The sequence below is a fragment of the Mus caroli genome, unplaced genomic scaffold, assembly GCF_978045245.1.
Source record: "Mus caroli unplaced genomic scaffold, Mus_caroli_1 scaffold_17, whole genome shotgun sequence".
NCBI lineage: Eukaryota > Metazoa > Chordata > Mammalia > Rodentia > Muridae > Mus > Mus caroli.
In genome coordinates, this window is record NW_028227272.1 from 46,822,554 (window position 1) to 46,927,378 (window position 104,825).

Below are 104,825 nucleotides of genomic sequence, written 5' to 3' on the forward strand. Positions count from 1 at the left end.
TGGCCAACTAGGCCATCTTCTGCTAAAATTGCAGCTAGAGACACGAGCTCTGGGAGTACTGGTTAGTTCGTATTGTTGTTCCACCTATAGGGTTGCAGACCCCTCTAGCTCCTCCATTGGGAGCCCTGAGTTCCATCCAATAGATGACTGTGAGCATCTACTTCTGTGTTTGCCAGGCACTGGCATAGCCTCACAAGAGATAGCTATATCAGGGTCCTTTCAGCAAAATCTTGCTGGCGTACGAAATAGTGCCTGTGTTTGGTGGTTGATTATGGGATGGACCCCCATGAGTGGGGCAGTCTCTGGATGGTCCATCCTTTCATCTCAGCTACAAATGTTGTCTCTGTAACTCCTTCCATGGGTGTTTTGTTCCCAATTCTAAGAAGGGCAGTGTCCACATTTTGATGTTCTTTCTTCTTGAGTTTCGTGTGTTTTGCAAATTGTATCTTGGGTATTCTAAGTTTCTGGGCTAATCTCCACTTATCAGTGAGTGCCTATCATGTGAGTTCTTTTGTGATTGGGTTACCTCACTCAGGATGATACCCTCCAGATCCATCCATTTGCCTAGAAATTTCATAAATTCATTCTTTTTAATAGCTGAGTAGTACTCCATTGTGTAAATGTACCACATTTTCTGTATTCATTCCTCTGTTGAGGGACATCTGAGTTCTTTTCAGCCTCTGGCTATTATAAATAAGGTTGCTATGAACATAGTGGAGCATGTGTTCTTGTTACCAGTTGGAACATTTTTCTGGGTATATGCCCAGGAGAGTTATTGCTGGATCCTCCGGTAGTACTATATCCAATTTTCTAAGGAACCGCCAGACTGATTTGCAGAGTGGTTGTACAAGCTTGCAATCCCACCAGCAATGGTGGAGTGTTCCTCTTTCTTTACATTTTCACCAGCATCTGCTGTCACCTGAATTTTTGATCTTAGCCATTCTGACTGGTGTGAGGTGGAATCTCAGGGTTGTTTTGATTTGCATTTCCCTGATGATTAAGGATGTTGAACATTTTTTCAGGTGCTTCTCAGCCATTCGATATTCCTCAGTTGAGAATTCTTTGTTTATCTCTGTGCCCCATTTTTAATGGGGTTATTTGGTTTTCCGGAGTCCATCTTCTTGAGTTCTTTATATATATTGGATATTAGTCCCCTATCTGATTTAGGATTGGTAAAGATCCTTTCCCAATCTGTTGGTGGCCTTTTTGTCTTATTGACAGTGTCTTTTGCCTTACAGAAGCTTTGCAATTTTATGAGGTCCCATTTGTCAACTCTCGATCCTACAGCATAAGCCATTGCTGTTCTATTCAGGAATTTTTCCCCTGTGTCCATATCTTCAAGGCTTTTCCTCACTTTCTCCTCTATAAGTTTCAGTGTCTCGGGTTTTATGTGGAGAGGAAGGTATATTCTTTCGTGATTGGGTCAAATCTGTAAATATCAGTTAGGCCCATTCGACTTTTAATGCTAATTAGTTCCAATATTTCTCTATTTAATTTTTTTCTGGATTATCTGTCTACTGGTGAGAGTGGGATATTAAAGGTACCCACTCAGTGTGTGAGGGTCAATATGTGATTTAAGTATTAGTAGTGTTTCTTTTATAATCCTGGGTGCCCTTGTTTTTTAGGCAGAGATATTAAGAATTGCAATGTCTTCCTGATGAGCTTTTCTTCCTCTGATGAGTATGTAGAGTCCTTCTATATCTCTTGGTTTGAAGCCTAAATTTTTCAGATAGTAAAATAGCAACTCCAGCTTGCCTCTTGGGTCCATTAGTTTGGTTTATCTTTTTCTATCCTTTTAACCCAGAGATCATGTCTGTTCTTGATGTTGATGTTTTTGGATGCAGCAGAAGGATGAATCTGGCTTTTTTTTTTTTTTTTGCATCCATTCTGTTAGTCTTGTCCAACCCACAGAGAGTAGTATTAAGCTCTGAGCCCTCAATGGCTTTTCCAGATCAAAATTTCAAACATTTCCACAACCCCCCACCCCACCCCAAACCAATACACTCCAGTCCAACAAAGCAACAACTCTATGTTTCAGGTACCAATTCCAGTTCTTGCTATGAAAAATAATATGACCGAAAGAAACTTGGGTGGGAAAGGGTTTATTTTAGATTACATATTATAGTCCATCACTGAAGGAAGCCATGGCAGGCGCTCAAGGTGGAAGACTAAAGCAGAAACCACAGAGGAATGCTGGCTTGCTCCCAGGTTCACAGTCAACTTCCTTCCTTGTACAACCTAGGCCCACTTGCCCTGGAATAGCACCTCCCACGGCGTGCTAGCTGGGCCTTGTCACATCAATCACCAATCAAGAAAATGCCCCCAGAGACATGCTCATAGGCATATCTAACAGGAGTAAATTCTCTTAAGATTCCCTCTTCCTCAGTGTGACAAGTTGACAATCAAGGTAAGCCATCATTACTCAAGATTTTAAAAGCAGTGGAGCTATTTCTGGGGAGAAGAAACTCACTGACATATAGAGCTGCCTACAAGGGAGGCAGGAAGCTCCAGGGATGTAGTGATCCTAAACTGTCACTCAAACTGGGGTAGGGGTGTAGATGATATACCTACCTTTGAGTCACCTATGTTTCTATAAGTAAACCTTCACCTACATTCTAATAAACTCACTGCTCTACTAAGCCATATTCGAGGGAGTCATTGCCTTGGTCTGTGATCAGTTCCTGGAACTGGTTCCATTCTTCAGGGAAAAGTCACACAATACATGGTTCAAAGTAAACCTTTTACTATATCACAGTCTCCAAGGTGGTCCATAGAAGGAAACTCAAGGGCTCTAACCTTGATGACTAGAATCAGCTTTCTTATGATAAGTGTATGACGGAATCTCCCTTTTCTCTTCATACACTTGAAGTTACAATGCCTTCCCTTCCGGAAAATGTCACAAAGCAACGCAATGGATGGATAGACTTGACTTTTAACAGACACTAAAGCTGCTGGGTCTTGATCTTGAACCTCCAGCATTCAGAACTCTGACAAGTACATATTTTTCTTTTAAAATAAATATTTTACTAGCAGGTGTGTTGTCATAGCAGCACTAATATACTGAAGCAGAGAATTCTATTAGCACATAGCGATGGTGGGCTAGGAACTAAGGTTTGTATTTAACTTCACACTGTAACTGAAATTAAAAAAAATAAAACCTTTAAAAGCAGATGTATAAAAGAGGATACCTACAACAGGCAGGAGTCTTCATTCAGCTAGAGAGCCCATTCTTCACATGGGATATAATTTTGGTTTCAGTGCTAAGCCTTTGGCTCATCATCTTACGCTGTCACTAACTCACTAGCATCTGACATCTTTCAGAGTGAGTCGGGATTCCCATAGCATATTTCCAGTGCAGAGGAAACATGATGATGGTGGATCCAAAAACTGTATGACCATCATCCTTAAATCATGGCACCCCCACCTGCACACCAACCCTTTCCAAAAGCAGACAGTTGGCTCAAGGGCAAACAGCATGTAGCAAACAAATGCTTTCTCTGTCAACGGGGCACCAAATCCATATGAAAATGGGGATAATCATGGTTAAATGGAACAATTGTTTTCTCTCTTTGGTGGCATTAGACATTTAACATAGAAATTTATTTAGATATTTGGGATATGAAATAGGAGCAAGCAAAAGACCTAGAGAAAAAATTGGCTACCAAAGTTATGGAACGATATTAATAGAAAAATGACTATATAGGAAAAGGAGGGGACCAGTTGGAGGGGAAAGGAAGACAAGGGACATGAATGGGATTGTGAATATCATTCAATTACATTGTGTACATGTGGGAAGATGTCCTACTGAAACCCATCTTGTACAGTGAATGTATACTAACAAGAAGAACTGAAATATACTAAAGTTAGCAAACAAAGCTATAAGAAGCCTAAACCATAAGAAATGTAGTGTGGAAAGATAGTCCGCTGGTGGGCATAGGAACTGTTGACACTGATCTAGAGAGCCTTATCAGAATTCCCTGAGGACAAAAGCATGAGGCTCTCTGCTGCTGATGGGGTGTCATGATAACTCTGTCACCAGAATCACTCAGAGATTGAGCTAAGTTCCTCCAGCAGGATGTCAGTCTTCACATTGGCTTCGGTGGGGCGGTAGCTGCTGTGTTTGTTTCTCTGTGAATCCTGTGCAAGAGTGCCTGACTTTCCCTCTTAAACAAAGAAACAAACAGAACCTATGTGACTGGCAGCCTGGGACAGAGCCCAAACAGCTTATCACAAGCTCAACACTTCTTTGCAAGTCTCTCGTTGCCACAATCTTTAAATTTTCATGGGAAATTTGCATTCTCCTCCTTCGAGTATCTGTACTAGTTTTTTTATACAAAAAAAAAAAATGATGTTTAATTCATTGGCTAAAATAAACAATTTAGGGGATCAGCTCCATTGTTTACTCCAGTTGCTTCCCATAATTCTCAGCTTGAGATAAGGGCTACCTCAGTTTGAGAAACATGGGCTCATAATAGATTTTGTTCTCCTTGAGTTTTTCTTTATGAGCCAGACAAACGCAGTAGCTTTCTGGAAATGTGTGTGTGAATGTGTGTGTAAGAGAGAGAGAGGAGAGAGAGAGAGAGAGAGAGAGAGAGAGAGAGAGAGAGAGAGAGAGAGAGAGCATGTGTGGGTGTGAGTGCTGTATGCACATGAATGTCTTTACTGTGTTACAGAACGACATCTGATTACAAAGTCGGAAGGCAGGTGTTCTCCATATTCTAACCACTAATATTTGTTATTCTGTGAATAAAATTAAACGCTGTTGCAAGAAGATGGAATCTAATATCCAAACCCAAATATGCTAATTTGTGGACATTTTAAATTTTCTCTTCCGTTAAAAGGAGCTATGCTTTTCTTAAGCCAGAGGCAGTTCCCCTAGTTAATTGCAGGCCTGAAGGAAGTCCGTTTTCTTCCACATAAACCTCACTAAAGAACTAATAGAAAGAGAGAGACAGGAGACAGAAGATACCGACAGGACGAAGACAAACAAGGACGAGAATTAGAATTAAAATTTAACTAAGAAGTAGATTTTGTGTAAAGGACTTATTTTATTTAAAATTTAATTATGTGAAGAATTAAGTGTTTTATATTCTAATTTGTTCTTGATAGTTATTTAATGTTATTATTTATTAAATTCTGAAATAGAAATTAGTTTTTTAAATTAAGTATTGACTCCCAATAAATCAAATCTAAATAATTAAGCATAATATTAATGGTGAGAGTGTTCCGAGGGAGGAGGGAACCCAGTGTGCAAGTCACTTTTGGGGAAAAAACTTGCACATGTAGACGTGATGACTTTCTGAGCTGGCAGTGATGGAAGAGACACCCCGCTGCCCTTCAGGAGCCCACGGAGAACTGAAAAGCAGCAAGGCCAGCTGACGGTGCTGTATGATACAGGCAAGAGGTAGCTGTGAGCAGGGCATGAATCAGGAAGCTGAGAAGAGTCCTCACAGACAGGATATCCCTGGAAGGGTTTTGAAAAAAAATCCTAGGTAGTACTGTGATGTGGACTTTTGTGCAGGAGGATTCTGGACTGAAGCAGTTCCTGTCTGCAGAGGTATAATGCAGCAGTGTGTATGTGTGTGTGTGTGTCTGTATGTAAGTGATTGTGTATATCTATGTGTAGGTATATGTGTGTATTATGTGTGTTTATCTGTATGTGGTGTGCATATTTGTGTGTGGTGTGTGTCTATATCTCTCTGTGTGGTGTGTGTATTTGTGTGTTTGTGAGTGTGTATGTTTATATGTGTTCCTGTGTGTTTATGTGTGTGTGTGTCTGTAGGTATTTTTGTGTGGTCTATGTATATGTGTGTGTATGAGTGTGTATGTGTGTGTGGTGTATGTGGTATGTATATCTATATGCTCTGTAGGTGTGTGTGCTGTGTATGGTGTATGTGTGTGTGCATGTGTGTATGTGTGTTTGTGTATGTCTGCATGTGTTTCTGTGTGTCTATGTGTGTTCATATGTATGTATTTATGATATATGTGTATGTCTCTTTTGTGTGTGTAAGTGTGTGTGTGTGGTGTTTGTGTATCTTTATATATGTATATGTGTGTGTCTTTATATATGAAATGTGTGTAAATATTTATATGTGTATATGGGTGTGTATGGTGTATGTGCATGTGTGTGTATGTGGTATGTATGTGTGTGTTTTGTGTGTTTTGTGTGTGTGTGAGAGAGAGAGAGAGAGAGAGAGAGAGAGAGAGAGAGAGAGAGTTGTCTATATGTAAAAGAAAGAAAGGGACTAAACCTAGGAAGCAGGAAACTCATTCCATCTGTCTGCTAGTCTTTGACACCCAGGAGATCATGAAGCACAACACACCTTCCCTGGTCTACTACTTTTCTTTGATATCCTTGAACTTTGTCCCTGAGCTTGATGCTTCGCATCACTCCACCAGGGCACAAAGCAGAAATTACAAGTGTTCTCCCATCCTCCCTCACCACCCACACGCAGACAATCACACTCTGAGAAAAATGTAATGCCAAAGAACATCTCCTCCTCTTCCTTCTGTGATTTCCTCAGTTCGGGCTCACGTGGTTTCTTGGCAAAATAATTGTACAAGCATCTTCTCTGGACATCCTACATACAGAGAGCCACATCCTGTGGAGCAGAGGTCTAACACAGCACAGCTCTGGTTACACAATGAAGGCTGAACAAGTTGGGCAAACTTCTGTGTGTTCTGACTACATCTCTCCAGACCTCATCTCTTACCACATAGCCCTGGATACTTAGTTATCTAATTATACTAAGTTACAGATCATCTCCCAAGAAGCCTCTTCAGAGACTCTATACCTTGGTTCCTGAATTTTTTTCTCTGGAGATTATGGTCTGTCTGCATTCCAACACCATCAGCATGACCAAGGGGTTTGATGAAAAAGTAGACCCTCAGATGTCAAACCAGAACCCCCATTCAGTATCCACATTTTAGCTAGGTCACTGGACAATTCTTGTTTGTGTGAAATATTTAAAATCTAAATAATTGATTTAGTAATTAATTAAAATTAATGTAACCTGTCCTTACTATCTTGAAATCTTATAGGTAACACTGGTCACACTCTAAACTTCCATATAGTGATTTAACTACATCAAGCAAATGGGCAAAAGTATAGACTGAGAAGATGACTCAGTTAGGAATGGCATCAGTGCACAAGCTTGTGGGACTGAATTTGGTCCCCAGTACCCATGCAAAAAGCCAGGTGTGTAGTTCCAGTGCGGGGAAGGCAGAGACAGAAGGATACCTAGGTTTGCTGGCCAATCAGTTCTGCTGAACTCATGATCTTCATGTTCAATGAAAGACCCATTTTCAAAGAGTAAAGTGAAATGACTGAAGAACAACCTATATCTACCTCTGGCCTATATGTGCACACATGCACATGCATGCACACTCACACACACACACTCTAAAAAGGGCAAGCAACATATTAGATAAAATTTCTGTATGTGCATCCTTGGGTACCATTATAGTAAGATATAACACAGGCTCGACTTGATGGCACAGGCCTATAACCCAAGCATTCTGAAGGAGGAAGCAGGAGGATTATGTGATCTTGCTTAGTTAAGGCTACAGAGTAAATTCGGGCCATCTAGAGATGCATAGGGAGGTCTTATTTTAGAAAACCAAAACAGAACCACACACACACACATGATGTAACAAGACAAAGTTAAGATCAGAATGTTTCCCTAGAAGCACTGAGGATTGTTGTCTACAAATGGAGACTGATTCAGATATACTGTTGGGGAAATAGATTCTAAGAACCAACCTGTTACACAGTTCTATGAATTTTCAAGATGGTGAACAATCCCTGGCAAGGTTCCAAAGACAGCAGGACTGGAATATTCTTTTTATTCACAAAGAAATTGTTTTCCTAGAAAATGCAGTGTGTGGTACATGCTCTGTATTCACACATGACATGGGTTAGGTGTTAGGCTGTGAAAATTATAACCAGATATTCACCCACATGAATGTCTGGGGCATATTTACATATCATGCTGGGATGTGGAACATATTATACCAATCACAAGAACATATATCATCTCTGGCCTTTGCTGACTGGATGATAGACATGTACTCCTGTTAAATGATGAGAGGAAGGTCCCCTAGAATGTCCAAACTGTCTGAAAGATGCCATTCCTGCTGAGAACTGCTGCCCTGACTGATACCCTGCAGCTCCTTCATAGCATCAGCTGTGTTTGTCCTGGTGCTCCCTGGCTCTTCCCCTCCCTCTTGCTCTCAGTGCCCCTCCCCACCCAGCATGCTGGTCCAGGCACCTGCAGAGCAGAAAGTCTCCTGATCATCTCATTATCCCCCAGCTATCACCTAATGTGATTTCACTAGATGTTCAATACAATTGTCAACAAAATGCTAACAGCAAGCAAGCAAACAAAACACCAGAAATAAGAACAACCCTGAGAATAGATGGTAGATATTGTTATCCATCCAAATGGGAGCCTCTCTAATAGATCTATTCTATACGAAGACACTATGATAAAAGGGGACATTTGATGATCTTTTTTTCCCATTCAGATCACCTTACATATTTCTCTACAGTCATTAGTCTTTGATTCAATGAATTCAGTACCAATTGTGTGCCAGGCACTAAGCTATACTTTCTCTGACAGATTCACAATGCATCATGAGTACCAGCTAAGTACAAAGTGTGGTTTATTTAAATGTGACATTATGCCTTCCTGGTGGTACCATTGGCGGGAGGGGGGAGGAGGGGTGCTAGGGATGGTGATTAATTCTGACTAGGGCATGGGGGAGGGGCTGTGCAGAGAATGGGATCCTTACCTTCCATATATAATGACACTAGGGTTCCTTGAGTATCTCATAAAAGGGCACTGGGAGGAAATAGGTGATTTACCCACTTGACTTTCCAGTGCCTCTCAAAACGTAATGGAAGGCAAGTATCAAACAAAGGTTTACTGTTTTGGTCAAATCTACTGTCCCTTTTTTGAGCTACTCCAAGCACTTCTGTAAACCTGAGATCAACTGTTAAAATTGACTTTGCCTAATGGAATGATGCAATCTTAGCTCTTCTCTCAAATAGACGTGTTAAAATTATTATCTTTTTTTTCTTTCTCTCTCTCTTTTTACCATTAATGTATTGAGCTCGTTGTTTGAGGCCCCGAGGTAGTAAGTTCATGGCCGAAATATAGTTCTTAGTTCAAATAGTCAATAAAGTAGGCTTTGAATATATTTATGCTTTCAGGGAGAGCGGTGAGGAAGACAGTAAAAAGAAATCAAAACTGAAAAAACCTGAACATATCTAATATTTAAGAGCTTCCATGTACAGACTCGCCTAATTCCTTGTCTCAGCCTGCTCTTGGGTAAAGCACGCAACCAAAGGTTGTCAGGAGAGTCAAACGATTTCTATTTCTATTTACTCTGAGCTTCTGAATTTTCCTTAGATTGATTAGATTTTAAGAAAGTAAAATACATTAAGGACAACCAGTTGAGAAGGTTTGCTCTTCCCCCCCCCCCTGCAGTGAATACTGTCTTTCAGGCCTGGAGGACTCAAGGTCAGGGAATGCTGTAACCTTCCGAACTTAGCACAAAGGTGGCTTTTTTTTCCACCCCGCTTTCTCTTCACTGGTTTTATGAGCCGGTGCCAGCTGAGTCTAGATGGTGCGAGCTTTACACTTGAATGAAACACTCCCTGCCCTCGGTTCTGGGAGCTCCACTCTGCTGCCTCCATCTGCTACCTCTGATAAATGCTCATATTTTAAATATGTTACAATCAGCATACGCCCAGTGCGGTTTTGCCTGCTCTTTGCTGTAAACAGCTCTACAGAGGGGGGAAGGGTGCCCTAGGCCACAGACAAACCCCACTGGCTCAGCTGCTACCTGGTGCAAAGCATCAAGGCAGAGGGAAGCCAGCTCTCGGTGAGAAGTGATAGAAGGAAGAAGAAGAAAATTACGGTTGTCTGGAGGACCCTCCAGCAAAATGGCATCGTTTAGGACATTTCTGAAGAGGGTGAACACATCTGAAGTTTCCTCATCTTGACCACATGGTGGATGGAAGGGAAATTTACATTACTTCCCCTTTCTCAAGTCATCATAATCAACCGACTGCTTTTGCGGAAGACAGAGAAAGACAGTGTGCAAGGTCTCTCTAAAGAGGAGGATCACAGAAGACGCTGCTGGGAATTGGGGTGTTACCATCACACAGTCATGTGATCAGAGACTATTGGAGCCAGGCAGAGAGTCAGGGAACATCCTGTCCAATTCCGTTATCCTAGAGGCATCTTAAATTCTTATGACTCCTGGTGGCCTTTCTCCCACTTATCTCCCTTCCTTGTTTCCCTCGGGCCAGCAGAGCTGACTCTGCCTCTACTCATAACCAAATACCACAGCGCTACATTTCCTCCTGAATTTCTCTACCACCCCACATTTGGTCTGACAGCAAATGCTATTGGTTCTCCTTTCGACATACAGAACTTGGTTCCCGGTTATTATCTCCTCTTTTTCGGCTCAAGCTTTATTTTATTTTATTTTTTGAAAAAAATCATATACAACTATACACTCACAGGATATACAGGATGTATATGTGTAAGTATACACATATACGTACAATATACATGTGATATATACATCCTATGAATCCCAGTTAGTGTTTCCTATATATACATAGGTTTAGGGCTAACCTTAGGCTTGGGCAACATATCAGAGGAGGGTTCACTTATAACGAGAACTGATTTTCCCCTCTCTCCTCAGCCTTTGACTGCCTGTATTTCTTCCTGGAGTGTATGGGCACAGGGGTCTTTGTACTCAAACACATACTCTAGGGAACCTGGAAGGTTAAATACAAGGGGTAGCTTCCAGGGTGGGAATGTAAACTCTGTTTTCTGCCTGGAAGGCTGGAGCTGGTGTGCTTTCTAGCCTGGTGACCCTTGAGTGATCTGTGTGGCTGGACACTCTCCAGCCCCAGATTCTCTTCCAGACCCTTCTTTTGGATTTGTCTGTTCTCATTTGATCTATAGAAGCCATCTTTCTGATGAGTGTCACAGGTACGTTAATAGGGAGTTTTCAAGGCAGACATGACTTATCTGCATTTAGCTTACTTTGTTCCTCAAGGAGATTTATGCATGCTTTGTTGTGCACACAGGATTGAGTTAATTATCACAAGATTAGTTTCTACCAGATTGTGCTGTGCTTAAATATGTCTAAAATAAATCACCAGGGTCAGACTCCTGAAGTCTGAACCAACACTAGTTACTGAATTGTGTTACACTGAACTTGCCTCCTGCAGTTCATCACTCTGATGCCCAGGAAGGTTTCAGAAGAAACACACACACACACACACACACACAATGGAACTTCCCCCAAATCCATGTTAGTATGTCACCTGATGTAGTCTTATTCAAGTGTTCTGTGGCAGCCATATTGTTGAGAGTTCATAGGTGCAACATTCCTGTTATAGATCTCAGTAAGAGTCCTCATCTGCTGCCAAAAGAAGATTTTTGATGAAGGGCAAGAGTTGAACTAATGTATATCTAGAAGTGTAAATATTTAGAAGGCAGTTGTAGAGTATATTAACAAAATGATAGTTATACATTCATCTCTAGGGTCTACGACCTCTTCAGCATCAAGTTCTTGGCTTACAGTACAGAGCATGGGTTTCCTCTTACTGAGTTAGCCCTAAGTCCAATGAGAGAGTAGTTGGTTATCTCCAAGATGTAAGAGCCACTATTGCACTGTTGGTGATATGATGCTGGGCTTATAATTATTGTGGTTCATAAGAATTACAGTGGTGTTGGACTGTTGATAACTTTTTTCCTTTGACAGCTGTCATAACAGCTTCCAACATTACGAGAGCTAGCTTTTAGGGAAGAGACTTCCAGGTCAGTACTAGTTTAAAATTTCCAAGTCTATGACTGTGATGTTTTCAGCAATGAGATCTTACCCAGCATGTTTTGGGAGACATCCAAAAGCAATGGCAATAGCCTTCATTTTTTTTGTGGGTATCTTGGCCCCCCAACCAATAACTTGAAGGAAAATATCCCTTTTCTGGCACTGGGGTGTCTGTTAAATAATCTATGGCTTCTGTAGAGGGGTACATTATCTCTTTGTGTAGGTAACTCCAGTCAGTCTATATACATATGTAGCATATGTATTTACATATATGTGTATTTTAAGTAAACTTCTAAAATAATACTTGCATTTAAAGATTTCTAAAATCTTTCCCTTGTATCACTGCAATGACACAAAGGTCAGTTTGTGCAAAATAAAATAGCTACTGTTTTAGTGACTTACATTTTAGTGGTCCATGGCCAAATTAATTAGCTGACTTCATTGAGTATCACAATAGAAGATTCAGTACACTCAAAAAACCTCCTAATTGAAAATATTTACCATCTTGGCTCTTTATTGAGTTTTCCAACATGTGTTTAGTGGCTATTCCTAGTTGTCAAGTTGACTATAGCTGGGATGAACTACAGTCCAGAATTAGAAGGGCTCACCTGTGATTCTGAACTTGAGGCTGGGAGATACATGTTTCTGAAGATCTTAAGGTCTATGAAGATCTTAAGGTCTATGAATCCCAGGAGACTAAGGCAAGGAGATCTATGAGTTCAAGGTCATCTGGGACAAAGAAAATCCCAGATCCAAGCGTGGTGGCACACACCTTTAATCTGGGCCACACCTTCTGCTGGAGACCTACGTAAGGACATTGGAAGAAGGAAGATTCTCTCTTCTTTGCCTGCTTGCCTTGTGGGACTGAGCAACTGCTAGATCCTTGGACTTCCATTCACAGCTGCTACTGACCATTGTTGGGGAGTTGGACTATAGACTGTAAGTCATCAACAAATTCCCTTACTATAAAGAGACTACTCATAAGTTCTGTGACTCTAGAGAACCCTGACTAATACAGAAGTTCGTGCTAGGAGTGTGGTATTGCTGTGATAGTCCTGACCATGCTTTGGTTTGGAAGAATGTAGATTTTGGGACTTTGGATTTGGAAAGTGGTGTAATGCTTTAAATGGGGCTTAATGGGATAACCTAGTAGGACTATGGAAGATTTTGTTACTGAGAGTAATTTGAATTGTGTGGTCCTGGCCCAAGAGGTTTCAGAAGAGAATTTCAATATGTGGCCTAGAGACTGTTTTTGTGATACTTTGGTAAAGAATGTTGCTACTTTTTGCCCTTGTCTGAAGAGTCTACCTCAGGCTAAGGTGAAGAGACTCAGATTAATTGCATTGGCAAAGGAAGTCTTAGAAATGCCCATCATAGACTTTGTTCTCTAGTTAAGTCTTATGAAGAACATTTTAAACAGGCATGGCAAGCTAAGAAAGGAAAAATATAAAATATATTGTCTGAGTATTAAAATGGGTACCAGGAAGTGAAATGGAGCCTAATCATGTGTTCTAGGAGATAAAAGATTAAGGGAGTAGGACTTTGGGGCAAGATCCTACCCAGCTAAATTTAGATCAAGTCATGGTGATACACACCTTTAATCCCACGAGACAGACATGCAGATCTCTGAGTTCAAAGTGAGTCTATAGAGCAAGATCCAGGTCAGCCAAGCTTGGGAGTTGGGAAAAAAGGAAGCTAGTGATAATGTAATAGAAAAAGGGGGCCATGTTCCAGCTCCTGCAAGCAGAACTTGGCAGTTTCGGCCATGTGTCTCTGGCTTTATATTCAAGAGGAGCAGGAGACTACTGGGACAATTGATGCTGGTTAGCTGGAGCTAAGAAATTAGTGGTGATTAAGAAGAGACCAGCATCACTGAGGTGACATCTTCTGGGAAGTGTTTTCTGAGAGCACAAAGAAGCTCTGTTCTAGAGATAGCCAAGGTTGTACCTCATGCTGCAGCTTACTTAGTAATGTGTAAGAATCACCAGGTGGTACTGGTTTTGAAGGCATAGGCATCATGAAGAACAGCTGAGGCTTGGCACTGTGAGAGGTCATTGTTGAAGGTGTAGCCCCAGTTGCAGTTGATGGCCCAGGATTGAAGGGGCCATGCAAAGGAGTTGAGGCTTGGCACCACAAAGAGAGCCTATGAGAGGCTGTTGGTGAAGCCTAGTTGCAGTGGAAGACCCCAGTGTATCAGAGATGCCAGTACCATGGGCATCATGGGTACCATGATCACCAAGAATAGCAGTGGCAGTGGAATGGATCGACCTGAGGTTAGAGTGCTACAGAGGGCAAGGCTGGAGAAGAGCATGTGTGGTTCCTAGACACTGAAACATGAAACTATAACATTGAAGTTGCCTTGGAGACCCCAAGGTGTTTGAGATGCCAGAGTTTTGGGCTATCTGCTAAGGGAAGCTGCTAACAGGGAGTGGAACAAGCCCAGGAGAAAGAAGTTTGTTGTGATTAATAAAGATGAAAAAGGAGTTGGAGATCTGAAGGCCACTTTGATATCAGACATGGAAATGCAGAGTTTGGAGTTTGCCCAGCTGTTTCCCTGTCTTGCTTTGGGAATTACAGTTAAGTGATTGGATGAATCTCAGAAGAGACTTTGAACTCTGGACTTCTAACATGGTTGAAACTGCCATAGACTATGGGGACTCTGGAAATTGGACTCAATGTATTTTGCGTTATGCTATGTTTAGGTGTAGCCCCCATAGCTTCATATATTTGAACAAGCCCATGGGGGCCAGAGGGTGGAATGCAATGGTTTGTATATGGTTGGGCCAGGGAGTGGCACTATTAGGAGGTGTGGCCTTGTTGGAGTAGGTGTGGCACTGTGGGTGTAGGCTTAAAACCCTCATCCTAGCTGCCTGGAAGTGAGTCTTCCACTAGCAGCCTTCAGATGAAGATGTGGAACTCTTAGCTCCTCCTGTATCATGCCTGCCTGGATGCTTCCATATTCCTGCTTTGATGATACTGTACTAAACCTCTGAATCTGTAAGCCAGCCCCAATTAAATGTTGTCTTTTATAAGACTTGCCTTGGTCATGGTGTCTGTTCACATCAGTAAAACCCTAACTAAGACAATGTGTAATAGGCTTTAAAAAAAAAAAAGTGTTCCATGCAGTCCAGGATAGCTTCAAACTAGTTATGTATCTGAGGTTGCTCCTGATCCCCCTTCGTGTACCTCTTATGCACTAGGATTACAGATATGAGCTACTATTCCAGGATTTTAACTGAATTGTCAGTTGGGAGATACCACTGTTGCACTCAAAACCTCTCATCATGCTAAAAGTTAAAATCTAAAGTCTAGGAAGGTCCTGCATGAACTGGAGCTTCCATTAGCCCCTGACCTATGCTTCTTACTTTCTCTCTCTCTGATCTAGTGATGGTCTGTCATGCTGACCACTGTTGTCCCAAACCTAACTTTCTTCAAATAACCCATGCATGTCCCTGAGGCAGAACCTTGCATTTTCTGCCTCTTTGACATAAATGGAACTCTGGTACACCCTTTGTGTCCCTGGCACAACCATAGGACCTGGGCATGACAGATGAGCAAGTCCTGGGAGGTAACGATGCCACATTCATTCCAGGTGGTGTTTATCCCTACCCCAGCAATGTTCTGTAAATGGTCTAGCTCCGAATGCTAGGAACTGGAGACACAAATAGCCTACAGATTTGTGAAGGTGTTTTGATGTCTACCTTCACTCTTGCTTTCTTTATTCTACTACTTATCTTGTAGCCAGTGTCTCATGCCATGTCCTGAGTCTCTGGATTTCTACAGTGCTTTAGAACTTATTCTATACTCTTCTCTCTGCCATTATTAAAACATGACTCCCTGGTTTCTATTACCTAAAGACTCTAGCACGTGCTCTTCTAAGCTGATAAACTCATTAGAGCCCAAATATTAATGAATAATAATGTCTCTACCGCCTGGAAAATAATTTGCATTTAAACAACTTTTAGTGCCTGGATGCAAAGGGGTAAGCGATGGGGGAATTTCTTAGCAGGCTCTAGGCCTGGGCCAGCTAGGGCAGCTACAGAGAGGTCCCTGAAGAAAAAGCAAATCATAGCCCATACATCACTGTGAACTGTGTCTCTGCCAGGTGAGTCTAGCCATGTATATTCCTCAGAGCATGCATGCCACAGTTAAGCAGGGTGCCAATTAGAGGTGCTGGCAACATCTTACCTTGCATAGAAACAAGCCGGTAGTTTATGATAGATGTACACATTTACATATAATAGTATCAAATCCTCTAGTTAGTGTTTTCATAGACTTTCATCTAGCTTTCAGTCCTGCTGAAAAGCACAAACCATTTCTTTGGAGAGGAAAAAAAAACTATATACTTATAGGCTCAGTAAGAGAAAGAGAGAGACAGAAAGAGACAGAGACAGAGACTAGTAGGATAGTAGGTCAGATAAACATATTTCCAGTATTCTCAAAAATGAACAAATGAAGGAATTATCCACTTGCAAGCATCGCCTTATAGCATCTTTACTGGACCAATACTCACACTTGACCTGTCTAGAATGCTCCCAAACTTTCCCCCAACAAAGCAGGTTAAGCCAAGCATTTTGCATGGTTTCTCAGAACAATCTCCAGGTGGTCTGGCCCCCATGATTGTTGAGAATGAACAAGTTTTCTTTTCCAATTATAGCAGAGGATAACTTCTTTCTGCTCTCACCCACACAATGCCACACAGCTTCGGAGTTTGCCACCGGGTAGAATGGATATTGATCTGCCATTCCTCCAGGGGATCCTGGGTCTTGTTTATTTCATTCCTGGGCTAAGGTGTTGCTTATAGAAGCTTCCCAAGTTTTATGAAAATGTCATCATCTAAGTGGAAACTCAAGAGACATTAGTGAAGGTTTCAGTTACTGTTTGTTGATGGAAACACACACACACACACACACACACACACACACACACCACTCAAAGCACTTCATAACTACAGAGAACCTGCTTCCCAAAACTGAGTCTAATTGATTATGGAGAAAGCACAAGGATTCTTCATGCCACTTGGAAGCACGGGCTGTTTTCTGTCAGAACAGATGTGGAATCTACTCCTTCAGCATTATATGCTAGAGACCCCACTACTCATAGAGGGGCCTCTCTTGCAGTTGAAAGCCCAAGAGACACTTGCAGATGGTACAAAATGTTCCTAAGAAAAGGAGAACTGAGGTTCTATGCCCTACTATAGGACTCTCCCACTGAAACAAAGGGCAAAGAGAAGCTGGGGACATTTGCATACTCCGTATCCCTCTGAAGGCAAACCACCTGCCTTCTAAGGTTCTACTCCAGGCCAAAGGTGGTCCAATCCCTTGGAAGACACACCAAACCCAAAACTACTGGGCACGCCCAGAGGTCTGACTTAGAAGGTTGGGTACAGGGCACAAGAATGTCATTTTATAGAAACTTCTTAGGGGCTGTGGCTCCCACTTATCTAGGTGCCACCCTGGGAAACAACGCTTTCAGGTCACACTTTGACCACAGTGGTATAGGAAGATGTAGTGGGTGCAGAGGGGAACTATTCTGCATCTGCACCTGCAGCTGTGATGGGTGGGGTTGGGGGTGGGGTATCAGCCATGTTGTCATCCAAGGCAGATAAGAAAGATTAAAGAGACATGGAGCCACCAGGTTTTCTCCTAATTCCAGACAGGCAGGATTCTCAGCTGGAAGCGTGGTTTAGTTCATCCAGTTTACTTTCACAGTGATGGCCTGATGATGTGTACCTTGGTCACGGTGTCCCTTCACAGGGATAAAATCATACCTAAGAACACCCATGCTGCTTGTCCTGGAGAACTTGACCCTCAGCAGTCTTTAAAGTCAGGTTCTTTCTGTGTCTTAGCCTTAGAGGAGGAGCTTTAGCGAACTAAAAAGTCGCCTTGGGTTGGGACAGAGAGAGAGAGGAACTTTGAACACACAGAGTGGTTTGAAACCATTTAAAGATGTTTGCGTGAAAAGGAAAGAAGCTGGGAGTTTTATTTAGCTGGGGATATCTCTGAAGAACAGGACTGTGGTTGAACACTGCACGAGACATCTGTCAGGAAAGATGACATGTTTATTTATATTCTTGTGCTTTCCCGGCAGGCAGGTCAGCTGGGGCTCTGTCTTCTGTTTCATCCTCACTCCAGGACCCCGCCCCAGGGAGCAGCAATATACATGGTCTTACACGATTGCCATGGAGTGGGATGCAGGGAGAGGAGAAAGGGGGGGGGAGGAGAGGAGAGGAGAGGAGAGGAGAGGAGAGGAGAGAGAGAGAGAGAGAGAGAGAGAGAGAGAGAGAGAGAGAGAGAGAGAGAGAGAGAGAGAGAGATTACATGCTAGGATCTGAAGCTTTTGTCCTGAAATAACTCATTTCAGTAGATATGATTAGTTAGGGGGCAAATTCATTTCTGCCTAGAACCTTAGAATATGGTTTTAATTGTGGAACAGGTCCATTGCAATTGTATATGGTTAAGGGTTTTGACTTAGATTGGTCCTAACACCAGTGACTAGTACCTTGGTATGAGGAAGAGAAGACATGGGGACAGAGGGCATGTGCAGACAGGGGCAGAGACTAGAGGGCCGCAGCTCAAGTCAGAAAAGGGCAAGTCTGTCAGGACCCAGGAGGAGTTGGGAGGAAGCAAGGTGTGTGTGTGTGATCTCCAGATCTCAGAAGGATCAGGGCCCAGTCAACACTTTGACTCAGGTTACAGATCTTACAAATGGGCGAGTATCCTAGGTTACAGAATGGATGCCATCTAATCGCTTGAATACTTAAAAGGCAGAAAGGAGGCCTAGCAATGAAAGGCATAGGAAGAAAGGGGAGATGAGAGCAATAGAAGACTCTAAGGAGTCAGTGTGCCAATGTGAGTTCTAAGGTGTTTAGAGATGGAAGACCCCCAAGCTGTAGTCAACAAGGAAGCAGGGACCCTGCCTGGTCCTACACATGCCGAAGTCTGCCTGCTGCCTACATGAAGCTTGAAATAGATTCTTCCCTGGAGTCTCTAGAAAGGACAGCAGCCCAGTCAATGCCTTGATTTCAGCCTCATGTGACTCAAGCAGTGAAACCAACTGAGCCCCTTGGATTTCTGTTCCATGGAACTTTTAGATGACGTGTAATTTTAAACCCCTGTGTTTATTGCTCTTTGTTACAGCAGTACTGGAGAAGTAAATATTCTTATATACACCAACTACATGGCTGTTGTCTACCCTCAAACTGTAGAGTTAGACATCAACAACCTTCTAGATCTCAAACACTATCAAAGACATGTATGCATACGATTATAAAATCTACCTAGAAGCTGACTCTGTCTCCAGTGATTTTGTACTTCTGCGACTACAGTCTCCCACATGGATAGTACCAGTAGCAGGAAGAAGAAACGCAGGAGCAAGAATCACTACCTTGCCATGACCGAGGAACAATTAAGCATCTGATAGTATCTGCTGTGCAGAAGGAAGTACAAAGACGATCAGATCACCACCTCTGTGTCCTAGGACTGTATGCTGAGGCAGCTTCTACTCCCAGTTTCCCCTTAAACATAGTTGTTTATGCTTACAAGGTCTCCAGGTGATATTTTTGAAGACATTTCGAGAAGTGACTGCCATATGAATTGGTAGGTAGAGTGGGCATCATCTGGGGACCAAGATCCAACAAAATAGATGAGGTTTCTATGTCTTTGGGACTGGGACACTTCAATTCTCTTGCACTCGGATATCAGAACTCCATATCTGCTGGTCTTCAGACTTCAATGACACCAGAAGTCCACCAAGTTCCCATATCTTCAGCCCTGTACTGAGAGTTACCTCTTTGACATCCCTAGTTCTGGGGAGCTGAGATTTGGGTTCTCTAGCTCCCAGAAGGCCTATCATGGGGCTTATTATCATTTAGTATCATTTAATACTATTCCTTTAATGAATTCCCCTATCTATCTGACCATCTATCTATCCATCATTCTATACAGCTATTTTTCTCACTACTTATTGATGCACCTACCTACATATACACATCCAGAGTAGGCTCTATGTATCCATGGGTCTGCATTCACGTATTCAATCAACACTGTGCGGAAAACATTCAGAAAAAAAGATACTGTGATTTTATAAATAGGTACAGTTTTTTCCTTTCATTACTTTTTAAAAGAATACAGGATAACATAAATGTACACTGCATATCACATATATTATATATACATATTACATATAATATATATACATATATATACATATGCATGTATATATATATATATAATAACAAAACTAGAGATGATCAAATAAGTTATATGCAAATATATTACTTGTCTTGAGAAACCTGTCTCTGACCAATCTACAATGCTGGATGGCTCAACAGCCTCAATCTAGCACCAAAATCCTGGAGGGTTTCTGGAGGGTTTCTGGTCTTTAGCACGTTGGAAGTGCCAAAGAAGTGGGGTTCTGGTACAGTGAAGGATAGCAGCAATAGCAGCAGTAGAAACAGAGTAGATGAATTCATGACCAAAGAGCAAAACCAGGCAGACAAAGTCTCACTGTCTTTTCCTGTGACCCATTTATAACTAGACTGTAGCCCAAAGGTGTTCCCCACTCTGCAGGAGAGTCTTCCCTCCCTGGCTAATTCTTCCTAGGAATGCCCTTACAGATCTTCCCAGAGGCAAGCCTTTTTTAGTTGATTCCAGATCCCGTTAAGTTGAATCATTATAAATGGTGTGTTTTTATACAATCTATACATACTCTCCATTTTAGGCTATCATGTTTTTATCATGTGAACCATGCCAATAACTTCCTTGTTGGGCTATTTTTATTCTGTTGGTTCTGCTCTTTTAGAGAACCTTGACTAATACACGATTTCATATAAAGGACTTGAGGATCCAAAGGGTTTGTAGTCCTGTAAACAATCTTTCATAAATATCAAGGGATAAGTATATGACAGTCTGTCAGCTCTGCCTCTCTGTACAACCTTGACTAATACAGAGATGCAAATGTACCTAGGACAAACTCCTCTTGAGCTAACGCGCTGGAGGAAGAGACACATATATAGAAATAAATATCTATTGACAAGGTGAACAAAGAGTCAGGGGACATGTAATTAGATCTGTGAGGTAACAGTGAGTTATGGAACAGACGACAAATGGGGTTAAGGAAGACCTCTTGAAGGTAATGTTTAATGTCAGTTTTGAAGGATGGTGTGGAATGCATTGGGTGAGGAGAGAAGAGAATGCAGGAAGAGCACACGAGTAGAGGGAGCAACGTGAGGGGAACACAGAGGCTAGAAAGCAGAATCTTTCCAGTGTGGAATGACCCAGTGTTGCTGCTGCAATGTGCCTGATCATAAAATAATAGTCAGCAGGATGACAATGCCAGTCTTCCTTTGGGGAAAAAAAAATCAGATAGGTCTTGGAGAAAGCTCAGTCATGGAAGTGTTTGCAAACACGAGGACCCCATTCGATCTCCAGAGTCATTATTTGATGTCTAATCTTGATTGTCAACTTGACTATACCTGGAATCAGCCAAAACCCAAGCATCTGGACACGCTCCAAATTCACTATTTGAGGTGTGAAGACCCACCATAAGTCTTGGCAACAACTTCTCGTGGCAGCCCCCGTGAGAAACAACATAGAAGGATGCTTTTGCCTTTTGCATGTTTGCCCTCACTCTCAATGGCAAGTTCATGGATCCTGCTGCTGAGGCATTCCTTCATTCATTTTGGCAGCTAGTTCTTCAGGACTCCAATACAGACAGAAGACCAGCATCTCTCTGGGACCTCCCTGGGATGCCAGCATCAGATTGAGACTGTTGCAATAGCCAGTATCCTGAACTAAACAACTACTAGAGTTTGGCCTTTCTATTGGGAGACTGTCATTGTTGGAATACCTGGCTCATGGCCTCTATGTGGCCCTAATGAGTCACATATATAGTCTGTGTGAAGCAAGAAGGAAGTTGGATTCAGGGTGACTCAGTAGCTAGTGATGGTTGAAACTTACAGAGCCTGACACGAGGCAGTTTATTTTGGGCATATTTAAGTACAGTAAAATCTGGGAAAAGGTTTCCTGATGTAACACAATACCATATGTACAGTGGATCATAATTACACTGAAACTCTTCTCAAAGCACTGTCACTTTTTCCATGAAGATGGGTTCTCCAGATGTGCTGTGTGTGTTATTTTAAGGGCCTAGCAGATCTGTGAAGTATGGTTTTGGTCAGACAAATAGTGCAGAGGCCATCTAGACTACTAGCTTCCTCAAGCCCTGCTTGTGGGAATTTGGGGGAACCAGGAATGGCCTAGCCCTACAGATAATGCAGCAGCAGTCACTTAAGCTACTAGCTATTTCCATTCCCAGGCTTCTGGGTGTGCGAAACAGTATAGATTCCTTTGAAGACACAACCCTGAATACTTAACATTCTTGGTTGTTCTAGTGATTATCTGTGAGCACACTTTTTACGGTGTCTTGGAATCCTAACATTGAGGAAGAGGAGACAGGTAGATCCATGGAATTCACTGACTAGTCAGCCCAGCCTATATGGCAAATTCTGGGCCAGAAGTATTTTAAAATATGATCTTCATTTGAAAGCTAACCAGAATGTCTGGGAAGACACTTATTCTTTAAACTGTTTTAAAAAAAAAGGTATAGATACTTTCAGAGAAATGATACAGGAAGTAGTTCTTTAGTCCCTACATATAAGCACAGACATGTGCCCTTGTACCAGTACATGCATGAACATGCAACACCCACATATATCATGGACATATAAGTAACCAGAAGCATCAAGAGTAAGTATATTGCTGTATCTATATAAGATTTTAGATATGGTCAGAAGCAGATGTAAGATTGGGAGGAAAAGGAAAGTTAGTATGAGGCTAACCATGAGAGAAGAGGAACTAGTCATGAATTGAGAAGGAAGGCTATGGGGTAGCTACATGTCTTATTATAGATACTGACTTCTCTGAGCTTGTAACTCCATATTCCTCCACTCTAAGGTCAGAAGTGATTCAGGGGAAACCACACGTCTGATGAAAACTCAAGGAAAGGGCCCAGGTGAGAGCTCCAGAGACCATCAGAATGACTCCAGGCCCATGGTACCTCTTCTATTTCCTTATCTGAACTGGGCACAACACCCTACCCACAGCTTGTGTGGAGACTCTTAATTAATATAGTTAATGTGTGCTACCTGTGTTCAAAATGTCTAATGTGTACCCATTCCCCTCCTCTCTCATGCCAAGCTCAAAGTCTGGATAAAAATGCTTGGATCAATTGAAGAGAACTTCTAAGGACTTTAGGTTCTGGACTTGGAGTTTAAGGTTTTCTCAGAGAGAAGTCATCAAATCTGCAGGCATTGCTATAGAACTTTTCTGGGATAGCCTCAACCTCATGCCCCATCTCGAATGCCCGATAGAAGAGTTACCACCCACTTGGCTTCTCATCCAACGGACTTATGCCCATTCCATTTTCTGCACAAGAAGACAATCATATGGCCCCGGTAGCTCCCCGCATAACACAGAGCATCACTGGATCTCCACCTCTGCAGGTTGGGCACAGTATTTTCCAGTCACTTGTTAGCTTTACAGGGTTAGCTGCATCCAGGAACAGCTGACAGCCTTTTTTAGCCGAGCAGCTGCTCTCTGATACACAATGTCCCTAATGCTCAAGGTCTGGTGAGCGGTGATTGTTTTGTATCCATATCAGGAGTGGGTAGACTCGAATTAACCAGTTCCTTTGATAGTGGGAGGGTATCTGGTCTGCCATTGAAAACCTTAACCATCAGAACTCTTAACTCTTAAGTCACATTAACACATCATCTAGATCAATGGGAAGAAAAAGGGAACGTTTTGGGTTTAAGGAATTGATACTGTGGAGGAAATCTCTCTCTCTCCCTCTCTGACACACAAACACACACACAGTTATATACTAAGGGATGTTTGTTGAGTGCTATTCTCTGAGCGTAACAGCAATCATGTTCCTCAGAAAAGTGGTGACTACTTGTGACTCTCAAGATAGGGTGTGCTGAGTGTGGATCTTTCCTCAAGGAAGGAGAGTGTCAGGAGGAGGGTCATTGAACCCTTACTTGAGATTCTAGCTACTTCCTCCTGCACCTCTCAGACACCCCTAAGTAGGTGCTAGAGTATGCCAACTATGGAAGGGTATCAAAAGAACGGGGAATTCATGCTGCGGTGAAATTTTTAGGTGTGGTTGCTTTCAGATCTTCTGCGCTGCTGGGTGGGAAGTAACTTATATGCAAGCTCAAGAAACCTTTTGGTTCAAGACTGACTTCAGTGGAATCCTACTTTAGTTTGTTGTTGGTACCCTATCTGGGAGGGAGTGGTTTTCTCCTTAGGAAAATAATCATGAAATAAGGACACTGTCACAGCATCATAGACAGGGGCAAGTTTTATCCTGAATTGGATTGCTGCTACACTGGCTATTGAGAAGGAAATGGGGTAGAAGACTTTAAGAAGTGCAATAAATAGTGTGATAGCCTTTTAGCTCAGAGAATATCACCCAGAATGGGCACCCATTATTACTGAGATCAAGTCCTTTTAGTCAAAGGACCTTTGCCTCAGGCTGAAGAGTGTGGCTTAGAGCTACACTTTTAAACCTATTCAAGAACTGAACTCAAACAGGGCAGAGGTCTACACAAGGATGCAGACATAAGCCAGTTTCCCAATATTGCTGATAGTGTCAAGGATCTGTTTACTCACACGGGGGCCTGTCTGCCACAATCCTTGTGTCTGCCACCCTTTCTCCTTCGTGGTTTTAAACTGCTCATCATGCATGGAACTTGATTGCCCAACCCTGTTTGGGGGATGAAAACATTAGCCAACAAAGTAAGAAGAACAGATAAGGAGGTCCACTTCTGGAACAAGTCAGACAGGGGAGAGATCAGGGCCAGGGGGAGCCAGAGGGAAGGAGTTCCTCGGGGGCCAGGATCTGGTCACAGCGCCCTCTCTCCGCCCAGCCCTGGGGCTCCAGGGCTGCGCGCCTTGGGAGGGAGGGAAGGTGGTGAAAGCAGAAGCAGCGCCCACACCGGGAGAGCAGGGAGGAGGAGTTGGATTGAGGTTGGGCGGTTCCGAGGTCCAGGGAGAGCTTGGCCAGAAGGAGTGGAGAGCAGCGGGGCTGCGCAGGGACGCGTGCCGTGAGTTCCGGTGAGCGTGTGTGTCCCACGCTCCCGTCTTTCAGGCGGGCCCAGGACACGAAGCTGGAAGAGAGCTGGCTGGAGAGACGGGCCGTGAGCAGAGAGTGCAACCCGCGCAGCCCCGGGGACAGGCTGGTTCTTGGCGCTCTCCGCCGGAGCCTGCCCAGGGCTGGGTGTGAGGCTGGCGTCACGTCAACGAGCAGAGGCGGCCAGGCGGGGCGGAGTGCGCGTGCGCGGGGCGGCGAGCACGCGCGCGCGCGCACCCCCGGGCAGCCTGGGCGGCCGCTCCTGCCTGTCACTGCTGCGGCGCTGCTGGTCGGTCGTTTCCCTTGAAGGCAGCAGCGGAGGCGGCGGCTGCTCCAGACACCTGCGGCGGCGACCCCCCGGCGGCGCGGAGATGTGGCCCTTGGCGGCGGCGCTGTTGCTGGGCTCCTGCTGCTGCGGTGAGTGGCTCGGGGATCCCGGCTCTCAGGCTGGTGCGCAGCACCCAGGCGCCCCCGCAGGAGTGTGGGCTGCACCCCCGCCGGCCAGGCGGCGCCCGGAGGAGAGCAGAGAGAAGAGGAGAGGGGTGGCGGGATGCGCGGGCCCTGCGCACCCGGAGCGCCACTGTGGGAGGGCCCGGCGGGGCATCGGCGCCCCTGCCTCCTCCCTCTGCTCTCCTTCCCCTAGTCCCTTTCCCCCCCGGGGAGAGCGGGCTGAAGCTCCTCACTCTCCAGTGCGCACACGTAGGAAGAACTGGGAACAACCGCAACTGTGCAAAACCCCAACTGCAAAGAAAGCGAGGGGGCAGCTGCCGGCCCCCCCCCATCCCCTCCTCTTGCACCCCTCTCCTTTCTCAGAGCTTTCACGCAGCATTTGGGGGTTGAAGGACTAGAGTGGGAGGACCGGGCCTCTTGTGATGAAGTGCGCATTTTGGTGAAGTCGACCAGAAAGGCTTTTTGCCCTGCCGCGTAAGCACTGGAGCAGAGAGAACACGGTGGACCCAAGTTTTATTTCCCACCCAGCTTTCATCAAAGCTTTTTTTTTTTTTTTTCTTTCCCTCCCTCTGACCGCGTATTTTGGTGGTTGTTGTTTTGAATCCTCAAAACAAGCTTCCTGGAAACACTTCTCATGACACCCCCGCTACCCCCCCCCCTTGCCAGCACTTTAATATATTCCTTATTGTAGATTAAAGTTTTTTTTTCCCTCTCCCTTGGAGCAAACGTATTTTAAGATTTTGCCCAGATATTGCCAGTGGTCTAAAGACAGTAATTGCCAGGAACGCACCTCCTCTTTTGTAAAGTATTTTGCTGTTTATGAACGCGTACCTCCTTTGTAAAAAGCCGAGGGAAGAATAGGAATTTTTGTGACCATATACCGCCCGGCAAGCTTCATATCAGCAGATTCCTCTGCGAACTTTTGGTAAGAACAGACTTGCAGCAGTATAACAGCAAATGTTAAATTTGTCTTAGGATGGATGCTAAATTAATTGAACGTTAAGCTGATGGCTAACCTCACAATGCCTCTTATAAAGGCCAGTGTTTGGGATCTATTTCCAAGATGCCCTTAATACCCTGCCCATCACTTCCCTCTCCCAATCATCCTGGGTGTTGTAGCTGATAATAATAAAGACCTGTGTTATCTAAATTGTTGGTATTGGATGTTTTCTGATTTTAGTCGTCTTTACTGTGCTTGTTACCATCGTTATCATTATAACACTGTTTTCAAATACCTGTTGTATAATCAGAGAGCTTTCATATTGAGCCAGATACAAATCTGTAATAAAATGCTACTGATTCAGACCATGGACAGTGAAGCTTGTTTGTCTGAAGAGTGAAAAGTCTAAGCCATATATTATGTTTTGTTTTTTTTAAGCCTAATTCTCAAGTAGACTAAAAAGCAAAATTATTAGAATTGTAGTTTTGGTGATAGGAATTGTGTTAGGCCTTTGTGAGCAATAATTATGATCGCATTCATTAATGCTCATTTTGTACAATGTTAACACATTTGGTTCTATAAGGAATTGCAAAATTCAGAACTTGCACTATTTTTATTGTGTTTGCTATTAACTAGGAAAGAAAAACAAACCCAAAATACAGGCATTATGGTTTGGGGTCGTTAGATGTTTGTAAATCAGCAATTGATAATGTTTGTCAAAGATAAGATGGACTTTTGTTTGTGTATCATATGTAGGTTCGAAAGAACACACATGAAAGCATGCTAACAGTCTCAGAACACAAGCAGTATCAAGGGAGCCTGGAGACTGGATTTAGCATCTAGAATGAGATGAAAGTCACGGATTTTTAAGGTTCATTTGTGCTGAAGTTCGATTCTGTTTTCAGTTTCATTTATAATGAAATGGGTAACCAGGGGCCATGTCCTTGTAATCTTCACAGTTTCACTGACCTCTGTGGTAAAGGGGGAGTGGGGTGGGGTTCCAACACCCTCTTCAGCCAATTACAACGGAGTGCAGCCCCATGTAACCGTTTAGAAGATGTGGAATGAATGTGTGTATTCCTTCCCAGCATGTCCAGTTATACTTCTTTTAAAGGCATAGCAGTTTCCAGGGTAGTCACCAACTAGTAAGTAAAACCTTAAATAAATAATAGCAGTTGTATATGTGAACCATTAACAAAATTTTTTTGATGGTTGAGTTATTTTTCTTTGTTCAGAGTGACTTTTTAAAAGTCAGGCATGCACGTGATTAAATTAAAAAATGTTTTTATTATCTAAATATAGCAGTAATTTAGCTGCTCGCATAAGACGGTTTTCGTTTCTCCTGAAGAATAGATTGTTTTAAAGCACACGTTGCCAGTTTAAAGGAATGAACGCCTCTGTATGTGTCCTTGTTTGTGGGGCTGCATCAGCAGTCTGGAACTGCATGCTTTTGTACTGCATTAAATGTCTACGGTGGGATACTTCTGCTGTCTTCTGGGTTTGGCAGATGGCTTATCTTCATCACGGAAGTGCTAATGAAAGTGTGGAAGGCCAAGTTCTAAAGGCAGAAGAAGAAGTGCCCACCCCCTCCATTGATATATGTTCTGAATACAAAGTCATCAGAATTCGTGGCTTTACTTCAGCAGCCTTCTTTCTGTGCTCTCATGTATGGGGAGTTTTACTTGTCTTCCAGGCTTTTGCTGTCATAGCTTTTTATATAAAACACAAAAGTCTACATTTTTATAGCTTCTGCCTCAGTCTAATGAAACCCGTACCCGATTTTAAAGTTACTTTCACTTTGCATGTGAGTGCAGTAACTCTTTGGGAAAAGAATAGGAATAAGGTTGTCGATTCAATTTTACTAAACTCAGTATAGTGCAAAAATAGGAACCAGAGCACTCAGCAGAAGTTCTCACTTCCCCAGACCAGTGGTTCCCAACCTTCCCAATGCTGCGACCCTTTAATACAGTTCCTCGTGCTGTGGTGACCCCCAACCATAAAATTACTTTTGTTGCTACATCCTAACTGTAATTATGCTGCTGTTATGAGTCATAATGTAAATATCTGATATGCAGGATATCTGATATGTGAGTCTGGGAACGGATCCTTCAAAAAGGACCATTCAACCCTGCTCCCCCAAAAGGGGTTGCCACCCACAGGTTGAGAACCACAGCTCTAGAAAAGACTCCAGACGTGGAGTTTCCCTCTTGGTGGCTGGTTGCATGGAATTGAAACAGAAATGAAAGGCTCCGCCCTTGTCTGAATATTTCATTCCACACCCATGAAGCATTGCACAACAAGAGCTGGAATTTCTTCAAGCCTCCATCTTTAAGGTTTAGGTCAAGAGAGTCCAAGTGGAAGAAAGAAAAATTATTCTTCCCTTTCAGCAAGTGTGAGCTCATGTTACAGCCTGGACTGGAGCACTCTACAATACTCTTAAAGGCATAGAGACACATTTCAAACTTGTGTGTCTCTTAGTAACTTACTGTGTGGTTTATTGAAGGAAAACATGTTTATCTTTCAGTGGCACTTGGTATACTTCAGTTCATGATAAGGTCATGCTTCAGGATATAACTGACTTTAGAACATCCCTAACCTCTGTAATTTTAGGTTGACTAGTTTTGTTCTTATAAGGACTCTTTAGAGCCAGCAAATGTGGCAGAATGGCTTTGAATCACACTGAATTAAGCTGTGGACTCCCCACTGGGCCCCTGACCTTTAGTTGACCATCTCCCAAGGGGATCTTGGAACTCCCATCTTCAGACATAACTTAGTTTTAGTCCCAAACCCAAGTTCTTTATGCCAGAGGCCATTCTAAGGGAAGAGCTAGCTGTAGGGCACCTCTCTGCCAGCAGGTGTCTGCCTCAGTCACTCCAACAGCTCTTGAGGTTCCTCAAGCCATTCATGGAACATCACCCCAAGCTGATAATGGTGGGGAAGCGTTTGACTTCTCAGCTGCCCTCCCAACACTTCCAAGTTCATAGTCAGCACTTCTCACTCTCCTCCTTCAGCCTGCTCCAGAAGAACGCCATTCACTTGTCCAAGGGAATGACAGCTCGTCTACCCCTCATAACTATCACCCCAGAAACCTGCTCCCAGACTCAGCCTTGTCGCGGAGATCTTGCCCTGGCCATTGACTCCTTCCCCTGAGCTTACCGCCCTTACCAAGTTTTACCTCATAATTAAAAAGAAAAGAAGCCCCAGAAGATCCAAACAATTCTTGCCCTTGTCCTCGCCTCCATACCCACTTGTTGAACATTTCTCTCTGCTCTCCGACTGTGTGAGGTCTATTTAAAGCATCACTACTGCAGCCTTCTGTCACCTCCCTCCCGAGTGCAAGTTCCACGTGGTCCCACCTGGCCGATGACATCGTTATGTAGAGAGAAGCTACTTTTTCAGTCCATGGTTGGATTTTGACTGTTTGACATGAGCTTTGGAATCGCCGTTGTCCACGTGAACCTTAACCCTGCCTTGGAGTCGGCCATATCACCTTGGCAGTTTGTTTTGTTTGCTTCGCTCGCTTCTCTCACTTCGTTTTCTTTCCCGACTTACTCTTTGAGAATTATTTCCATGATGGTCCCAAGCTTTTGTTCTCTGCTGTTTGCCTTACAAGGACCCTGCGGTCAATCTTCTTTATACTGACAGTTTCAACTACTAGCGATGTTCCTGCTGATTCCTGAGTCTTTATAGCTCTGACCTTTCCTCTGAGATCCAAAGTCATATATCTGGGGATCTACTGGACATGGCCACTTCATTGTACTACTGGCATTTTTAATGATCAGGCTGAAACATTGAAAGGATAACTTCCCTGAATCTTCAGTCTCCTTTCCATATAATTAATCTACAACCAGCTAGTTCCACAGACTATTTTAGTTTCCAATTTTCGTTTTTCCTTTTTTATCTCCCTCACCTCCCACATGTGACTTCTGTTGATTTTGCTGCTTTGATTTTTAATGCCATTTTTAGGTCTTCTTCCTACTTGTCGTTTACCTGGACTGTTGCAGGTTCTTAATGGGTCTTTCTTCTCCACTCCTGCCCTCAAGTCCCCTTTTGTGCTGCTGTGAAATGCTTTCTTTCTTAGAGTAAACCTGAGTTGAACCTTCTATTGTCAAGTCTAAACTGCTCAGCGTGACATTCAAGGAACACTTTGCAGATTGTCTCAGCCATCTTTCCAATCTCCTTTCCTAGAGCTTACCTGAGGAGATTTCTGCTTTCAGTTATTTTTTTCCCTTCTCTACATATTGTGTAGGTAGTTTAAGTAATGTGTGCTTCCTTTCCAGCACGATGTCTCCTTCTAAGGCCATTCCTAAGCACGTTTGTGTAGCTTTCTTTTCTTTTCTTTTCTTTTCTTTTCTTTTCTTTTCTTTTCTTTTCTTTTTCTTTTTTGAGGAATTTTTCTATCCATGTATGCAGTTGACTTGAGATTTTTCTGTTATAATATGCAGCTTTGCAAGTCCAAAGTAGAGTGATAAAAGTATTGGGGACTCACCTGATATATGAAGAGTGATTCCTCTGCCTTATGACTTGTAAACACCCCCCCTCGCGTGTTTTTTTTTTTTTTGATTTTTAAAAAAAAATGTTTGCTTTAACGTTTACATTCACAACAAATGTATAGAATCCTCTCTGAATGCTTGGAGAAACTATTAGGATACTAGTGAAGTCATTTTCCTACCTTTCTAAGAGTAACCAGAAAGAGACTTAAACAATGCAGTGTGAGAATTTACATAGTGAGCAAGGACAGTAGAGTAAGAAAGGACAATAGAGAGATGGTTGATAATGGGTAATGGAATGGAATTAGCATCTCAATGATGCTCAGACCAGAGAACCGCACACTAGACCTGCATCTTTAGTAAGTAGTTGTTAAGTGTGTGAAAGGTGGTACAGTGAGAGCTTCATGTTCACATTCTCATTAAATCTTCACAAAATCTCCTGTATGCATTGTAGGTGAGGACACTCAAGTACAGAGGTTAAGCAACTTGCCTAAGGTTCTACAACTATGATGTGGGGTATGTGTGTGTACTCTTAACCACAGCACATTCTCTATGCCCAGAGAAGGAGGCAGCCCTCCCTATGCTGGGGATCAGTTAGTGCTAAGCTATGTTTATCGGAGCACATCTGCCTATCCATGGGGGTGGGAGTGGGGTTGCAGGAAAGTCATTGTGATGGGAGACTGGTTTGGAAATGAGAATACAAGATATAAGGCAGGAAAGGATCTCAGAGGACCTTGTTTGTTTCCTGTGCTAATGTCCTGAGAAATTGGCTTTTTGAGAATGGGGGTGATGGGTTCCACTGGTTAGTGGAGGACACATTTGCATTTAGAACAGTTATTTTGAGGACTATGGAAAAGGCACTGTTGGAAGGAAACAGTGTTGGAAAAGGAACAGTATGGAAGACTGAGGCAGGGAGCCAGCCAGTTTGGAAGTCTTGACAGTGGTTCAAGGGATTAGGGTGAGGATGTAATTCATTCATTCAACAGGCTTCGGATTTAGAAACTGCTGATTAGCTTAGCCTAACAAGAATTTCTGTGGCTAGAGTAAGAGAAAGGAATCTAGAATTATATATGGGTCCAAGTCTGATTACTGGTAGATAATTGTAAATATTTTTGGGAAGGTGAAGATTGAAACACGTAGTGTTATATAGTTTGGGGAACTTTGTTAATTTTTTAGTAACTCTTCCTGAAATGCATAACAGACGATTGATTAAAGTCCCCAGGAAAGGTGGGGCCTAGTTCAGCAAGAAAATGTTCTGATTGTTAAAACTATGGGAATGAAGAGGGATGGTTGGTAAGAGGTTGTTGACCATGAAACCTTTGTCTTAGTGATTGATTTTTTTTTCTCTTGTACAGAGACATGATGACTGTTTAGTTGGGAGCTTGCTTAGCAGTTAAAGAGGGGGACTCCATCATCATGGTTGAGAGCATAATAGCAGAATTCAGGCAGGGCACTGGGACAGAAGCTCATAACTTACATGCTGGCACCAGGAGACAGAGAGAGCGTCAACTGGGATGGTTTAGGTTTTTGAAACCTCAGAGCCCATCCTGGTGACATACCTCCAATAAGGCAACACCTTCCAATCCTTTCCAAACAGTTCTACCAACTAGGGACCAAGCGTTCAAACATAGGAGTCTGTGAAGCCACTCTCATGAAAACTCGTCACATCTTAGGAACACTGATATGGTAGTCTGAACCAAGGACTAGGTTTAAAAAGTTAGGACAAGGTGGAGAAAACAAACAGGTATATTAGAGGTAGAAGAACAAAGTTAAGAAAAAAAAAAATAGCCGGGCGTGGTGGCGCACGCCTTTAATCCCAGCACTTGGGAGGCAGAGGCAGGCGGATTTCTGAGTTCGAGGCCAGCCTGGTCTACAAAGTGAGTGCCAGGACAGCCAGGGCTACACAGAGAAACCCTGTCTCGAAAAACCAAAAAAAAAAAAAAAAAAAAAAAAAAGAAAAAAAAAAATGAGGACCGGCTCCCTGGCTCAAGAACTGTAGAGAAGTCAAGACAAAAATGAAGCATGTGAATTGGGTTATTCATAAGAGGTAGTGATTTGGATAAGATCTGGAGCAACAGTACAGTAATAGTGAGCAGAGTGGAGTCCTGTTGACATAGTCTGGGAGTGCACAGAGGTCAAGAAATGCACATAGACCATTGATTGTCTTAGGATGCTGGGTAAGAGACATGAGTATGCAGGCTTTTTAAAGTTTGGTGGATATACAGTTATTAAAAGATGATTTAAAACACACCATAAATGGACTAAGGGGATGTGGAGGCTGGCAAGCCATGAGTCCTCTAGATGATGCACAAGAGTCAGCAATGGAAGCAAGCTCTGCGTAAAGAACTCATTTCTGGAAGGGAGAGTAAAAACCCATGGATACTCGAGGCTGTGGGTAAGATTGTGTGGGAAGTGTTTTAAGCCTCAGGCTTCCTGGGAGGACTCAATGTGAGTAGGGAGAGAGGGCACAAACTGGGAAGCAGAAAGGGGAATTGTCTCAGAGTCATTAAAAGGGGAGAAATTTTACATGGGATGTCGGAAAACATTAGGGGCCCGGATGAGCCGTGATGACCTGACAACCTCCTGTTCTTTAGGAGCAATGCAAATTTCCTCAGGAACCTGCTAGACAGGTTGATTTTCTGCCCTCCATAGCACTGCTGGTGCAGAAAGAGCTACACGTGTGACCTTGTGTTGTATAACCTGCTTATGGTCCCCCTAGGACAATTCTAAGCGACTAAAGATAAGTCCCGCTCTCTTATTTTTATTTTTCATTATCATACCCATCCCTCTATCCTGTCAGTGTCTCATCTGGGTTATTCTTAACTGCTGATTGCGTGTCTACTTTTCTGAGCTGAACACAGGAGCTGTAACATATGGATCAGGCCTCTCTGCCACTGAACAGCAGCTCTGCTCAGGACTGACATGAGGAGGTTTGCGTTGTTGCTGTTATGTTCATGGAAGCTGTGAGATCTAATATTTTTGGCAGTTGATATAGGTGAATCTTCCCCAGTTTATTTGGTAATTTGACAGTAATTCTGTCATCATCCTTTTAGGTTAAGTTTCCATACTCTGGAATAAGACTGCTATAGCATGTCTTACCTGGATGAATTTTCTTATGTTCATTATTTACCGTCATTTACTCTCAGTGTTAGCCAAAATTTCCTCAAAAGATAAAAGGCCCGTATCAGACGATGTTAGTGTTTCTAATAACATGTTTAGGGATATTTGGGGCTACTGTTACTTACTCATTATTATGAAGGTTTTCTTGGTTTAGCCAGGTCAAATTTACTTTTCATTTTACTGACAGCATTTATTCTGCTTAAATTACTTCAGCTATGAAATGTTTTCACTGCAAGAAGTAACACCATGTAATTAATAGCTTGTGGAGTCCCCGAAAGAGGTATATTCCAAACAAGTTAGAAAATTGTGGAGTGTTTGCCAGCCACCTCATTCTTACCTGGGGTCTTCTGGGGGAAAACCCTTATAGAATGGCAGATCCCTTCACTCGAAACTTCAGGAAAAGCATAATCTTCAACTGACTCATACGAATATAATTTTTAAATCTTGAAATGACTCATGCTGCTATAAAATGGACCTAACATCAACATTTTAATTTTACTCCTTAAGGAACAAACTAGCAAGTAGACAAAACCACTTTTGAAGGCAAATTGGTAGAGCAGACACATCATAGACAAGCAAGAATACTTAAAGGATTTATTAAGGGATGCAAAACTGGTCAGGATCTTCAGGGTTTTGTTTTTTTTGTTTGTTTGTTTTTTGTTTTTTTTTTAACTAATATTGTTGGAACCCTCTTCCGTGAGGAACAAATTCGTTACAATGAATAATTTCTATGTCTATAGAAGAATCTTGTGAATGGCACCCCCCCCCCTTCCAACAACTTACACAATTGTAGATGGTTGAAGTCCGTGGAAACAGAAGCTGTCTAGAATCTTACAATTGCAGATCTGCTAGGTAGTACTCAACAAGCAACAAGAAACTCTGGGAACTTTCTGTCTCTTTCAGAATCTTTACAGGTATTTTTCTGGTACTTCCCTTCCTTTGTGACGTCACTTCTTCCCCCTCTTCCTTTACAATGTGACTACTTGCCCTCAGAGTCTATCTCCAGGGAAATAACACATAACTCCATGGGTATAGAGATTGTAATTGGACTTGAAGCCTGGGGCTTCCTAATATTTGGGTGGCTAAAAATCTAGAGAACTGGAAAAGGTGAATCATGAATGCCCCCAAGGCTGCTTCAGATGGTGCATTCCTGGAAGAGTTCAGAGGACTCAGCTCATCCTAGTAGGTGCCAGGATGCCCGGTTCTAGGCTGTTGTCCTGTGTTTGTGCAGCATGGCATTGCTTGGGGAGCTTTTCTTAGTTGTTTTCTCCTGGGTTGCTCCCTAGTGTTCTAGGAAGTCATTCACTGTTTGCTCTGACCCTTCTTATTAAACTATGCTATAGAAAGATGAATTGCTTAGCACTGTGCACCAGTATGCCAGGCAGAGGACATGGGCTTGAGTGTCCTTGAACATAGTCCAGAGTGTATTCTGGTGAAGGTCTTTACTTACATTCAACACGATGAGTATTTATTAATAATTACATTCTTTTTTCTTTTTTTAAGTTTTCTTTATTAAACTAATAAAATTTATCTTAAAATAAACAACTCAGTATTGCCTTTTTTTTTATTAGATTTATTTATTTATTATATGTAAGTACACTGTAGCTGTCTTCAGACACTCCAGAAGAGGGCGCCAGATCTCGTTACGGATGGTTGTGAGCCACCATGTGGTTGCTGGGATTTGAACTCTGGACCTTCGGAAGAACAGTCGGGTGCTCTTACCCACTGAGCCATCTCACCAGCCCATATTGCCTTTTTTTAAGTCATCAAAATAATGTACAATAGTTAAATGCCTCTTAAATATACATAATATCTTCTGAAACTACAAGTAATATGCACTCAACAAGTTTTTAAAGATTATTTGGAGCATTAAACATGATAGAAGTAGGGACAAAACATCTCTTGTCATGCCCTCTATGAAAGGAAATTGTGAAATGTTCCTGATTAGATAGAAACTGATCCATCTCCAAGAAAGAATATGCAGCGTAACTGTGGCTTCATAGAATGAACTGGGCAGTGTTCCTTCTGTTTCTATTTTGTGGAATAGTTTGAAGAGTATTGGCATTAGGTCTTCTTTGAAGGTCTGATAGAATTCTACACTAAACCCAGCTGGCCTGGGGCTTTTATTGGTTGAGAGACTTTTAATGACTGACTGCTTTTATTTCTTTAGGGGTTATGGGACTATTTAGATGGTTCATCTGATCCTGATTTAACTTTGGTATTTGATATCTGTCTAGAAAATTGTTCATTTTCATCCAGATTTTCCAGTTTTGTTGAGTACAGTGCTAAGAGGAAAACTCATAGCTCTGAGTGCCTCCAAATAGAAACTAGCAGCTTAATAGCACACCTGAAAACTCTAGAACAAAAAGAAGCCAATACACCCAACAGGAGTAGACAGCAGGAAATAATCAAACTCATAGCTGAGGTCAACCAAGTAGAAACAAAAAGAACTATACAAAGAATCAACCAAACCAGGAGCTGGTTCTTTGAGAAAATAAACAAGATAGATAAACCCTTAGCCAGACTAACCAGAGAGCACAGAGACAGTATCCTATTTAACAAAGTCAGAAATGAAAAGGGAGACATAACAACAGAAACTGAGGAAATCAAAAAAAAAAAAAAAAAAAAAACCCATCAGATCCTTGTACAAAAGCTTATATTAATAATTACATTCTTAGAGTAACATTTTTATGCCCTTAATTTTATGTCTGGTTTACATAGAAGGAGGAACTATTAATGATTAATGGAGTTAATGTTTTATATTCGTTGGTACTTTGGGTTTTAAAGGCAAAGTCAACAAGCTACTCAGATAAGAGCTTTGGATACATGGCCATGTTAGAAAATACAGCAGGAGTTCCTCCACATCTTTGCCATTTGAGTCAAATGGTAAGCAGGGCACTCAAGGGTGGTCTATGCCATTGAGAAGAGCCAATGGGTATTCTCTACTCATCAGCAGCATCTGCTCTTGCTTTCAGATTGTTTCTTGGCTTTTAGGGTAGTTTATGGTTTATTGGAGGAAGAAATACCTGTAATCTACATTTCAAAATTGTTCTGTAGAGTCAGTGAAATGTCGGGGTAGGAAAAATGCCATTCAATTGTGTGGAATCCTTTGTGTGGACTTGCATACAAAGCGCCTATCGCTGTCTCTTTTGAAGTGGGAAATAGCCACAGAGAACATTTTTTTTTTCCTCATTAGTATTCCAAGACTTCCCATCCTCTTGGAAAGATAAGATTTGATTCATTCCAGTTGCTTTGTATATTAAAGTATAATAGAACTGGCCACTTCTTTTGGGTTATGCAGCCTGAGTGAAGAGATAAATTTCATATCACTTTAGCACATTCCATCTAGAAGACGTGTATGGAAGTTGAGCCTGAATAGAATATTTGGTTTTCTATTCAGGATGTTCCCATAGTAAGGAGAGTATTTTTCTACATATATCAGTAAGCAGACATGATTACTTCAGAGCTTTCAAAGCTAGATACTGTACCTTGCATATTCCAACACAATTGGTAAATTTATCCGCAAGATGCATGGTATGCATACTTTGTATTATTAAAACCAAAAAAGAGAAAAGTTACAGTCTACTGGCTGGCGTGCAAATAATTTGTTGCTATTTTTCACCTTGTTCCTGTACTACAAGCATAAATGAACAATTGCAGTAGTTTTCTTTACATTAAGTGTTTGTAATATACCTAAGATAATACATCATATATACAGATTGTAATGAAATATTTTTGTGTCTGTATTCCAGGTTCAGCTCAACTACTGTTTAATAATGTCAACTCCATAGAGTTCACTTCATGCAATGAAACTGTGGTCATCCCTTGCATCGTCCGTAATGTGGAGGCGCAAAGCACTGAAGAAATGTTTGTGAAGTGGAAGTTGAACAAATCGTATATTTTCATCTATGATGGAAATAAAAATAGCTCTACTACAGATCAAAACTTTACCAGTGCAAAAATCTCAGTCACAGACTTACTCAATGGCATTGCCTCTTTGAAAATGGATAAGCGTGATGCCATGGTGGGAAACTACACTTGCGAAGTGACAGAGTTATCCAGAGAAGGCAAAACAGTTATAGAGCTGAAAAACCGCACGGGTAAGTGACACAGTTTGCCTGTTCTGAAACGTGTGTCGAGATATGGTTGCCACTGTGGGAGTGCTGTGAGGTGGGACCTTGGAAGAAGTCACTAGGGGGAATTAAGGCTCTTCTTGGGCAGGTGGGCTAGCTGTCTGGATAGAAAGTGAGTCTGGCACTCGTGTTTCTTTCTCTTTTACACACACACACACACACACACACACACACACACACACACTTCATCTAGCACATCTACAGCGTTGTGAGGTAGCACAAAGATCCTCCTCAGAAGCTGAGCAGGTGTCAGCCCCATGCAGTAGAACTTCTAGGCCTGAGAACCAGAAACCAAGTTAAGCTGCTTGTCAGACACCTCCTCCTGGAACTGTGTCACAGCAGGAGAAAACAGACTGAAAGCAAGCAAAAGTAATACCGTAAAACTCCGAAAGGCCTCCTGCATCCTAGTGATGCTGACCCTCTTAGAAAGAGCACAGTAGTAGCCAGACTTGTCTCTCATCTATAGCTCCTTCCCTCAGGAGCAAGGCCCAGCCTCAGCTATATAACATATTTGAGGCTAGCCTGGACAACAGGAAACCTCATGTTAAAAACAACCCTTCTGTTGACGTAATGGGTGTTTCTGTTCGTTGTCATCAAATGTAATTTATCTGAGTATGGTAGCCCATGACTGATCTTAGCACCTCGGAGGCTGAGACAGGAGGATTGCTGTAAATTGGAGGCAACCCTGGACTCTGTAAGTGAGTTACAGAAGAGCCTCAGGGCAAGACCTCACCTTACCAAGCCAAAAGAAATTTTTGCGAACAAAATGTACTTTTTATTATTCTATGAATTTGTAAAGTTCCTCCTGGTTATTTCGTCTTTTTGTGGTCTTATAGCCTTCAACACTGACCAAGGATCAGCCTGTTCTTACGAGGAGGAGAAAGGAGGTTGCAAATTAGGTAATCATGCTGATTTCTGGAGGCTTCTGTGGCCAGCTTGCTTCACTGGCCAGCAACTGGGAAGCAGGGATTCAACTTAACCGAATTGAATTCAGTCTTGATGCTAGCGTCCAGACTTTTCATGAGTGGGTTGGTGAGTTGCTGACAGCAGTGTTGTTATCTGAAGTAAACAGTCTCCTTTCTTTTCTATTTTTTTCTGCTGTCCTGGCTGATTATTATTATTATTATTTTTTAGAATCACATACAAGGAGTCCTAACAGTTTTAAAGAGTGCATCTTAAGCTCTACTTACACCAAAAGGTGTATTGCAGACCTCAGGGGTGATGACACTTTGAGAACCAGCTCTGGGTGGGATCAGGACTGCTGAATTAGGTCAGCTACTTCCCATCTGTTCTTGCTTTGAAAATGACAAAATGTCTCTTAGCAGATGTGTGTGTGTGTGTGTGTGTCCTGATTAAATATTCTGACCCAGGATTAGAAATCATCCAGTCTGAGTTACACATCCTATTCAGGACTCACTATTCACCCTGTTCATCAAGAAGGACTCTTCACTCAGTCCAAGCTGCCTATCTCTAGAAAATGAGGACGAAAATCTCATTTTCTCAGGGTGTGGTGTCCATGTGCTGCTGAGAAGGGGAGGGATGGCTTAGGAGGCAAGAAGAATTTGGAAGGCCTCTCACAGAGGCTCATGCACACCTTACTTTATGACTGATGCTAATTTGGGTTAAAACTATTTATTTATTTATTTATTTATTTATTTAAATGTCTGCCTTTCAGGATGATCTGGTCAGTCATGACTGTGTACAGGAAAAGATCATCCTCTACCTAGATGGAGATGTTCTGAGAGAGTGGATCGGTTCATGGGAGTGAAAGGGCCAGACCTTAGGAACAGTGGTTCTGGTCACTGAGGGGAAAAGTGATTAAAAACAACCAAACAACAACCAACCAACAAAAAGCAAACCATTAGTTTGAGACTGAAAAAGACAGACATGGAACAGAGATGAGTGGGAAGGGAATCCCAGTGTCTGAGATGAAGACAGAGCTTATTGTGTATAACTGCCTTATCTTTGTTTACCATATACATCCCCAACCAAAAGCCAAGTTTTATTTTGTGCCATTAAGACGGGACAATGTTTTGTTGTATGCAATGTAAAAATTCTACCAGAAGCTTAAAGTTTCTGACTTTTTATACACTTTCATTTATTTATTTACTTCTAAAGTATCTGGTGTTGCATGGGAAGCAGCAGAAATAGAGAAGTGCTCTGGACCCTTAATTTAGTCATCCTGAGTGGTTGCGTCTTATGTAGCTGTGCCATGGTATCAGAACCTACGGAGGTTCTCTGTTATCCCACTTGGCTAACCACCATCGTGACTGCAATATGGAGCAGATACATCAGCCCAGACATCCCCATGCTAACCTCAGGCACTCACCACACCTTGAATTACTCCTGACTGGCAGACTCTAATGCGTCACCTCTATCTGTGACTCTGTCAACTCAGTAATAATCCATCAATGAATTATTGAGTTATAATGAATGTATATGAATTACAGTCAACCAGTAACAAATGATCTTCCATGGCGTGCCCCACTCGGCATGATGCCCTTGAACTGCTGGGGGTTTTTGTGTTTGACTATGTTTATTTGTTTGCTTGTAACACAACGTTCATAACAACAACTAACCCCGTGGGTTTTTAACTAAGGTGTATCCCATTGTTTCGTAGTAGCTCGTTTAATCATTCCCCTCTGCGAGACGTTATGATCACTTTCAGTTTTGGGTTATCTACTAAGTATATGCTGATTTTTTTTTTTTTCAAAGGAAATCACTAACAGGATTCCAGAGTGGCTGTTCTTTTTTACAGTTATTGTCAGCAATATGAATGACCTAATTTCTCTGCATCTTTGTTGTGATAGGGTGCTGCTGTTTTATAACAGTTTTCTCTCTCTTTAAAATTGTGTGTGTGTGTGGGGGGGTGAATTTTAAAATTAGCATACAAGGCATTACAATACCTTGGCGTTTTCAAAGTGTATTTTAGTAGATTCTCTTGCCCCTCACCTCCCTGCTCCCGTTACTTCTGGCCCCTTCCTTGGAGCCCCTTCCCCAGTCTCTTTGCTTCATTCCTGTACCCTGTGTCCTTTGCCCACTCCCCGTCTTTTCTAATCATCCATTTTCATTAGTTGTTGGTCTCCTTTATAGCATTATAGATTTTTATTCCACCCCCCTCACACCCCAGGCTAGGATCTGCATGTGAAAGAGAACATGTGTCTTTTGTCTTTCCGGAACCATCGATTTTCCTGCAAGCTTCATTGGCTTGTTTTCTTGCAGCTGAATACAACCCTGTGTGTATGCGTACCACTTTTCATTATCCAGCCATCATTTACTTAGGCTGGTTCCATGTCCTTGCTGATGTATGGAGTGCAGTGGTAACATGGTTGTGCACTGCTCTTTGGTAGAATATACAATTGTTGGGAGTATGGCTAAGAGTTATAGCATAGTTAGGCTATACAATAGGTTTCTTAGAAACTTCCATATTTATTTCCATAATGGTTGGACTGCCACTAGCAATAAATAAATAAAATGTTGCTTCTTTCCTCGCATCCTCATGAGCATCTATTGTCAGATTTCTTGATGATAGCCATTCTGACTAGGATGAGATGGTATCTCAAAGTGGCTTTACTTTGCAATTCCCTGATGACTAAGGATGCTGAACACTTTTAAAAATATGCCTTAGCCGTTTGTGTTTCTTCTTTTGAGAATTGTGCATGCAATAGCCTACAGTTGTTTTGTTTCCCTTTAGTTTTCACTCTCTGTAAGTTCTGATCTTATCCTGTTATTTCTGTTATTTCTGTTAAAGATACTGTAGCTGTCTATTGCCTGGGCTGATAGTTTCTTTGCTGTGCAGAAACTTTAATTTTATGTAGTTCCATCTGTTGATTCTTGGAGCTGGTTCTTGCGCTATTACAGATCTATTCCAAAAGTTCTTACCTAAACATTTCTCTTTAAATGTATGCTATATATTTTCCTCTAATAACTTCAATGTTTGGGGTTTTAAATTAAGGAGTTTGATCCATTTCTAACTGATTGTCATACGGGATAAACAAAATGGATCTGAAGATTCTACAGGAAGACGTCCAATTTGGCCATCACTGTTCTTTTGAATACACTGTCTTTTTTTTCAACTGCATATTTTTGATGTCTTTATTGGTTTCTATGTTCTGTTCCATTGGTATCCTTGCCTAGCTGGGCATCTGCATTTATCACCATAGTTCTGTAGTGTGATTTGAAGTCATAAACACAATGCCTTCAGCTATGTTTTCCTCCTTAGGATACCTTTGGCCGTTTGTGGTCTTCTGTAGTCCCATGTGGACTCTTGGATTGGTTTTCCATTTTTTTCTAGTTCTTTTAATAATAGCATTGGGATTCTGATATGAATTACATTGAGTCTGGTAAATGACTTTTGGTAATATAGACATTTCCATGATATTAATTTCCTCACCCCAGGAGTATGGGATGGCCTCTCTATTGTATAGTGTTTCCTTTGATGTCCTTTGTCGATGTTTTGAAGTTCTCACTGCTGATGTTTTTCACTCCCTGGGTTAGTTCTTTTTGTGTTGTTGTTTTTTGTTTTTTTCAAAACAGGGTTTCTCTGTGTAGCCCTGGCTGTCCTGGAACTCACTCTGTAGACCAGGTTGGCCTCGAACTCAGAAATCCGCCTGCCTCTGCCTCCCGAGTGCTGGGATTAAAGGCGTGCGCCACCACGCCCGGCCCCTGGGTTAGTTCTATTCCTGTGTTGGGAATGACAAATCATTTCTTGTTTTGTGAGTTCTCTGTTAGTATTTGTGAAGGCTACTGATTTTTATATATTTATTTTGTACCTTACAACTTTACTAAAAGTGTTTGTTTATGTTAGAGTCTATAGAGTCTTTCAAATATATATTCATACCATATGCAAATAGGGAAAGTTTGGCCTCTTCCTTTTCTGTTTCTATTCCTTTCATGTCTTTCTCTTGTTTCATTGCTGAAACTTCAAGCACTACATTGACTTATAACAGTGAAGTGGATATCGTCTCATTCCTGATTTTAGAGACAGAGCTCTCAGTTGTGCTCTGTTTACTACAGTGTTGACTCTAATGTATTTTCCTTTATTATTTTGCCATATATTGGCAATGTGGCATATATATATATATATATATATATATATATATATATCTTCCTTTTATCATGAAGGTACTTTGAAGTTTGTCAGGCATCTTTTCTCCATTATTGATATGATGATATAATCCTTAAGTTACCTTATATGGTATACACTTAGTGATTTGTGTATGTTGAACCACACCCATGGATGAAACTCACTTGATTATGATATAGGATCTTTTAAATATGTTCTTGAATTTAAGAAATTTGAAGTTTTGCACCTATGTTCCTAAGGGAAATTGCTAAGTAGTTTTCTTTTCTTTTTTTGTCTTTGACACTAGCATAATAATAGCTTTGTAGGATGAATTTGGTGGTGTTCTTTCCCTTTCTATTCTGTGGAACAAATTGAGGACTGTTGGAATTAGATCTTCCTTGAAATTGTGGTAAAATTCAGCCATAATTCCATGTTATCCTGGGCTTTTCTTTGTGTGGGGACTTTTGATTAAAGCTTCAATCTTGTGGCTTGTAATGGGTCAATTTAAATTATTCATATCTTCTGTCTTTAATTTTGATAAATGATCTGCATTTAGAAATGCTTTTACTTCTTCTTAGGTTTTTGTAGTTTTTTGGAGTGTGTGATCTCAAAATATTCCTAATGGTACTCTGGGGCATCCATCTCCTTCTTTGTTTTTCTCAGGTTAGCTAAGGGTTTATCAATCTCATTAGCCAAGGCTTTGATCTTCAGTACTGTTCTTTAGTCCCTATATCATTTCTTTCTCTCACAAACTTTATGGTTCCCTGCCATTGTTGGGATTGGAACTGTCCCCTTGCTTTTCCAGAGCTTTGAAGTATATTTATGTGAGTTGAAGTGTTGTTTATATGAGATGTTTCTTCCTTATTAGTACAAGTGCTTATCATCATGTACAAGATCTTAGGACTACCTTGGCTGAATCCCAGAGGTTGTTCTCTCTGGTTTCAAAATACAATTGTCTCGTATCTCACTATTTTCATAGTTTCTCTTCCTGTTGATTACTACGTGTATTTCCTGGTGTTCTGATAAAGAACAAGGAATTATCTCAGCTTTTTTTGTTTGTTTGTTTGACTTGTGACCTATTACTATTATGTCATCAGTTTGGAATAAGTGGAAGATTGCAATGGGTTGTGTTGGGCAGTTGTATGTTATTCTTTATGCTTCTTTGTCATAGTTTGTTCATTGCTAGGATGGATTAGTCTTTTAAGTTTTAATTCTCTTTCTTCCAGTTCTATGTGGATGTTTGTTTGTTTGTTTGTTTTTCTGTGATTCTTGCTAGAATGGAGAGCTCTGTGACAATCCCCTGTGGAGACTGATCATGTCTGATGTTGATCATAGTGAAGTCACCTGAGGTTGCTGAGATGTCTGGGCTTATCAGGGTGATAGCAGGGTCACTAATGGGCCACATTCTGATCACGTATATTAAACTTGCTTGTCTCACTCTGAACGCTATAAACTTCTGAGAGCTGGAATCAGAATCCCAGTTGCTCACTAGTAGAGTCAAAGGCATGGTTCCCTGGTAAACACTGGAGCCAAAGATTCAGTCCTGTGGCGGACTCTAGGAATGCTGGAGTCAAAACCTCAGCTGGGCTGTGAACTTTGAGGCTATTGGCATCGAAGGCCAGGCCCTAGCAACTTTTATAGTTAACTCAGAGGAGGTTGCATTTTCATACATGTATACCAGTAGACTTTGTTCTTATCTGTTCCCCTTACTGCCCTCCCCTGACCTTAACCTCCACTTGCTGGTCCCCTTTCTCCCCTACAACTCATCTTTACATCAGCTTTGATGTCCCATGTAGCCCATCATCCTGTTTCTGCCTCTGTTTGCTTTAGACCTACAAACCTTCTCAAGGTCTTCTATTTGCATGTTTTACATACAAACACTTAATTATTTACATATATGTAAATGTATGTAAAACAAGAGGGACAGGTGAGGATGGCTTGTTTTACTTACCACAATGACCCCCAGTTCTATCTAATTTCCTGCAGCTGTCATAATTTTATTCTTATAGCTGAATAAAACTCCATTGTGTGTATATACCATACATTTTTCTCTGTTGATGGCCATGTGGGCTATTTTCTTGCCTTGGTTATTGTGAGTAGGGCAGCAATATAAGAATCCCTCAGGTTTACTGAGGACTCATATAGATAGAGCGTGTTGTAGTTCTACTTTTAGTTTTTGGAGGGACATCTTTACTGATTTCCATTGCTCCTATGACAGCGTTGTATTCTTCCCAGCTGTGTGTAAAGGCTCCACTTTCCGTACATCCTTAGCAGTATTTATTGTTTTCCGTACATCCTTAGCAGTATTTATTGTTTTCCTAATGCTAGGCATTCTGGCTAGAATGAGATGGAATCTCAAAGCTAAGGATGTTTAACATTTCTTCACGTGTTCTTTCATTTCTTTGTCTTTCTCCCTCTGAAAACCGTTCGGGTCTCAAGCTCATTTGTTAAGTGGTTGCCTTGGGATGATTTGCTAACTGGATGATTTCTCTTTCTGAGAACTCTGTTCAGGTGTTGACCAGATGAATTGGTGTTTTATTTTTGGAGTTCTTTGTAGGATTTAGGTGATAATCCCCTGTCCGACACATTGTTAGCAAAGGTATTCTCCCATCCTGTAGCTTGTCTCTTTGTTCTTGGAGCCACTTTGAGTGGGAAAAGGAGTCAGTAAAAGAAACCTTGGCATACAACATCATTTTGGGAAGAATATGTGTTTGTTACCAGAATGATGTTTGTTTTGTGGACTTGGAGATTTAGGTATTACAAATCATTTTTACTGTGTTGTGCTTTTTGTGCAAATGTAAGTGTAAACAAGAAAGAGAAATTATCTAGGATGTAATTGAATTCCACTCAGTAGAACACAGGTAATGGTGAGCATTTGTTGCTCTGGAGCACAGGAGCTGACAGTGTGCAAACACTGAGTGACATTCATACGTTTCTAGGCCAGTGCTTCAGGACTTGAGTTCAGAGAAAGCTCCCCACCCCCTTTTTGTTTTATACTTCATCATTTCTTAACCTGGGAAAACTTAAGAGGCTCAACTTACCCTGTGATCAGGGTCTTTAAAATGGTTATTAGTATTTATTGAATAGTGGTTTTCATCCATGTGTATAATGTATTTTGATTGTATTCACCCCCATTACTCTCTCTGTCCTCCTGTTCCCACTGATCTCCAATCTTCTTTCCAAATAGTTCCCCATCTTCTTTCACATCCTCTTTGAGTATGAGTATGAGTATGTGATCCAAAGACTTTATACGAGTTGCTTTTAGAAGCATTGGGTGTGTGTGTCTGTGTGTTTGTGCGTGTGTTGTGTGTGTTTTGGGGGGGAGGGTGCTTACATACAAGAGTAGGAACGACTTAGCAGTGTCTATACTGTGAGGAGTGGTGGACACCTGAGTGGCAAAGTCTTGAATGAGTATGGGCTGTTGACACGCCCCATGGCCATATCAGGGTCCATAGGAAAATGACAAAGCGTGATGTCACCCCTTGGGGGCGGGTGAGGCTCGGAGTAAGGGCAAAGCCTTTTTTGCCTGGTCCACGAGGATACTGGTAGTCTGTGCAGAAAATGTCCACCATAGCTTTATCCCCTCCCTCTGATATTTTATAGCCTAAAAGCTGCTCCCCTAATGGAGACTGTTGCTATCCAAGTTAGCTAAATGTCCGTGTTTAGTTGTAAGTCATATCCTTGTCTGCTTATTCAACTGTATAACGTAAGCGTGCTGGGCTTCGAGAGTGCTGCAGTCTTCCCATCAGAGGGCCCAGCATATCTGACTATCTGGCTGGCTGTGCATGTTTGTCTTTTCTTGGTTCTCTTCTTATCTCAGTTAGGTCAAGTCCTTGAGGCTGTGCGTGCAAAGGTGTAACATAATACCACAAAACAAACAAACAAAAACGAACAAGACTCTAAAATCATGTCTCCTTCAATTCTTAATACTGCCAAGCGGCTGTAGATTCTCAGAGAAGGGTGAGACCTTGTGAGTCCCTCTCCCCTCCATCACAGGACATCGGCAGCTCCAATCTTGGGCAGATTTTGTGTACGTAATCATAGTTGTTGTGAGTTCAGTAGAACAATGGCTTTGTCATGCTTGGAAGACAGTATTCTACAATACTAAGCCCTGTCCTCGGGCTCTTACATTAGTTTTCTTCCCCCTTCTGAGCTTTGCAGATGGTAGTACAGTGTCCCATTTATGGCCGTGCATTCAGTAGTCACATACTCTCAGTCTTTGGTCCTCAATTTTTCTTAGCAGCAAAATGAGGATGCCATCTCCATCACTGCATTCTGGGCTAGAAATAAGGTATCTCCTTGGCAAAGATTCGTTAGGTGCTGATTGTGGGTCAGTCGGGTGCTGAGGCGGGCTGTATGGACTCAATGATAAGATGCTACTTCAAGGTTCTAGTTAGTGAGTACAGTAGAGATGACAAGCGGGGAATGGCCTCCCATTTGTCTGAGTGCATCCCAGATGTATTATTTATGCCGTGTGCTGTGCTTTGCTCAAAACGCTGGGACACAGATGTAGGTGTTACCTCTTCTCAGTACAGAAAGCAAATGAGATTCAAGTAATGTGTTCAAGGTCAAACACACTTCCAGGACCTTACCCTGGATTTCCCTGGCTTGAAAAGAAATAGCATAAGATATAACGACTATGAAAGCATTTATAACAATATGTAAATAATGAAAATTAAAATTACTCATTAATATTCCTATTAGCAATGGTACAGAAAACCTACGATAGTTACTCTAAGGACCTAAGATTTCTGGATTTTGCGTGAAGAGATCAGCTTAACACTGTTGTACGTTCTGTTGTCCTCACTGCGCTATAAACTGCATTCATAGTGATGACGCGAAGCTAGCAGAGTTCTTAAGTGTCACAAGTGCTGAAGCCTGAAGCAATGCACATTTATTAGCTAACAGTTTTATAGTTCTGATCATGATGTGACTGTGCCTTGTGTTCAATTCTATGACAAAAATCAAGATACTGACTGCTGACCACAGTCTGTTCTTACTGGGGTTTTATGAACCTGTTAAAAGCTCACATAATTGCCACTGAATTCAGTTCCTTCACAGATCAAGGCTGAGGGCGCTACTTTGCAGGGTGCCAGGGTCTTGCCTCCACTTCTGCAGGTGCAGGCAGGCTTTGCCATGTTGTCCTGCTCATGTGCATAGCCAGGGTCAGGGACTTTATCTCACGGAACCCTTCTAATGTGTCCCACTTCTTTTTCCAGGAAGAGTCCAGGGTCCTTTAAGAATCATTTGATTAGACCAACTTTTGTCCTTCAAGGACAACCTCCTATTGTTAATGTCAACTGATTGTCATCTTAATTGCATCAGCAAACTTCCTTTTCTAGTTGTAATAGTTCTAGGAACTCTAACCTACTCAGTCTTATATACAGAAAAAGAGAATTGCACAGGTAATTATGTCAGAAATGGGAGTTCACCTTGGAATTCGGACAAGCCATGTCGAGACCCCAGAAAAGCCATCATAGTCCTGAAGCATCAAGTCAAGACTTTTCCTTGAATTCTAATGTTACCAATTTTATTATGATCTTTTGCCAGAGATCCTTTTGCTATGTTTTGGAGATTTGTATATGTATATTTTATAGTATCTTTTATTTCTTGAAATTATATCGTTTCCCCTTCCCCTTACTTCTTCCAGCCTCTACACTGTAGGCATCCCTTGTTCTCTCAAATTCAAGGCGTCTTTGCATTTAATTGGTTTTGCACAGGCACACACACACACATACTTCTAAATATTCAAATACAAACTGCTAGGTCCATATAATGTTACTTGTATGTATATGATCTCAGGGTTGACCACTGGATATTGAATAACCAATTAAGGAATTCTTCCTTGGGGAAAGCACTTTTTCCCACTCTCAGCATCCCCCAGTTGCCAGTAGGTCTTTGTCTGGAGTTGAGTCTCATGAGCTTTCCCAATCTGAGGTTAGCATGGCCAATGGTGATGTCATGGTTAAGGTAGCCATGTTGATGAGACTTCATGGATGCTGCCTTTATAGTTTCTAGGAGACACATTCTCACAGAAAATTTCCTGTCCTTCTAGCTCTTAACAGTCTTTCTGCCCTAACAGATTTTCTGCAAAAATCCCCGAGGCGTACATGCAGGAATTGTGTCACAGATACATCTGTTGGGATTGAGCATGGCATAATCTCTTGTTTTCTGCATTTTGATCAGCTATGATTTTTTTTTTATTATTATGGACTCTGTTGCAAAGAAAAGTTTCTTGATGAAGTGTAAGAAGTACACTTACTTGTGGGCATACAGATAAATATTTAGAATATTTTCAGGAATAAGGCCAATTTAGTGACCTGGGTGTTGGGGGTTTACCTCCGAGATTCATGACTTCACACTAGCCCTGTGTACTTGACTAGGTTTACAGTACTGGACAGAGTTTCCTTCTTGCTGAGCAAGCCTTAGGTCTAACTAAAGAGCTTTTTGTTACCACCAAGGTATACATACTTCTATTTCACCCCTAGGAATACTGTACCATGCTGGGTGTTGTTGTTGTTCATAGGCATTAACATGTTGCATATGTTGTTGCTTGCTTCCCTCCTCTGCAAGCTTGCATATAACATTCTGATTCCATAGAAGTCCGACCTCAGGGAGGAGGCTTTTGAGCCAGATTCAGCTCAGGTCCTCTAAGTCCTGTGTCTGCAGTTCATGCTGTTCTCACCAATAGCCTATAGTGTATGGGGAGTCTCTTGGACAAGTCTTTACCAGTAACTCAGAGGGGGATCCTCATGCCTGCTGTTGGTGTTTTTGTCAGATAGTCTGTGGCTTTTGTGGAGAGCATTGTCAGGCCACAAGGGAAAATGGTATTTAAATGGTATGTGTATAGATGTATCTGAAGAAGAGGGATGGTCCCTTCACTGTTTTAGGCAGGCCCATTTTGCACAGGTGGCATCCTGTGTGTCACTAACAGTCAGATTGGAGGCAAGGGTTAAATACCCTCCTTAGTATCACGTCTGTCTTTTTGATATAAGAAGTTCATTTTCCCGGGGTCCATCTTCCTTAACGAGGACTGGGCGCTTGGGAGCACGTAGGGGAGAGTCGTCAGCAATAGCTTGGGTAGAATCACAGTGAATGCCCTTGGAGTATCTTTCCCAATTCTGCGATACTGTTCTTAGATCATTTTATGCTTAATTAATTTCCTTAATGCCACAGAAAGTCAGAGCCGAAATGGATCTTAGAGACGTGCCTTGTCTCTCACTCCCCATGGGGAGGAGTAGTTAATGGCACCTGACAACACTTCTGTAAATCAGTGGCTTAATGGACATCTAAATGGGTTTCTATAAAACATTGGGGCTTTTCCCCTAGCGTTCTTTTTGACAGGGTCTAGCTATATAGTTCAGGCTGGCCTTGAACACATGATACTTCTGCCTCAGCTTTCTGAGCATTGACATTGTAGAAGTGGACCCACCATGCCTAGCTCCATCGATTCTCCAGCCAGCTCAATTGATTCTTAACTGTCCAGTTCAGTGAATCTGCATTTCCCCAGCATAACAGATTAGAGAAAGGCAACACAGTTGTGACTGTGACAGAAGCTAGACCCCAGCAGAAATCTGTGGCAGTCATTTTAAACAGAGAGTCGTAGACATCCCCCTGCCACCCCTCCCCAATACGTGCCACCGGGGAACATGTAGAAGACCTTGGTGTGGTAATGAGGGCAGAGTGTATGAAGTTTGCATCAATCTCTGGCAGATTCTCCTATGTCCCTAATAAGAATCTTCGACCATAATATTTTTTTTCTGCTGTGTATCGTTTCTTACAGTCCTTGAATTGTCCTCCCCCCATGTCTCATTACTTCTTCATAGAATCTTCTAGGTCTTGAGTACTCATCGACTCTATCGCAGTAGCTCATTCTCGGTTTCTCTTGTGCCAGGCAGTTCACCTGAGACCATCCCAGCTTGCCACTGACTATGTGGTGTGTGTAGACACTAGGTACCATCGCCTCTCAGGGACCTACCTGACGAGATCCTGTGGCCCATCCTGCAGTACTGACAAACATTTTAATTTAGTGTGGGATAGCAAGGTGGCTCAGCAGGTCAAGATGCTCACTGCCAGGTCTGACTATATGAGTTCAGTCTCTGGGACACACACATGGTAGACAGAGAGAACCAACTTCTGTAAGATGTTATTGGACACACACACACACAGAGTGAGAGAGACAGAGACATAGAGACAGAAAGAGAGAGCGAGAGAGAAATAGATAAGAAAATCAGGTTATTTTCTTTCAATCATAAGAGCCTTTCAAACATGTGCCGTCTATCAGTCTTGGAATTAAATCTCTATGCCCTAACAAGCTGTTAAGGCATGATCTTCCCTCCACACACCCTTCCAATCTATTCTGCACCTCTAGATTCCATTCATAGAGGTCATCCATTTGGCTCCTTGATCTGCTGTCCTTTGACTCTTCTCAGTCTCCTTCCCACATAAGACTCAGATCAGTTCCTCCCCCCAGAGGCCTTTCCCATGCCTCAAGGAATCTGTTCTCTACTTTCATTCCTTCTTAGGGTCAGCGTCCCCTATAGTTAACTGCTAATCAGCTCTTGTATCAAGGAGAGCTTTATCTATGGTGGGCTGTCTTTGAATGTTGGTAGCATAACTGAAAATGAAGAGACCATTGTTGTTGCTAATGGCTTCCTGCTACAGTGTCCTAAGATGGTTTGGCGTTTAGGAGGGAAGGTTGGTGAAGACACATGATTGTCAGCTCAGGTTAAACATGAAAGTACACAAAGATTATATTTTAGTTTGAGAGCTAGCAGGATTTCTGTCTACACAGATGTGGGATGGGAGAGAGATACGAGTCAAGTAAAATTAAAAACCTGGACTGACCACAGCTGGAATGAGGATGCTTGGTGAGAAGGTGGTAGGAATACTGGAGAGAAGGAGGGGTTTGAAAACAGAAGGTACTTAGGTCCTTAATTCAGTGCGCCTCTTTTTCTATAAGTTAATAATTCCATATATCCTATAGAGATAAATAGTGACCCTATACAACTCAAAGCAGAATAATGGAAGGTCTTGATTAGGAAAAATGAATTAAGCATACTTATAAAGGTTTTGCTCACATCTTTGCAGAAGAGTGGTACCTTATTTCTTTGCTGCGTAGGATTTTATACTGTGCAAGGTGGTATAAAGGGATACTGAGTTACACAGTTGGACCTTCAGGACATCTATGGGCATTTCTCTCAGAGATCTGCAACCAACGAGCATCAAAACCTGGCATTCCATTTGTCACAGTTAGGGTTTCTGTTGCTCTGATACACCATTACCCAAAGCAGCGTGGGGTTCATTTCCATCATTGAAGGAAGCTAGAACAGGAGTTCAGGGCAGGAACTCGGGGCAGGAACGGAGCAGAAGCCATGGTGCCGCTTACTAGCTTATTCCTCATGCCTTGCTCTCCCTGCTTTCTCATAGTACCAGGACCACCAGGCTCAGCAGGGCACTGGCCCCAGTTATCTGGGCCCTCAATTGTCAACCAAGGAAAACAGCACAGGCTCACCCATAGGCCGATATATTTTCTTAATTGAGCTTCCCCCTTCCAAAATGACTCTAGCTTGTGTCAAAGTGGCATCATAGCAGCCGGCACACTAATCTGAAATATTTGTTATCTTCAACCGCAAATATAGTGTGTCTCCTGTGAGTAGGGCAGAGCATTAGATCCTGGTATTAGCAGATTAGCACTGGTATCTCCAAGATAGAATTTACAATTTCATTATAGGGATTGATGTAAACCTTTCGCCAGTATTTAGTATATAAACTTAATATACTAAAGTTTATAAGTTTAATATGTCTGTCATCGTGGATGAAAGCCTGTGAACTTCCACACTGACACCAAAGGCAGAAGGAATGCATGGTGCTGATCTCAGGGATGCCAGGGCTCTCTTAGGACAGGAACCAGGAGCAAAGGGACCCTAGCACACACCCTGTATAGGCAACTTTGAAATCTTTCAGTAAGTTGACTTGATTTCATTTTTAGAGAAAAACAGAATTCACACATAACATTTCAGTCCAGTGGGATTATCAGTTGAAGTAAAATGTAGCATTTTAACAAATGAACTGCAGTCTTATTGGTGATCTTAGTACCTAAGGGCCATGCATATAGGATGTGGGGTAGGAGATATTTTCACTAGGTGACCTATAAACACTTAGACGGCTTCCTTAATAACCTAACGTTTCTTGTGCTTCCATAAAACTATCTTTTTGAAGTCAGCGGCTTCTAAGTTAAGTCTTCTCTTCCAGAGCCAGTTTAAGAAAAGGCCAGGGATACCTGTGTTGGTCTTAGTCACAGTCATCAGAAGGACCTCGTGGCCCTGACAGTTCCTTTACCTAGCTGTCCACATCAAGCATATAGGAGCACTTACAGTTGATGACTGTCGCACACACAGGGATTCAAGAGGCTGGATACCCAAGGAACAAGAGCATGGGGCTACTGAAGAAAATATGTTGTTTTATGGGCCAGGGTTTCTGGGTCAGTGGAGATTTGATTGCAGTTCAAATTTAAGGGTCTGAGTTCAGATCCCCAGCATCCACACAGAGGCTGAGGCACAGCACTGGAGACTTAGAGACAGCTATGCTCCTGCACCTAGTCTAATCAATGATCTTCAGGTGTGAGAGAGACCCTGACTCATAAAACAAGTTGGAAAGCTATTGAGAAAGACAGCAGACATTAACGTCTGGGCTCCACATGGGTGCACCTATCTTACATACAGTCAAAGAAGTTGTTTGAGTAAGTTATACATGGAAAATGTTTTGCCTTTGTGTATGTGTGTGTGTGTGTGTGTGTGTGTGTACGTATGTGTGTGTAAACCTTGGCCCACAGCTGTAGTTAATTCTATTTTCTACTAGAGTAATAAGGATATACTTGAGACCATTAGCAGTGGGTAAACACTATACAGTCAACACTAATTATGATTTTTGTTTTCTTTCCCTACAGTTTCGTGGTTTTCTCCAAATGAAAAGATCCTCATTGTTATTTTCCCAATTTTGGCTATACTCCTGTTCTGGGGAAAGTTTGGTATTTTAAGTAAGTATTTCAATGCATTTTTTTTCCACGTATGCTTAAGTGATATACTGTGTGTATTCCTAGGGCAATGGTTCTCAACCTATATAGCCCGTGATCCTTTTAGGGGCTGTATATCAAACATCCTACATATCAGATATTTACATTACGATTCTCAACCATCACTGTACTTATCAAGTATCAATGAAATATTTTTTTATGTTGGGACACCACAACATGAGGAATTGTATTAAAGGTTTCAGACTTAGGAAGGTTGAGAACCACTGTTCTAGGGTATTATCAGTGTTCTATCTAACTAGCTCTGTCTATAACTAGCCTGTAGAAAAAAGGCCCCTGTCCTCTAGGGACCCAGGATACTGTGCCTCAGTTCCCCAGTTGGAGCTTGTCTGTAGACAGAGCCCTGTCTGTGCCTGTTGTACAGCTCTGCAGCCCCTGATTGAAAGAGCTGTGCTCTGTGGTCTTGCTTTAACAGCCACATAACCGAATCTCTGAAGGCCAAATCTGATGCTGTGACTGATTTGCCATCAGTACATGCACTCCAGTTCAGGCTTATACTCAACAGGATCCACATACCAGCCTATGGCCATTCCTCCAGGACCATGCCCCATCTCCTCCATATTTCCATACAATGACGTAAGAGAAATCAACTACATTGGTGAAGTTCTGAGGTGACACACTAAACCTTCAAGCTTTAAAAATGTAGGATCTATTTGCCCTGTAACCCCCTAGTGTAGCCATTGAGGACCAGTAAATACCAATTCAAGTAAGGAGAAAATGGTGCTAATTAAATGGCCTCTGGAGAGGTGAATGCTAGTGAATTACTGCAGAGGGTGCCTGCCGGAGAGCCTGTGTGTCCTCAGTGAGACATAAAAACAGATGTGAGGTGACTAGCTGTTTATTTGAAGAATTTTGCACAGTGTACAGGGCTGTGGAAATGCTTGGTGGTTTTAGAAATGTCCCCAGGTTATGTCTAAATGGAAAAAGAGGGGAACAAGGCCTGGCGGTGGCAACTGTCAAGACACTATAGCCCTCACCTCCAAAACTGCAGACACTGTTGGAAGTCATCTTAAAATTTCAGTAAGCCTCTTATTTTAAGGGAAGGGATGATATGGCCTCGGGCCCTGCTCCTTCTTCCCTGTGTTAGGAAAGCTTTCAGCCACATTGGCAGACCCAGATTTTCAGGGTTCTCTTGAGATTCAGGCAGGAAACAGCCTTTTAAGGACACATCATACAATGATTTCAGAGCAGCGCTGTTGAATTTGGGTTGACAGAAGTTTTCTGCTTGTGACATGATCATTAGCAATACCATCCTCAGTGGAATGGATCAGAAATGAATCTCTTTATGATCATCCATATTTATAAAGAATGAGACTAATGATTATTTTTCTGACTACGGCATACGTTATGTAAGAAGTTATCAGATCATCTGTTGGCCGCATATCTAGAAGTAAGGGTTTTCTTTTTTTCCCTTCCATCTTCCATTTCTGTCTTTGTTTCTTTGTTTGGTGTTTTTCTTCTGTAAAAGGAAACGGTAAATTGGCTCATGCAGCTTATGCATTTGTACATCCTCGTGTCCTGGTGTCTTCAGCGTGTTGTCATGGCTGCTTGTACTCTCCTGCCATGGCTGTGTAATGTTTTATTGAACTTTCATCTTAATGGGTATTAAGGAAGTTTCCAAATTTTGATACCGTGAAACTGATAAAAGTGTATGAGATTCTGGACAGCAGGGATATTTTAAGCCTGCAGATAAACTCTGCCAACATGTATTCCAGATCCACCCTGTCAATTCGAGCTACCTCTGTCGAGTCCCGCTGTCCGTCATTCATCTCAAGGGCCTGGCACTGTTATACTTCTAAAAAACCTTCTGCTAATTTGATACGTGGGTAAAAAAAATTTGTGTTGTATTATAGTTATATTGGATATTCATTTTAGTATTTTTATTATGCCAGTGCATTTTAAATAGTACATATATAAACCTAAAGAAATATTTATGGGAAATGTTTGATATTGGGAGGAGCCTGAGGGAAAGAGAGAGAGAGAGAGAGAGAGTGGTGTATAGAAGACAAACCTCTGGGCTTGACTCACCCAGCCTGGCCTCACATTAAAAGTTAAGTAGTTATAATAGCAGCTGAATATTTGAGGAGCTCTTGCTCTGAGGAGCAGTCACTCACGGTGCCAAGTTCTCTCCACTGAAACCATTTATTTCCCACAGGGCCTCTGCCAGTGCTGTGGCTATTGTTCCAATTTTGTAGAAAGAGACAAGAAGTTTGTCCACAGCTACCCAACTGTTTCCTGGTAATCCCCGATTTGGACAGTGCTGTTAACCACTAGATTGTCTGCTTGTCTTGAATGTCTGCAGGAAGGATGGATGGGTATCTAGTACACCACTTTGAGCCTATGAAACTGTTAATAATAGAGCAGAATGTTGGTCTCGCGTGATGATTTATTCTACCCGTACCAACAGGGACTGCTGGGCACTGAGCTGAAGGTTTGAGGTGTGGAAGTGTGTGCCCATGCCTATTGACTTTGAGGCCACCACACGTCAGTCAATTATGTTAACAAAGAACCAAGACTTTTCCTTTCTGGATTTCTAGTTCTTTTTCACCGTTCATTCTGGTCTGTACTGGACCACAGGATCATTTCTCTCGGTGATCTCTCTGGCTCTGCATGTGAATCTGTGACCATGCTGCAAGAAGAAGCCTACACCTTTGAGGACAGTTCGTTTACAGAAAGCTGTGTCTTGAAGCACGGCTCAGGACACTTGTAGCCTTTCCTCAGTGATGGAGTCTGACCTGAGAGCTCTAAGCTGAAATAAACCCTTTGCTCCGTAAGCTGCTTTTGGTCATGGTGTTTATCACAGCAACAGAAACCTTAAGATAGACCAATTATCTTGGATCAACTCAAGAGTTAGTCATGCTATTGGCTCCTGGCTGATTTTGGGGGTTCTTCATCTATACTGTGACAATATAAGTTCTTTCCTACACTTTGATAGCTGGATAGGTGCTTTCAAGTACTGCATTGTATTGTAGCTCTTTCAGGCTTAAGGCCCAGCTATACATAAAACACTGGCTGTCCGTTCTTTGTTTTCTTTTCTTTTAACCCTTGTCCTATATTGATAGATGATCTTTAGTATGCAGTCAGCAGCATGGCCATGAACCTGACTGTGGAAGCCGAGCTCTGCAAACAGTCTTGATAATAGATAGGAAAATTACCATCATACAGTGGCCTTCAAAACATGTTGTCAAAAAAAAAAAAAAAAAAGCCGCATTGGTGGTATGGTCCTGTGATCCTAGCATTACAGAACAAACACTAGAGCGACATAGTAAGAGCCTGTACAAAAATTAAAAATACAGCAAAAACAAAACAAAACAAAACAAACAAAATACCCAAACCTTTGAAAATATTAAAACTTCCCTACTATAGCTGTATTAGAAAACAAAAATAATACTAATGTTGAAAGTAATACATGGCAGATCAGACTGCTAAAACGTCAGTATTTTAAATGTCATGTTAGATATAGCTTGATGCTTTCCGTCTTGTTCTGTGGCTTTGGAACCAGAGTAGACATCCCCTGGTAAACTGTCAGGCTCCCTTCTTAGTTCCTACCAGCCTGCAGCTGGCAGCTTCGCACTCTCACTTTCAGGTTTCAGAATTCTGTGGTATGGTTTTTTGATGTTTTTGTTTTTGGAGTTTGCTTTTGTTTGTTTGTTTGTTTGTTTTGTCATTTGTTTTCCAGAGTCACATCCTCAGGGACATTCCCATTGTCACATGGTCCTTAACTTCACTCTGTTAGTGAGTTCACCATCCTCGAGCTGTCCAGGCTGCGTCTGGAGTGGTGCTCCGTGGTGTCAGTGTCAGCATCCCCACAGCAGCTCTCCTGTAACTCTGCTTATGGTCTATTGGAATGTCACTTGCAGTGCTCACACTTGTCATTTCCTGGCTCGCTCACCCCTCTTGCCCAGTTTCCTTTTTTGATGATACATTGAGTGCCTGTGGGCTGATCACTGGGAGATGAAGGGGGGTATCATAACCAGGCGCTTGGCTGTCTGCCCAAACTGAGCATAACCATGCAGTGGCTGGTCTTCGGTAGTTGTGACACGATGACACTTCTTCTATTTATATCATATTGTGAGTTGTATATTAAAGACGTCTCATGGAGCATACTTCATGACTACTCTCTGGTTGCACTTTGGTAATGAAACTTCAAACTGTATTTGGAGGACTAGAGTTACACAAGTTAACCATGGGACCCATGCATGCCAGAAGTATGTAACATGAGAGCTAAAGGGATTTACTTCTGTGTATTCTAGACACCATTCATTTACTTTTTCTTCTTGTCCCCACTCAAAATTGCCCCACGAGGAATGTGGTTATCTCTTGGTGCTATTTGGGAAAATGTCACTACGATCATTGTTGGGAAATTTGAGAAAATCAATTTTCCATCATAAGAGCCTTGAGGTCTCATGTAAGTCCTCAAAGCCTAGATTACCGAAAGTAACAAGGCCTTTGAAAGCACTTGTAAACCAAGTGATGGTTTTAGGGGTTTTTCTTACTGAATAGGAAAAATAATTCTGGAGAAATGAGGGCAAACACTACATTGCAGTGGCGATTTCTATCCAAACCAGAGAACAAAAATATTCTGACAAATATTGTTACAGAAAGTCAGTCTGTGACCTGGTTGGTGACCCCTCATGATAATGTGAATTTATGCTAAGTTTAATGTGAATTTTATTCAACAGTGTTAAGCTTGGCCCTTCCCTGGAGTGCTCATACGATCACTAAGCCATGTCGTTACTCACTGACTTCATTGTAGGAAGAATTGGGCCAAACTGTAACACAGCATTCTACTCTTACAGAAATAGAGTCACCAATTCCTTTACACTTTCAAAGTCTGACAGCACTACTCGTGAATATCCTCTGAAATTCTGAAAACTTTCATTAGACCAGAATAATTTGTCATTGGGAGATGTCTGCTGGACATTCCCTTCTGTTGTGCTCATATATTTGCCATTAAAAAAAAGCTGTTTTTTTTTTTCTAGGCCTGTGGACAAGGAATATGATCTTTTGTAGTGTTCAACCTGATAAACTTATTTCATCAGAGAAGTTGGCTAGGATGTGGAATTTATTACAGTTATCTTACTCACTTCCAGCAAATAAACACTTTATGCATGGCAGTCCATTTTTCTCCAGCACCAGTTCCACAAGGCCTTCATCTTTGTGTGTGTGTTTAAATAATGAAATTGTACTTTGATTTTAAAAGTTATCATATGTACTTTATCAAATTATATTGAAAATAATATTGGTTTCTTCCCAACGGATGCCTAAGGATTCTAAATTACCTTGCCAGAGTTATCTGAAAGGAACAGTATAATAATTAAATCGATGGTTTGTCTCCCTTTATGATTTACTCTTAATCTGATATAAATTTTATCTCCATAGTATACCTTCTGTCTCTTCTCAATAGTCATGTGGCTAGGGACTATTTGAATGTCATGTCTTTTGAGCAAGTGTTAGATTTTTTTTCTAGGTAGCCTCCAGTCTGTGTGGGCCTTTGTGGCTGTTCTGTATCTCACTTTTAGAGGATCATAAAAATTTAACATGAGAGATTTGATTTAACCCCAAATTGGCTTGGTTATTTTACTAGATTTCTTCAGCCACAACTCATGTGCCATCTTAATGTGTGCTCTGTGTCAGTGGCAGAGACCCGAAAAATCAGGTTTCTTCATAACATTAACTCCTCATTCAGGTTGCTAGAAGAGCGCACCGTTTCTTTGTTCACTGGGATTGCAAAGGTTTAGTGCGCAAGGACCTAAGACTAGGCTTAGACCTATGTCTTCTGTGGATTGGTAGTCCTTAATTCTTGTTTAATAAAGCAATCTGCTACCTGTTCCTTGACTCGAACTAATAAAAGGGTATGTCATAGCATACACAGTAAAAATTTATAAATGATCCAACTTGACATATGATATGAAATTATAAAGCATATATTTGAATTAGAAGAATATCTAATGTTATGGTTAATACTGTCATATTGTGCCAGGCAAGGTGTTATACTCCTGGGATCCCAGCACTTGAGAGGCAGAGGGAGGAGGGATGGAGAGTTAAGGTCAAGCATGAGTTATACAGGGAGAATACATCACAAAATTGTATGGTTTCCCCTGATAACTGCTTTTCATTGCCTTTCCCGTATCTGGTAGCCGTAATGTTAGAAACTTTTTAAAAAATCTACAAATTCTGGGAGAGGAGTGGTGGCACATACTTTAATCCCAGGTTGATCTGGAAATTGAGTTCCAAGCCATCCAGGGTTGCGTAGTGAGAAAATGTCTCCAGAAATAAAGCAAGGCCATCAATGCCATTATCTTTAAAATGTATTTTAAGTGTTGATTTCAGGAGTTTTGGCTGAGGGGAAATCTTTAAAAGCACACACATTGTTGAAGTCACATGGCTTATTCTGCTGCATTACAAAATTATACTAGAAAGTTTGGTAAAAACCTTCTGTTAAGAAAACATTAAATTAAGATGGGTATGTCGTAAACACCTTTAATCCCAGCATTTAAGAGGCAGAGACTGGCAGACCCCTGTGAGTTCTAGGTCAGAATGGTCTACATAGTGAGTTCTAAGACAGCCAGGGCGACATAGAGAAACTCTGTCTTGAAAAAAGGGAAGAAAGAGAGAGGAGGAAGAATACACTAAAATTATTTTTATCTTAAATGTTCGGTAAATTGCTTTATTTCATGTTGTCTCTTTGTGTTTAACACCTTGATAAATGGCATCAATAGAGGTAAATCTACTGGTTAAGGAACAAGAAGAGACCACCAGCAGAAACCCTTGATGATTGGGTTCTTTGGAATCTCACTGTAGCTGAGAACACTGGTACCTAGGCTAAGTAGCTAACCTGGGCTAAGTAGCTAACCTGGGCTAAGTAGCTAACCTTCCTTCCCTGCTGTGGGGACCCCGCTGAATGTGGTCTTTGTGAGCAAAGACTATGCACCAGAAGAGACTCCCTCTGAGTGTTTGCTCCAGAGACACGGATGCTCTTCCATTGCCTGTGATTATTTAAGGCCAAGTAATAGATTTGCTACAAGAGTTAATTTAGGAAAATATCTAATTTAAGAAAATCAGGTAACCTGGAAAATAGTAGTTGAACCAGTAACCAAGAACTAACACAACATTTAACACATAGATTACCGGAAAGACTTTCTGATGTAATAGCTTATAGTATTTATTTATTTATTTATTTATTTATTTATTTATTTATTTATTTGCTATAGGCATTATTTACTCTGCCTGAAGGGGATAAAGTTTATATCTTGTTCAGACTTTTATTTTTACTAAGAATGATACCAGCCAGTGTCTCTCAATGAAATTAGACTGTATTCTAAATTCTTGTTAGTTTATTTTACTTGTTCATATCTCTTGTATTAATCCTGGAAGAGTCGCTAATGAATGCTTGATTGATTGGGGGTACTTTGAAACAGCTTTTCTGTTGCAACTTTTGCAGAGTTTTCATGCTATATTTAGATGACAGTATATATGGAATTAGATGGAAAATGAAACATACGCCTAGAGAAACACGTGTTTCCGCCTTTCTGAAATAGGTCTTTGTCTTTTGTGACCCAAACACTCAGTTTCTTTCTAGCTGGTATTTGAGCTTTGAACGTATGGAAAGTAGGGAAGCTGTGAAAACTTCTGAAGAGCCAGGGATGGGACTGAACAGTCATCTTGTGAGCTTTGGGGCTGAATAGAGGTCACCAACCAAACCAAAGCCCAGGGGTTTTGCCACATGATGTGCTGTGGTTCCTAAGAGTGTCCGTTACTCAGCTTTGTGGACCACTGTCTCCTCTGAAAGTGACTAGAACTCAGACTGGAATCAAAAGAATGAGTAGGGGGAGCCTCTCCTAGTTAGCTTTAACTGTCAGCTTGACACAGCTTAAAGTCACCAGAGAAGGGACAGTGGAGGGATTGCCCAGATCAGGTTGGCCTGTGGTGAATTGTCTTGATTGATGATTCATGTAGGAGGCCTGAGCCCACTGTGGGCAGCACTATTCCCTATGCAGATGTGGTCCTTGGCTTTTTAATAGCTAAGTGTGAGGAGCCAGCAAGCACTGTTCCTCCGTGGTTTCTGCTTCAAGTTCCTGGTTGAGTTCCTTCCCTGATGCTTCTCTATGGTAGACTGTAATCAGTAAGCTGAAATAAGCCCTTTCCTCTCCTACGTTCTTCTTAGTAAGAGTGCTTTATCACAGCAACAGGAACGGAACTAGAACAGTAGAGTAATAAAAGTCTTCAGCTGTCTCCATGATAGATTTTTATTATGGTCATTAAGGACTTTCCCGATTTTGTTGTATTTAATCTGTTCATCATTTCAGTAAAAGAAAATTAAAACCAAATACAACGTTTAAAACAATTCCCTCCTGTATTAGTTACTTTTTGTTGCTGTGATAAAATATCATGACCAAAAACAATTTAAAGAAGAAAGAGAGATTTATCTTGGCTTATGGTTCTAAAGGGAAAGTTCATAAGGCAGAAATATATGGCAGCCATGAAGCAGAGTTCACATCTTCAGCTTTAAACAAAGCAGAGGGAGGGAAGGAGAGGGACAGGGAGGGTGAGGGAGAGAGGAAGAGAGCGAGAGAGAGAGAGAGAGAGAGAGAGAGAGCGAGAGAGAGAGAGAGCGAGAGAGAGAGAGAGAGAGAGAGAGAGAGAGAGAGAGAGAGAGAGAGAGAGAGAGAGAGAGAGAGAGAGAGAGAGGAAGGGGGACTGGGAAGGGGGGATATATAAAATCTTAGAGCCTGCTTTTAGTGACCTGTTTCCTCCAGCAAGGCTCCGTAACCTAGAAGATGCGTAACCTCCCCCAAACAGCACCACCTAGTGGTCACATGCCTGAGCCTGTGAGGGGCACTTCCATTCACACCATCACACCCCCTCGGCTGCCAGCAAGCAGGATATCAGTTTACAGGTAGCACTAGAAGCATTTCAGTCTCTTCTCCTGCAGCTCTCTGTTCCTCAGTCTTGTTTCTGGTGGCCTTTAATGGTTTTCCTTCCTTCCTTCCTTTCTTCCTTCCTTCCTTCCTTCCTTCCTTCCTTCCTTCCTTCCTTCCTTCCTTTTTATGGAAAACATTCATCATTAACAAAACAAAAAGGTCAATAGAGAACAAAAGAAATTGTTGTGTGAGACCTACCATTTGAAATGTTTTGTGTCAGTAAGGGAGATGGCACCTGAGACTGAGCCTGCATGTTGATCAGTGATGCCCACCATGGATCCTCTTGAACCTTGGCAGTGTTTTTTATTTCAGGATCTTGGTTGAAAGTTTTAGGGATTTTTCTCCCCTGGGATTTTGCAAGGATGTGATATGATTTATTTATTACTTTTTCTGTTCTCATTTTCAAATTACATTACCTAGATTTCTAGGTGTCTTACTACGTTTTTTTTAAGGACATTTGTTTTCTCAGTGCTTCTCTCTATGTAGCTATCTCTTACCAGAATTGTGTGTGGGCTCTGCTGTGTTATGAATTTGGGGTGATTTTGCTCCTTGGGGGAAATTAAAAGTGTCTGGGAGCACGCTGATTGCTAGATGGGGAAGGGAGGACTCTTCTGGCATCTAGTATGTAGGGTCCAGGTATCCTGCCATAGTCTATGCACAGATCCACTGCTTTGGGGGGAAATGTGAAAAGGCTTAATGATGCTTCGATTTAGAAACCTTTTGTATGCAGTTTGATTGTATAAAATGCAGGCAATAGAATATCACCTACCCCTTCACCTTCCCATGGCCATGGCTTATAAAAATGCATGGGGGTAGGGTGTGAGGGGCTAAGGAGTGGTGCTTCAGGGGCTTCTCACATACGGAGAGTTGTCAGTGTCTCTCTCACATTGTCTGTTACAGAAATGGCATCGCTTGCAACTGAGTTACATAATTCTTTGTTTTTTTTTCTTTGAAGCACTCAAATATAAATCCAGCCATACGAATAAGAGAATCATTCTGCTGCTCGTTGCTGGGCTGGTGCTCACAGTCATCGTGGTTGTTGGAGCCATCCTTCTCATCCCAGGTAAGATGCATGGGTACCAGAATCAGGGCTGGGGGCTGAGGTGAGCCAGTATTCCAAAGGGGTGTGCATTGGGTTTTAGGGCTGCTGTGACAGCTTGTGGCAAGTGATGCAGCCTGAACCCTCTCTCAAGGGCTGTTTCCCCCTCTGGGGACTCTGGGGAAGAATCCTTGTCCTTGTTCTTCTAGCTTCTGGTGTTGACAGACAGTGCTTAGAATTCCTTCCCTAGTAGAATTGCTCACATCACCTCCTCCTCCTGACCTCTGTGACCTCTGCGTCTGTATGAGGTCCCACTCCCTGATCCCCTCTACACTAACTAGGAATTCTGGCACTCACTCAATTCAGGCCAGATCTTCTTTTTCAATCCTTAACTTAGTAGCTTATCTTTTCCCATTCAGTGTTTATTCTGACACATGAGGTTGTATTCATGGTTCCTAGGGACAGGAAGGTGGGAATATAATCAGAGCTTCCATTCAATCCACTATGGAGGCAAAGCTCCCTGGCTAAGATGTGGAAATGGGCGTGAACTCGGAGCTCTGTCTGTCTGAAGTGCTTATTGCAGCTGAGAGGGGAAAGTGTGAGTGGGAAAGAGAGGCAGGGAGACCGGAAGGAAAGCAAAGTCCGGAGCCTCATTATGCCAGACCATAGTGCGCCACTGCCGTCTCTTGGGGATGCTGCGGCACAGGAGGCTCTTTGGGACAGATTTGGCAGCTGTATAGAGATCAGGAAATAGTATGTGATTTGGCTTGGGGGAGGGGGGGGCAGACTGAATGCTGAGAATGTATGGTGCAAGGTGAGGCCAAGTTTATCATCTGGAATCGTGTAAGGCCGTTAAAGAGTTAAAGCCAAATAAAAGAGTCAAGATGTTGAGCCATGGATCCTTTCATTTGGCCCTAGATGAAAAAATAATAATTACTTACTTTGTGTGGACTTAAGGAAAACATTTTAAGCCTTTCACGGTTCACAAGGTAGCACTGAGATTAAAGCATTTAGTAGAGTAAGTATACAACTTCACAAAGAAGTACCTAAGAAAATACCTTAAACAATATGTATTGACAAACAGGAGAAAAGCCCGTGAAGAATGCTTCTGGACTTGGCCTCATTGTAATCTCTACGGGGATATTAATACTACTTCAGTACAATGTGTTTATGACAGGTAAGTCTTTGTTCTTACAGTCTGGTTTTTGCCTTTTTCCTTAAAAGAAAAAATACTTGGTGAAAATAGCCTTGTATGGTTTTAACAGTTCAGTAGACGCTCCTTTCTTCCATTGTCCATTGTGTTCTTAGTGACATTTCCCATTCAGATTAATTTTGAGGTTGCTAGGACTTCTCAAAAATTATTATGTAGAAAGCAGGGGTTTTTTTGCATATTTGATGGCATTAGTGTAATTTTAAAGTGTGGTATATTTTAATGGCTATTGCATGTTCTAATTTGGGGGCTTTTATAGCTGTAAGTCAGTATTAGAAGCACTCTTTCCTCTTTGCGGTAGAAAGACTGGCTCTGTGAATGGGGTTGTAAGTCATGCGTTTCAGAAGCATTGGTAACACTGAATTGTATGGCTATTCTAACTATAATCAATTTCATTTTTTGTGCATTTAAATATAAGTCAAGGTCATATTTTTGTTACTGTTAAAGAGTCTGATTTAACACTGAATCCCTAGGCTGTATTTAAAGGTCCGTTAGAAAGGCACAGCTCTTGTCCACCCACAGAGCATAGAGGTTACGTTTGGGTGCTGGGTTTTCCTCCCCTTCAGAACGGTTGTGTGCACGTACAGAAGCCATTCATACCGCACAACTTACAAATGTAAGCACAACCTTGCTTCAGGATTTTGGTAAAGACCTCCAGTCCCTCTCAGATGCCTGACAGTAAAAGCTCTCAGTATGTGTGAGTCTGGAGCTGACATTCCTATGCGAAGGTTAGCTGGGAAACCGGTCATGTGGCGAGGGACTGCATGCAGTCCGTCTCTCAGTGGGGCAAATGTCCACAGGACTGATTGCTACATCAGAGTTCTCAACACGTTTCTGTTATGTCCTTTCCCTCCCCCCAGCTTTTGGAATGACCTCTTTCACCATTGCCATATTGATCACTCAAGTGCTGGGCTACGTCCTTGCTTTGGTCGGGCTGTGTCTCTGCATCATGGGTGAGTCACACTCTTCGGTGTTTCTGAGCTGTCAATGAGGTTACCGCTCTTACTTTCCCTCCTCCTCCTTCTCTTCCTCTTCTTCCTCCTCCTCCTCTTCTTTTTAGCTAAATTTTTCTTTTAGAATAGCTGTGGGTACATAGGAAAGCCTAGTGGAAAGGACAGAGAGTTACCATATATACTACCCCTTTTCTATTCCCCATAGACACACTGCTTCCCTAAGCATTAGCACTGGTACAGTAGATGAACCTACATGGAGACATTCATTCGCACCCCACATTAATAGCTTATATCACACTTGGTAACTGGTGTTGTATAATACTTTCTGCAGCTATGACAGATGTGCAATGTATGCCCCTTGTGATGTCACGTGGAATAATCTCCCTCGTGTACTTTCTGGTCATCTGTCTCTCCCCCTGACCCCTGACATCACTAACCTTTTTAACTTTCCTTGAGTTTTTCAAAATGACTTAGAGCTGGATGTATACTATGAGGAAAGCAGAGATCTTGTCCACACACAATCCGGGGGTTACGTTTGTGCCTTTTCATGTGGGCTTCCTTCATTTTTAAATATTAATCTCAAGTTTCATCCATGTCTTTTTATAGCTTAGTAGCTCATTAGTGCTGGAAAATATTGTTGCCATAATGTGTTTAGGATTTTGCATTCACCTACTGAGGGGCCATCCTGGTTGCTTTCCTCTTTTTATGACAGATGAATAACGCTACTGTAAACATAAATGAGCATGTGTTTTTGTGGACATAAATTTTCAGCTCTAGTTGGCTAAATACCAAGGGCTGTAATTTTTGCATTGTGTGGTAAGGTACAGTTAATTTTTGTAGTAAACTGGCAAAGTCTGTTTGGTAACACCATCAGGGAGGGATATTTTGCTTCGCCTCGCTTTTTTCCGCATTTGGAATTTTCAGCCTTTTTTTTTTTTCAACACTCCCCTCCACACATACAGACACACAGACAGACACACACACACACACATACACACACCAGTATAAGTAGTATTTTTCCCATAGCTACAAGAATGCTGCCAATATATGGCTTCTGAGATGACAGCTCTCATAGCCAACTATGGTGCCTATATTTGTGGGAACTTGTCAGATAACCAGGCTCTGCTTGAGTGGTACCTTTCACTTTACCTTGACTTTATTCTTCACTAATCTTGGTACAGTAAGAATACACTGTTAAAAATGCTCTTTTTCCTATTAATAATTAAGCTATTTTAGTGAGCTAGTAATAAAGATATTTGTATACTGTGTACATGTGGATAAAAGTTTTACTGGTCATTAGAATAAAACATAATATCCTCCAAGCTGGCATTTGCTGGGGTATAGTTCAATGGTAGTACTATTTGCCTAGTATGTAAATCTAGAGACTCTACAACCAAACCTAAAGAAAAAATATACTTGATATTATCCGTTACTGCTGATTCCATTAAATTAAGCTTGCTTTACTTTATATGCATCTATAACAAATATCTAACAATATTTCATTTGTCTCTACAGCGTGTGAGCCAGTGCACGGCCCCCTTTTGATTTCAGGTTTGGGTATCATAGCTCTAGCAGAACTACTTGGATTAGTTTATATGAAGTTTGTCGGTAAGTTAATCTTACTTTTTAAGCCTCTGCAAAGAATTTCAGATACTTAGAAAATAGATTTTGTGCATCCTTCGAGCTGGGGGTAGAAACCTATTGATGTCTCCAAAAAGGAGAAAATATAATTGGAGAGATGCCAATTAAACAGGGTGTAGGCATGTGGATTTCTGCAGTTTGAGTTACAACCTAAGAAAGAAAATGTCTCAGTGTATTAGGAGGAATAACATTTATTTTTATAAGCAAAAGAGGCTTATACCTTTGGAGGCTCCATATTAATTAGTATGGAAGGTCCGTCCATGTTCCAGGTTCCTCTTTCAGAGCTCTTTGTCTCTCTGGACTCTGTATACACTGCTTACATACACAGATTCCCCTCTGGAGAAAGGACCTGAAAATTAAAGCCTCTCACATCTGTATTTAATATGCAATGACTTCCAGTGCACTGCTTTAAAACGCTTCTGGTGAAAACCCAGTATATTAAAAGAGATCTTTAAATTCAAGATTTTACCTGCCTTTAAAATCAGCTTGTAGTAAGTGTAGACTTGGGTTCACCACTTGGTGCTTAATCTGTCAATCTCGAATATGGGTTTTCTGCATTCTTATTATGAACATGTCTAGACAGAGATAAGTGCCTTTAGTGATGCCTAAACTAGAGTGTGCCTTGCGTAAGCTATACCTGGCCCTGGCCATAGGATTGATGAGTCGCCCTTAAAAGAAGTAGTTATTTTTATGAAATGATAGCACTCTCTTCACCATGGAACAAGAGACTCAAAAGTTATGTCATTGAAACAAATCAGTATGTCCAATGTACTCTTAGATGAACTTCTAAAAATGAATACAAAACATTGAATAGTATAGTCAGTCCATTTACCCTGGTATTTGCATAAGACTTTCAAAGAGTTTTCCACCTTTATTTCTGAACTTTATTTCTTCACCTCTGATCATGAAATTTGATCTGAAATATATATATTCATATATATATATATATATTATTTTCTCTTTAATGTTTTTATGTAAAGAACTTCAAAGTCTACCTGCCTTTAGTTTCTGTGTTCCTAAGTTTTAGTTGTCCCTTACTGAATCCTCCCGACTTTACGCCACATCAAGCACAGCTAAGACATCTGTAGCCGGCTGGCGTACCAGAGCTGACTCTGATGCCTTGAATTTGGATGCATATTCTATTTTTGTTAGTCTTCCAATCAGCCTGTGTCTGGACTTGGGAGCTGACACCGCTGATTTGGTTGCTCCCATGAATGCTAAGAACAGTATGTGACCTGCAGTATTCACACAGCTCCGATGCAGTGGCTTAGGTGTCTCTGTGGCCGGTGGCCAGCTCTCCACTCTTATTTTTTCCCTCCCTATCTGGAATGCATCCTTTTGCTCCCAGGCTTCCATATCTGATCAAGAGTTCTGCGCAGCATCGCTATCATGAGCACTGCGATTGCCCAGTGGCTGCCTTTCTGCCTCTGATCTAGAACTTTCTCCATGGCTCAGAGCTCTGTGAAGCTCACAAAGCTACAGTAATTATCCAGATTACTGTGTTAAATTAAAGCAAAGTGAAATCAGAGTACCCAAGGTGTTTTCTTTATGATGGTTTGCTAGGTAAATATACTGTATGTAATATAAGAGTTTAGTACAGTTTTATTGACACTTTGAACTTATCCTAAATTAACTTTTCGAATCAACTTGTCTGACACCAGAGTGGAGAGAGACACCTTCGGTCAGTTGAGAGGCAAGAAGGAAAGGTACAGAATGGTTGCTGCTCTGTAGCCACTGTGGTAGACTAGGACAGTGAGTGTGCTTGGCTTATATGTCCTGACTGCTTAAATCTAAACATACGGCGTAGCATTAAGGTTCCAAATTTGAACATTCTTATCAGAAAGTGAAAGTCTTGTTTCCAAAATTGTTTCTGCTCGTTGCAGACCCCATTGGAGACATGGGTGGCTTTTGATTTGGATGCAATAAAATCTTCAGATACTTTTTTTTTTAAAAGTTCTCTTTCTAAAGTTAGTTAATATCCCTGTGATAATCATAACTTATATTTTTATGATCTTTGAGTTTAAATTTGTAGCCTTAATTGCAATTTTAAGGGATTTGATTTTTAACGTTGGCTTTCTTTAGCAAAATATAATTTTTAAATTGTATTGTACTTTTTTCTTATGAGAAGGATTTTAATTGTATGAAGTCAGAGAATTATAACTTAATATGAGCACATAAGAAAGATTAACAGAAACTTACTGAACTCACTGTAGCAGAGCTTGTTTCTGTATAGAGCAGCTGTAGTCGTTATTTGTATGGCACAGGGCTTGCTTGTTTGTTTTTAAAGCCTTTACTATTCGGCAGTGTAGGGGCAGGTACAGCTGTTCTGACTCAAATCCACTTGCTGGGATTCAGAACTGCGTCTGCCACAACGTCTCAAGTATTCTGAAACGATACAGAAGCACATATATATTGTGTGTATAATTATTCACATATCTTTCCTCATCTGTGTTTACAAGGTGTATATAAATCACTAGAAAAATTGTTCCCGAGGAACTGAAAGCCTGCAGTTGTATTTATGGAGTGTAGTCAGGTATTTTAGAGAGCAACATACCAAGAATCATTGCAAGACTGCAAGTAAGCGCGCATGGAATGCTTAAAGCTTTTGAGTTTTGAGTTTAGAAAGAAAAGATGACTACCAGTGCCCAGGCTCATGACACAAGATAACAACAGACCAAGCATGCCCTTTATTTATCACATGGCTTATATCACCATTAGAGAGAATTGACCCAGGTAAAACTAACTCGTGCACAGTTAGTTCTATAACATCCAAGGATCGTGACCAACTAGTGTCCCTCATAGCCACTGTTCCTATAGTTCTGTTCAAAATGAGCTGGCCAAATTAGACTTGAAAGGGAGAACTTAGCAGCCATCTAGCACTAGTGAACAGGAGGCTAGCAAGACAGAGCGCACCTTAAGAATTACTTACGATGGACACATTTATGAGTGTGAATCTAACTCTGAAATGTTGTTATCTCTGACGCTTGTTGTATGCAGCATTCCTCAGGAGATGAATAGATTTCCTGAATAGGAAAACAGTGGCAGGTCACTGTTTGGCACGGATAACCCCAAAATCCAATTTGGGGACCCTGTGAGTTCTATTGGGGTTACTTGCGGGAGCAGGAATGTCTCAGAAAACACCAGCATGGGTGGCAAAGGCCCTTGAAAACCGGATCCCTACCCAGACTTCAGGGACCACCGTAGGTTGGGGTGTCCTATGCAGACAGCTCAGCTGCTCTGAGCTTCTTCCAGGTAGCTCTGATGATCCGTTTTCTAGGCGGCCAGTCTGGTCTGAGTCCAGGCAGCACAGCTTGTCTGAGAGTGACAATCAGCTCTCTTTTCTGCTCTTAGAAGCTGGGAGAGGGAGGAGCCAGGTGAACCTGGTTTCGAGGGCTCCCAGAAGCAGCTTTTTTCTTTATGACTCCTTGAGCCTAGAGAGCTTCCCTGCAGGATAGAGGAGGTTTTGCTCTGATAGGAAACTGCGAAACAAGAACGCTTTGTATTACCAATGGTCTTGATGGTCTTGATGGTCACAGGGCTCTCAGTTTAGTTTACTGGGGAGCCTGTTGGGTGTGGTAGATCTCTACCACTCACTGCCACTTTCGAACAGAGGTTGCCTTTTTTGCTTGGATTCGAGGAACAAACCCTCCCTGAGTGCCACCACAATGAAGGTCACTCATTAAAGCCAGCCATGGCCCTCAGAGACACACAGGGCTCATGAGGCCCGGTGCATAACTGGCTTCACAGGAGAGGACATCGTGCGGCTTAGATGTTGGTAGGACTCAGCACCCCTGAACCATCCCACTGGTCTCAGGAACCAGCATTGGTTACTGCTCTGCTGGCCCTCACGGTCGCTCTGCTGGCCTTCACGGTCGCTGGCATCCGGCCCTGCAGCCTTCATTGTTAGCAACTATCTCATCCTCACCGTTAGGTCCCTATTTTATTTTTCAAAATTTCATTTATATTTCACTTTTAGTAGTCAGGCGTATACGTTATAGGAAACATAGGACTCAGCAGTAAGATACAGTATGTTTGTCTTGGGATACAATCATCACTAGTGGTGAAGAACAGCTTGGGCAGAATCCCTATTGAAATGTTTATATATTTATCAGAGTCAAACACTATTGTCCTGGGGGTGGGGCGGGTTACTTCCTCATTTTTTTCTAAATAGTGAGCTTTAATTCAATGGTCCTTCCTGTATCAACAGACAAATTTCTTGAGGAAAATGGATACTCTGAAATCTTGCAGTTAGCCGTGATTTTTTTTTTTTAAAGAAAAAGAAGTTTCAATTGGTTTAATTCTCAAAGATGCCAGTAGGAAAGACTAATTGCTGTTTAGTCATCCTCAGATCAGAACATTTTAGCGGTATAATTTGAGCAGGACAGACCACCAAAAGCCAAGGAGTTAGCTTTAGGATGCATTCCCCTCTCTCTTTAAGTAACACTGTCTCATTTGATATGAATAACTGTATTCATATCATTTCTGCCCTGCCTCTCCTTCCTCCAGTGCCCCTGCCTCAAATTCGTGGCCTCATACTCTTTAATTATTTTATCTATGGGTAAGGTAAATGTGTACTCCCAACTTGCTGAGTTCATTTAGGGTTGTCCATACGTATGTGTCCATGACTGACCCCTTGGAATTCATTCATCTAGAGGAGGCTTATCCCCAGAGAAGACTGACCTTTCTCTCAGTAGTCATGAGTTGCCTGTCCCTCTTCACTGAGGGGCAGGATCTTGTGAGATTTCCCCCACCCATGTTGTCATGCCAACTAGTGCAGTCATTATGTAGGTCTTGTTTAGGCAACCGTATTATTGAGATGTCATGGGTGCAGCTTCCCTGTCCTATAAAAGATGCTCTAGGGGGGTCATGTACATTACACATAGTGCTGCAGCAAACATCCCGGTCATCTGATGTTAACAGGCTTTCTGCCCCCCTTCTGTAGTGTTGCTAACCTGTATGCTAAACCACAGGTATAGGGGTCATTTTGTAGCTTCATCAGTTTTGGCTAGGCACCCAGGATCGTCAGTTGTCCTCTGTATATTGACCAGCTGTTTCTGTGATCATCTCCATTGGCTTCAGAAAGAAAGTGGGAACTACACTTAGCTGTGAGTATAAGGATACGTTTTTAGGACACAGGTCTGCTTTAGGTGGAGTAGGCTCTCTTCTGAGTCCTTGGCCTTACCAGTCACAGGTGGTTGGCTACGATTAACCATGGTCAAGTATGAATGCCCTCCTATTGATCAGGCCTTATATCGAGTTAGACAACTGCTAGTTACCCTCAGTATAGAAGTGCCACTACCACACCTTTGGGTATATCTTGCTGTTATGGTCATTGTCATGATTCATGAGTGTTACAGCTGGGCAGGATCATTGATTGGTTTTCTGCTTTGGCAGCTTTCATAGCTCCATGCTGTACCCTGAGATCTAGTCTTTAAAAAAAGAGACTTCCATTGATCTAGCTTCATTCCTCGAGTCCTGAGTCCAAAGTATGTGTGTCTTCAGCAATAGGGCGTTACCTGCCGTTTTGAGGGGTGACCAAGGGCCATGCCAGTAGCCTATATTGTTTGGGGAGTCCTTGAACTCCCCTGACCAACAAGTTGAAAGTTTTCTCATGCCTTGTAGTGGGGTTTTTGGTTTATGGTCTATTGCTTTTGGGGGCAGTATTGTCACCCCAAGTAGCATGACTTCATTTAAATTACATGTGTATATATATATATATATATATATATATATATATATGTAAACACACAATTGTAATAAACATAAAATAATGACTCTTAATTTTCTAAAATATTGTTATTGGCCGTTATTTATCTTTTGAAATATTCATATATGTATACAATGTGTGTTGATCATATAGACCCCCCAACTGTTTCCCTCCAACTCTCTCTGGGACCCATTAACCCATTTTCCTTCTGACTCCATGTCTTCCTTTCTTAATCACTTAAAATTATTATTATTATTATTATTATTGATAGTCTTCCTAATCCAGTTAATTCTGACCACATGTGCGTGGCAGTATTTTTGCCAATAATCATAATGATGATAATGATAGTCTTCTGAGTCCAATTAGTGGAGCCACACCCCCAGGGAAAACTGATTTCTCTCTCCCTCAGCAGCCATAATCTGCCAATAGCTCATTATCTAGAGATAGAGGTCCTATGAGTCGTCCTCCAACCATGCTGGAATTTTGGTCGGCCAGATCTTGTGCAGTTCTTGTGTAACCAACTGCATCTGATATGAGTTGGATGTGTCTGTGAATGACTTCATGTCCTGAAGGCAGCGTTTCTTAGCTCTCCTTCCACCCTCCAGCTCTTTCAGTTCAGTCTTCCGAGACATTCATTGGCCCTGGGTGGAGACAGAGGGCCATCTATGGCTAAGCATCCTGTCACTGACTGACTCTCAGCACTTTGGCTCCGGATGAGTCTGCCTTCACCACTAACAACTGCAAACGGAAACCTCCCTGAGCAAGGTTGAGAGCAGCATAAATCTGGCTTCCCCCGTGACTCTCAGTAGAACACCATTTTTTTTTTCTATTTTTGAATTTGTGCACACACTACTGTGCTTTCTCAGTCTTTTATCACTGAATATGTCCTTCGACATTCTCATACAGGTGTATATAGAATACATTCTGATTACTGTCACCCTCCATGTGGCCTTTCCTTAGCACCCCATCAACCCACTCTCCTCCCTGCAAATCTCTTTGCTGTATTCATGAGATACAGCATGAAATTCTTTGTGTTTTAAGACCCAATGGGTTTAACCAGGGCCATCTAAGTGACCATGAGTTTGGAACGGTCTACTGGAGCCTGACAGGCTCATGAGTATTTATTCAGCTGAGGGAATGCCTCTCCAGGGCTCACAATCTTTCCTTAGCCATTCCTTTGATGGAAGGGACCCAGGCCCCTTTGGTTCCACCCCCATCAGCACCTGGCTTCTGACAGGCCCAATCTTGTTGAGGTGTACTGCAGGCAGGTGTAATTGCATTAGGTTCATGGTTAGAATGTGTGTAGCATGCCCAGAAGATTGCAGTCTTGTAGCTCTGCTTTCTGTCGTCCACCCCTTATCTTCCTTCTGCCCTCTCTTCCCCAGTGTTCCCTGGGCCTCAATGGGGGATGGGGTAACTGTGTTACTTGAGTTCAGTTTACATAACTTAAGAATGACTGCGTTTTTGCTCCCAATCTCCTGCCTAACTATGTGATACACTCCATAGCTGCTTCTTTCTTCATTCCCACCACTCCAAATTTCTTCTCTCCGCTCCAAATTCTTCCTTGCCTACTTTCTCTTTTCTTTTGAAACCTGTCCCTCCTATCCCTATGTTTCTAGTTGTTTTTAATTTAACCTCTTCTAATTCTATTGGTAATGTGATGTGTATGTCTGGCCTGTTGGCTGCACTTTTCCTGTTTGAGAAAGCCTGATCTTCATTAGCGTTAGACGCTTGCTGAGTCTGCCTGGGCAGGGAACTTGGCTGTCTTGGGCGTGCCTCTGTGTGCTAGCCAGTTGGGTTTCTGTGGAATGCTATAAGCCCTAACACTGTTTCTCAGCAGTCCAGAATGACTGGGAAATTACTCTGCTTTGCTCCTTCCTTAAAACTACATTGTGCATTCCGCGGTGGCTCTCGGAGTGCTTACACTGTTTAAAAAACCTAGAAGCTTGGAGTTCTCAAACTGAGATGGGTGGAGTAGGAAATTGTGCCTAGGAAAAGAATCCTGAGTTGTTGAGAGACTATTTCTGGTCTCGTTTTCCTGTTCTTGGGACACAGGCTGTGTGTTAAGGCCTGCTTTCCTTGCTCTCTATGGCTTCCTAAACTGGTTTTACAAGGAAGTTTTCTTTTTTTCTTTTCTTTTTTTAAAACCAGTCTAATGTTGTTCTTTTCCCTCTTGTCATTTAGTTCCTGCCCTCTATTATTGCATCTTTATTAGCTAATCTGTGCAGAAGTAGTAAAGGGAGCAACTCAAAATGCCAGGGAGGAATACACAGAGGGAGGAGCCCTGGTTTGGTTTGAAACTACCAAATTGGGGTAGTTCTAAGCTCGCGGGAGGGAGGGGGTGTTGAAGGGATCATGCTTTGTTGTAGCTTGCTAGCTGCCTAGAGCTTTGAGGACTGGGAATATGAGAGAAAGAAAGAAAGGCTGCTCAGTTAGGAACAAGGAGAGTGTGTTGAGAGAGGGGAAGTCACTCGTTGCCCTATTCTGGCCATCCCAGCTGGGAAGGAGAAAGCGATGGCACCCTGGTAGCAGTGAGTAGTTGACAGACTCTTTTCAACATGAGGTATGACAGGTATCTGACTTGAGAGAGGCACATGGACATGAGTGAGTCTATGGGGGTTTTTTATTTGCTGTAGGAATCTCTTTGCTTTTCTCCTGTCAATGCATTTAATCAAGATTCCTCTGTAGTCTTCAAGTAGACCATCAAAGCTACAACTCCTGCACTGGAGTCTCTAGCACCTTCTGGCTTTAGTCCTGGACATGTATGTTATCTTAAAATTAAGTATTATATTGCTTCATGTATCTTATTGGTTGCATTTATGCTTTTTATTTATACCAGCTTCCAACCAGAGGACTATACAACCTCCTAGGGTAAGTCCAAGTTTATTAAATCAATTAAAAGCAGTTGTTTGGTGGATTAAAATGAGGGGTTGGTAATTGGAACATTGGACTGTTTGGTTCTCTGCTTAATGTGACATCAAATTAAGGCAATGCTGAAGTCATTTCAGGGCCTGTGTATGAATTGGTCTGTTTGTGTCCTAAGACTTACCTTGAGGCATTTAAGAACTGATGAGATAGAAGTGGCCCTGTAAGTTTGTACTCCCTATGTAGATGCAGACTCTAGGAGGGGGAATATAATTATCTCTTCCATCAGCAGGAAGCTGATTCCACTGTGTCTCCCCATCTGTTGGATTTGTGTGATGTGAGTTTATAGAGTGACAGTTTCAAGCACAGCATTAAGGAAGAAAAGTTTGTGTTAAATCGACTTCACTAAAAAGTATAGTCTGTAAGGTATATGTTGTTGAAAAGATCCATTCCAAATAACGGCCTACGATTTTATCAGCATTTTTCCTTCCTAAAGGTTTTATTGTATTTGAATACCTCCATAAGGTCTTTAGGAAAATTCTAAGAAAAAGATCAAATTCAGGAGGAAATGTATGAGAAAAAAAATTACTGTATAAACTCACCATGGTGACAGACCTGAGAGTTCTTACATGGAATTAAGATCTGAAGTGGGAATATATTGGACTCAGCTTCCTGTCCATAGTGACTGGCAGATAACTCTGGCAGCCTCTAAGGACACGCCCAAAAGGCGGGCTTGGGCACAATGTGTTAATTCACTTCTGCCTCTCATTCTGAGGAGACTGGTGTCACAGCTATGTTAGCCACGAGCAGCTAACAGTTCTCCTAGAGCCTCTTAGAGATAACCTAAGCAATGGACCGTTAAATCCTACCAATTTTCTTGCTGTTACTGAGTTCAATTTGCATGATGTGAAAATGATTCTGCTTCACTACCATCTCTTATTTAACTGTGTTTTCTATCTGTTACTGCAATTTGCATGTTTGTACATTAATACTTTTATAAGAATTTCTTGAACTGAGAATGGTGGGTGGAGTAGGGAATTATTCACAGAAAAAATACTAAGAGAATAAGGCAGTTATTATTAAACTATTAACTAGCCTTGGGAAGCTTTGTTTCATTAGCTTTTGCTGTCTTATTTTGCTTTTAGACCATAGGATTCTCCACTTATAATACAAGTTCAATGATAGTGTAAGTTTTAGCAGAAAAAACATAAAGTAATGTACATTTTCTATAAATATATTTTAAATATTTTCCAGAAAGCTGTAGAGGAACCCCTTAACGGTATGTGATTATTATAAGTCTGGGTCTATTAGCAGATCATAGTTTGAACTGATCCTCAAAGGTGTTAGAATGCCCATCAATCCCTTGGGAAGAATCCAGTTTGGGAGTTTTGTTTGTTTGCTTGCTTTTTTGTTCATATGTTTTCTGGCCTTGATCTCTCGATACTTTCTTGATTCTTCATCAGAAATTGGCAGCAGTGTTGCTTTGGTAATGTTCTCACTGTCCCGTGCTATACTGAGTGACATTTGGGCAAGGGGACCATTGAGCCCTTTTTTTTTCTTTTTTTTTTTTTTTTTACTGGACAAGATGAAATGTCACACCCTCAGTAAAGAATCATCCCTGTGGCTTCTGATTTCTAATTTGTCAATTTTAGAAAAATACAGGCGGCCACTATGGAGTGATACCAAAATGTGTCACTTAATTTCTGTGTAAATCTAGATCTGTATTCCCCAGAAAGTCTGTTTGCTTTCGTGGGTGCTGTGGGTGTGAGCTTTGCAATGAATGAGAGCCTCAAATGAGTGTAGCTGTCTAGTTAAGGGATACTTGGCATTGTGTTGTTAGCATATCTATTTATGTTGAGATTATTTCTAACTGTGAAATCTTACTAACTTGCCTTCTGACTAATTGCCTGCTTGTTACTAATCCTCAGCATTTAAAGAGTCAAAAGGAATGATGAATGACGGTAAGTATTAAGTTTGCATGTGATTGTGCCCTGGTTGATGCATGGACAGATGAGTTTTAGAGCTCACCCATGGTTGTGCACTGGTTGACACACATGGATGGTTACAAAGGAAGCAGAGAGCTTTCTTGAAATTACAACTTTTTTTTTTAAATGACAGGGGCATTGTCAATCATGAATGTCCAAGTTTCTTGGTATTTCCATCTTAGATCTAGCTTGGTATTGTGTTCTCTGTTTTTTTTTTACCTGTGACAGTGTCATTTTTTTTTCTGTAGGTAGATAAAGAACAGAGCTCGTAGGGTCTCATGGATGGGAACCTCCTGGTTCCTTAGCAGCTATGTTTGGTACACATATTTCAGGCCGTGCACCTGTTGACTGAGTGTTTAAGACTCCTTGCATAAGGAGTGTAGATATCCTGGCATACATTTGTCTCACCGTGATGGAGTTTTATACTCGTGGAGAGATTTTGTTGCATGACACACTGGGGGTGATATATCTACTTTTCCATGCAGAAACTTAGTCCCAACCATGTGGGAAAGGATTAAAGAGAAAAAGACTTCTCTACACACCCAAGCTTTCCCCTCTTTTCTGAACTCCAGATCAACATCAAACATGTTTCCTGAATATGACCTATGCATGAGCTTGTTAATACTTCCCAAAGAAGTCCATAACTTTCTGCCTTAATATATAATACATTCTTTAACCTTAATAGGCTATGATTCTCCAGCCCCATTGGCATTTAGTAACTCCATTTGTAATTATATTTTATTTTCAAAAACGTCTTCATGCCGTCAGTACTTGCAACCCATCCTTTTCTCACGTAGGCTTTGCTTTCTATTTTACTGCTGTGACCTGCCTGTTCACCTCGCTAACAAAGAATTGCAGGTAACAGAGGAGGCCTTCTTCCCTAGAGCACAATTAACTTCTGCATAAGATTAAAAACACTTCAATCATGTGTTGGCTGAGCTAAATTTAAAACAGGCTCTGGCTTGACGGGAAGTCCAGAATGGTCCCATGGTTACAGGCTTTTGTCGTAGCTTTGAAATGTGTGTTTTGCTACACAAGCTGCTGCTACCTAAAAATATTGTTGTAGTGGGAACGAATGTACACCATGCTAGGATTCCTGGCATGGCTTTACCATGTTTACCCTCTGTGTTTTGTTTCTCAGCTATTGTGTTCTTTCTTCTACCTACCACAGGGTCAGGTTTCTGTGAGTGGATTAAAAATAAATAAGTAAATAAATAAATAAATAAATAAACTTTTCTCCATTTGCAGAAAACCAGTGCGAAAACTTTCACTGCCTCTTTGTTAATTTTCTTTAAAATGTGACTTTTTTTTTTCTAAGTCACTGTTTCAAGAGATGCCATAAAGAATTCTTTGTTACTTTGGCGTTTTTAGTTGTTTGTGTAGCACATGAGGTGGTCTGTGAGGACCTTGAAAAGGCCCTGAATTTTGTCCACCTTTAGCTGATCACAGTTTGTTTGGTTTTTTTGTTTGTTTGTTCTTTTGGTTTTTGTTTTTTGGGTTTTTTTTTTTTTTTTTTTTTTTTTTTGGTTTTTCGAGACAGGGTTTCTCTGTATAGCCTTGGCTGTCCTGGAACTCACTCTGTAGACCAGGCTGGCCTCGAACTCAGAAATCCACCTGCCTCTGCCTCTGGAGCGCTGTGATTAAAGGCATGCGCCACCACTCCCAGCGACACAGTTTGGTTTTTATATGTTTGTTACGGGCTGTGTCTTTTGATGTCCACGCTGGACTCACGGCATACAGATCCCCCTGAGCAAAGTTCAGGGCACCTTCCCAAGAACTTCCTCTTTACCTATGCCGGATCGCGTGTCTGTTTCACTTCTATTAACCGAATGCTGTAAACCTAAATTGAACATGGTAGAATATTATTCTTGGATCAATAACTTCTGCTTTGAAAAATCAACATCTCATGCCTTGTGTTGAGCTTACCCAGCAAATCAAGGTTATCAGTCTGTGTTGATTTTATTTTCCCATGCCATTGGCATTTTACTTACCAAACTGAAAAGGCTAATGATTTGCCTGATTTCTGTCTGTGACCTTTACAGATACATTTTCATTATTTTTGATAGAATATATCTCAAATAGTTTCAAGCTTTAGCAACAGATCATGTCTCAATGCATAGGAAGTGGACGTGAGTAGTGACGAAATGTTGATGTTTCTGTTTTCCAGAATAGGTGAAGGGAAGTGACGGACTGTAACTTGGAAGTCAGAAATGGAAGAATACAGTTGTCTAAGCACCAGAGCCTTCACGACTCGCAGCTGGAAGGAACAGACAACAGTAACTGACTTCCATCCAGGAAAACATGTCACATAAATGATTACTAAGTTTATATTCAAAGCAGCTGTAATTTACATAATAAAAAAATACGACGTGCTGTGTAACCAATTGGAATCCCATTTTTCTATTGTTTCTACTCAACTAGGGGCAAACGTTTCAGGGGCAACTTCCAAGAATGATGCTTGTTAGATCCTGGAGTCTCTGAACACTGAGTTTAAATCGATTCCGAGTGAGACTCGCCAAGCACTAACCTGAGGGTTAGTTACCCAGAGATACCTACGAAAAACAGTGGTATCCAGCAAGCCTTAGTAAACTCAGGTTGCCAGCAGCATTGCCACTTCCGCTGCTAGCTGAATAACAAGACTGCCACTTCTGGGTCATAGTGATAGAGACTGAAGTAGAAAAACGAATGTGGTTGGGCAGATCCTGTGTGGCCCCTCTGTGTGCTATGATATTGATGGCACTGGTGTCTTCATTCTTGGGGGTTGCCATCATTCACACACACACTCCCCTTTGACATATAGTGCACCCCAGTTTTGAATACTTTTTTTGCACCCTGTCTCGTCCTGCTACTTTGATTTGCGTTATGAGATATATATATATATATAATACCTTTTCTCCTCTTTAAACATGGTCCTGTGACCCAATAGTCAGTTGCAGAAAGGAGCCAGACTTATTCTCAAAGCACTGTGCTCAAACTCTTCAGAAAAAAAGAAAAATGAAAAAAAAAAAAAAAGCTATGGTTGTAACATATGTATTCCAGACCTCTGGTTTAAAGGCAAAAAAAGAAAAAGAAAAAAAAATCTACAGTGTTTCTTCTCATGTTTTCTGATCAGAGGCATGACAAAGCAAGACTGAAATCTGAACTGTGTCTCCTGCATGGCAACACGTGTCTCCCTCAGGCCCTCACAAGGCCCGGGGAGGGGGTTCTACGCCTCTTGTCTCTTTGTTGCATGCTGAACACTCATTGCCTTCCTACTGTATCCTGCCTCCTGCAGCCTCCCTCCTCCTCCTCCTCCTCCTCTTCCTCCTCCTCCAAGTTTGAAAGGTAAAACAAAACTACCACATTCCCTACCCAGTTAGAAGAAAACCACCGTCCTGACAGTTGTGATAGCATGGAGTACTTTTAGATTATTAGCACCTGTTTTTACCTCGTTTGTGGGCGTGTTTGTATGTGCACATGTATAAAGTCGGCACATGCACCTCTGTATGGGCGAAAGCACGGCATCTACAGAAGAGCAGATGCCAACTTTGTGCTTTTAGTGAATACATTAAAAAAAAAAAAAAAACAACGGTCCTTATTGAGTGGAATTCTATTTGATGCAAATATTTGAGCTCTTTAAGACTTTAAAACTAGATAATGTGCCAAGCTTTTAGGACTGCTCACCAGTGCCCTCTGAAGAAACACCAGTACTTTCTCCTGTTTGTGTAATAAAGGCATATTTGTACTTGTGTTTGCATCACTAATGGTTATTTCTTCTTAGTCCACTGAATGTTTCCATGTGCCTCTCGTATGCCAAACTTTTTGTCATCTTTCATGTGGGGACCAAATGGTTTGTCCGTGGCAAACCTAAATCTATGACCTGCTGAGGCCTCTCAGAAAACTGACCAAGATAGTGCTTCTCAAAGAAAAGTAGGTTCCCTCCCTGGTTTTGTAGCTGTCGCCAATCTTAGCGTAATTCGGAGGAGCTGGATGCCTTTATATAAATCTGATGGCTCCTGATGCTTTTAGTTCTCCTGAAAATATTTCCACTCGGATCATATTGTTGATGACTTAAACAAAGTTTTGATGAAGAGAGCAAAAAAAAAAAAAATGCAGATGGATTTGGAACAGTTTCAGGTTTTTTTTTTTTTTTTCTTCTTCTTCTGTTCTTTGTTAGAAAAGTCAGGTGTGAAAATCTTTATAGTCAAATTTTTTTACGAACTAAAGTTGTACCTTTTAATATGTAGTCAACGCCCCTCTGCTCGGGGTTCAGTTTTGGGTCCTAACCAGCTGTCATGTTCTCTATGCTGCCTACCACTTGAGGCACTGAGTGCCCTAGACAGTCCCATCGGTGGTAGCCAGGGAAACGAAAGACGACTCAACTCTTGCTCCTAATAATCAGCTCTCTGTATAAAGGATGGCAGCATTAAGAGTCCTCCTGCCTGGGCATTATTGGGCCAGCTCACCCTCTTTAAATCAAACCTGCAGTGGCTTCCAGTTCTCGTCCCATCAGATTTAAATTGCTAACAGTATGGTGGACACCACGCATCTGTTTTGTCCCACAATGCACTTTTCTCTCCCAAATCCCGATTTCTGCTGTCATAGCCTCTATTCAATTTTTATTTATTGTCTGCCCTCCACTTATACAATCGTAGAGAGCAATGCCATTTGTCACTTTCTGCAACAGTTTTTCGAGCCTTTATGGCTGAATCCCATTTTTCTTCTCTTTCAAACTGTTTGCTCCAGTGCTCCTCCCGCACGGCTGTCCGTACAGTCATCCCATCCAGCTGGGGGCCTCTTTCGTCTCTCACCCTTCCTGGTGCTTCGTGGATCTCTGCTTACCTCTGTGGGTTTTTTTTTTTTTTTGACTTATTCTTCTCACTGGAGTTTAAGATTACTTCCACAGCGAAAGCGCTGCCTCCCTTTTCTGCCCGCAGTGTTCTGCGTACTTTAGATACTACTCAGTGCTGACATTTGACGGCAAAAGTTGCCTGCACTTAAATTTCTCTTTTTAATAGGGTGAACTAGAGTTGGACTTTTTTCTCTTTTCTTTCTTTCTTTCTTTCTTCTTTCTTTCTTTCTTTCTTTCTTTCTTTCTTTCTTTCTTTCTTTCTTTCTTTCTTTCTTCGTTTGAAAAAATCTCACAGGCTTTGAGAACTATAAAAGGTGACAGTTCACCTGAAAATCACAGGTCTGGTCTGTTTAAATCGTTGAGAAATATCCGATTAAAAGTCTTGGGGCTGTGTCCTAATAGGCTCTCTTTCAGGACGTTGTAGTCAATAGAGTGGCTGAACCATTCTTGAGTTTGTAAAGCTCAAGACTGAGGCACCCATTCTGCTATTATCGCGTTAGTAAGAGTGCAGCTGTATATCATTGTCTAGGTTTATCTTGTCCTACAGTGGGTATTCAAATCTGGCCACCAGAGGATATGTGTAAATATAAGCACCTGTGTTTGCCTGTTGTTGAGAACTGGAGGGAAAACAAAAAATTGTCTGGCAACCCTTTGCCTTTTTACCGTAATTAATTGACAGTTTATTTAGAGATAAGAGTTTTCAAAAATCTCTTAACTGCCACAACCCACAGGGGGTCTTGTTTTGCCATCTTCAGTGGCTCACAGAGATGATCCAAGTTAACTTGAAAGAGATGAGCAGTAGCCAGGAAATTGTCCTGCCTTTAACTCTGGCTGTCCTTAATTATGACTGTTTAATGCTGAATTTTCCATCCGTCCAGTGATTGAGGGTAAAGAAAAGGCATTTTTAAATAAGTATTTCTGTAAAACGGCATCGGTGGGATCTTCTGTGTTGCTATCACGGATGAAAGAGGGAAACATTTCTTATTTTTATTAAACAGAGCATTATTTACAGAAAGCCATTGTTGAGAATTAGTTCCCACATCATATAAATATCCATTAACCATTCTAAATTGTAAGAGAACTCCAGTGTTGCTATGTACAAGGAACTCTCCTGGGGGGCCTTTTTTTGCATAGCAATTAAAGGTATGCTATTTGTCAGTAGCCATTTTTTGCAGTGATTTAAAGACCAAAGTTGTTTTACAGCTGTGTTACCCTTAAAGGTTTTTTTTTTTTTTTATGTATTAAATCAATTTATCACTGTTTGAAGCTTTGAATACCTGCAATCTTTGCCAAGATACTTTTTTATTTAAAAAAATAACTGTGTAAATATTACCCTGTAATATTATATATACTTAATAAAACATTTTAAGCTATTTTGTTGGGTTATTTCTGTTGCTGCGACGGCCAACCACAAGCACATTTCTGAGAAATTTGTTTTTTTAATATATTTTTCAAGTCTTCAAAAATTCTTTGTAAAGGAGAGGGTGATTTTCAAAAAGAATTTTTACTTAATAGTTTAAATGTATTCACTATTATGACTCTTAGAATTTTAATGAGAGATTGAAACATAGGCAGTGCTGTTATAGGTAACATTTCATAATTTTTCCCCCCAGTAGAGAATAAACACAAGAAAACAGATGTTCTGGGTCCTAGTCCTGACAGTACTGCTCCCTAGCAAAAGACCCTGGCAAAGCCCTTAACCTGTGGCTCTGAAGGGTGAGGTTAGCCTCTGCCCAAACTGAAATGTATGGTTCTCCATTTTAATATGCCTTTGATTAGGCCACTTTGACTACAGTTAAAGAAAAGTCAGACCTGAGGTGGGGAACATGTAGATCTTTTGGTCAACGTCATCTGAAAATTCAGCTGTTACAGCTCGAGTCTGGCCTCTGAGAAAGTCAAGGAGTTGGGGTCCTGTCCTACCAGTTTACAGCTTTTCTGTTTGTGGCCCCTGCCTTCCTTGTTCCATCTGACACTTAAAGACCTCACACAGAAAGTAGAAAGGAATGGACATGCCCATTACGAGTCTCACTGCCTTGATGCATAGCTTGACAGAAGCAATCTAAGGAAGAAAGTGCTGACTTTGGCTCACGGTCTGAGGTTTACAGCCCATCAGGCTGGAGAAGTCATGGCGCCATGGTTTTGAGGCAGCTGACATAGTGTATCCACAGTCAGGAAGCAGAGATAAAAATGAGTGTATGCTATTGCTTAACTTCTTTTCTCCTTAAATGCCATCCAGCACTTAGGGTGGGTCTTTCCATCTCACCCTAATCTAGATGGTCCCTCAGAGACATGCCTGGAGGCTTGTCTACTGGATGCTGTTAGAGCTTGCCAAACTGGTATTATTAGTGACAGCAGTATACATGTCTCCAAGCCACTGAGGCCAAGCATTTCTTGCTCTGACTTGTCCAGACCCACCTCTTCATCTAGCCTGGAACAGAAGTTGTGGGCTGTATCCCCGGTGCATTAACCCAGCTGGGAGTTGGCGAATAGAGGGCAAAGTCTCTTGAATCAGAACTGGATAGGCAGGAGACCATTGAAGTCATTAGATTTGAGAAACGGGTTCCCAGGCAGTGCCACATCCCTCCAGGTCCTTCTTACAAGGCTACATTGCATGTGCGTGATTGTCGACCGTTTCAATGGAAAACAATACTTGGCAGCAGAGTACCACCTTGTTCCCTACATCATAGGCTATTTAATTTTTATGCACTTAGGAGGACTTTCACTCCCAGCAGGAGTGACTAATGGAATTCCGAGAGCATTTAATGGCCTGCCTCCTCACTGGAAGCTGCTTGGTGTGGTACAGAACTGTACTCAACCTGATTAGGACTCCCACTGAGGTAGAGGTTTCAAGTGCAACTGGCTACCGCTTTCCCATGGCACCTTTCCACCCAAGATCTCACTCAGGTTTGAAAACTTTACAAAACCATGGATTAGGGTAAGATCTGAAGTTACCCATTTAGCAGTGTTTGCCTTATGGCAACTCACCCAGCAGGCTGTTTGTAAGCTTTAGATTCAGGTACTCACCCACCACAGCAGAGGGGAGTGAAGTATTTAACCTGAAGGCATGGATAATTGGGCTGCTTACTTAACATTGAGGACAGCCCTATAGACCACATAGAAGTGATCAGAACTCGAGTTGGGAGTCGGTTGTGTACATATTTAGTTATTTGATGAGACGGCAACCCGCCCTTCCTCTTTGCATCCTTCTTCCAAACACCAGGCATGTGTGCACAAGTGTGATCTCATGCACACACACACACACACACACACATACACACACCACACCACAAACACCATACATACATAAACACACACACACACACACACACCACATCACACCATAAACACCATACACGCACACAAACACCACATCACACACACAAACACACACACTTAGTTCTTTGATACAGAATCTCACTCTCAAACTTGCTATGTAAACCAGGCTTGTCTCAACCCTCATGATCGTCCTGCTTCAGCCTCCCAAGTGCTAGAATTGAGTACCAGCACCCAGCTAATTACAATAGATTTCTTTCCAATTGTCATAGGCACCTGAGAAATCTCTCCAGGTTAACATGAAAGCCTAGACACTACCAGGCTTTCTAAATAGAGGGTAAGAGAACTCATATATTTCTAAGAGTAGGTCAGTATACAAGCACCCCTCTATGGGAATAGCTACCCCATCACCTTAGGCAACAGTCTTGTGTGGGCTGGCCTCTAACTTTCTAGACAGCTCTTTCTGGATTTCATATGCTCTACAGGGAGTCCACTCCCACCTCAAATGGGTGTTTTTAGAAGGTGTTGTTCATTAGCCTCCCATTTGCAAGTTAGCAGAAGCATTTGGTTACCTGAAGAAACCTTTTCTCACTCCAGTGTTATCAAGTGTTCCTCTCACAGATGTATGGGCTGAATATGTACGGTATGTATGTGTGTGTGTGTGCATATATATGTGTGTGTGTATATATATATATATATATATATATATATATACCTTTAGTTTGATAATCATGGATTCAGTAGTGCCATGTCTTTTATCATATGCATATTGATGGAAGTGGTTCTAGTAGCAACTAGTGCTAAATGTCAGAGAACAGACTCTCCTGGATCGGCCTTCAGATGCAAGTCCAGTAAACTTCTTCTCACCTACGATGTGCAAAGTCCTAGGGTTTAATTCAAAAGTTTCCTGGATCCTAAGTGTGCATATTTTGAAACTCCCAAAAGTAATAATTTTGTGCATATTCATTTCTATTCAAAGAAAACTACCCAATAAACTAGTTTTATGCTTTTAAGCCCATTGATACTGCAACATTTAGTTGTCTAAAACAATTGTGCATTGAAATTATGCAGTTTTTTCCACTTACATGTTTTTTTTTAAACCACAGATCTAGAAAAATTGAATATTTTTGAAATCGTGTGCCCTGGAATAGTGTTTAATATGTATTTACATTCTTTGAGAGAAACAACCAACTAAAGGATTTGACTGGCGTTTTTGGCCACATCCTATTCTGTGGCTTCTGGATACAATTAATTTCTTTCTTGTGTGAGTAGACTAGTTAGGGTTACTATTACTGTGATAAACACACAAAGGCCAAAGCAACTTGGGGAGAAAAAGGTTTACTTAGCTTAGTTTCCGAAGTTCATCATCAATGGAAGTCAGGACAGAAACTCAAACAGGGCAGGAACCTGGAGGCAGGAGCTGATGCAGAGGCCATGGAGGGTGCTGCTTATTCCTGGCTTATTCTTCAAGGTTTACTCAGCCTGTTTTCTTATAAAATCCATGACCACCATGTTGGGATGATCCCCAAATACTGTATTTACTGGCTATGAAAAGTGTGTTCTCAATTGTTGATTGCTGGGCCGGCCAGCCCTGGCTAGTAGATTGTTGCTTCCTCATCAGCCCAAAAAGAAGGGCAAGCTGCCCTGGGGAAAGTCATGTAGCCCCCAATGCCAACTGGATGAGTACGGAGTGTGGCTTTTGCATAGTAAAAAGCTGGCAGCTGGAGCCGGGGCAGAAGGACCAGCAGAAAGACCAACCAGGGAAAGAGCAAACCCAGATAGACAGAAGGAAGACCAGGATGGAGCAGGGAGGCAGAGCTTTGAGAAGCACATGGGGGAACACAATGGCAGAGAAGTCTGGGTTAAGTTAGAAGCTAGCTAAGAGACTGCCCCCGACCCCTGTAAACAGACCAACAGCTTTATACTCTACAGATGTCTCCATGGAAAATGCCCAGGGATGACCCCACCCACAATGGGCTAGGCCCTTTCCCATCTCTCACTGGTTAAGAAAATGCCTTATAGCTGGATCTTCTGGAGGTTATTTTCTTAACTGAGGTTTTCTCCTTTCCGATGACTTTAGCTTATAGTCAAGTTGACATCAACTAGCCAGCATAAGCAGGTTCAGTAGGGAAAACAGAAAGACCAACTGGGGTTCTCATAAGCATTCAATCCTCATAATAAGGCCTGAGAACATCGTCTTCCTGGGATGCTGAGTCCCCAGGGAGGCTACTCATCTGCCTTCACGTGTCTTCATGTGGCCTGTGTCGCCACTCACGGTTTCTTTGTGTGAGTCCCTGTTGTTCCTCAGAGGACAGGACAGTGACTTCCCAGGATTAGCGCCACACTGGAGATGAGTAGATGGATATGGAGAGAGCAGAGCTGTGCCCAGTGACACCCCTATGCCAAGCCTCCTTCAGTCCTGATCCGTGCAACTGAGACATAGAGGTTGGGAGAGTAATTTATGAACAGTTGCTTTTTGTGTTTCCCCTGAGAAACAAAGCCTCCACGGTTTCACCCTCTATAGGAAACAAATTTGTTTTGTAATGAAATGAAGACAAGATTCCTGGTTTCACACTTTCTAGGGCCATAGATGCTGTCTAGATCAATCCACCTTGTTCCTCCTGGGCATTTTCATTCTTCCAGCTGGAGATTAAAAAGAAGGGATGGCCTCTCTAGGCAAAAAGGGAGAGATCAGCATGCATTTTCAGAAGATGCAATAAGGGAACAGATGATTTTTTTTAAAAGCTATTGCTGAGTATAACTTATCATTTCAAAGGATCTTTTTAAAATGAAACCTTTGTAAGCAGTAGTAAGGGAATGTAGAACTCCCTGTGGTGATGTTTAGAGTCCTGTCAGCTATTTAAATCTAATTATTAGCCTGAAAGTGAAGAAGAGAAAGACCTGGCCAAGTGTCAGTTGGAAAACAGTAATAGCCATGATGGTGCTCAGAAACCCAACCATTAGTGATCATTAGTGCCGTAAAGGATGCTTTGTCTCGTTTATTGTCGCCCTTGGGAGTGTCTCCTGATTCTCAGTTTCTTTTCCTATGGAAGAGGGTTGCTTCCTAAGCTCCTACCTTCTGAGCATCTCGCGGGAGACCATGCTGTGTGGGGGGGGCAGTGCACTTGCTGAGGATCCCAAGGCCCTAATCCTCACCAGCTCTGTCACCTTGCACGGTTAATGTCTCCGAGTCTCTTCATTGTACAAATGAAGATGGAATATGAGATGCCGTCAGAAGCAATGTGGTTGCCACACTGCCAGGCTCAGTGTAAACACTCACTAAGTGGAAGGGATTCTCTCTTTTTCCTCTTGCTTGTCGGCCATGGCAGAATCTAGGAATGAGCACGCATACACTGAAGTCTGTATTGTCCTATGCTGCTTTGGCTGAAGAACCAAACAGACCGAAGTATAAACAACCTGTGTGGCTAAACTTAAAACACCAGACTCAGCCACAGTATTCTGGTTCGTGGAAGCAGAAGACAGGAAGAGACATTAGAGAGCATATTTTTCTCATACTTGAACACATAGACGTGAGGAGGAGAGGAGTCCTGCAGCACGTGGAGGGCACTTGGGGCTCCATTCCTGCCAGCAGTCCTCAATCTAATTTATTCCTTCACGCCAGTGACTGATTCTCCAGACTTCTAAAAAATATGCTAAGAGCGGACCGCTCCAATCACGCTAGACAGAATGTGATTAAGAACACGGAGCTGTCTTAGCCTAATAACCAGCAGAAACCAAATCAAAGTATATGGGAGTGGGACTACATATTGAAGACATTGAAGCCTCATTAATACTGCTTCACAAATGGAAGCATTTCTGGCTGGAAGTGTTGCTGAGGCTTAGGTTCTACGGTAATCAGCCTGCTCCCTTCACCAAAATGACTGAGGTCCATAAACGGCAGCTGGTAAGGTGCTATGAGTTAAAAGTGGCTCCTATTTACTTTTCCTCTGCCCACTTCTGTGACCAGGAGAGTGCCCAGTTCAAGGAAAACTAAAGCACCATGTAGGCAAAGTAGCCAAATCCTTCAAACACGGCATAGACACCTGTCTGAGAAGATGCCTGACAGGACCAGAGCACACCTGCAACTTGCTTTGCTGTTTAACACTTATAGCTTATAATGCTACGTACTGTCCTTTGAGAACAGGCCAAAGTGTTCTGTGTTAGTGTTTAGCTCCTGACTCCTAATTTAGACATGGCCTTGTGGTACACTAAAAGATGCTCTGTGGGTTTTTGTTTGCTTGTTTTTCTTTGGTTTGGCTTGGTTTGTTTGTTTGGTGGTGGGGAGGGGTGGTTGGTGTGTGTGTGTGTTGTTTTGTTTGTTTGTTTGTTTTTGCTTGACATTTGCTAATACAGTCACTCTTCTAGGGTCCTCCCTTAGCCTGTCATCTGCCCCTGAGGAACAGAAAGGGTTGTAGAGAGCCAATCACAGTACCATAATCATATCAAAATGTGGCCAATCGTGCACTCCATCGGGAACACTGCAGTCCTAATGCACCATATAAAGAAAGTGGTACACACAGTCCCCTCTCAGGCCTTCCTCCAAACCCATCACTAGTTCCTTTCTTCAGAAATGAAAGTGCACTATGAGTCATGGCTTTATCAGGGAATTCACAGGAAGAGGGATGTGCCCATTGGTGATGACTATAAAATCATTTGTCCTGCCATACAATAAACAATAAATGACTAATTGCATTCAAGCAATACTAACAAGACCGTTACACAGGAAGCTAGAAGTCAACGACATTAATGAAAATTAAGCACTAGCTCACTGGAATTAGTAGATAAATGTCTATCTATATGCATAATTAAAAGTGAGTGGATTATGTTATACGTCCTACTGAGCTGCTTGAATCAAGACAGTCTAATGTTAAATGAGAGAAATCAACTCAGGACATCTTGTCATCTGCATTTAATCAAGAATTCTGTGTCTCGGGCTCTTTAAGATGGGTGGTTGTGCGGCTTAGACTCTCCTACAAACTTCCTCTGCCTTTCAGTGTTCAGGTTTGTAGATCTCCGTTCTGGATACACATATCCAGAACGGTGACTGCGGAGCTATTTGTGGAATGAGGAGGTGGCTCGGTCTGCAAAGTGCTTGCTGGGGGAACCACGAGGGCTTGAGCTTTATCATACCCAGCAGTCGAGTAAAAGCTGGGTGTGACAGGAGGCACCTGCAACCCTAGCACTTGGAATGGAGAGGATTCAGATACAGGCGGATCCTTGGAGCTCAGTGACAGGCCAGCCTTGCCAAGTGGTGGATTCTGGGTCTCAGTGAGAGATTCCCTCAAAACCAATAATGCGGTGCGTTACAGAGGAAGACAGACTTTGGCCTCCAGCATATACATATATATCGTATACATCATATAATAGACATATAATAGACATAAACAGAGACATATATGCACATGCACATATGCACGCAAATAAACCAAAAGAAAAAAAAAAGCTATTTCCCCTGTAACTTTCAGTCTGTGGCTCTGATGAAAACCAACAACACAACAACAAAACAAACAAATAAAAGCAAAAACAAAAACCACCATTTTGAGCTAAGAAAAACAAAACCGCAGAGAATATCATTAGCATGTTATGTTTCTGCCAATAGGCACACCACAGGAATGCCCAGCAAAGAATTCACTTTTTCCTTTCTCTGGTTTTGTCTGGAGCTTTCTCAGCATCACCGTACATTAGAGATCATGCATGAGTTTTTTTGTTTTTTTATCACAAATGCTTTGTCAAATCGCCTTACCATAATTCACTTTCCAGATTGTTTTCTTCCTGTCCCTCTCATGAACTTAAGCACCCAGGGTGATGCCTGAGTTGATCCATGCTAACTGTAGTGGAGGGAAGGGAGTAGGAGGCAGAATGAGGTGGGAGGGAAGCCATCTTTAGAAGACTCAGGGGCACGAGAGGAGCAACACAAGGAGTTAGAGGTGACTCCACTTAGCCTTAGAGAGTCTTGCCAAACCACTCCATGTTCTTTGTCTCTTCTCACTTTTCAGGAATATTTCTTGGATCCATAAATAGACAGGTGAGACAGTGTGTCAAATGCCGTAAAAATCCCAGGGAGAAAGATGGGGCGATACATAAATCAGTGTCATTTCTTATGTCACTGTTAATTGCATCGGCTTCACTCCTGTCTCCCTCATCCCACACATCCCTCTCCTCTACTTCTGGAAAGGTACCACTTAGTGGCTCGTTCTCCCTCGAAATGACATTATCAGCCATCATGCCCTGTGTCAGAGACAACGCAACAGACTGAAAATACAGGCAGAGGCAGAGTTCTTCTGAGACAGAGTGTAAAAATTTAGTGGATTTCATACTTTCTGCCTACACTGAGCCCCTTGGTTTTTGCATAGGAAGAAAAGAGGAAATAAACGAATGACCTTCTTTTTCCTTTTGTAGCGGTGCATTGGGTTTTCTAAGACGTGGCTGCGGAAAAACAAAAAATATAAACAAGGCCTAGAAAATTCTTGAGCAAACACACTTAGGCCTCAAAAATAACATGACTCTTGGTTAAACTGCACAAAGAAGCAGCACTTCACTGGTGTGTTAGTCATCGCTTGGCAACGTCAGGTGGATACAAAACTCCACCTCATCCAGTCAATAGCAGCTGACATAGGACACTATGGTTAGGGAATTTCCGACAGGCCATGTGGAAAAGGGATTACTGGATGCAGCCAATCACGTGATTTCTTTGTTCTGCTTCCGTCTTCCTTGTAAATTCTTGCCGCTGATAATTTATCAGAACACTAAAACCTCTTTCAGTCTGGCATTCCCCAGTTCATAAACTGCTTCCTGTTCAAATGAACTCTACGGTTTTATTGCGCCTCAGGTAATTCCGTTTACGTATAAAAGTAGCTAATGTGATAGAATGGGGACTCAATGGATTTTACTCATTTCCCCTACCACTCACAAATAGGAAAAGAAGAAGAAAAAAAAATACTATATACCTTCTTCCATGTTTTTAACTTTTATATTCTAGCAAACCCAGGTCCTCTGTAAGAGCAACGAAAAAGCTCTTAAATGCTGAGCCATCTCTCTAACCCCTCCCATTTCTTAATGATGTTAAGGGTGGTGTTGGAAAGAAGTCGAACTTTTTAATATTAAAAAAAAAACAAAACAAAAAAAAATGAGTTATTTACTGCTAAACAGCTGTCCACAGTCAAGAAATCAGAGAACCAACATGATATTAAGGGCAGCTTTGGTGGGTGGATCCTTCACCAGCCGTGAGCCCTGGGCCCATATGAATCCAAGAACCCAAAGGCCTCCAGGCCTCAAGAAGGATGAAGAAGCCTTGAGAAGAGGAACCCACATAACTCACGTTGCTGGCACCGGCTTTCCTCACTACAAATGCTAGTTAGTCACTCTGTGCAGACGGGTAGACACACACAGTCATGCCAGGCCAAGCCCTCGGGTCCCGTAGGCATCTCGTAGGCACATATTGCTTACAAAAGAAGATCAGGAACAGATGGGATTTTTGATAGATGGAAAAGGAAACAGTTCTCTCAAAATCTGTTTAATACCACTCGCCCCAACACGCACATGCCACACCTCATTCACTTCAGGTCTTCCCCTGGTCTTACTGCAGTTCCCCCAACATCAGCTCTGAAGTTCAGTCATTTACTCTGTTTGAATCCCAATTAAACTCCAAGGGAGGCTGGGAGACCCTGAATGCCCACAGTACAGGCAGGGGGCCACGTGATGTAGCAGCCAGTGTCTCAGTCCATCACTGTAGCTGGTGAGCTGCCAGCCTGTAACAGGCACATGTCTTCCTACATCCCAGCTTCTTTCTGTGAAACATGACAGTCTGGCCCAGATGATGTTTTGCTGTCTCATCCAACCCTGCTCACCAGTCACCACTGCCCTGTGCTCAGCCCTCCAGAAATGCGTGTATGTCTTTATTTCTCCTGACCCCAGGGAGAGGTCAGGGGTGGCTTACAGAAGAAACCAGGGTCCAGCTCCCACCCTAGGTATTACAGAGACACCGAAAAGGAAAGCTGGGTGAGAAAAACCGGTAGCCCCTCCACCCAGCCTGCTTTAGCCCAGAGGCATCACCTAAGGAAACCAGGCCTAAATAAAATTCAAAAGCTTGCTGTCCTGATCACATAGGAGCAGCTTAAGGGGGCCCAGAGTAGCTTCAGAAAAAAAAATGTTAGCAAAGACCCTTCAATGTTCAGAGAGCTGTGTACAAGATGACATGCAAATGGGTTGCAGGCAGGCATGGCTTGATTGTTTGTTTCTTTATTTTAAATCCTGTATTAAAAGAAGTGAAATTAAAAAAAAAAACAGCAAAGATCCTGCATTTAAAAAAAAATCCTTATTTCCAGCTTTTATGAAAAAGAAAGAGAGAGAGAGAGAAAGAGAGGGAGGGAGGGAGGGAGGGAGGGAGGGAGGGAGGGAGGGAGGGAGGGAGGAAGGGAGGAAGGGAGGAAGGGAGGAAGGAAGGAAGGAAGGAAGGAAGGAAGGAAGAAAGAAAGAAAGAAAGAAAGAAAGAAAGAAAGAAAGAAAGAAAGAAAGAAAGAAAGAAAGAAAGAAAGAAAGAAAGAAAGAAAGAAAGAGAGACAGACAGAGACAGAGAGAAGGCAGAAGATGGGGAAGAGGGAGGAGGAAGAGGAGGAGGAGGAAGAGTAGAACAAGGAGGAGACAGCAGCTGTGCCGGGAACAGTGCACAGCTGGGGCTGCACAACCTAGGCTCTTTGCTAGACAAAGCAAAGAGGATCTCCAATTCACAGCTCCTTCCACCGTTGCTATTTGAGCATGCATTTCAGTGTTGTGCTTATCGTGCACACAAGTGTTTCTCTGTGCCTCTGAATCTACGAAATTTGAGAAAACAAAACACATACCCACAGGGGCTTTCCCAGCAAGTGGAAAACGCATCTTTTTGGAAGCAAGGAATAATGTTGATGCTTTCCGCACAAACCCCTAGCACCCCAGGCTCATTTGCATTACCTACTTGGATCTCACTGGTTTTGTTACCTCTCTCTGGGAAAGTTGAGGAGTGGAAATGAGCAGACAGTCTGCAACTGTTCATCCAAACCCTTCATAGTTGTTGCTGTTGTAGGCATCGTCCTCCTCTTCTTCTTCCTCCTCCTCCCACTCCTCCTCCTCCAATACCTCCTCCTCCACTCCCTCCTCCTCCAGTCATGGGATTACTTTAGTACTAGTGTGGCAGGAGTTCTATAGTCTTCAGCCCTTGCTTGTTTCCTTGCCTGTAGCAAACAGCATATCTCATCCATCAGTCTTCAAAGGGGGTAGGATTTGGGAAGCTAACCTTTAGCTTGTTTGCTTCGAATGTTAAGAGCATGAGTTTCTATTTCTGTCTCTTCTACCCTTCATAGGTATTAGGAAATACAGGCTCAGACGGCAAACAACTTGCCCAAAGGGTGGGAATAGAACATCTTGCCCTTGCTACATTTCCTGGGAAGGACAAGGGGATCCTCCCTTGGTTCCCTTCCCTCTTTGACCAGGATGCCTGTGACATGTGTGCACGAGAGCCCTCCAGTTCTAAGCCCACTAGCTCTTCGCAGGTTTCTCCTTGTCACCCCATCTAGCCGGTGGAGCATGGCAGAGAGAAAAGCCAGGTGCCTGCAGCCTGATGGGATGTCTTCTGCCAACACGGCATGACCATGAAAGCCAGGTCCTGAAGTCCTGAGGTCACCAGCTGCATAGGAACAAGGACAGCTAGAAGCTGCCTCTGCTTCTGGCTCTACAGTGCTGCCTGGATCTCAGCAGGAAGCTCTAGGGAAGGAAATGAATGCCTGTTCTAGAGCTGCAGTGTGACATGGACCCCTTTAGTAAGGTATGACTAGCATGACACATGGAGGGTACACAGTAGCCCCTGTTCACTGTTATCTGAGGTCTCACCTTCCATGATGTTTACTGGTAACTGTAGTTTGAAAATGCTACATGGAAAACTCCAGAGATAACTAAAAATCAAAGGCTTGAAATCCCACTCTTCTGAGTAGCACAATGAAATCTTGCAGCGTCCTGCCCATGATGTGAACGACCCCTTTGTCCAGTGTTTCAAAGAGTTGCCCCATTAACTGCTATGGTACTGCAGTGGTTTGTTCAATTAACTTTTACGTGGGTGATCTCATTTATGTATGACATTCCCCTCTCCTCATCCTCTCATGTAAGCATTGTAACACATCATCACAAAAGGTGTTATTACTCTATAAGGTATTCAAAGAGAATAATTGCATGACTTTTCTTGTATGTCATAGTTGGTTTATTATTACTTATTAGTCTCTTACTATGCCTGGTTTATAAACTTTATCATAGGTAAGTTTCAATAAAGAGGATACCCATATATGATTTTGTACTATCTATGATTTAGAGCATCTTATGGGGATAAGAATGTAATAGTGTATAAACATCCTCAGAAAAGAGAAAACCTATACAATTGCTATTAGTAGTATAGGCCAAGCCTTGGACTCTGAGATTCTTCTTATCAGTTGCTGTCACCGGGTCTCCACGATGAGTGCATACTGTGTGTCATGTTCTTAGACAAATGCAGTACTCCTTTCATCCCTATCGATGAATGACTACTGTGTATTAGGTTCTTAGACAAATGCAGCACTTCTATCATCCCTGTCTATGAGTACCTACTGTGTGTCAGGTTCTCAGATGAATGCAACATCCCTACCATTTATGACAACGCTGGCTACAGAGATGATTCTTTGCTGTGTGTGAATCCTATCAGAAGAAAATCCCCAGGAAGTCCTGAGACTTCTGTACCTATGGCTGTAAGTCAGGGTGGAAACAGCCTACTATCAACTGAATGTTTGTGTTCCTCCTCCAAATTCAGATTGAAAGTATAACCACTACTGTGGTGATGCTGGGCACGTGATTTTTGGACTATATAATTAGATTGGGTTCATAAGGGTGAAGCCTTTCTGACAGCTGTCAGGAAGAGGAGATAGCCAGACACAGGAGCTGCTGGACCTGTGTCTTCCCAACATCCAGAACTGTGAGAAATAACTGATCTTCAAGCTACCTCATCTACAGGACACTGATGCAGCAGACCAAGTTAAGCTATGACCCACGGACATTCTTTGGTTATAAACTCACCAATTATACTTCTATAGAATGACCAGTAATCAAAAGTGCCCTTCAGAAATTTGGGACAAAAGTTCTGTCTAGAATATAGACTGATGGATGCTTGCTTCAGGTTCCAGGAAGTAGTCAGTAATAACAACTCAAGCTTCTAAGAACTCCTAGTCCTTTATTAAGCACTTTGGAATTGTTATCATTTCTTTAAATCACACAACACCGGGTGGAAGGTTCTTTCGACACGTTTTATCCATGAAGCACGGAAGGTTTGGAGAAAAATAAATATTACCCAAGGTCACCCTGTTGATAGAAGACACTGGCAGGTTTCAAAGCCTCACTGTTCCCCCACAGGGCCAAGGAAGGCTGCTTGAATTTCAGACCATTGGATCTGTTGGCTTCTGGGTAGCAGTTTATACCAGCTGCAAACATGGTTTCTACAGCTGTCTTCCTAAAGAACATACCAGAGTGAACTTCCTGCAGCCATATCTTCCGGATGACTGACAGGCCTGGTGGCAGTAAGACCAGGTTGACCTATTTCAGTTTGACAGCTACATTCTGACACACTTAAAAGTGAATACATAAACAGTAAATTTTACTACAGAACCAAACAGAGGAAAAGCAGAATCACTGTTCCTTCTTGTTTCTAAGGTTCATAGCATGGATATTCTAAACCCAAGATGTACCTTAAAAATCAGTGCATAGGCTTAATGTGGTAGGCTCTCTCTCTCTCTCTCTCTCTCTCTCTCTCTCTCTCTCTCTCTCTCTCTCTCTCTCTCTCTCTCTCTCCCTCTCCCTCTCCCTCTCCCTCTCCCTCTCCCTCTCCCTCTCCCCCCCTCCCCCTCCCCCTCCCCCCTCCTCCCCCCCTCCCCCTCCCCCTCCCTCTCTCTCTCCAAGAAAAGTTATGGATCTTTCAAGTCAGGAGAATTAAAAAGCTGCAATTAAAATAATTGTATATCCTAAAGATCAATGGCATCTTACAAAGAGAAGCTGAAGCAGTGTTTGACCAGAACATCAATACCTAGTAAGCAATATGACTTCAAAATATGCTTGTTAGAAGGACCAATACCTCCGTTAAATAGATACTGAAGTGTTTCATTAGGGAAACTGTCAGGCAGGTTCTGAAGAACTGAATGGATGCTTTCTGCAGCACCAGGATCTTCAACACATGCGCTGTCTTGTTTCCTCTTTCCCACACCTTCTCTGACTCAGGGAAATTATGAGGCAAATCCCCTCTGTCAGGGCTTCTCACCAGTAAATGTTTGGTGCTGTATTTGTTAAAAGACAAGAAACACTTTTTAACAAACATTACAACATTAACACACCACCCTAAAGTCATCACAGTTTCCTAAAATCAATATTAATAAAGTCCTCAATTGCATTATTGATGTATTTTCATTTCCGTTATTCTTTTATTAATAACCTTTACTCTTTTTAAAAAAAGATTTATTTATTTTATATCTGTAAGTACTCTGTAGCTATCTTTAGACACACACCAGAAGAGTGCATCAGATCCCATTACAGATGGTTGTGAGCCACCATGTGGTTGCTGGGAATTGAACTCAGGACCTCTGGAAGAGCAGTCAGTGCTCTTAACTGCTGAGCCATCTCCCCAGTCGACCTTTACTCTTTCTAACCTTTTGAAGTTACTTTTCTCAAGATCCAAATAAGTTCCACATTCTTTTTTTCTGTTTGTTGTTGCTAAGGAAACCAAGTCAAGTCTCAGGGTGCGAGTCGCACACTGTGGCTTCACTTCAGGGATGGGATCTGTACAACACAGTTTCCTCGGTATCCTTTTCTCCCACCGTACCCTTACATGGGTATCGGCTGCTGTAAGGACATGCGCTCCTGATTTTGCTTTTGGTATGTCTGTAAGGAGCTATGAGATGTCTGGTTGTCTCTAGTTATTATTAGCTATTGATAATGGCTTAGCTTTCAGCATAATCAGCACTTTTAATATCTCTGTCCCACATTCTAAAACCATGCCTCCCCCCCATCCTTAAAATTGGTGAGTCTGAGATGCTAGCTGTGCCTTCTGTTCTGCATTCGAAACCTTTTATTCTGAGGAAGAATTATGCTTTCTGTTCACCCCTCAGTGTGTTCTGCAGTGACCTAAGCATAGTGGGTAACCGGAAATGAACGGGCAATAGAGACTGCAAGAACTTCTTTTACTTGTTTTGGCTAATATCCACTTAGTAGTGAGTACATGCCATGCATGTCCTTTTGGGTCTGAGTTACCTCACTCAGGATGATATTTTCTAGTTCCATTCATTTGCCTGCAAAACTCAGGGTGTTCTTGTTCTTAATAGATGAGTAGTATTCAACTGTGTAAATGAACTGCATTTTCTGTATCCATTCTTGTCGTGGCACATCTAGATTGTTTCCAGCTTCTGGCTATCACAAATAAGGCCATTATGAACATAGTAGAACACATGCCCCTGTGGCATGGTAGGGCACCTTTTGGGTATATTCCCAAGGGTGGTATAGCTTGATCTTCAGGTAGATCTATTTCCAATTTTCTGAGGAACCTCCAGATTAATTTCCAAAGTAGTTGTACCAGTTTGCAATCCCACCAGCAATGGAGGAGTGTTCCTCTATACAGTCCACAAGACTCAAAAAGCTCAACAAGATGTAGTGCCCAAGTGAGGATGCCTCAGTCCCACTTGGGAGAGATAAGAAAGCAATCACAAGTGGGGAGGGACCTGGGAGGGAAAGTAGATGGAGTTGGGAGGGGGAGGGTGGGGGAAAAGAGTGTGTGTGTGGGGGGGGGCAGGGCTGACCTGGTTTTGGGTGAGGGAAGAGGTCTGAAGCCATGAGGGCCAGCAGAATGAATGTAAACAGGAAACCTCAGGAAATAGGAGGTTGGGGGGACCCCCAGAATGCACCAGAGACCTGAGAGATGAGAGACTCCCAGGACTCCCAGGGAGGGACCTTAGATGAAATGCCTGACAGTAGAGAGAGGGTACTTGTAGAGCCCACCTCCATCAGGAAGACAGGACATCAAGTTGGCATGGATTGCCATCCCACACTCAAATCTCTGACCAATAATTGTTCCTGTCTGAAAGAATTACAGGGATGGAAATGGAGAGGAGCCTGAGGAAAAGAATGTCCAGTGACAGGCCCAAAGTGGGATCCAGCTCAAGGGGAGGTCTTAAGGCCTGACACTATTACTGAGGCTATGGAGCAGTCACAAAAAGGGATCTATTATGATTTCCCTCCAAAAGACCCAACAAACAACTGAACAAGTCAGATGCAGATATTTGCACCCAACCAATGGACAGAAGCAGCTGACCCCTGTTGTTGAATTATGGAAGCTGAAAGAAGCTGAGGAGAAGGGCGACCCTGTAGGAGGACAGCTTAATCTGGACCCCCCCCCCCAAGATCTTTCAAACACTGCCATCAAACAGTCAGCATACACAAGCTGATATGAGATCCCCCAACACACATACAGTAGTGGACTGCTGGATCTGTGTTCATTCAGAGATGAAGCATCTAACCTTCAAGAGACTGGAATCCCCAGGGAGTTTGAAGATCAGGTAGGTTGGGGGGTGGGGGCATCCACGTGGAGACCAGGTGGGGTGGGGAAGAGGTGTGGGATGAGGAGCAGTTGGGGGGTGGATGGGGAGGAGCGGTGTCAGAGAATGGAATATGGAGTGTAAAAAATGAATTAAAAATTAAATTAAATTAAACTAAGCGAATTTCTATTGCAAAACCCTCACTTGCAGTTCTGAGTGTGTCAGACAAACACCTGAACCCATAAAACAAATAAGCAGCACAGGACTACAAGGAGCACTCCATTCAGCAGTGGTCCATGAGGCTGTCACTTACATAGCGCATCATCTCCCAGGGTTCCATTATCTTTAGCATGATGAAGGAGCTGTGTACAGAAGCACCAGGCTCTCCCAGGTTTTCTTCCTCCCTACACCATCTACTTCTGCATTCACTTTAAGAGACTCCATAGTTGACTAACTACATCCCATTAGATGTATGAAAACTCAAACATCCCAAATACACGGATAGCAAATAGTGTGAACGGCTTCTTCTAGGCATTCAGGGAGAGAGCCATGTCTGTGGGCAGATATAGAAACCTCAGCAGGGTCAGAGGCAGCTATAGAGGCCAGCTTCTATGAGTGTGTTTCTAGGTGTCCTCATTTAATCAGTACCCATTGTTTCCTCCCCAGTTTTAGACTAATTTCATCACATTTGGTTCGTATAGCCCTGTAGGAGATATAGCAGGGCTATGCACACATATGGCAGGGGCTTTCTGATGTTTGCCACACTGCTAGTTAGTTTTCATTATGTAGATGCAACCTATAGGTGTGTACTTGAATGTATATAAGGGAGCATAGTTAGAAAGGAACACACATATTTTCTTTGCAACTTAGGTTTTAAACACCATCATTACCAATAGGTGTGACATATTCTGGCACTTTCTTTTCTGTTCTACTTCTTTGTACAAAAAAACTAAAATAAAAATGCTGGTTGTGACCCACTAAATGTATTTTAAAATGTACAGGTGGGTCGGAACTTTCATCTTGAAAGGCACATCCCACAGTGAAGGCAGAGACTGAAGACATAAAAGCAATGTTCTTGGGTACCAGACGGATTCCAGCTGCAAGTTATTCGCCTAGAAAGAAATGAGCGTCGTGCACTGTGGGTGGGGTCGGAAACTGGAACAACACTGTATTTCCCAGATGACAGGACACCCCTGTCTGACCCAGATGATCAGAGAAGCCCTTTGTGTATAATTTGTGATCAGGTGATTCTGAGAAGTAAATTAAGATCCCACAGACATCCATCAAGGAGAGAGGAGCCCACTGGCCCATGGCAATCTGTCTGAAGCCTGTCTTTCCTATTGTGGCCTTGATAGATCTGCACTTCCAAACAATAACTGTTCATCACACCAACCCAGTTCTATTTGTCCAGCTCGGCAGAGCACACTGTGCTCTCTGAAGCCACAAAGGGGAGGAAATATTCCCTCCCACACTCCTGGATGATGAATTTTCCACCTCTACATAAAACTCCCTGTATAGGGCATGGCTTCTGGCTTTTTGACTCCCTACTATATGACAAAAGAACTGGGTTGAAGACCAATAATAATATTGCTGCCACAGTCAACTCCGAATACCAAATATTTTTTCGCCTCTTCCCTTATAAAGAGTTTCTAGTTCTAGAGAAGGGGGGCGGGGGGGGGGGACAAAAAAAAAAAAACAAAGATAAGGGGAAAGGAAAATCCACACAATATCAGTAAGTTTACCCTTGGGATCAAGTCACTTTCTCAGATGATGTTTTCACAGTATAAATTTTTTATGCATTGTGCTCAGATTTTAAGTTGTTTGGGCAGAAATAAAAACATCCCTCCAGCTTTTATTCGGCACCCACAGAGAGCTTTTCTCTCAACACATAGACACACACACACACACACACACGAGTATCAATACAACTAAAAAGTTGATGTCTCTTACAATTAGGCTCCCATACCAAGAACAGACAACCTCAAGATGCTCATGTATGAATTTGCTAATATTCTGGGTAACTGTTAGGAACTAATAATCCATGAGTCATGAAAAAAATTAAAAAGATTATTCTGATGTTTGTTTATTGTGAGTTAGATTTGCAGGGAAATAAAATCACTCTGGCAGCTAAAACTGCACACACTCACATTCTCTTGTATGAATTAATTATACTTAACTACTTTCTAATGTCCTGATTAATTATTTCCTGTTCCAGTCAGTTGATTGTGCATTTTGATATGAAAACTGCATTGTGATGAGAGTCTTAGACCTATTTCTAATCTTGCTTCAGCACCCCCCCCCCCCCGAGCTGATCTGAGCAAGTAACTTCAAAGGAAGCCCGTATCTTCAACAGTACTCCAGGAGGTCTATATCACACATAGGTGGACATACCATATTTTTGGTCCAGAGCATGGAGTCACCACTTATACACAGGCAACAGTGAGCAGGGGATTTAATGCTTTTGTACTGTTTGTGAGAAATAAGACTCTGTCCTGTACAAACACTGAGGACTTATCGCCCACCAATACAACCTTGGATGTGTACAGTAATCAGTCCTAGAAGTTAGAGTAGACAAAGCTGTGCAGGTCTTGGAAACTAACCAAGAGAGGCTAACAGTAGCTATTTTCCTCCAGTGCAGTCGTGGCATCCCTAAACATGCTATGAGGCAATACAAACACATTATCTGACAGTTCTGTGTTCGGTGTTCTAAAATCAAGATGTCAACTGAGTTGTGTTTTTTTCCATAGGCTCTGGTACAAAATCTGTTTTCTTGTCTTTTCCAGCTTCTAAAGGATGTCACACACCCCGACCCTTTTTTGCATCTTCAGAGCCAGGAGATGAGCATCTTTAAATCTTCAACTCATGATCCATACCCTCATCTCTTCCTATTATTGCCTCCTTTCCTTATATGGACTATTGTGATTATACTGGGACCAGGTAATCCACTCCCCTATTCAAAATCTCTTAACTCAATCACATTCACAAGGTGTCTTTATAACATAAGATCACATTTGCAGGTTATAGAGATTAGAATGTGTATGTTTTTGGGTGGTGTGATGGCTTGAATGTCTCCTCCAAACTCACCGTCTTGAAATGTGATGGCCATTGTGATGATATAGCCTTTGGAGGGACTAGTTGATTATTGAAGGGTAGGTTGGTACCTGTGATTAAAGAGGTGGGGGATGCATTAGTTATTTTTCTTGTTGTTAGTTTAAAAAAAAATCAGACAAGGGCTAGAGAGAGGTTCAGCAGTTAAGAACACTGACTGATCTTCCAGAGGTCCTGAGTTCAATTCTCAGCAACCACATGGTGGCTCACAACCATCTGTAATGGGGTGTGATACCTTTCTGGTGTGTCTAAAGACAGTGACGATGTACTCACATACATAAAATAAATAAGTAATTATTTAAAAAGAAACCAGACAAAAGCAACTAAAACAAACAAGAGTTGACTTGGGGTCGTGGTTTGAGGATAGAGTTCATCACTGCAGAAAAGGCATGGTGACAGGAGCATGGGGCAGCTAGCCATATTGCATCAACAGATAGGAAGCAGAGAA

At 42.0% G+C, this 104,825-nt stretch overlaps 1 protein-coding gene and 1 pseudogene across 9 annotated transcripts; one reads left to right on the forward strand and one right to left on the reverse strand.

Annotated features, from left to right (window-relative positions):
• Positions 1-19,451: 19,451 nt before the first annotated feature.
• LOC147000653 (uncharacterized) lies at positions 19,452-25,819 on the reverse strand (annotated as a pseudogene). The gene is made up of 3 exons (XR_015045701.1): positions 24,531-25,819; positions 19,835-19,900; positions 19,452-19,474 (listed from the first exon to the last, which is right to left on the reverse strand). The product of XR_015045701.1 is annotated as an uncharacterized LOC147000653 (transcript).
• On the forward strand, positions 25,152-82,172 carry LOC110311678 (leukocyte surface antigen CD47). Of its 8 annotated transcripts, XR_015045702.1 has the most exons (13): positions 25,152-25,407; positions 37,743-38,090; positions 38,960-39,022; positions 54,137-54,226; positions 64,160-64,267; positions 65,328-65,420; positions 66,314-66,406; positions 67,922-68,014; positions 69,709-69,753; positions 76,594-76,625; positions 77,874-77,898; positions 78,548-78,580; positions 80,772-82,172. XR_015045702.1 is itself a non-coding variant. In XM_021185141.3 (12 exons), the coding sequence occupies exons 1-12, from the start codon at positions 25,362-25,364 to the stop codon at positions 80,774-80,776; spliced, it is 1,029 nt and encodes a 342-aa protein (XP_021040800.1). In that variant the 5' UTR covers positions 25,152-25,361; the 3' UTR covers positions 80,777-82,172. The 8 variants fall into 8 exon arrangements, 6 of the variants coding, with proteins under 6 accessions (XP_021040800.1, XP_085688318.1, XP_021040801.1 ...); XR_015045703.1 differs by lacking the exon at positions 78,548-78,580; XM_021185141.3 differs by lacking the exon at positions 69,709-69,753.
• Positions 82,173-104,825: the final 22,653 nt, after the last annotated feature.

Coding starts and splice junctions, on each gene's coding strand:
- LOC110311678 (XM_021185141.3), top strand. CDS start 25,362: ATGTGGCCCTTGGCGGCGGCGCTGTTGCTGGGCTCCTGCTGCTGCG. Junction 38,091..38,959: donor AGAGCTGAAAAACCGCACGG/GTAAGTGACACA, acceptor GTGGTCTTATAG/CCTTCAACACTGACCAAGGA. Junction 68,015..76,593: donor AGTTTATATGAAGTTTGTCG/GTAAGTTAATCT, acceptor TATTTATACCAG/CTTCCAACCAGAGGACTATA.